Raw genomic sequence first — 144,179 nt, forward strand, 5'->3', positions numbered from 1 at the left:
CTGCCATACTAATTCTAGAGGTTAAATTCAAGCAAATGAACACACACAAGCTGAAATGTTCAGGCAGTCCCCATGAAGATTTTCCATTGCCTTTGTGAGGTGCCCCCTTTCCTGAAACCTGGGGTTCTCCTCCACACAGACCTGGCCGTGATCCTGTTCCTCGTTGTGCGCACCAGTGTATTGCTAAAAATGAAATGCAAGTTAGAAAGGACATTATTAATACGAAGTTTAATATTCATACAAAACACAAAGCTTCTTGTTCTTCCGTACTTCCTCGTGCATCACGTTTTCAACTCACTAACTTGCGATGAAATCTGTTGGCATGCCTCCTCATCTGTTGTGAGGGCTTATGTTCTGTCGCCCTGCTTTTCCCTTCCTTTGGCCAGCCCTCAAAGCAAGCATGTCCCCACGCTCCCTGTGACAGTTGTTTTCCTTCTGTCGCCAAGAGCTCCTCTCCCCCAGGACGTGGGCCCCTTCCTGCTCCTTCACAGCCTGAAATAAAACCGAGCTCTGCTCCTTTTTTTACCACTGCCAAGCAAACAGTTGCTATGACATTCACAAAAGCACCTGTTGCGGCCTGGGTTTTCTCCAAGCAACACGTGTGAGCAGCAGAGTGGGTGTCAGAGCTGAACATGCTGCTGGGAGAAGAGGAAGAGGAGAGGGAGGAAGGGGTTTCAGAGGGGCACTCACTCTGAAGCAGGCTTGGGGCACATACCTCACACCTTCTCTTCAGCATGTGTGAGGCAGCAATGCTCCCATCTCCCCGTCACACCTGAAAGTAGATTGGCAGCAGACACCCAGGTCTTACCCCCAATGGAGCTGGCATGTGGCCGGAGCACACACCTGGAGCCACATCTGGAAGGCGTTCCTGGTTTCAGCAGTTGAACGTGATCACAGCAACCAAGCCAGCCCAGCACATCCGTCTCCGAAACGTTAGGTCATGCTCTTGGGTGATGGTGGAGCAGGAGGCTCAGCAGGTTTTCTCTGCCCGTGGCCCCTGGGGACAGTCAGGCTCAGCTGCCCCTAGTGCGCTGGCAGCCCTGAAGCCCTTTCATGGCCAAATCACGAGGCCCGATTTACCCTGTAGTAAGAGGGTCCTTAACACCTCCCAGATTTTGCAGCACCAGATCAAAACTAACTAGCTTGAAAGACCACTGGGTGGAAGAGGTCCCAAACAGAGGGAGAACACACAGGAGTATCTCATGCTTTGTCATGCAAGAGTAGTTTTCCATTACTGGGTAAAGTGGAATGAACGACTCCTAAAATACATAAAGGTCTGACATTTTTAATGGGCTTCAGAATGTCTAAATGTGGTATTCCACAAAACTGCTAGTCATATACTATTAATATAAAAACAAGGCAATGGATGGAAATACTGTGGAAGAGGGACTCATAACTGTGCCTTTCTATTAGAAGATTGTTCTCATTTCCCTGTGATTTTCTTAAGCTTTAGCAGTTTGGGCTGAAATTTTCTATGCTAGGTGTCTGACCGAGATTTTTAAGTACCAGCCAAAACAGTTTTTTGCTATTCCTGAGGTAGAGAAAGTACATTGCTTTGTCAGTGTTAAAATATGCTTAGATGAGATGAAATTTGTACCCTCATTCATTTTGCTCCTACAAATCTGTAATTGAATTACATTCATAAATGCTGTTTTGAAAGGACATTAAAGTGACAAGGGCAGGCAGGAAGGTTAGGAAGTAGGAAAGTGAAAATTGTCCTACCTTAATTTTGTTCCTTTTGTGTATATGCACCATCGTGCAGTCTTTACATGAGCTACTTTTTCAGCAGAAGGGAAGAATTCAAGTTGAATAGCAGATCAGTGTATTCCCAGAAAAGTAATAGCAAACCTTCCGAGTCCTGTGGCTACCTCCCACAACGTCTGTATGACTGACAGCAAAAAGATGCTGCAGTAGAGCTTGAGGATGGAGGACAAGGAGAGCTCTAGTAGAAGCTCACCCATGGGAGGTGATGCCAACTCCTCTGAGGTCCAAGCAGTCTGCGGTGGGATGTAGCTGGGTATCGGGAAGCAATATGATCCATGAGTACCCCGCACAGGCCAGTCTCTGCAGCATCTGCTGCCTCATTTTGTTCTCCGACGAGTGTTTGGACTGTAAGTAGATGTTCTCCCTACAAACATCTAACCCGGTGAGAAATGCTAGCTGGCCCACCTCCAAAACTTACTGCTTCCACAGCTTTGCTAGCAGAGCTGCTGACGTAAGCACTTACTAACTCATTGAGGTGAGTAGCTTAAATACTAGGTTTTTGGTAACTAGGCATTTCACTAAAAGAACAAGCGAGCATTCATATGCCTAGCTCAGCCAACAGACTGAGAGTCAGCAGCCTTCAACTGGAGGTAGCAATGAGCAGCAAGTGGTGGGTATCTCTTCCACCAGCTGTGGTCTGAGGAGAACATCTGTCCACAGAAATTACATTGACTGTTCCAGTTCACTGAGAGAGTTTTATCTGGTGCAAATTAGGGAGCATTCACATGAACTGTCAGCAAAACTATGGGGATAGTTCACTGCAGAGCAGCACAGCTGGATGTGAGAGAGAACTTCAGCCTAAGGAACAATGAAACATTTTTAAACATGCAATGGTAAGTGGTTAGTACTCTAAAGAGAGAGATCCTGGCTAACGATAGATCCCGAAAAGACATGCACCTTTAGCTGTTTTGGCCTTATTCTCCCTGACATTGTTTCTCATTGGTGAGACTGGGTTCTGTATTCCTGTTTTCAGAACTTCTAAAAGACCCTGCCGCCGCATTTGGGTCAGTATTTGAACAAGTACCACGGGAAGGCCGAAGAGGAAGTTGGCCATTTACTGCAGAATTGTCCTGGTAAAGGGCAGTGTTCCCCAATCTCAACGTCCTGCCTGTCTGTCTGATTTTGCTTAGCGGTGGAGAGCCTCTGCTGTAAGAATCCAGGGGACAGAAAAAATTTCCAGCCTGTCAGTGAGAAAAGATTGGGAATGCACAAGAGTCTTGCCTACTCAGCCCTGCAGCTTCAGGGTATCCTGTGCTATTTCTTCTGTTCTTCTTCATGGTCTGTTTTGCATGGGAAGGAACAGGTGCTCTGCAACTCTGAATGTCAAACCAACACTGCTCTCTGCGTCAAGCTGTGAACTTTTTTTAGCTGGCAGCCAAATAAACTCTCTTGTAAGCACCTGAACTTCACGGCAGATAGACAATATACTCAGGTACGTTCAGCACCAAGACTATTTTCTGGACACGTATTCATCTGAAGACTGACAAAGAAAAAAACTGATCCATTATGTTATAGTAAGTTTGCCTGCAGAAGAAAAGGCCTCAAAACATGGCTGCTGACATTCCCTATGACTTGCAAGAAAGAATAATACATGGATTCCTTTAGAGGGTTTGGGGGCAAGATCCATGAAAAAGGATGACTGCTCTGTATTTCAGCTGTCTCATTTCTGAGTGTCCTGCCACCGAGCAAACACACATCACCAAGTCTGACCTCTCTAGTCCCCTCCAGTGAGATTGTTTCCAAGCCAAATGATATGTCTGAAGATTCTTACTTCATGAGCGAGTTGCCAATCACACTGAGTTATCAAAGGATTCAGGTTTGGAGAGTTAACCAGTGACCAAGGCAACATATGTAATATGTAAAACGAAAGTTAATGTGAAAAATTGTTCTTACAGGAAAGAAGTCAGAGTGAACTCCTAAGGCAAATTTTCTGTTCTTCTACAATAATTTGTACTTGGTTTTCTGCAGCAGACCCTTGAAAGATTATAGCACAGCATAGCTGAAAGGTACTGTATACTTCCATGATGCAAATGGAAAAGCTTGCAACTCATAATCTTACTGCCACCAATGAAAATGTTGATTTTGATGACTGAACTGAAGAAGGAAGGGAGGAGACAAGGAAGCTCCAACTCCCCACCTTCTTCCCAAGAAGAACCCAAGTCCTACTATTCCTCTATGTCTACATAAAAGCTTAACACCCGTGAAACTATCCCAGTTTTCTTGGCTTGTGACCTGTGGTGTCAGGGTTTCCTTTTGGAAAAAATTACCCATCTTCCTGCATTATGGGGCTATTTTTAGGGACAGTGTGTATGAGATATATGAAAAATAAATCCTCAGCCATGAAAATAACAGAGGAAACAAGCTTTATTTTTATTATTTGAAATTTTTGTGCGTGGTAAAGGTACACATTTGGTTCTGGTTTTCCTACATTTCCAAGACAGAGTAATTTTTTTTTTTAATCATCGGCTGAAGCATCAAGAATACCGTGGCACACAGGAAGCTAAAACTACACACACACACACACAAACACTTTGATGCGCATCTTTCATCCTTGACCTTAAGGAGACGAAGTTTGTATTTAGCCTCACAGGGATTTAAAAAAAACCCAAAAACAACAACAACAAAAAAAAACAAGTGAGAAGAATATTTCATTATGAGCGTCAAGAGAGTGCAAGGCTTACACGTACACAAAACATATGAGATTGACTTACAAAGATGGAATGTACAAAAACATTTAAAAAAGATAAAGAAAAAAGAACTGGGAAGCTGCAGCGTATCAACTGGTAGAGATTTCTAACAGGGGCTACTGCTATACACTATGCAGCTTAGGGAACATTCCCATGTCATAAAGCCAGAGCAAAAGTGTCAGGGTTAAGGCCGTGTTGCTCACAAACATCAACTGAAGTGCTGTACATTCATCAGAAATAACACAACCCATTCGGAATCTTCCTACTCCGTAGCACAAATACCTTTCGCGCACTCTCCACCAACAGGCCAAAACAATCAGTGCTCACAATTCTTGAAGAAAATTTTCACATGGTTTCATAACTAGCTGTCACCTACAACCGAAAGTCATTTCTTTATAATAAACACAACATATTGGGCACTTATAGTTCTCATTATGGCAACACCAGATCCTTAGTTATATAAAATATTGACATAAAATCGAAAGCCCTCTAGCTTTTACAGAACAGAAAAGCATTTACTACTAAATAACTCTCCATCTACATTAGACAAATGCTTGCCTAAACCATTTTCCTTTTCTTTTTCAGCTACATTGCTGCTGGTTTAGCCTATGTAAAAATCCCCTACTGTTTATATTGGATTTATCTGAACAGATCCTTTTATTCTATTCAAAAAACAATGAAAATACAGTTGGCTAGTTTGTCCTAAAATGCTCCAAATTACACAAGATCTGATAACCTTTTGAGATTACTTTTGCGTTGAAGATTAGTTAAATGAAGCACATACTTTCAAGCATTCATGCTGTGCTGCTAGTCAATTAGCATTCCAGGGAAGTCAAGAGAACATTTGGTTATACCTGAAATCTGGCAGCAGAACACCTATAAAGACTTTAATAAATGCTAACAACTCAGCAAATCAAGTAGTGCAATTTTGACGTTCGCTTAATTGGATGAGAAAAAAATCTGCCAGTTTTTTAGCACAGAATTTCTGCTTTGGTTGCTCTTTGTAAGGTTTGTAAGCCAGGCATTTTAGCTAAGTTGGCTTCAGAAGCACACCGTAAAAGCAATGTGTTTCTCAGTTTCCTGGTGCCAGGCAGATAAGGTCAGACCTTGGAAGGGAATGCCCTATGCCACTGAATTTGAAATTGTAGTTGGCAGCATTTACTATCAGAAGGAACACCAAATTAGTGACATTTTTTAGGTGCGGTAAGTGCTGCTCTGATGATAATGTCTGAAAACCCAAAAGATCATTCAGTCTTAAGAAAAAATCCACATCACCCCTAATAGCTCTTAGACGGGTTGTAAGGGGGTTGTGTGCAGAATTTCATAGTTCATCAGGATGCACTGGGTTGATATAGGTTTTATAAAATCCTGGTAAACAATACTGAGTCAAAGGGACTGAAAATCTTTTGAAGAAAAGTGTATATATGGAATAGTACAGTCTTAAGTATATGTTTTGATATATAGGTTAGGGTCTGATTTCTGTGCTTCTCAGAGTTCCTGGCAACAGAGGATTTGGCAATCAACGTTGGAACAGGCTGCCCAGGGAATTGGTGGAGTCACCATCACTGGAAGTGTTCAAAAAACATGTAAACGTGGCACTTTGGGACATGGTTTAGTGGGTGTGGTGGTGTTGGGTTGATGGTTGGACTTGATGATCTTACAGGTCTTTTCCAACCTTAATGATTCTGTGAATGTTTCCTGAGTGGAAACCATGCAAGTTTAGTAAAATGTTATTATAAAAATCCAAATTTGGAACTAGATTTGATTAATATTATCCGTAACTGACAGCAACAGCACATTTTGCATTTTCTTTTTATCTTAAAGAACCTGTGCAACCTCTTCTCTTTGTTAATAAATACAGTTAAAATGCTACATACCTTTCCTTCATTGATAAATTCGCCATTTAAGGGCATTCCAATGTCAGAAATTGTTTGTTTGCCAGAAGGTTGCTTATAAGGACACTTAGAATGAAATTACTTGATCATCAGAAAATTTGATCTACAACTTTGTTAAATTTTGATAGGCCAGTTTATTGTGTAATGACTGAGATATCACCTTCAGAATTTTAGGACAAACTCAGTTCAAGCAGAGGATATTTTCTTCTCTTGGTAATAACAAACTCGAGTTCTAACATTTAAAAAATGTTACCACCAGTTTCTTAGCTGCATTATATAGTCCAAACCTTAAGCCTTATACACAAAATATTTATTCCAATGAAATAAGGAAACTTATCTTTACACGAGATTTTGTACATTGGCTCTATGTGCAAAAAATAAACAAGGGAAAGAAGAGGAAATATCTTTAAGAAACAGTAATTAAAAACAGACAAACTCCACATTTAAGAACCTTGGGGTCTGCGTTTTTACAAGTCAAATGCGTCTTTACAAAAAAACCATTAGTTTTTCTCAAATTCATTGAAACAACAACTTTAACCTTTTAGAAATAAGACAAATACTTATAATAAGTAACTTAACAAAGATTTCTTTCCATTTTGCAAACATGCTTAAAATACTCCCTTGTTCCTGACCCAATGTCCTTTTGTTTCAAGGCCCTAAAAATGAGCACAGACAGACAGTACTTCCCAGGCTATTGTAGGCATTGGCAGCAAGCTCACCAGCTCCTCAAATGAGGTTTAAGGGTGAGCACCACTCTATCTATATTAGGCTACGGTAGCAATTCATCCTTTGACCACTGGATTTAGAAATAAGAATAAAGCCAATGCTACTTTAAAAAAGACAAGTTCACATTTAAAAAAAATTACAAACAGAACCAAGTCAGATGATTGTAAGCATTTCCCATTAAATTAATACTTCAATAAAGAACACAGTAGAGAGATGCGGCAGGAAGAAGGAGGGACTTTTTTCAGAGTACTGCCATTGTCAAATGGCATACATACGTTCCAGTTTGCTGAAATAACCTACATTTACTTTATTTTTGTGTCAGTCAGTCATACATACATACATACATACAAACAAATCAGAACAAATCTCACAGTCCTTATTTTGTCCTCTAACAAAATTCCCTTTGATGAAGGACTTCAGGAATTGATTCAAATTCATTCTTACTTGTAATGTATTTTTTCTCATGTAAAAACAAATCACTTTGGTAACCCTTGGCTTTCCTATACAACCTCCTTTGGTTGTATAATGTAGGTCCTCCATAGGGGTACCTCTCTGGCTTTCTATCCTGTGCGATGCTGTGGGTTTTTTTATTGGTTAATACAATGAGTTGCCTTAAGGAAACATGGCAATGAACACATACGGAAGAGTGGCACACATGAGGTTAATTGAGTTGACATTGTAATAACCCTGATCCTAATGAACTAGTTTGGTGTCAAAAGGTCTGTCGTTATACAGAAACTCAGCTCTCACTAATGTATCACTACAGTTAAGTTCTTCCAGAGCTTTAGGAATGTCAGGTCTCTGCAAAGTCCTTCCAGCACATTGAACAAGAGGAAGAGTGAAAAACAAGCACATGAAACAATCCTTCATTAATCCCACTTGAGTAGGGAATTTGCATTGATTCTCATAGTGCTAAACGTTGAGCTGTGTTAGGTCTGACGGTTAGAGCTAGACGGATTTTGTGAGACTTAACCTTATACTAAAAGGGCCTACTTGTTATAGATAGTAAGAGTGAAGAATGTTAAAAGTGTAATACCTACCATGATAATGAGATCTAGAAGATTCCCAGGATCACCTCTGGGTTAAATAATGCATAACAATGATACTACTTCAAATCTGGAAGCTCTGAGCAGGAGCTACCCTTCGCAGTCTTCAAAAAGCTTTGGGAACTTTTCCCAAATTTTTCTCATTTTTGCCTAATTAGTTAATTCCAGTTTCATAAGTTGCAGTTTGCATTTAGTATCACATTGTCTTTATGAATTCAGGCAAAGAAGATTTTGTGTTATTAACCCTTGCAACAAAAAGTTCAGTGAGAAACGTAAGAGGTGCAAGTCCTATGTAAACAAGGTAAGTTTGGAAATTAACACGAGAAGTCCGTAAGAGACTCCTTCTTTATTAAAAATGAACTCAAAGTAGGAGATATCCTGCATTGGATCTCTAGGACCAGTCTTTTCTTAAGGATGGACGATTATCCAGCTCCAGAGCTCATTGCTACTGTAAGTATCGATAGACCTTGAAGCAGTGATTTCCAGAGTCTGCAACTACAACATGGCCATCAGAAGTAAGGGCCAGACCTTGAGGACCATAAAGTGGGTCAGCAGAGGTGTTAATGTAGGATAAAAATGATCCACTTCCATCAAAAACCTTTGAGGGTGAGAAAGCACAGAATAAATGTTATGAATAAAAAAGAAAAATAGCGGACACAAGTCTGCTCTAAATTATACCGTTACACTTCTCATTTCTGAAACGGTTGACATACACTAGAATAAACAAGGGCAGAATCTGTTATTCTCATAATATACAAATTTATATATAAATGTATTCTCTTACTAAAAAGAACTAACTAAAGCTGCCAGGATCTTTGGCAAGAATTAAACATGCAATGAAATAATAATAAAAAGAGCACCTCAGCTGTTCCTTGTTCTAAAAATAGCCAACTACAATAAATCAAACTCAATCAGGAACTCAACCAACACCTTGTTTTCCTAACAAATGTTACTGTTGTGGCTAGCATGACTCTTAGGTTCCCACACAGAGAAAACCAGGAATTTGTTTACACTGTTGACAATGCTTCCTGAGAACAACTCATAAGCAGCTCCCTCATTTTTATATTCAGTGAAAATAATACATACACTTAGTTAGTTATTAGATATTATTTGGCAAATAAGAAGACTTTGTGATTAGCACTTGAAAGATAAAAAGAGTGCAACTCTCATAACTTAAAAGCAGAATATTTTCTCAGCATTTAAAAAAGATGATAAAAATCTGCAGTATTTGCCTCAGGGTCTATACAGATCATTCACTTTTTCATATTTTCCACCATGTCTCCAATCTTCTGTTATGATGATTGTAAATTAATATTATCTCAGCAATGCTTGCAAGTCTCCTAAATCATCAAATAGCTTTTGGGGAACTACTTGGAGACAAAAGCCGTGGTCACAGTAACCATCAGAGTAGCTAGCAGTCACACTGGAAAGTCCACGATCTGACACCACCAGTGCTAAAAATGGACAGACCAGCAATGAGGCATATAAAAGGCTGTGTTAGAAACCACATCACTTCTAATGCTGCTATCCTGTTTCTTGGGAAATCTGAAGACTTCCATGGCCAGAGTTATCAATCTATTCGTTTTCCTAATCAAGCACCTTTGAAATACAGAAATTTCTACCTGTATTCGGCTGTTTCCCCAATCTGCTACGATAATATTTCCATTAGAATCTACAGCTACACCAGTTGGTGCATTAAATTGTCCATTTCCTTCTCCGTTTGATCCAAACTTCAGTATGAATTCTCCTTCCTGGTTAAACACCTATATGGGTTAAAACAAAAACCTAAATATGGCATCATAGCAAATATTAGTCATCTACTACTACCAGTTCACCAGTTCCCAGGAACACACACCCAGTACACACCACCCCCCCACCACACTGGAGATGGGAGAAAAGGTGCCCATCTCTCCCTCCAGCTCCATTACACCATAAAGCATTTCCCTTCTCACTTAAGATCAGATTCATCCCAGACACAGGGGTGGAAGACACCAAGAACCCCTCTGCAGCTTGTGCATGTTGAATTAAGAAGACCTGAGTGCAGATATGGCACTGGGAGTCAGTCCTACAGAAAGACAACTGAGCAGATGCACTCTCCTCTGACTTTCATAATCTAACGCAGATTGAGAATCACAGCATGTTGCTCTCTGTATAGGCGGTTCAGCAACTGAATTCTCTGTGATGGTAACAGGTTTAGACAGCAGAAAGAAGGAACTGATCCATGACTATTCTGTCAGTGACCTGGATGCACCAATGGGACCAAGTGAGATACAGGATGTGTCATTTACATAGTACCATTGCCATCTCTATTTGTTTTGGTTCATCTTGGACCCAGGCCCATCTGTGCCACAAGGTCCAACAGTGTTCCTAGAGACCAGCTGTGGCTTGCACAAGAAAATGCAAAGACCTGACAAGTGCTGAGTACACGCTGAAGTGCTAAGAAGGTGGAAGACATGAGGAAATCATCCTATTCCTGAACACCCACAGTGAACAGAGAAAAAGCATTTGGGAGAGGAAATTAATGAAATACCTGGTTAGTACCTCAGATGATGAAAGAAAGTAGAAAAGAAGTCAACTACTAAGAAAAAAAAACAGGCGAAGATGTATTGCTTTCTCCTTGGGTTAAAATGGGGATTGTGAGTGACCAAATGAGAGAAAAGCCTACATTGAGTAGGATTTTCCACAGAAGATGCCTGAAGGAAGAAACGTGCTTCAAGGTTAATAGGGGAGGGAGAATGATGTTGCTGAGTAAAGATGTTTAATTCAAGATACCGGTGGCAGGAAGAGGCTTTGGGACCCATAAGAGTGAAATTTATTTACAAATTTATTTGTTATTTAAAATGAAATTTACTCTCTGCTCTTTTCCCCACCATCTAACAAAAGCTAACAGCATCACCCAGATTATAAATTACTCTCCAAAGTGTCAACAATTATCTGTACCAATTTAGAGAACACAACAAAAATAAGACTCTTTTCCAGTTAGCAACAAATTGTAACAAATAACATTTTTATCCCATTGAGTCACACCCGAGACAGACAGGAACGTTCTGTTCTCATTAGGAATGGAATAATTATAAATTCGCTAAGATGCCACACTTCCTACATCTCTTTACTTGCTTTTTTCCATTTTAGTTTGCCCTGGTTGTTAACTCTCTCCAGGCATTCTTGTTACTGCGGCAAGCCCTGCTGGTGGAGGGGTAATTTATTGAGTCACAGACCTCCTGCTGCTAAACCACGTAAACAATCTGCTTTAGGGCTGCTGTAGCGGTTTTGGTTTCTTTGTTTCAATCCAAACCACATGAGTTACTACTTCCTCTCTGATTCCAAAAGGATAGAAGAGCAAGGCCGGTATTTAAAAGCTAGATGATCCAGCACTGGTCAGGACATGAGAGTGTCTCCGCTCAGACAATGATTTCCTGTATCAGGTGAATATGTAAGATTTATCATTTCAGTTATGAACACTGAAGAACTGGACTGAGGGTTTATCTTTGTGTTCAATCAGAACAGGCAGCCGTTAGGTGAAATCCCAGGGATTTCACTGATGCGTGGGACTGGCGCACATGGCCTGAGAACACGTGTAGGACAGCGTTCTGCTGCCTGTGTCCTGCTGCTGCTGCGTGTTGAGGGGGGGAAAAAGAGCACGGGAAGTAACTGAAAGGGGATGTCATGGCCTGAAAACAAACATGCGCAGGTGAGTAATTTCTGAAATGGCCTGTAGCTACTTCATATACATTTTCCACCACATGACGTCTCAACATGTATCCTTGTTTTGGTTTATTATTGGGACAAACAAATATACCACCCTATCTTACCATGCCTGCTTAACAAGCCATGAGTCAGGATTTCCCATGGGTGCAGGGACTGGTGTCCAGTTCTGCCCAGCGCAGGAGGTTACTGGATAAAAACTGATGGTCTGTGTTACACATTTGTTAAGAGTATTGGGCTGTAAATGGATCCAGTTATCTTAAAGCTTATAGGTATGGAATTAAAGATTGTCGGGTATCTTTACAATTTTTTTTTATCTGTTACAATTTTATTCAACTAGAAATGTGGGAAGCTTTTACTGGGAAATTCAAAAGCAGGTACCAGACTTACTTAAAATAGGAAAGAGCACAGGCTAAATAACAGGTTTGGCAGAGAGCTAATAAAAATAACTAAGTTGATACTATTTCTCTCAGGTACAACTTATGTCTAAGCAATTGAATTAAAGAGCATTAGAGTGGCGCCAAAGGCAACAGATTGTATCGCCGTTAAGCAATGTACTGCATGCAAAGGTCTCTGAATGTGCAGTCCTTATATCAGACCTCATATATATAGAGTGTGGTCTCTTTGTTTTTAACAATACTTTTTTTTCCCCAAGAAAGCACCATGATAAAATAAAAACCTTTCCAAGTTGCCATTAGTTGACAGTACCTTGACAGAATGGTTATGAAAATCTGTAACGATAATTTCGTTGTTGCTGTTTACAGCTGCAAAATGAGGACCTGCAATGCAGAAGAAGAAGAAAAAAATAATACCACTAAATCAAAAAGTTTGCTTAAATCAAAAAAGTATTCAGTCTGCCAGAATAGTATATTTGGTTTCTGAGCAATAATAGGCAAACTGGGAGTATCAATTTCAAATTAAGTCATTTCATGTCATGTTTTAAAAAGCTCAGCCTGCCTTTTTGTAAACACAGATAATGCCTTCATCAACCAGTTGTCAGCTAGTGTTATCAATAAGCATTGTTCATTCCTTCATCTCTCATACACACATAACTATGTAGATATTTATTTGCTTATTAACAAGACAAAACATGTAGTGCTTAGGCATAGAGTTGTATATACATAGAAAATAGTTCTTAAAAATGTTCATGTAAAGTCTTAATTGAAATCTTCTGTGCTTTGTGTGCTCCTTACAAGCACTTGAGCAAACAAGTTTTAGGATAAATACAAAAGTTACGTAGAAGAACGCTGTCAGGGAAAAAAGTGCATTTTTTGCTTTACTTTGTGTATTGAACTATGTGCGCAAACTTGAATAAAAACCAACTGGTAGCTTGAAAACAGGCAACTACCTGAATCAAAATACTTGGTGCTATTTTGAGTTATTAAACAGAGCAGAACTCAGTTTCCATTTTCGCAGTACATCAGTGTAAACTATAAAAAGGGTGAAAATCTTTACACTGAAAGCATTCAAGTAACAGCAATCCACCTGTTTTATGTAGCCTACCACCAAGAAGAGGTGATAAATTTCTCAAATGCACTGTTACAGAATATTTGCACACCTATTTTCAAGAGGCATTCTTACAAATTTTAAAGTGAAAGAAATTGGACATACCCAGAAAATTTTGGTGACACTTAGCTGTATTAGAGCCAAAGCTCTTATAAATCATATATACGGCATTTGTGCCATAAGACATTGCAAGAGATCTCAAGTAATATAAAAGCAGTTACACCAATGATGCTATTTCTCTCTTGTGCTGTGAACCAGTCAGAACATCAGACCAAGCTATAACTACTTACTCAGAGTGACCCAACATCTGAAAAATGACCTGTATATGTAATTTGGCATCTTCAATTCAAATTTCAAAAGAACAGCTATAACTCAAATTATATCAGGGTGGGTTTTTTTTAAACTTAATTGTATGTTCTAATTGAAAGACACCATGTGCAAGCAGTCAGTTGAATTTAAGTGGCAATTTCCCCAAACTGGCATTTTCTGTTTGCATAACTCTGTCTTCCTGATCTCAATCTTAACACTATCCCATTACACTCATTTTCTAATCAGAAGATACCACTTTGGGCATTGGTCAAAGTGTATCTGATCATTGGAAACCAAAGCACAGTGTTTCAGTTGATTATCATGAACAGCTGGGTGTAGGCATGACAAAGCATTTATAAAATGCTAGTTAAGATCAGTCTTTCTCGGGTCACTGATCTGAAATGCTTCCAGGCACAGAGAGGTAGATAAAACAATCTGGTTACAGTGACATTTGCAGAACAGATGTTGAAGTCTTCCTGACCAATTAAACAAGTGGTGAAGTGACTAGGAGCTGTATGTTTAGTAGAACCTTTCCACCTCAGGAAAAACGAGTAGGATATAGCGTCTTCATCATGCTCAAACATCATGCAAATGTGAGCAGAAGGGGCAAGAAAAGGGGATTTACATATTACCATCAAGTGTACCTGCAAACTGCTTGTCACCATTTCCTCGACTGCCAAACCTGGTGACTATTTTCCCGTTCGGCTGGAAGATGAAGACACAGCATGCTTTATTGTCCACTACAATGATGTGTCCGTTACGATCCACAGAAACACCTTTAGGGCCCATGAGCTTTCCAGACCCAATTTTGGCCTAAAAGGGAAAACACAAAACAGGAAAATACGTTGGTGTGATAGAAGTAAGTTAGTACAGTTCAAAGACTGTATTACAGGCACACAGCAGGACGGAGAGACTTTTTTGTCATCAGAAGTTTCCCAAAGGGAAGTGATTGGTTCTATCAGGTCTTATTGTGTACTTCATAATTATTGCTTGAGCTGAAAATAAAGACTGCTTTCTGTATGTCCTTTCTAGAGTGGAAAATCTGCCACCTCAGCAACTGAGTCCAAATATACAACTCATGAGAAACACAATCATCAGATTTGTGTGTCTTGATAAACTACAGCATCTGTCAGAAACCATCACAAATGGCTGTATAGCCAGCACTAGCGTACCAGAAGGATAGGCAGACAGGCATAAAGGACTCCTGCCTCCTATTGCATATTATTCCTGAGTCTAACAACCACCTGGTTATGGACGGGGAAACATGCCTTTACCACTGCCTGCTACATTAAAGCAGTCACAGCTCACTCTTGGAGCATCAGAGCTGGGTGGGATGTAGGCTATGATGTTCTCTGTTGCCTTTCTTGGGTGAATGAGACACCGTGCAGCTTCTAAGTGCTCCTGGAAAGAATTTGAGCAGAGCTAAACCTCAGGCCAACCTCTATATCTTCCACTAGATCCACATGAGATTGCTTCACTTGCTGCTTAGACACATGAAGTGTCAGCTGAAACCTGCAAAGGAGATAGGATTATGCTGCCAAAGAGCAAATAAAGTAATCTTTGAAACACTAAACAAATCAAAGCTGGCTCCTGTCTTAGGTAAATAAAATTATTTCCATCATTTTAAATAGGCGTTGTGACTACCAAAAACATCTGCCAGCATAATCAGCAACAGCAGGGGAACTGTATACAGTATTTCATATCAATGGAAAAGCCTTCAGTGGAGATGAGGTGGATCTCACACACAGTCATTTCTTCGGAAAAACTAGTGAGCTGTCAAAAGAAATCAGAAAATGTTAGAAGCATTGTTTAGTAGGGTCAAAAAGAAGGGGATCTAAGTGTGGAATCTAAGCAACAGCACCCCATCCAGCCCAGAGCAAGCAGAAATTGAGGCAAAGCCTTCAAAGAACCCATGAGCTACCTGGGCATATACCCAAGAATATTCTAGGATCACCTCACAAGCCATTTCACATTTTTCACTATTCTGCTCTTTTTTCAGGCAGATTTTCTAGAAACTGTTTTAAGCTACATAAAATCCATAGAGTTTTGACCTTTCAGTTAAAAAAAGGCTATAAAAATACCACCTATTTGTTTGGGGGGGTTGTTGTTGGAATGCAGCAACTTGCTTTCTGTTTGTTTTTTGTTTTTTTAAATGATGGTCAGATCTGGAAGCAGTTATCCAGGTCGGTTCCAAAAGTCTGGTCTCCTGCCAGCCTTTTTACTGTGCTGGACAGGCAATCCACCGAACAGGCTGTGTTGAAATTATGGATCCCAGAACTTTCAGATCCTGTAGTAATTTGTGAGAGAGACATCCTACAAACTGAGGTCCATCTCTTTGATGGAGAACATAATTTCCCGTTTCCATAGGAATTTAAATGACATAGATACTAAGCTATTCATCATCTTTATGAAACAAGCCCATTTTTCACTTCGCTGCCTTTGCAGGGTGGGACAGATCACCACCTAGAACAAGCAATGCTTTGGACTTCTCTGCCCCTCTCCCCTCCCTCCTGCAAATGGTGAGGCGTAGCTGAAGCTCTGTTAGTCTGTGACTAACTGTCAAGGAGGACAGACTACAGGGCATGGAGAAGATCCATTACCTAATTCATTTCTCTCAATTCCCTGATGTTTTCAAAGCAAACAACATATTAGTATCTGAAGGAGTTCAACTACCCTTAGTAAGCCCCATGCTCCTATTCCACAGTACGTTCTCATGGGTGGGGTTGCAGGTAAAAATAGGAGCCATCCCAAAATAAAGTCATCTAAGTTCCCTGAGGGTGTCTGGTACAAAGTCACCAGCATTACTACACAACCTCTTTCAGTCTCAAATAAAGAAAACTCCAGGGAGTAAATATTGCAGCTTTAAGACTATGCTTAGCCAACATGCAATGATCATGTGACTGTTTTATGTTCAGGTACATATGCTCTCATAAATTGCTAAATATTTAGGCAAAAATCACCTAATTAAATCATGCTAAAATATCCCCAGGGAAAACTACTAAAAATTACTTTGTGTTCACCAGGGGAAAGATATGAGCAGACTTACAAAATGTATTCAGGTTTGCATAACAACAAAGCAGCAAAAACATAAACCAAATGCAAATCAGTACATTTATTTCCTTTGGGGTGACTAAATCATATTCCCCTTCTTTCCTCTGGGATGTCCGTGTGTTTGTTTGCTTGTGCATTGCACCACCTCCTTACCATCTTTCCAGGATTCCTATGGAAAAATGACTCAGACTCATGAGTACAGTGTCTTCCTGCCCGTATAAATACATATGAAAAAAAAAAATGAATAAATCACGTAGTACATTAATGGGCACTCAGTGCTGGGAAGAGTAATAAAAATCATTATTCTTGGGCCAGGATTTAACATATAATTTGCAGGCAGCAATAAATTATGCCCAGCTAGAGTTTGCAGTGCTTTTTACTAAAAATCTCTGTTTCCAGTTTAGATCAAAATATGCTGATGACACATTACTGGGTCTGGCTGAACATATGCTTTGTATATTTTTATTTCAGAAGGTTTCTCAGAATTATAGGTTTGATTATTTAGAATAGAACATTATGAAACCCAGTCACTCCTGTTAAGTGTATGAATGGAAGTATTTTCAGACTTTTCTGCCATTAGAAATGAATAAAGTATAATGAATCATCTGAACCCTTAATACAAATAATGTGTTTAACTGAGAATTCAGTCAAGGACATTATGTCCCTTATTTTTTAGGTTCTTATGAATTTAGACTGGTTTTCAAATATGTGTTTTTAAAGTCACCCTACCCAGGTGGAAAATATTCTACTGTGGGATATTCCTAGAGTTAAAAAAAAAAAAAATCAGCTAGCCTATATAAAAATATATAAAGACTTTTCCACTGTAGAAGTAGGTGTGTGAGGGCTTTAAGTTTAACTCCACCAATCTTGTCGCTGCCTGAAAGGTTCACGATTGTCAGGAATTAAGTTACAGACTTTCAACATACCATCTTTTCCTGTTTGAGAACTTCCCTAATACAGAGATACATCTTTGTCACACATTGCAATGTTGCGCATAAGTGGATTTATCATTCATGTGACTGTCTTAATTCAACTGTGACCACTTAATCACACTCCACAGAACTATTCCTATCTGAACATGCAACCAGCTTCAAGCAGCTCCCTTCTTAATTCTTCTAATGAGACAAGAAAAAATAAAAGTCTGACAGATAAAATGTTTCCTTTCATCTTTTCCCACTCATCTGAACTTGATCTTAACTTGACTGCAGCCCTGTTTGGCTGATAACAAGCTATCTTAGATACAACCCTTTAAGACTAGAAAGAAAGTAATTCTCCCCTCAGAGGACTGAGAATCGTTCTGTTGGCCCTGTTCTCCAGTTCCTTCACTAGGTTCGAACAGCACCAGTGCAAAAGCTGATACTTCAGCATGCGTTCTCTCCTTAGCCTAGCAATATGTCTTCTCCAACAGTTTTCTTAAGCAATTTCAGAGTAATTTATAGAGGAAGCCAGCACTGTTATCTGCCTTTTATAGATGAGGAAAATCAAGTACTGGGAAGTGAAATGGAAGATCACTAGTCACCTGTGAGACCCGTGGCATAGCCAGAAACAGAAGCCTCAATTCCTATGACCCTATTTGAGGCTTTATCGTTCACAGCATAATACAGCTTTTCATTTCAAGAGACTCATGTTTTGGTGTAACCTTAGATTAGGGTCTGTCCACCTCTGCATGATGCAAGTTTTACAGCCTTGAGAAAACAGAGCTCTGTCTCTGTTGCTACCAGCGACTGAGGAAGGTGACACTTTTCTGCCTGGCAGTGGAGGTTGCTGGGGTGAGTCAGCCCAGTGCTGTAATCACAGAGATGCCTGGGCCTGGCTCCAGCGGAAGTTTGCCTTCTGGCTCTCATGACTATTAAAATGCTGCTAAGGGAGAGTAAGTGTAAGTAAATACAGAAAGAAGGGGACAACAACAAATGTAGTTAGCTTAAGTTCAAAACAGCCCCTTGATAATGCTAAGTTAACAACTAACAGACCACCTGCATCAGAGATCACATACAATGACTTGCAGGCTCAGTCCTTTGAAGGGAAACACCATTATCCCTTTATCTATCTCTCTATGTATCTTAGCAAGTGTTGCCCAATTTAATCTGACAAAGCCCATGTAACAATTACCATTGCCAACACACAAGAAATTACAAGGCTTTGCCCAGATTCCCAACGGCTAGATCTATTATATCTGTGTCCTGTGCTTCAACTATATGATTATGCCTGCCCTCCGTATATAAAATGCTTTTACAAACATTCGTATATTTTCCTCTCATAAATATAGCCTGTTGCATTCAATCTAAAAATAGTATTTTATGTCATTGATGTTTCATCTCTCTTTTAATCAGGTTAGTCCCAAGAACTATAAAGTCTGATACATTAACTTGTATTAACCACACAAACATTGCCAACTTCACATAGCTCTTGCAATCCAACAAAAACATTGACTAAAAACAAAGCTAGGCTCCACGTCAGAGGAACTACCTTAATAATTCATTTTTTTCAATACCTGTCTCCCTGCTGGTAGCATATAGCACATAGGGTCCTGGCTCCTCCAGAGCCATGGCTTTTTACTCCAGAGCTGGCACCGTCAGAAATGCTGGATTTACAGCATGCCTTGAGAAGGAAGGAAAACAAGCCCTCCGTGCTCTGTGTCCAGATCAAGCCAGTTCATATTAAAGATGTTAATAATTATTTAAAACAGACTTAGGTTACTCAGAGTATTTGGATTCTTAACTAAATTACATCTTTCTTTGGTTTTGTTTTGGTGCCTTCATTTCACTCAAGGGCTTCAGCCAAAACCAAGGTTTTCCTGTGTAGCTGTACATTCTCAAAACTACTTGACAAGGAAAAATCACATACTCTCTGCAAAGGCAAGTAATTTATATTTTATAATACTTGCATTGCATATTAGTATTGTTTTATTTCAGCTTCAAGTCTACCCAGGATGTGGATACTTTTAAAAGCATACACGTCTGTTTCCCAGATGGAGGTCACTGAGGACTACGCTAGCACAATTGCCTATTTGCTATAGCATTCGTCACTTTGCAAAGGCTACTCAAAGGAAGGCCATTTCTTGGTACACGCGAGAGCAGCTCAGGACCTGAGCTTTTTGGTCATTAGGCTGCCAGAAAATTAGCCAAACAGGCAATTTCTCTCCAATGCAGGACTCTAGAACTAAGTAACTATAGTAGAAATTTCCATGCAGGTCCTTTATCTCACTGAACGGCATGTACTGCTAACCTCTGCTATAGGTGGCTATTTCTAGCATGGATCGCCAGGCTTGGTAACATGCATTCAGAGAACAGCACCAAATGGAGGCAACCTTTAATTCTCTGTGGAATTGCACCTGAACCCAAGCAAAATAAATATTGCAGGATGGCAACCATCAGTGTAGTGTAGTAGCTGCCTTCTTATTTTGCTCCTAATTAAAGGGATCAGAGTTGCTATGAAAATGAGAGGTGTGCTTTTCTCAGAAATTCTGATTTCTGGAACCTAAGACATTATTACTGCCTATCAATTTTTCCAGTGCACATCACCCCACCTAAACCACTCCTGTCTGTGCTGTAGCAGTGGAGCAACATCCTGGGTTGCCCTTCCTTGTATTTATTACCAACAGGATCATACACAAATTATACACTTGATTTGCCGATATGTATGGAGTAAATAGTGGAAGTCATCATCAGTCTGCTGCCTTATTTTTCTCCTCCATATGTCACTGAAGAGCCTCATGTCATCCTCATAAGTTTTTATGTCTGTCTGTGTGTATATACATATATGCACACACCTTTCTGTATAATCAGAATACTAATGATATGAAAGTTGTTGAGCTAGTCCAGCTGGACTTGATTACATTAGCTATCCTTGACTGTAAGTTACGGAAAGGCATCCAAGCACCTAGTATGCAGAACTGTAAAATGGAACATATCTTCTCTATTTGGTATAACATTAGCATCACAGCTGTGACCTCTTCCTATTAATTATACAACGTGGCTGTGTCATGGGTTTACACATCACAACAATGGCATTTGGACAAAGTTACAAACTAACTATGTAGTTTTTGACAAAAAAACCTCATTACTTTGCATTCCTTTGTAAGACGGAGAAAGCTCAGGAGAGTTCACGTGGTAATTCGTACCTTAAATTTTCCATCTGATGAGAATATGCTAACCCATTTGTTATCATAATCTGCAATAATGATGTCACCACTGGGATGCACAGCCACTCCTGTTGGCCTCTGCAACTGGCCGGGAGACCTTCCTCGTATGCCAAAACGGCTTTTGAACTGACCGTCATTGGAAAATATCTGTAACAGAAAACATTAATTTTAAAATTAAGTCTGTATAATAACAACATCTATTTCTTGGAGCTTAGATTTTAGCAAGTCACTAATGAACACTATAGTCAGGAAGAGAGTTAGGAACATGAAGCACTTTTACACTGCCCATATTTGAAAGTGATATGCCTAATTTAAGAAGAGGCTTCCACTTGGACCCTAATTTCAAAATAAAGAAGTTCTCTGCACTTACATTGCACTGTTTCCTCAGTGATCTCAAAGTACTTTACAAACATCAGTGAATTAAGCTTCACAATGTCCCTCTCAGCTGGAAGGAAGTGGTATTATTCCCGTATTAGAAATGAGGAAACTGAGGCACTGAGTGACTTGGCCACAATCAAATGCTAAGTCTGTAGAAAAGATAGGAATAGAAGCTAAAAGAGGATTTCAAAATTTAATTATTTGACTTAGGGATAAGTACTAGACCATTTCCTGAGAGATGCTTTAGTGATGCAAAATTCAGCCCACTGGTTGTGTCCCCAAGCCAGGTAATTAGACACTGAAATGCATCTGAAGTGGCTGCAAATTATGAAGTGTGAGGGTGCTGATGAAAATTTGACTGTCTCTTTGAAAAGGCCTGGAAACGAGTTCTTACTGCATGTGGCTTGCTGGTTCTCACATACTGAAGAACAAGCCACATGCTGCTGCCTTGTTCATTACTACCACATGGGCAGCCTGAAGAGTGATGACAAATTGTTAATGGTAAAAAAGATACATGGCAAGCAAAGGGAAAAACACAGCTTGATTTTCACACAGGTTACAGAAGCCAAGAAATCATGGGTGTCAGGGGTGCTACCACATGAATGATTTGATTGTGGTATCAGACAGAAAAGTCAATTAAGTAGACTAAAAACCATTTGAAAATGACATCTACATGTTTATTTTTGTATTTATATTTGCTTAAGAAATTATATTTGTGGCACCTTACCCTAGATTTGTATTTGGAAACACGGAGTGATAAATTTACAATGTAAAATGATATTTACAAAAAGGCATTTTCCAGATTATTGCACCACTTGTTTTCTTCATTCATTGCCAAACATCATAAGGAAGGGAAATGAACTGATATACATACTAGATATAGTGTAGATCTGAAAAAGATAGCTGCAAGTCAAGAAGATGGAATGATAATGGATGATAAACAAGTTGAGCTTCCTCTGTATTTTCTGTATCTGCTTGAATTGTACAAAATGTGTCTTTCCTGGAGTACAACGAAGGCAGAGGTGTGGGGGCAGGGAGAAAAAGAAAAATACTGGAAGTGGCATATCCTCATACCTGCACACACTGGTTGTTACTGTCTGCTATTAATATTTTTCCATTTGTAGATGCAGCTACACCTTGAAGATTTGTAAATTCCCCTTTGTTTCTTCCTTTGGTGCCTAAATTTGAACACAAAGCACATAAGAAATCAGGTTAGACAGGACTAATCAGTTAGGACCTAAATGCCAACAGATGTATTTATTACATCCTTGATCTATAGATTTCTATTTTGAAGAGTTTTTATGACTGCTAGAACTTCAAAGAACTATCTCAGTAACAGCTCCACAATTCTAGGTACAAGAAGGGATTGTTCTTACTTTTTGTCATGTATGCCATCTAAACCCCTATCAACGTAATTACCTCTTTGGCCTTCACAAATCAAAGTGTTCACAATTTGCCTCTTGCATGAGGGAACTAGTAAAATGTTTTCTCATAAATGATGAACTTTTTTTAAATTGTTGATTTTTATTCAACTGAGAAGGCAATGAAAGTGGCGGTACTGTGGGAACATAGAGACAGAAGCTAAGATAAGAACCTGGACAGGTGACAAGGTTTTAGTACAATTAGCTAAATCTGCTCAGTGAAGTCACAAAGTTGAGATAAAACATATTGGTGATCACTTTGGATGGGGCCATTTCAAGACAGGGAAGTTTCCTATTCACTCATACACAGTTTTCAGTCATAGGCTTTAAAAATTCCCTTAGAAGGGAAACTCAGATGAAGAACTGGTTTTGAATGATTGGGACTTGTGGGCCGATGAAGACCAACACCTGGAGACTGAATGCTTCTGCAAAGACCTTTGATTGTTCTAATAAAGCAGTATATACACACAGAGGTCCCATTTTTAGCCAGGACAAACACAATAGTGATTTACATAGAACTGTAAGTCTTTTCCCGAGTGGCATAAGGGGATAAGGAGCTGTAAAATATCAGATTTTCACAAAAGTTCATTAAGTTTAGATGCCTCATTACTTTGATGTTTGTTCTGAGATGTTCCGAGGAGAGTCACACAGCAAACTGGTGTCTTTAAAAGGTCAGCCCTAAAGTGGCTGGTCCAAATTACACCTGGAGCACAGGAACAGTATCCAAATTCCTGCTTTGTTTGTAAAGGAGGCTCAGGGGTCTTTAGACAAGACTGCAATTACGATCTTGGACCTCAAGATTATTCATAACGAATGAATGAATTTTGAAACAAAAAGACTCTATAAGCTGTTCTTTCCAAGACTTGGATGCAGCACTATTTTTCCTGGTGAAGTATTTTTACAAGAATTCACTGGCTGCGTATCAGACATCAATTGGTTTCAATATATGGTTTTAACTGCAAAGCTTGTATTTATTTTAGTCAGTCCAAAATATCCTGGAGCTCAGTGATTAAAACTGTTCTGACTCTGATGCCCAATATAAGACATGCATATTAGCTCTAATTTGTATTTAGCTTTCATTAGGGATGTGTGTGCTCTTAACAACCCTTCTTTCTGCTGTGGTGATGGCTGTGGGTTGCTTATTTCTTGTCACTGGCTAACAAGTAGTATTTAATTCCTCTGCACTTGGGGCTGCAAGCATGTCCCTTTGTTTCACGCTTGTTTTCTTGAACTCCATATGCTTACATCCTCTGAACAAGGCAAATACTTCTCAATTTTTGTACTGCAAGGGGAAAGTACATATTCAGGGAAGAATGAGTTACACACCAATTACATTACCCACACTTGAGCCATTTCTGTGTATTCTTTTAATGAGCAGTGCCTGAGGGATGCATGCAGTAATTTTTTTTCCACCATATGCTAATGATAAGTTTCCTTTTTGCCTTTTAGCCAAAGACAATGGATGAAAAGTTAGAAACATTCCTTTTACTACTGAGAGTAAAGGGAAAACATTTGGTAGAAAAGAGGAGGCGTAAGCTAGAGCATCTGGAACCAACTAGCTCAAACATTATGGAATGCATGCTCTTTACCCTTAGAAAAATGTTCTTGAAAGTCAAGGAATTTCATTTTTAGAGATAAGAGAGACCTATATAAAGAGTTACTCAGAGTGTTCTTCAGGGAAACCTTGTAAACATACATCAAAGGAAAAATAGAAGAAATTATCCAGGAATGCCATAGTCACATGTCACAGTAAGTTTAAGAAATACTAATTTAGTAGCACAGCATGCAGATGAAATTCAGCTCCGTGCAACATCCTTGTACATAGCACTTTGCAGCTATTAAACCCATCACATAGGTCCTAATTTGCACACAGGCCTTTATACAATCCCCTCTGCAGTGGCACAAATTTCTCTGAAGAAGAAAGCTGAGGTTAGTGAAACACAGCTTATTTCCTAACTTATGTTCAAGAGGAAAATAGGTAACTTTGAACTTTCTGATTTGAATAATTCATTATGCCAGCAAAGATCTGAATCCAAGCACAGGCAGTGGCAGCAGTTCAGATGATGAGAGGAAAGCTTGTAGGTAAGGTATGTCAGCCTCTGGAAAAGCAGGATCTTGCAACTGACTCGGTAATACCAAAGGATGATAGCCCCTTCCTGTAAGTAGAGATTCCTGCCTTACAAACACACCTGCCTGAGAGAGAGTCTTCAGCAAATCTGTTACTGCAAGATACCACCCCTCCGTACCAAGGCACCCCGTGCTTTGTCTTCTCTCAGCCATGGGCAGCCAGCCATCACTCCGTAGCCTAGGGAGGCATCCACATTTCAAACGCACAGGGCTGGGGCTAGGGAACGGTTGTGGGATCCTCGTTCTAGTGTTTCCCAGGCAGCCTGGTTTGGAGATGAAAGCCTGCATCTTTCATGCCTGTCTTTGCCCAGCCTTACCTCCCTCCTATTCTGAGCTACTGCAGGGCACAAAGGAGGAAAAGACAGACATTTTACTGCAACTTCTGTGGCAAGCTGCTTGGGATTGCGAGAGGACAGTGGAGTTTTCAGAAGAGCAGGCTGAAGAGAGTTATTAGGAAGCAGATCTGTGGCCTGTGGAGTAGCTCCTTCTATACCACCTTTGTATAGAGTTCTCTGAATAAACAATCAGATTTGCCTTAGCCCTGTCTAATTCCTTCTGGTATTACTGAGTGCAGCCTGCACAAACCAATTAATTTAGCTTTGAAGATATGCTCTCAACAAAAAAGTATCCATTTTCAGCTCAAGACAAGCTAGCACACATAAAATGCTTCATAATTTCCATCTTTTATTCTTGCACAATACAGGCCAAATTGACTCTCACCAAAAAGAAGGAAACAAAATCTAAAAGCCCATTAACATTGCAGAAGATGTTAAAAATAACATCATGTACTGCAATAAGAATCTGCTCTGTAAGTGCTGGGCATCTGGACAAACCTGTTGTACAATGTACCTTTTTGATGCTCATAGTAATAGAAGGAGCATTTTTTGCTTTCTGAGTTTTACTAATATGAATAACAACCTCCCTGCTTGCTAACATAGATTTACCAGCTTCCTAAAACACAAAGAAAATCCATGTCACTGCCCCCAGGAGGAAGGGAATGGATTCAGAGAGACAAAAACCCTGCAGAAAGATTACAGATTAATGGGGAGACTTCAGAGGTTGCAACTAGCCATAACATGTTGTGTAAGTACCATTTCCTTCCTGCCTACAACATTTCAAATACTTCTTCTTGGACTGTTCTCTAGGTGGTACTGAAAAAAAGGATAAAAGTAAACAGCATGGAAAGGGCTACATACATACTCCACAGACAGGTATCTAGGAGTTGTTTTTTTGTTCTCTAGCCTTGCTTCTTTTTACTCAGAGTGTGAAAAGATACTTAGTGAAACCTTACACATTATTAGGATGTGATGCCCTCTCCTATAATAGATACAGCTGAAACACAAAAGGCTCTGTAGTAAAACTGCACTGAATCACATTGCTAACAAGCTATGTGCTTATTGTAAAATAATGTCAGTGACTCTCATCCAAGTTCCCATGCAAATCTAGGTTTTAAAATCAATCAGTCTGTTGGATGAAGGCACACAATGTTTGTAACCTTTAAAGAGGAATGAATAATTCAGTAGGAACTCTGGCAGAAACTCCCACACACTGTTGGTAGTGAAGTTTGGGCTGATTTGTGTTAATTTGCTTTACACAGCATCTGTCCCTAAAAGCTTGGCCAAGACCACCTCCAAACCTTGCTTGTGCAGCAGAGGCCCTGCCACCACAGTTAGGTATGCACAAACCCTAAGGGTAGGTGCACCTCAGAAGCAGTTCTCTGCTGGTACAGCAGCAAAACCCCAAATGACATGAGTCAAACCAAGACCAGGTCTCTGTTGTGAGGACATCAGACCCATGCTGGGGATTTTACCAACAATATGATGTCAGAGTTCTTCTGCCCCCGTCCAATACAGGTATGACTGCAAAACTATGCAATTGTAGGGCTGGCCAAATTTCACACTGGCCATCACAAACCCATAAAGAGTTCATGACAAGCCTCAGAGCAATTTGAGCTAATAAACTGGAAAATTAAATTCTATTTCCCCATTACTAGGTTTTCCTATTTCTACAGAAATACTAATTATGTATAGAAAACACCTCGCTATTTCATACTACTTATTAATGGTTTTTTTTCCAGAATTCTGAAATAGAGAATGAAGAACAACTGATTAAAGTGTCTCAGAGGGGCCTCTGCATTTCATGTATCATATTTCTGCACTACATGGAACAACTACACATACACATCCCTTCCTTCTCCCATGTCCTTAACCAGGCTGTAACTGGGCCAGGACAGGACCTTGCTGGAAAGGTAGAGAAGGGACGGGGCAATGAGAGGAAGCAGGTGCTGATTGTTACAAGGGAGAAGATTCCTCTGAACCATCCATACAAGGGGGCTAACTGCAGTTGGAAAAATACACGTTTTTTTCAAGAAGATGTCTACCCATATAACCCACTTGCATTTTTGTAAAAGCTCAAAAAGTGTGTATCTGTAGGCAGCCCTATTCCTTTCAAACAGGACAATCCAATAGAGAGTTTCAGGCAGAAGCCTTCAGAGAAAATTAAAGAAGAAACACCTGATTAAGAACCCCTTTGCTCCTCCTAAGCCTGCTTTTAAACTGCGCTAAAGCTATTATTACACAGGCCTTGTTAATGAGTTTTTATGTGGAGTAAATTCACAATAAGGTTCCTGTTTGCTTTCAGCATTGATAACAGACCAGAAGATGACATCTGCACATGGTGAGGAGGCTGACAGAAGGTACTGTTAAAGGCACTTTTTTCTTTTTTTTTTTTTAATGAGAGTGAATTACATACATTAAATGAACCAAAATGAACCAGCTAACCTTAGATGCTCAGTTACATGACTGAACAGACAATTAAACACAGTCTGAGGAAAAGGAAAACTGAACTTTTTAGCAGAGCCAGCTCTCCATCTGGCTGTATCTGATGCCAATGCCAAGTACAAATAAATGAAGAGAAAAAGCAGTTAAAGTGGGAAATAGCACCACTGCTGCTAAACGGTGTCAAAGAACGCAGTCATGAAAAGTGCCAGAAGAGAAAAAATACCAAGGCATATGGCACAGCATGGCAGAGCTAGAGCACAAGATGGTGTCCTGGACAGAGTAGCTAACTGATGCCACCCATGGCTTTTAACCCTCCTTTGGAGGACATGGGAGAGATTTACCAGGGAAGGTGGAAGTGGCTGACACTGTGAATGTCCCTCACCTCCATTTACCTCTGCTCAACATGGGTCTAAGGCACAAAAGCAGGCTAACAGAAAAGAGCCTTCCCTCTCACTTTAGTGCTTCCTACCACTTGTAGACGTAGCAAAAACCATTGAGCAACAATTATTTTCTGAGTATCATAAGCACACTCTTGTTTTCATTTGTATAAAATAAGTACATCCTACACAGATACTGCATGGACACACTCTTAAGAGATCATGGCTGCTTAAAAAAATTTTAAAAAGGTTGAGGATATAAATTATTGAGAGAGAAGAGGAGGAAGCAAGAAATATTCTGTTCTTGTAAATAATGAATTACATGAATGTATGAATGTGCAGTCAATAGCTTGACCTTAAAATGTCTGAATAGAACCGCATGCCATTTTAAAAGCTATGAATAACACAGAATTGACAAAAGATACAATGCACAATTCCCCATGAACAAAAGCACTTAACTGTACTAATGTTGTATTAATACTGTCTCCTGCTAGGAGCTGATCAATTTACTTGTGCATAAAAGCCAATATATCAGCATATATACAAGAGCATACTCCATATACTTGGATGCCCACAGGTATATTACAGTATGGTTCTCCAACACAGCTGTATGAGCTTCTGGCAGCCCAAATATAAGATTTATCTTGCCCAGTTTAAAATACAAATCCAGATTTGGCCAGGGCTATCAGAAGAATTCAACAATGGGTTCAAAATAGAGATACGTAGTTGTGTTGGAAAACAGCGATAAACTTTATTTTACATTACCTCATCAACAAATGAACCAAACCTTAACTTTTCAAAGTGAGCTGAAACTGGAACTAAACAAACTCTTCAATCTGTGAAGGCAATCCCTGTGAAAATGCCGGAAGTTTTACTTGTCTTCATTAATTTTGCATATTTTGGAAGAGTGTATAAAGCTAGAGCATTACAGCTGCAATGGCTTAAGAGGCCTTTCAGACGATGCATGCATAAGCTCACAGAAGCCCAGAGGGACATCTCTATGTAGGGTCATTCTGTGAAGTGAGTGGCTGAGAACTGAACATGTAATAGGATGAAGTATTACTCTCAGCTCAGATTTTCAATAAAATAGCGATCCATATATCCCAAATGTGGACACTCCTGAGAGGTTTCATCAAGCAAAAGCTCTGAGACATGCATAGCTCTTGTTCTAATTATTTTCTTGCCTTTTTTGAGGGGGTAGAGTGGTGAAGAAGGGGAAAAGGCAGAACTCCAAAATAAAGCACATAGTCATGACCTCATCACAACAGAAAGAAAGGGCACTCTCCTTTTTGGAAAACATTTAAGACTTCTAGACTTTATGGTGTGTTGAAGAGAATAGTTTAAAAAAAATAAAATCAAACACACACCACCATCACCAACAAAACCCAAACCAGAGCCATACCACTATTTGGTAGTTAGGCTGGAAACTGCTCACTAGAAGCAAGGGATACAGAAGCAGAAATTACAAGCTGAAATCACTTTAATGCATACCAAAAGCTTTGTAATAAGAATATGAAGTTTTTAAATAATTTCAGGACATCTTTTTTTTTTTATTTTTTAAAAGTATTTAGATCTATGATTTCCACACCAGGGCAAATTAATGCTTGATATATGTGAACAAGAGGGCTTAGCATTCAGCGAAGGTGTCAGGCACAATGGGTAACAGAGCTCTCCTGTTACTCACAGGCACAGTCTACCTATGCAGGCTTTCCTTTCCCACTCCTACCTGCCTCAGATCCACAGACTCTTTCTGCTTGAATCTGTCCATCCAGCCCCTTCTCTGTCTAGTGTACAACATGTCACAACCGTTCCAGAAGAGATTAGAGAGATGTTTCCTTTGTAGACAGGGTTCAGACATTATTCTTAACTGTTCTGTTTAACTGTGTCTCAAAACAGGGCCCAAAAAAGATCTAGGCTACGTTTATACATACCCTCTCCCACTCTTACCAGTACCAGCAGTGAAAGTGCATTTGGGAGGAGCCACGGGTCCCTTTCCATTCCAGTGGGATCCTGAGGCTGATCATTCTGCCCTGTGCAAGGGCTTCTCATCCCATGGGATTGCTAACAGGGGGTCTGCCAGTGGTGACTACAGCAATAGCTTTTGCAACACCACCACCCTCCTGCTAGAGGAAGGGCTATATCTGGGTACTAATTTAACAAAGGACGCTTACCAGCTTTGGATAATAAAGCATGGTTACTGCCGAGTAGGGCTGGCTTGACTGCAATATGAATTGCTCTACATTGTATTTCTAACCTTTGACTCAGCAGTCACCATAAAATTTAGTCTTAGCAACAGTAAAGCTGCATATCATTGCCTCTGTAAAAAATGCTTTGAGTTGTTATATTTATGGGGTCATCTGTCTTACTAGGAAATGCACTGGCCATCTGGGAAAGGCTGGTCATTTTGTGAGTAGCTTCATCCAAAGCTTACATTGTACTGTCCTATTCAGCAAGTAAAGCACGCTCGCTGAATACATTTTTTGATATAAAACTGGTATGTTATTGCATGTACTCTCTATCAAAGCAAGGAATCTATCAGAAATACTGACAGATGAGAAAATAGATGGACAGGGTCAACCAACTGACAAATGGTGTCCAGATGAATTTTCAATAGAATTACTAAAAAACCCTCCAGGATTAACCACCATCCGTTCTCTCCTACAAAAGGGAAAGCCACCTTGCCAACTGGTTGTCAAACCTGGTAACACACACTGCTGAAATCCTGACTTGTACAAGTTAAGAATTAACTTGATTTTTTCTTTAGTCGTGCAAAGTGAAAAGTATTTTCTAACTATATAAGCAGACATTATATAAATACAATACCCCATGGCACAGACTTTTAAAATGATGAATTATTATTATTATATAGCTTAAAAACAGAGCACATCAAAAGACCTGAAGGAAAACCACAGTAAATGACACCAAGATGTTATATTTTTACAAAACATTAGAAGTCCACAGATTTAGAGATAGCATTACACTATATAAAGAACCAAACATATTTAGATATTGGGGAAAAAAGCAAATAAAGGAAATCATAATTTTCTCCTATGCTGACATAATGAAATAACTATATATGACCACAGGATTTAGCATGTATAGTTCCAGGTTAATTAATTAGACTAATCTTCGGGGCAATAGTTTTAGAGAAGAAGCTTCACTTCTTGCCATGCAACTTTTTAAAGAAGTAATTTAATCTAACCTGAAGCATTGATCATCTTATATTTTCATTTTATGATGCCCAGTAGAGTACAGAAGAGGTGGTAAAATATTTTATCCCAAATCAAATGTATGCATTTCTCAACCCAAATTCCAATTTAATATTTCCTGAAAACAGAATTTCTGAAGCATGTGCTTTTAAAATTTACATACGAACAAAAGGCAAGAGGCCTAAAGATATTATCAGGTTGCTCTACTTACAGCTTTAAGCTTAAAATAATTTAACGTCTAGATTTTTTCATCCAGTTTCCCCGAACTATTTTTAAGTAGGTCAATAGGTAGCAGACAAGTCACCTACCTACTCTGAAGATCAAATCATCTTCAATGGGATTCTCTTTTCTTTTGCCGGTGCTGTACATGCTCGCAGGTCTTTTCACAGCTTTCTGCTTCACATGACCACTGCCAGGAGATTTAACACGCCTCTTAACCCCTTCAGTGGTAGGGGACACATCTGCTGATCTGACCACTTTAAGTTTGAACGGGCTGCCCTTGATATGTTGATCATAAAGTCTCAGTGACAAAGTGAAGTCTCCTTCTTTCTGAACAGTATACAAAAATTCGTAAGTGCCATTTTTATTGTCAAGTATTTCTCCATCCGCTACACTCCCATCAGGTGTGCTCAGTTCAGCAGTGAGGTAAGCATTCCCAGATTTACAGAGCTCCCCATCTTTGTCCTTAGTTGTGATGGTAACGGACATGGGCTGTCCGATCACTGTCTGCCTCAGTCCCTCACCTGTGGCAACTGTTTCAGAGGCAACAGCATTGGTGGTTAAAATAGTACCCAGATTGTGAATGGACTTCTTCAGGCCTTCTGTTTCCACTATGAAGTCCAACTGATCATTTTCACGTGGCTGCAACGGGAAGTCCCGCTCAGCCAGTTCATTCAGCTTGTCGCTCATTTGCTTCTTCACCAGCAGAACTTCGGTTTCTGTGCCGTGGTTGAGGGCTTGGGCCGTAAAGTTGCTGCAACTTTTAATGCTTTCTTGTCCTTCAAGTAAGGCATCCAGCTGCGTCTGGAGGACCTGTGTGCATTACCAAACACCAGGTTAGCATCATGTTACAAGAACTATCCTAGCAATATGTAGCATGCTTTGTATCTGAAGGCCTTTGTAGAAACCCAATTTATAGTGCTTTATTTTAGAGTTTATTTTAAAGTTTCATTTTAGAAGAAGTACCACACTGATTCCCTACATGTGCTTGGAATATCATGTTGCAAGACAAAAAACGTACCCTGTTTTGGGTCTTCAAGGCTTCACAGATCCACTGTCACACTAGACTGAATTATTGCGTCACCTGTCTGTCTTGTCTTTTTTTTTTATTATTTAAAAAAAAACAAACGGACACGTTTGAACCCTGCTTCATTTAACTCTCAGCAGCCACAGTTAATGAAATAGTTACCAGGAATTGAGCTGTGTGCACAGAGATAGAGATATTTTGGAGTCATCAAGCCCATTAATAAGGGAGGCTGCAAGAAACTTCTTGAAACTATTTCTTCAGAGCCAAGGGAAACCTTGGGTTGCTCCTTTATGGAAATGGACAAGAAGGCACTCTCAAGATCTCAAGAATCATCCGTCCTGAGGAAAAGTGTGATTCCTGATCTAAATAAGCGAAGAAAGGAAAAGTATCCCCAGCAGAAAGGGGTAAGTTGATTCCCCAGTTTCAGCAGGCAGGAAAGCAAAATGTAAAGGATGGGTTGTGGATATTGGGAAGAGTTGGGTTGAGTAGCCTGAAATTTTGGTGGGCAGCAAGTAGCTACTCTATATTACGAGAAAGTTTTTATTATAGGCTCAGTTCTGGCCCTCAGCCTAAAATCCTTAGAGTATTGACCTCAAAATTGTTAGGTGTGGGCTGGGAACAAGGCTAACATTTTTTTTTAAACCAGTTTTGCAATGAATTGGAAAAAGGATCCCTGAATTATAACAACCTAGCAGACAAATTCATGACAGTCGGGAAAGCCCAAACATTCCAGCTACCCCACACACTTTCCACTGATGAAATCCCCAAACCAAAGTACCCAGTCACACATGTGCTATGTTTTTCCTACAGAGAAGAACTAGGGCACAGACATTACTGTGGATCAGAGAAGTAATTTTGTTGATGATCACTGTAAAGTAAATATTTTTGAAATATTTCAATTGATTTTAAAGTAAACTTAGAGACTGGGTGTATTTGTTGCTATGAGATACACTTCCCCTGCTGAGACACACCAAGGGCATTTTTCTCCTGAATTTTACAAAGCTATCTGCTTTTCACCCACTGGAGAAAATCCAGGCTGATGAGTTACTGGAAAGTGATAACACCACAAAATCTTTTGCAAGCAAAACAGAATCAACAAATTTCAAGACTACACTGAAATTTCAGGTTGTCTGTTTTTCTAGGCATCTATAAACCTCTCAGGATTCAATACAAGGCATTTCTAATCTGCCTTGTCTTTATTCCAGGACATATGTAGTTAAACAGATAGCATAGCTAACGAAGTCCCAGGATGACAAAACCCCATATGCTTGGGATAACAAACCACAAACTGAGGAGGAAGACAATTTGCAGCTACATTTTAAAACCATTATTTTTTTCAATATAGTTTTCTTTCATTACAAAGATGGAAAATATTCAATCCTACCATAACTAATATTTAAAATGTGTTTAGAGTATTTCACACGAGGCTTCTTTCAGTCCATTGGACAACTGAACCTGAATTGCCAACTTTCTTTTAGTAAAGTGTAGCCCTTTCATTTTTTCATTTTTGTGAAGTACATGATCAGAATGATGGAATATTGGTGTTTGAATTATTTTGCAGGACTACTCTTCAATTAAAAGGAAAATCCAATTCCAATTGCTCTTTTTTATACAAACAGGGGAAATGCCTCTTTTACTGCTTATGTGCAGCTTTGTAAAAATTTGGTTCTCTAATGCCCAAAATAGTTTTTAAACTATTTTAAGTCCCCTTAAACAACGAGATAATTTTACATTATATTCCATCTTGTGTGAACTTTGTACACACCCTGAGTATATTTGCTTGCTAAGAAAATAAGTTTTTGTGACATCTTGGATACATTTAGATGAACCTAGGATCTAAGTCCGAATTTTTGATGCTAAAAGCTCCTCAGCTGCTACCTAGCTCTGGAGCTGACTGAATTCTGTGCCCCAAGGGTTTTGGGCCCCCTGTGTTCCTGAAAGTACACATCTTGTGCACATGTTAGAATTCCTCTGTTTTCACATCCCCAGCAGTTCAGTACCTTCCTAATGATCAAGCTTGTTCCAGATCCAGGAATGCAGCATTCCTCCACTTCAGACATCTGGAGATGCTCAAGCTGCTCAGTAATTGCAGAGAATGCTCAAAGATGCCAATATTATCAGGCCTCTTGAAACTCCAGTTGTTGATGCTACTTTCTTTTAAAGGCTACTTTGAGGGAAGAGGTCTTTCTTTTAAATAAAACAGACAACTAATGCCCAGGAAGACAAGAACTAAATTCTTCCAATTGCCTGATTCAGATTTACTAATCCTCAACAAAAACCGTACCCACCAGGCTACAGGCTGCTCTTTGTAAAAGGGCAGATTTCTGTTTTCTTCCTCTTAGTCTACAATACAGGGGGAATACCACAAGATTCAATCATCGAGATAGGAAGTAGAAGAGTCAATACAGCTCTGGAATCTATTGCTCTCTGCATATCCCTGAGAAAGTGAGATGTCACTCCAATCTTTATGTGTTCCAACCAGTGACATCTAACATGAAATATGTTACCAGGCATTTGAAAGTAAAACAGTGCTTTAAAGCAAAACAGTAAGCCTTGCTCAGTTCTTCAGGAGAAACTGTTTGGCCTGTATCTTCATGGGGGTGTTCATAGGATTGCAGCCCAAGGATTTCGGACTTTCCTTTGGTGTTCCCTTATTGTCACCTGCACATCAGCATGTTGGTTTTAAGTAGATGCCTGCTTAGTGTGTTGGCCATTTTAGATCCTCGCACACCATGCACAAAGGGCTACCTGCCCATACACGGTCTGGATTCCATTTATAAGGCTAGGCACCCAGAAGCGAGGCTCTGCAGCACTTCATTTCAGGAAAACAAAGTTCTCCTCTGGATCTCAGACACAATTTGTCAAACTGGCATCCTGCATCATTTGTAAAAACTGGCTGATTAAATTAATAGCTTTTCATTGAAACAAAACATGCATCTTACTTTGTGTTTAAGGCCATAATTCACTTCCAGTTCCATAAGCAACACGCTCTTTCGCACATTTAAAGTCTTCTGGAGTTCATCAAAAGTGGAATGAATGTCATCTACAATGCTAGCCTTTTGGTTGGTTAACTGGTGTATGATTTCAGATATGAAATGAAGTGCTGAGTCGATCTCTGGAAGCCTGTGGGAAGGATTAAATTACAAAGATTGCTGTTTCAAAAGTCATTAAACATTGGCCCTTGCCCTGATATCTTTTGATGAAACAATCTCATCAGCAGGCTGTCTTTAAACCCGGTCATTTCCCAGAAGTAAGTTCATTCCTTTTATAACCACATTGTGGGTTTGGTCTGATAAAATAAGGGCCAGGGCCAGGTCTGGTCTGATAAAATAAGCCAGGGCCTTCCCTTGTGGAAATCCATTAGACTTTAGGCATTTCTAACAAGGAGGTCTTGGATCCTCTGTCCTTTATGCAAATGTATCTACTTGGGAAGATGTAACTAGATCGACCCCACTTTTTCTTTTTTTGTTTAGCCTTTCTGCCACCATAGCATTTGTACTAGTCTTTTAAGCATCCAGTATTATTTATTTATCATTAAATTCATGACTGGCTAGTACTTTTCTCCTTAGCATTTTATGCCCCTTCTTTGGAGGACACTTGCATATCTAACGGCCTGTGTTTTGTGAAAGACAGATAGGAATCTTTTACTCTTTTTCTAATCCCTCAGTGCATCACACTCAATGGATTTTTTTCCTTATGCTTGCCTCACTATCCCTGTTTTCTAGGTAAAGGTCCATGGCACCAGCACGTTAAAACATCTACCCAAGGTTACACAGGAAGCCAGTGGTAGAGCTGAAAATGGAAAATAATCAGTGGAGTCTCCATACCTTTTGTTGACAGCATCCAACTGGACTTGGAGGGAAGCCTTGTGTTGCTCTACCACATCCTTGAGCGGTACCGTGGGATGCTCTGCGTGTTCTCCCTCTGTACACTCCCGGCACATGGCTGTCTCACAGGACTGGCAGTAAAACTCCATCACCTGGAGAAGTGCACAACACTAAATCCAAACATGGCAGCAGTAACATCACTCAAAGCACATCTTACTGGGTCTTGAACTCATGTTATTATGCAAGCTCTGAGACAAAGTTTCTCCTTTCTTAGATGCCAATAATTTACTGCCTAAAAGATGGCTGTTATTCTTCTATATTTCATATCAAAATGCTGGTTTAAATGCATTTTATTCTATCAGAAAGTGTCAGAACAGCAGCCTGGGAAACAGAATGCTGGATTTCAAGGCTGGCCCTAGCATCATCTTTTTACTGTGTAATAGTAAGTTTTGGTGTCTCTCTCAACTCCTCTGTGAAGCAACTCAAAAAACCAGGGCATTGAAGTCCCCTCGCTAACTCGATCCTTAGTCTCCCCAGAGGGTTTGCCAAAGAAAGTGTAAACTTAGGCTGTTTTTCATAACAGGGCCACCCATGGAACATGAACTCGACGGAGCTCACCAAACAGCATGTTTATTTGCTAGAGAAAAACACCCTAACTGAACGTGCTGCAGGGAAAAATCTCCATATCCCATTACTAATCCCTTAAAACCACCAAAACCTCATATCTGAGATTAAAATAAGAGTGCTGATCTACACTTAAAAGAGGAGGAGATTGTTTCAACCTGTTAGGTACCCAGTAAGATGCTGTCTGGAGATAAAAAAAGATCTTTACATGTAATAAATACCCCAAATTCTGAATATATTCATGAAGGGAAAGAAACAGAAAAGTGCTGTTCCCAAAATCATACGTTAGTCAAAATAATGCATATATATGCAAATTCAGCATGAGACTTTCTTTTACAGCTAGAACGTCCTTGAGCACATAGCATTTTAGGCTTATTACATGTATATAAGGAAACTCGTAGTATATGCTTCAAATCAAGACATTGGCAGCTCTCTTGCATTCAGAACATAGCATCAGAATCTTGATTAACTCAGCTGGTGCTTCTGGCACTCAGACCTCTGGCACAAAGACGGTTGTGCTGGAGATGTTGGTTGACAACAAGATGGTTGTGTAGAACTGGCTGTTTTCAGGTGAGCAGAGGGACCTGTAACAGCACCGTGCAAAGTAGCTGGCTGCTCCAAGACGTATTGAGAATTACGAGGGAGAAGTAAGAACCATGGTTTGCATGTGGCTATTAGCATTAATAGGGATTTTCCTCTGATAAGCTCCTTTCTGTCTTATTCCCATTCTGCCCTCTTATCTCAATTCACAAGATATGGGATTCACATGCTATGAGGGTTTAGTCATTTGTTGGCCATTCATGTAAGCCACTTTAGAGAAAATTTAAAAGCTGTGCTCCAAATAAACTGTGTAAGTTCAAATATATCAGCCAAGAAAAAAAAAAGTAGACCTTCTAAACAATGACAACCCCCACCAACATTACTCCAGTCACTGTGAATAATCACATTGTTCATCCTCTGCTTTCTGTTTGTTTGAATTAAAACAGCAGTCCAGAGAAAAAGGATGATTTTACTCTTTGCCAGCCCTCTTCCTCATCTCACACACATGCTCAATTCCTCTGTCCCAGGGCTAGTGTGTACCTTAGCTTTGTACATTTTGGCTTTTAGAAGAATGTAAGTTTGGATTACCTGAGGGCACTTCCCAGATATCTGGTAAAATTTAGAATGTGGGCTTTTGTTCTCCCTAGTCATAGGTTTTGCATTAGCCATGCAGTAAACCTGAAAGCTTTAAGCAAATTTTAAAAAAATTTTGTAAGACTGTCATGACTTAACATGCTTACATACAAGTGAACCACCCAAATCCCTTGTATGACTTTCCAATCAGTCAGATATGGTATTTCAGACACACTATTGCTTCCTAACTGTATTAAATGTTCCTTGTGAGGCAGAACAAAATTTCACCAGCAGTGAGCTCGGTTCTAATTAGTTCTAATGCTCATTAAGAGTCTAACTCTGACATTCTGAATTTTTATTTAGCCTCAATGACACACTGGACAAAGCACAGAAAAAATTAGATTACACTTTAATGGGATACACGAGTAAGTGACATGGTGGGAAGTACAGGATTGAGGAGAAAAAAACAAGGTTTAAAAGGTATGTTATGAAGTCACTTCATCAGAATATCAAGGATAGGTGCTTTTTTATTTTTCAAAGAGAAGCACACAGGCAGTAAGCAACACCTGCCCAAGTTCAGGAAATGTTTTTCTAAACAAGATCTTATACCTGTCAAGTTGCTATTTTGTGATCTTTTGAGAAAAAGCTAGTCAGAGATAAGGCATGCTCTCTTATTACAAGCGTTTAATTTAATATTGGGTACACTCTCTTGGTATACTCTATATGCAGAAAATACACTGCACCTGTAAAAGCATGGATCCTAGTCTCTAGGCTGGCTTTCACTTCAAATTCAAATAAAACCCAAGCATGGACTTTTTGGGATGAGTGACTGCAAAGAAGCTACACCACTCATTACATATTATGAGTAATGGACCTATAATTTCACAGTCTTCCCTGTCTTGGCTGTTGTACCTGGCCCCTAAATGACTGTAGACCAATGTTTCTGAACCAGGATGCTTATATCCAACAAGAGCTGCAGGTGTTTAGCAGCTGAGAATAAAGCCAATCTTATTTTAATGTGTAGATAGATGATAAGAATCTTCTGTTAGGTTCAAAAGTTCTATAACATATGTGCCCTATTACCCCGATTTAACGAGAACATGTATTTGAGCTCTGTGTTGAGTGAATATGAGGAAGCATTTGTTTATAGATCAAGCACAGGAAACCATCTCTCGTATTAAGATACTACAAGCTAAGTTTCATTTTTCAGAAGAACACACACAACAAAGATACCACAACAGAGGATGAGAGGATGTGCGCAGAAGGAACAGGATACGCACACACGTATGGAACGTATGAGTGGTGAGAATAAGAGACCAACTGGAAGGGGAAGTATCTAATCTACATGGCCTGAGGAAGGCTAAGTTGCAAGCAGTCAGGCAAGCCAATGAGAAAGAATCTGTGTATCAGTTTCTATCTGATCTTAATCGGAGAGGTTTAAATCCAGCATGGCTAGAGAGATTGAAAAAAAACTTGTTTAAACAGAAACTTATTTCCAAGCTGGTAACATTTAAATGAAATATACTTGATGCAAATTTTTCCCTTGATAGTACAGTGGGTCTAACCCTACCCAAAGCAATATGTAAAAATTAATGGAGAGAGGATTCAATGCAGAATGACTGCTGGTTCTGTGAAGACATTCTCCTCCCGCTACCACCTCAATCCTCTCTCAATCCACTGAAGCCCCCAGCAAAGCTGCTAGCAGCTAGGCACTTGCTTCCTGCCACACAGTGCCCTGGTGCTGTGTACCCATGAAGCCAGCAAAGCCCATTTCCTCAGTCAGGCCCAAGATGCCCAGCACCTTGCCCTGAGCACCCTGCCCTTCAGCCAGACCCACCTGGCCAGCTTCAAGCAGCTCTCCCCAAAGCTCATCTCAGCTCCTCCCATCACAAGGACTAATGTGCACTTTAGCTTTTCATTTCCTAGCTCACAAAGCTTTAAAACTGGAGTCACCCTCAGCCTGTCCCCAACCTTCCCAGAGACTTACTGAAGCAAGAAAATATTCCCGTCACACACTATTCAGCATCCTAAAAGGCATGCTATGTTTCAAGGCAAGCCAAGTAAGTTTGGTTTAGAAGACTTACAAACCCACCTTCCCTTAGAAAGGAGTTCTCAGAGAGGTACAAGGTGATGTATTTTTAATAGTAGGCAAACTATTTTTTTCTAAGGGGATCCAAAGAATCATCAGCTGATAATGTAAAATGCAAAACAAGTAACATCTCATTTTGACTTTTTTCTGCATTTCACAATCAAATGGCTCTTATCACAATTGCTATATCAGAAAAGAACTATGATTCATTTTAAGGAGAGCCAATAAAATGCAAATAAAAACTAGGAATGTATGAATCAGTAACCACTACACACACATAGGTATAGTACACATTAAAAAAGTTACACCAGTTATTCATTAATCAGAATGTACAGCAAATCAGTTCTACAAGTCCACCTAATTCCAGCAGGTCAGTAAAGGAGAGGGAACTGGGCTGTTCCTCTGTAAGAGTAATCACTACCTATCAGGTGAATTATTCCTATACAACCTATATACCTAAACTGTTTATCAAATAGAACATTCCCAGAAAGTTGTCTTAAAATACTGGCACATATTTCTTGGCTTGCATAGAAGCACAGCATTCAGTTTACAGCACAGCGTCACTCAGCTTTGCAACGTGGTCTACTTACATGTTTGCATAAGCCTGGCTATGAAACAGGAGCTCATATGCCTACCATGAAGCCACACAGGTCAACACTGAAAATTGTGAAGTAAGCAGAGTTCGAGCTGTTCTTATAATAATCCAGGGATACTTACTCAGTTGGGAGTACTTGCCAATGAATACACTGATATGATTTGAGGGTGTATGTGGGGGGATGCCGGGCAAAAAAAAGTAGGTGGGGGAAAAAAAACAAAGCAGCCTCCAAGAACTGATACGTGAGATGCACCAAACACTGCAGGATAAACAGAAGCTCTCTGTTTCTAGCCTGTGCTGACCCAAAGCATCCTGAGCTAGGACACCCTTTTACTTGGCTCCATGTTAATATGCTCACATATTAACTTTGGTACTGCCTCAGTGTGCAGGTCAGTTGAGCTTATAAGGTCCCTGGCGCATACTGCCTAAACAAGCCCACACGTTCCCACAGCAATAGTTGAGTCTACAAATAAGAGAGCTGTGGAAACCCAACCCAAAGAGGCAAAGGCACAAGGTTCAGCGCTTGCATGACAACAATTTTGGCCAAATGTGCCAAAAGACAGTATCATCCAAGATGATTGGTAAGATGAAGATGTGTAGATGTGGTCCTTAGGGACATGGTTTAGTGGTGGACTTGGCAGTGTTAGGTTAATGGTTGGACTCAATGATCCTACAGGTCTTTTCCAACCTAAATGGTTCTATGATTCTATGAAATAATATCCTGACTACTTTAAGATGCTCCACTAAAAGCATTTGAGTTAATTTTAAGAACCCCTTGTCCTTTGTAGACATAGTATAAAAGCAAAGAACCAGTGTGATTCCAGTTCCCCCACTATCTTTTTACAACAAAATACCCATGACAAACCAGACCAGTCAGTACGTATCAGTACCCTTACATATCAGAGGGGTTCATCTCACTTACATTTCCATCATGATTGGGGCAGGAAAGTGGTTTGCCCGCAGCAACAGCGGTGACAGTCTCCAAGATGGAGGACTCTTCAATGCTGTTGTCTGGCGTTCGTTGCAGGACATCCATCAGGTTGGTGATAAAGAAGTTGTTCTGGAGTGCAGAAACCCCTTTCTCTGGCAGAATGGAGGTCTGACGGCACACGGGGCAAGAAAGGGTTAAGCTATGGGCTGGAATGTAATTCTGTAAGCACCTATGGGGAAGGGAGGTGGAAGGAGAGAAAGAGAGGCAAAATACCATCAACCAGGAAAAACCTCCCTTCAGTTTAAGAACTGGTTTGAAATACTGCTACCCCTACTTATAAAAGGAAACGTACATCACCAGGCTTCAGAAGTAAAAGTGGTTATGGGTTTATTTTGGTTTTGTTTTTTTTTTTTTGCTTTAGATCTTTTTTCCTCTGCCATGTGAAAAAAGGTTCAATAAGCTGATATAATTTTAACAGTTACGTGCCTTTCTTTGAGGTATTTGTGCACAATGGATCCATGCTTCCAGACATGTCCTGCATCCTGCTCACAGGATGGTAAAAATTATAAACTATCAGATGAAGTTTGACAGACATAAAGTTACTGCATCAGGTATTTGAGCCTGTGTCTGACTAACTGGTGGTTGACCCTGGTCTTTCCAATAGAATCTCCTTTATTAGCTTGTATCTGTGGGTTTAGTGCTTCAGAGCTAAAACCTGGTCCCAATGAAACCAATGGATTTTTCCATTTATTACAGTTAGGAATGTTATTTGGCAGTTAGCCAGAATCAACAGAGCTATCTTTACTACATAGAGAAGCATGTCTTAGGTTATCACAGTTTATGTTAAGGGGAATTTGGGGGCAAGATTTTTGTTTGTATGTGTTTGATTGGGGGGGTGGGTTTTGTTTTGTTTAACAGTTTTGATTTGCTTTATTTTTAAGAAAAACTGAATTTCACAGAATATAAATCTGACACAAAAGTTCTGTAATTAACAATATGCAGCAGACCGGTCTAGGTGATAGTGCCACTTTTGGCCTTGAAAATCAAGTTAGCAGCTGCTGGACATGCAACATTCAACTGCAACTGGCAATTCAATATAGTCCCATAAGCTTTGCAGAATGCAGTTCTTTAGGAGTGTAAAATTCCTCATGAGATGCCAACCAAGAAAGTGTGACCTCACTCAGCTACACAGCTCTCATCCACTTCCAAGGGCTTTGCTTGCACCACTCTTCATCCTCCCTTGGCAGCCCTCCTCCTGACCCCCCAGTAAGGGCTCTGTGAAAAGAAAGCTTAGGCTTTGTACATCAGCTGTACGTTGGAAGAGTTCTTCCAACCTCTCTCCATAACCAGATCAGCATAAGAGGATTACAGTGAAAACCAGAAGCTGACCTTAGGATTTACACATGAACTGAAGTCAAGAAACTTAAAACATGGTGGCAAAAATCTTGACTTCACTGACTTCAGTGAGAGTTTCACTGCTGACCTCAGTAAAGTTGGGGTTTCCTATTCTACAAAAGACCGTTTCATCTGACGTGCTCAGAGATCCACAATTTTTCTTGCACCCTGTGCAAAATTAGATATGCACACCACAGTTCTAACTAAGAGGTAGAAATCTCACGAACTAAATGTTCACACAAAATACCATTTATTAAAATTCTCCTGCCATTCAATATAAAATCCAAGGAGTTGCATCCCATCATCAGACAAAGAACTCTAACCAATAATTCTTCAGCTAACTTTTTTGTCTCCACCATTTGATAGATAATATAACATTAAAGTATCACTATGTATATTCAATTCATTCAGCTGAATACAGTAGAAGGCAGGTTGCTGGTTTATCACATCTCTTTTCAGAGTGTTTTTCCACTTCAGTCAACTAAGCTGCAGAATAATGAAGACATTTAATCACAGGTTATTAATAATGTATGCACCATGTCTAACCCTCGGACATTAAAGGATGGGATAATTATTTCACTGCTTAGTAAATCAGCAAAGAAAGGTTTTTATTATTTCTAATTATAGGCTAATCATTATAAATTTGAGGCCATTAATTTGAGGTCCAAATTCTGACTGCCATCACCTTTCACATTGTTATAACTGTATTCATTAGTTTCATTGGATTTACTTTTTATTTACTCTTGCATAAAGGGAATGTATTCCAAATATTCCATTGCTGTCTCTTCTTCCTGCCTGCCACAGATAACAGTGTTTTTCTACATCCCTGCCTCTCCAACCTTCCCAGACTTTATCATGCCTTAACATAACCTTTACAAGTAAAAAGTCCCCATCCGCTAAAGGGTGCATTGTTCTGTGCTTGTTGCATGACACAAATACCTAGTTACCAGCATGAGGAAAGGACTTACCTCTCACAGAAAGTGTGTAGGCAGGGAAGTACTTTGGGGTTCTTGTAACGGTCCAGGCATATGCTGCAAATCAGAAACTGCTTGTCAATCTGACGAACCACAGGACTTGGGATGTTGGAGCCTTCACTGGCCATCCTAGACCACTGACATATGGGTCCTGTTCCCTCCTACCCTGCACACTGCTGGAGCGGGGTAGGGAAAAGAAGAAAACAAGGAAAATCACTTACAAACTCCATGAAAAAACAAAATCAACAACTAATTCACTCATGTTTCATCCTTATGCAGGAATTCATATTTCCATATAAAACCAAAACAGTGAAGAATTAAACTTCTAAAATGGTTTATCAGTGATGAGAGGCTGGGAAACAGCCAAGTCTACAACACCACACATTACACCTTTGTCTGAGCAGGCATTCTGGAAAGGCATGTTGCCTCTGGACTGAAAGACTTACAGGGCTGTCTGGTTTTAAAGAAATCCCGCGACAAAAACATTCCTGTGCCAGTAGGTTCAGCCAGTGCTCACAAACATAGGATTTCTTACATCTACAGTACCGCTGGCAAAATGCTTAAACTGGAACTGCACCAGCCAGTCAAATGGCTGCGTCACAGACAGAGTTTGAAAATGGTTCACCTAACAATTTTGTCCCTTATCAGTGCTGGTGTTGCCAAAGATATGGCAGGTTTGGACTCCAGGAAGCCCCCAAGAAGGAACCTCCAGAACCAGCCAGCCCCTGGGAAGGGAGTGCTCAAATTCTGCATCAGCAAAAGGGGTGAGATAAGTGAAAATACTCACAATAAAAGAAACTGAACAAAAAAGAGGCAATTGATAGCTGCTGAGAATCAGCAAAGGTAGGGTGAAGGATACCTGAAGCACATCCAAATAATAAATGCAAGAAAAATGGCATTCCAGGCAGAAAGAGTAGTAAGAATCATGTTTCTAGGACTGAAGACTCTTCATAACCCTGGCATATAAAGCATCAAATAAAAGGGTGAGAAAAAAGCCTACTGACTGACAGAATTAAAATCGCAGGCTAAAGGAAGGCCAGCAGGCTTGGACATCCTCCTGTCCTGGCACAAGACACAGGGAGAGAAAAACTTAGTTTCTTTTCAGCTGGAGGTACAGGTTATAGCCAACAGAATTAATATGTGGAAAGAGAAGATGGGAGGAAAAGGAAGGAAGCAACCTCAGAGAAAAGTAAACTGCCTGCTAAAAGAGTTCAGGAAAACCTGACAAGCAAAGGCCCTGGCAGGCTTGCCCAGCAAACACTGCTCTCCATCAGTTTCTAGCGGGCTGGAGCACCGGGAGGCGCAGGCTCAATCCCAGGGGAGCAGACTGCAGCATCTCTGTCGCAGCACTTTCTGCCAGTCCTTTTGCACCCACAGCAAAAGAAGGGCTCCTCTTCCGTGTGAGCAGCGAGCCCAGCTGGGCTCCTTCACTGCAAGTACACTCCTGAGGTAGTAACTTCTTCCCTAAACATTTTCTACCCCAGTTTTTAGTCATGCATTTCAGACAATTCAGTATTTGGCTTGAACACAGTTCAGGCTTTCCAAGACACACATAACAAGCCCTCTGCCTCGGTGCTGATCACGCTCATTCAAAGGTCACTCAATTCCACAATGATTTGCATGACCTGTAGTATTTTATCAGCAGTGTTACATCAGATCTTCCTGTACTGAATGCAAGGCACACTAATGTGGCAGAGTTGAACTCATGCTGTTGTTCCTGAGCTGTGTATTCAGCCATACAGGTATGGTTTACTTACTACATTGAGCGAGTGGCTATTTGTAGGACAATGACAGTGATTATGGAACACTGTCATACTGACTTCCCTGACAACAGCTTCCTGGGGAATCACCTCTATGCTAGGAAGTACAGCAGCGTAAAGTTATTCACAATTAAAATACCCAACAGCAGTAACCAACATATAATTGGATGCACAACACTTATGGTGGGCCCTTTTGTTTCCTTTTTTCCCAAGAAAGGGGAATCTGCAAGGTTAAAAATTGCTATAATACTTGTAAAATATAATGTTTGTTCATGACCCAAAACCACATGATTTCAGAATTGATAATTTGTTTTTTTCATTTCTTTCCCATAGTAAGATAAAATGTGAATGTTACATAAACACAAATTAATTTCACCTATTTAAATGCCATAAATCACACATGATAAACCTTAGGAGATCAATTAGGAACCCGTGTTACTTTTTAAAAGCTTGAGTTAAAAATGGCTTTACAAGAAGTGGAACCAATATATCTAGCTTTCACAAATGGGAGTAGAAAGAGCAGACTATCAAATATGCATTAATGTATTCATGCATTTGGCAGTATAACATGTGGAACATCAGTGATCTGTTTCAAAAGAAAATTCATTTCACCACTGATGCAGCTGTGTTTGCCTCCCATTCTCCCTACCCAAAAGTTAGGGGCGGGGACCCAAACAACAGGCAAGATAATCAGAAGCAGGAAGACTTCTTTGATAAGAAGGACACTGATATGGTATGAACAGTGTAATTTTTTTGTTATAGAATAAGCACAGACTATTTAAAAAAAAAAATTGTACTTAAGGTATGAAAGGTCTCCAGTGAATGCTGCCTGTCATTTAACAGAAGAAAGTTCTCCAGCAACCAGATAGTTTCTGTAATTCCATCTTTCCACCACCAAGTACAGCTACACCAGCAAATAGTGTTTATACGAAGAAAACTCCTGCTGCCTGAAAAATTTCCTATTGATTTAATCTGATCTTCATCTTAGTCTTTTACATTCCCCCAATCTCATTTCAAAACCAGGTGATTCTTAGCGTTTCATACACAAAGCTCATTCCAGTCACTTTAATTTTCAAATGTTCATGCTTCAAGATTAGTTAGTGAAAGAAGCCATTAACAATTCAGAAATAAGTGCTTTTAATATTTGATGCTTTGTCTGGAACGCAGCAGGCCATGATTGTCATTTATCCCCTGTGCTCACATAAATCAGGTTTAAAACATACACCTGAAAATAGAATTTCATCGGTATGTTTCAAGCTTTGGCCACTACCTGGTACAATAACTTCTTACACAAGTGGTTCATTTTAAAAAGTTTTTCGAGTATGGAATTTCCAAGATTCTGCAGCCTCCCTGAGCCAACTCCACCTTTGACGCAATTTTGATGAATGTGATAGAGCTACGAGAAGGATGATTTTGCCCATTGACTCAATGAAAGCAACTGTACAATCAAAGACTATTTGAGGAAAATTTGGAGATTTTAGATGATGCTTTTGAATTTTGCCAAAGACAGCATTTATTGTGATTTACTGCAGTACTCACAGCAGTTCCTGAAACAGCAACGTAAGTTTCAGATATATTACCAGTGGGAGTTTTCGCAAGGTAAGACTATTTTTACAAGAAAAGCATTCTTTTTTGTAGTAGCATCTCCTGAGCTCAGAAACTTGTCAGAGCTCTTTTTGGATGTTCATTCTGTCTCACAATTTAATAAAGAGCAGCCGAAGCATGAACTTTGAAAATAAGTTTGAGAATCACCTCCATATATTTACACTTCAGAATTTAAACATGCAAAGCCAAGGGCTGTGAAACATTGCACCAAATGACATAAACCCCCACCCATTTATCTATTGAAGCATACGCTGGAAACCCCGTTCAGGTTTGCTAAATCAAGTGCAGAAAAGGATTCCGAAATGTATACCCTTTGTCACCCCTTTGAGGCTCAAGGGTTGTTACTTTTCCAGACACCCCAAAAGTAACATTGTTCTTTTTCCTTCTGCTTGGAGATACCGCTATCGATTTTCATTCAAAATATACTATACAGCAAAGAAAGGAGAAAACAATGGCTCTCTAGCTAGTGGAAAGCCTTGCCCTGCTATGCATGCATGCCTTCAGGAACGAAAGTCAGGGTGCGGCCCCACCCATATGAAAAGGACTTCCCATAGTGTTAGAAAAGGGGAAAAAAAAAAATGTTAGGGTACAGCAAATAACAGTTCCGGAAGAGTTGTTTCAGATAAATAAAGACAGGTAATAGGAAAGTGCACCCTTTCTACAGGTATCTTCAAATGAGCTCTGGAATTCCTCAAGAGTTACTGAATTCTCTATTAGTCTCCGTGGCCCAGCCGAGAAAAAGACATTGGGAAGACTTGTAACTCTCTGTTCAGTTCCCAGGATTTATTCCTAAAAGAGCAGAATTCTCTGTTGCTGATACACTGCTATCACCAAACTCCACCCAACCAGAGCTGCAACTAGCCTGAAAGTACAGCCTGAGGAGAACAAATTGGTCGTAGCTTGTTCATCCTCTTCTTATCAATGGTATTCACAACCCAGAGGGTCTATTCATGTATTATGAATGAATAGGTTTCCAATGGCAACGTTTCCAAAGGAACGGTTAGGCCTTGAGAGCCCTAAGAAAGGGTGGGGAACCTCAATAATGTTGCTTCAAGCACTGGGGGAGCTGCGGTTTAAAAGTCCTTAAAACAGATATATCGCCTGTCCACAGTCTTTAGGAATAAAGAACAGATTCAAGCCATTTCTAGCAGCAGCCCCAAAATTAGCTGATACAGAACACACTGAGCAAATTAATAATCATAACTGCCACACAGTCCACTTGTGTAAAAGGCTTGATAAGCTCAATTTGCATTCCTTTCTCTCCCACTCTTGCAGTCAGCTTGGTGCCTTGTTTAAAACACAGCAACCCTCTTCATTCTTACAGCATGCAGAAGCATAATGAACGATCAGGGGCCAAAACAGAAAGAGCAACCCAGCAGCAGCCATCAGGAATAACACTGAGCAAACTTGAGGATTTTAGACCTACCCATCTTTGTAGAAAAATAGCTTAGTCAGTGCAGTGCTGAGGATAAAATCCTTGCAGGGACGGAGCTGCAGTTCCGCAGTAATCCAAACGAACAAACCATCATCTGTTAATATTTCAAGCCTCACGCGTAAAACTGCTTAAGAATCCCTATCACAGCATTATGAGATGCACAGCAGATTTTGTGCTCTAAGGAATGACGCTCCATTCCGCGAAGAGGACAGGTGGAAAGAAAAACGGAAGAATAAGAGGAGGCCCAGTGAAGTCGTCATGAATTTTTTTTTTCCCCCGGGTCATTTACAAGTGGGAGACCCCTTCAGGATTCAAACCAATCAATCTTTATTTAGCACATCTTTTTCTCACTCAGCCCGTGTAGAAAGACTGCAGCAAATGGTGCAAGGGATTGTGGGATAGGGATGCAGCAGAGAGCTGCAACGAGATTCGCTGGGTTATTTTTTTTCCTCCCTACTCAGCAATCAGCTGTTTCGAGGCTCCGCGCAGGGCCATTGAATTTGGTCACCAGAATGTTATTACAGGATTAGCAGGCGGAGACAGCTACCACTGTGCATCTGGCATGTCAATGCAGCTAAGAAAGACATATGCAAATATTTCTCGCAAATCGGAAAAAGGATTTAACTCCAACGGGGAGAGTAAATCTTACGTAACATCCATTACCAGGACATTCGCCACAGATGAAACGAAAGCACTTTCATTTATAAAGGAGATAAAGCTTAACACTTAATGATTCCACCCTGACTTTTCCAGCATTCAGAGTGTTTCTTGGAACATAATTCTTCCCTGCTCCAACTTTCAGCAACAACAAAGGACCCCACAAATGCTCTTTGTCTTTCCAGATGTTTAAAGCAGATGCAACGAACCTCTTCAGAAAGCTGTGCTACTGACACACAAACCAGCAGCAGTTTCTTCTACTATAGAGCTGCATATTTGACCTGACTCAGACTCAAGTCAAATATTTAAGGCAGCAATTAGCAAACTCATATTCAAGGAACACAAGAATCAAAGCTAACAGTCTGTTCAACTTTTGTACAAATATTAATGCAAAGGTTTATTCTCTTAGCAAATCTATTTACTTGTTTAAAAAAAGAAATTAAAAATCACAGATCAATTCAGATTTTACTAGCCTATTGCCAAGGAAATAAAAAGAAATTTGGTGTCTGGTATTTTTCAGCTATGCAGAGAAGGTTGTTAAAAAGATGCTTGTGAATATACAGACACTACTGAAGTAAAGCAACATAGAATTAGCTTTGTCTTCCAGTATAACAGCTGGTGGTTTTTGCAGACAAGGTAGTATTTGCATCTCTAAATACAGTGAATCTTTTCTTTTGAAAAAACAAATCATATGCAAGTATTTCAGCTAACTGAGGCTAACAAAGCTTCCCACAAATAAAAGGACACAAAGGTCCATTTGCATCAAGAAGAAAAAAAATGTGGGGTTTAAATACTGTCTGTGCTACTCTGACTTAATTAGGACAGATATAGTTATTTTAGAAGTTTAAAATGTTGTCCTAAGTTTCCAGAACATGGACTGACGAGGTAAATAGTGTTAATAATCATTTAGCATGACTGAAATGTAATCTAAATTCCTGATAAAAATAGAGAGTCTGCGTACATCATTTACTTTTCACTTGGCAATCATTTAGCCAGATTGGTTTTATGCATCAGGCAGATGCAGCCTGGTTTCCTTGGGTTTCGCCCACAGGGCGAAAGCATGTTGTAATCCAGTTTATAACCTGAAATGAAACATCAGGCAGCGTGTGTGTGTGTGTGTGTGTGTGTGTGTGTATGTGTTAGGATTTTGGGTGTTTGTGCCAAAACGCTGCTCCTCCGATTCCCTCAACGTGTGCTGAACTCTGTCAAAGAGCGAGAACAAGGTATGTTTCGTTTTAGCTTCAACATTCAGCAGGTCAGAAGAAGCAGGCATCTGCACAGCAGGATTCCGTTTAAAAAAAGGCCAAAGATTTCAGGTACATTTTTGGATAGGTGTTTTTTCTATGTTTGGTTATGTTTGTTTTCTTTTTAAACTGCCTAGAGAGTCCCCATTGCAAAAAGCAAGCAACATATTTCACTCCCACAACAAGGAGATCCGAGGCCTTTTGTTTCTGCCACTGGAACAAAGGCAGACTTAAAACAGAAATCAAGAGAGAAAGTTCAGGAGTGGCACTCCCAGAACCGAGGTGGAAGACTCTCGGACAGAAGCATGCAGACATCACTTAGCTGCTTGCTTTTCCTCGCTCTTTTCAAGCATCAAATTTACATACACTAAAACAGAATGACAAATATTGATCAAATTACTATCTCCAATTACAATCAGTAGTAAGGACTACATACCCCTCCAATCAAAACCGATCCCATAACGTACCTCATGGCCAAAGGAGACTGCAGGAGTCACAGCTGCAGCCACTCTCACAGGGATCTACAGCTCCAAGTGAGAGATTGCTTCAAAGTGCAGTTATCTTATAATTAACTGTGAGAAGCTGCCTGCTGACAATGAGCTGATATTCTGCAAATAATCCTGCTTCTTCAACAAAACAAAAATGTGGTACTGTGGCAAGGAAAATGAGATAAAAGTCAGAGCATTTCCCTTGAGATTTTTGTTTTTACATGTTGAATGTCGATATGTCCGTTTCGTCTCCCTAGTGAAGAGGAAACGGATTCGTAGCTCAATGAACAGTCTTGCACTTTACCCCCAGAGCAGTTACTACCAGCCTGTTTCAAATAGGTTTATTGTAGGTGTGTGTTTTTTGAGCTGGGAGATGGGAGTGGAGGTGGTTGTTATATGCTTGGTTTTGTGTTGTTGTTTGGTTTTTGTTTTTAAAAGAACAGGCTACTTTCCCTCAGAAATTTGCTGCACTCATCATTGCTGCTGACTTATCAGTGAAGTACATTTTGGAGAAGAAAATATATAGCACGTGCCATCTTCATAGTGTCTTGGAAGAGTGGTCTAGCCCCTGTTATCACCCCCTGTAATTGTCATGGTTTTGGAATAATTTATTCTTTTCCTTGTTCCAAACACAACCTGAATTCAAATAAATAGTAAGTTACCAAAAAATCCCACAGCTAATTTACAGACCATAGGTAGATATTGCTATATCCTTCCCTAATATTAAATAAGTCATCCAAACACTCCAGGTTAAGATTAATGGTCTGCACTGAAGCCTCTACTATAAATTGACTGAAGGGAGAGTAGCATAACTCAGCCTGCTGTACAAGAGAGATTTTAAGGTCAGCAGAAAAAAAATTATTACGTTAGCCCAAACAAAATGGCCAACTAATACAGTCCTGGCAATTAAGACTGACTGGAAAATAAGAGGTGGGAGAGACAGAAATCAATTACCCAAAGCTGACATGCTGGGAATGAGGGCTAGTTTGGGAACACAAATATAGGAGAGGATGGGCTGTTACAGACGTCACCGAGCTCCACATCCTTAATTTGACCCTGGTGCCAAGAAAGCAAGTGGGGTGAAACAACCAAGCTCTGCCATTGTGGGACCATGCCCACACTGGGAATCAAGAGGCCTTAGTCATCCTGACGAGACAGCAGTGGTGGAGGCGCCTTTACCTTTCCCACTGTGGCTGTGCACCCATGCAGCTCCCACAAAGCAAGTGCAACTTCCAGCCCTGACCCCATGTTCTCCAATAACCCAGGCTGTAGCTCACACAGGCTGGGAAGAGCCACAGCTTCCTCTCACTGTGGGCTTGTAGCTAGAGGGCATGTTTGCCCCAAAAGGAGCTCTGCTAGGTCCTGCTTCCTCCCCAGCAGCCGCAGCCTGGAGCCACAATCACTTCCCCATCTTGTAATCCAGTGGAGCAGATGCTTTTTCCCAAAGCTTGTGACCCAACACATGGCTTGTCATAGCCTGGGAGGCAAAGAACTTGAAAGGTTGTCTGAGATGTAATGCTGGGCTGCTGGAGACCTTCCCAGCCCCCTCAGCACCCATGCTGCTATGCCTTTGCCACCTTATTTCTATTTCCTTCTACCTTCTGCTTACACGTAGTTTAGCTTGCCAAGGTTGCGGCTTTTGTAGCACAACTGCAGCCAGGCTGGGGCAGCCTGGCCTCTCTGCTCAGCCAGCCCAAGCTTGGCTGATGTGACTGCACTCCCTGCCTGTCTCCAGCACTGATGATGCAAGTCAGGCAGCACCAAACACAAACTGCTTTTCTCCCCTCTGTGTTATTCTTTCTCTTTCCCCTGTTGGGTATTTGCCATTGAGGTGGCAGGGCCAGGCACTATGGTCACCAGAAACAAGTTCTGTATTCTGGCATTTCTTCTGCACGGCAATGGGCCCACCTTCAGGACCACTGTCAGATGTTGATGTCATGAATTAGGTTTCTTTTAAAAGCTTTCACCTGCTAAAGGCACAGGCATAACAGGAATAGAAGCCACTGCTATAAATGAAAGCCTTGCTTAATAGTTTTAGATGTTTAATGCTTTGATGCTTTTTCCTCCTTCCTTTCTTCAGTCTGTAATCAAAGCTTATAACAGGGTGAACACCTGAAATAGATGGATGGGCCTCTTAAGACATCAACGTACTAATGCTTAATACTCCAGTTTGTAGAGGAGGGAAGGGTTATGGTTGGCATCTAATATCCCCTTTTCTTCTCTCTCCCCGTCCTCACAACTTCTGCCTCCCTCTGCAGTACCCCTTCTCCACCACCCTTTGGTGGTGCAATAGTCCTGCTTTCACCCCCACAGACCACACCTCCCAACTGTCCTGTCCTTGGATGGAGAGAGGACCTTCTGGTGGCTGCCCTGCACACACCGAGGGACAGGACTGGCAGGTTACGGCTCGTGTGATCACACAGTCGTCACTCAGCTGAGATATGATACCCACTTTTAGACTGTCTGTCTGAGGTTTTCAGGACCTCATTTTGGGTTGGGGCCTTGCGCAATAAACTCCAACACACTCGGAGCACACTGGATTTACTGCACATACAAGGACAATTTGAGTGCTTGCAGTGGAAGTCCAGGAATCCCCGATCAAATGGCCAACGTTCTCACAAATGAGATTTCAGAGGGAAGGGGTAGGAAATGAGGGGAAAAGGGCATACCAAGGGAAATGATAGGATTAAACTGTCACATATCAGGTTAAATGATACCCTCAGAGCTGTCATTTAGGGCCCTTTCCATGTTTAATAAAATGTCATATTCTCAGGTGAGCTATTAAAAAAATAATACCCGCAGTGAGGTAGGTCCAAGTAATTATTTCAGGGGCTAGATGTTGTGCAGGCCTAAGTAAAAGGATTTTAAATCTACACTGCCATCCAAAGCAGCAAGTCAGAGCATCAATACTGAAAAACCCCTACCCTGATTATCTACTTAGTGCTGTTAACATCACCCCTACAATTGTATATTTTTGACTCTTTAGGCCTACCGATTTTGTTAACACTGACAGAATGGTTCTGTTCAGCCTTCATAGGTACACAGGCTCAAATAAAACCAAGCTGAACTGACAAATAATTAAAACTGCACATCAAATCACCGCTGCTTACCTAAACATCTGCTCTGAAATGCTACTTGAAATAAAAGTGCTTCATTGAGGCTCCATACTAATCACTGTTAACCCCTCCAGGCACAAGATAACAGGCAGTACAGACCAAAAGCAGAAGGCTGAGCAGGAATCTATTTGGGAAGAGGTCTGTGGCCTTTTTTACATACTGTTAGATATTAAGGTACATTGAAAAATGCTCTAGGCATTTTCTTCAGAGTTGCTGAGCAATGGCAAGAAAAGTTAAAGTAGCAAATCCTCAGTGTTTCTGGTACCACGCTGTGTGGTGAAGGTTGAACTGCTCAGAGACCATCCCCTCCACTCCCTCCTGAGACACTCCTGTGGATCTGCCCTATGCTGCATCTCCACTTGATCTTACAGTCCTGCAACTCTCCCTTTAGGACAGGTGATACACATTAGATACTGGAGCTTAGTCATATATTCTCTGTTGACCGCTGCAAAGTAAAGTTCCTCTGCTTCTGTTTCCATTTACTTCAGTAGGATTTTGTTGAAGTAGCACAAAGTTCAAATCAGCAAGGCAGAAGGCAGCACCCAGCAATCACCACATGCCATGTAACTTCTTCACAAAATTAACTTAGAGACTGCCAGCCCTTTAGAATTTTTTTCTCGCAACCTTCAAAATCCCACTTCCCAGCAGATACAGCATATGGAAAATAAACTGGGAGAAGAAAATAGGTGTTTCACAAGAAGAAACAGCAGATGGAATCTAAGCATTAAAAAAGCAAAGAATGGAGGCAGAAAGCGAAGGAATTCACATCTTAGTGCACAGGACACAGCAGATAGGGTGCCTGTGCAGGTAAGGTTTCTGCCAAAAACACATCTGGGAGAGGGACTAAGGAGGGGGAAGGAAGAGCCCCTCTCCAGCTTGTGAGCAGGCTGAATTCAGGCTCACACCCTCTGCAGCACTTACATTGTTTAAAAGATGAAATACTGGTTGCTGCAGCTCCATATTTACCTTAGCTTTTGTACAGTACCCACCTCATTTTCTTGCCCAGAGCCCAGCAGCGATGTTGCCTTCTCTGTCTGCTAAAGCTTCTTCTGAACTGAAATGTCTTTCAAAAACACAGTGATATGTCTAAACATTTATATTGTCCTTGGGTTCAGAGAAGACCTTGCTCAGGCGTTAAGTGGCAGGCAGAGGTTTACCCAGGCAGGCTCTTTGTGTTGGCAGAAACGCAATGCTGAACTTTCACAGCAAGTACGTAAACATGTAGCTGCATACAGCAGGTCTGGCAGCACCAGCAGTAGTGAGAAACAATGTCAGAACAATCTTGGCAAAAAGAGCTCTGTGGGTTTGAACAATGATTGTAGGCACAGGAGCTGAACCACCCCAACAACAGTAACAAAAGCCATCTACAGCTCCTGTGGGGAGCTCCAAGCATACAGAGCCTGAGCGTGTGAGCTATGACGCTGCGTCCTCCCTCCGTGCTCACAGGGTCACTCCATTTGACTTAGCAGTAGTCAGCTCCAGCACTTCAAAACTTGGAAACACCCAATGGCTGAACTTCACCCAGTAAACACGTCTTTCCAGTCCTCAGCAAGGACGCCCGTTTGCTGATTCCATGCCAGCGCTCCTATTTAAAGAACTGTTGTTATGGGAAAAAGCTGAAACCTTTCTACAGCACAGATGAAGTGCTCCCCGTATCTTGTGCCTTATCTGCAGAAATGCATCAATTCCCAGTATGTGTTTCCAGAGCAGAGTTTCACTACAGCCACAGTAAGATGTGGTTATCTGACTGCAAAGCCCACCATACCCCTGAGCGGGGTGAATCTCCCAACAGTTCTAGTAGCCCTTTCTCAGGGTCTACCAAGCAGCTACTCTGGCTCAGCCCACGTTTTCCTCAGGCCTTTTCCTTGAGGTACAAGGTTTTATACCTGACACAAGCTGCAAGGAGCAGCAGTAGTAAAAGGTGTCCACCTTTATCCTTCATCTCCAAAAATAACTCTCCCAAACTTTCTCTTAGACATCTCTTCCAGGTTCTCACCACGCAGAGCAGGTTCAGCCTAGATGCCCAGAGCTCCTCCAGGGGCACTGCCGGGCTGCTCACAAACAAATGCCCAGCACTGACGTAAGTCAGAATTCTGCAAAAATTACATTCTCAGAAGACCCTCATACATATCTTCCTGCAAGAATATCAGTGTTTTTAACTGACATCACAACTTATGAAGCAACAGCTAATGATAGAGGAGGAAAATAGAGCCACTCATCTGACACAATTTTAAGAGTCTCCCAAGCTGAACTGGGATACACAGTACATTCATTTCTAGATGAAAATACATCCATTTTACTTTACAGGAAAACCAGTACATTTTTAAGTACACAAAAAGCAAATTAGAAGACAGTCTAGAAAACAATAACCATGTGAATGCAGCTGTATTTTTAAATAAAAAAAGCACTTGGAAAAAGCACTGTCATCAGGACAGCTACAAACAATATTGTCTTAAATCAGCCACATTATCATTTGGATTGTGATAACACCTGGAAATCTCTTCCAAGTACCAGAATCCCACTGTGATAGGCACCAGCTACACAGAACACAGATCCTGTCCAAGCATAGGTTGCCCATGTCTTAACGCCTTGCACAATTCAGCTATTGCCATTTAACTATATCTGTGACACTAATTACCTTTCTACACTATGAAGTAAGTTTTATTAGCGAGCCACTACTTTGGATAAAGGCTGTTTTTGTAAAGGGGTGCAAGATAGCTTATATAGCCTGAATCTTTTGCAGTCAGAGAACAGCAACAGATCCTAGCATCCTCTTCCCTTTGCAACCTCTATGAGCAGATACAAGAACTGCCTGACATTTTAGAAGTAGTCCTTGCAATGACTGTGACAAGATGTACCGTGCTGTTATTGATACAGGTTGTACATAGTAAACAACAAAACCCATTACAGGTGTATGTAAAGTAACCAGCTGTAGGCACTGCTGTTAAAAGTAACTGAGAAATCCTAGTAGAAAACCAGTTACAAATAGGCCATACAGACTCTGCACTATCTTAGGTACTGAACAACTTCTCTCACTCAGATGCCACAGTGAGGGGCTGTTAGGATGTATTTCAAATAACTTAAATGCTTTTGGAAGCCTGATGAAACAGCAATCACTAGATTTTTGGTAGGTGGAGCATGCTGTACTCTGAGTTAAATTTTATTCACAATTTATTCCTTATTCACAGTTTATATCTATTGCTTTTTACTCTTCCTTTTTATTGGCCACAGATGAGAAACCTCTTTTAAGGCTACCAGCAATGTGCTGAACACTCCTTCATCCTGTGACAACCATTGCCCCGGGATGCTACAGTTGTTAATATTTTACAGGCATTCCAGGAGAGAAGGACAAATTCACAGTGGATAAATTGATTAAAGATTTTAAAATACAGAGACACCACCTCTACCAGAAGCAGAACTGGAAGCACAAATCATTGAAGATGCAAGAGCATTCTGGAGAGTACCATGATATGTCTGATCTATTCTTACGCCCTTCTGTAGGCATCCACTGTCAGCCACCATCCAAATTATAAGGCTAGGCTAGATTTACTTTTGATTTGACCCAGACAAACCTTCAAAATACTCAGTGTAGACACCACAGGAGCTGTCTAAGTAGCAACTCCCTTTTGCCATAGGTAATGGGCAATAATGGCTCCACAGGGCTGTTGTTATCACTTTGCAGAGCCCTGCCATTTAGGGATGTCAAGTGAAATGAATCCATCAGACAGCTGCCTTAATACACTACTGGTGCATGAAGAACAGCACTCAGGGCCACAGAGTACCTTTAGCACGTACACGCATTTCTAAGTCATACAAACAAGACACAGAACAATGGAGACTGCGTAGTCATCACCCCAAGCAAAGAACCCTTGCATAGTGAATACAATACTAACCTAGCATTTCTCCCCACTTCCTCCTACCTTTTCAAATTTACTTTATCCTTAAGAAAAAACAGACTTCTAGTGATATTTCCTTAAGAGTGACATTTGTCTTGTTTCTCTGCAGAGGCACTCTGTATTATTCTAAAAGCAATGCCATAGAGCTTGGGGAAATCATGCCTTGATCACTATCCTGGTTTTCATCATTTAAAAGTTGAAAAGTTGTCCACCTTCCTCAACAGAGGTCCCTCCAGAGGGTGCGCACCTTCAGAGCAGGCCTTCTGCAAGAGGTAAAACAATGATGGTTGTTAGAGGGTAAAGGCCACCATTCAGGAGCGCAGATAAAAATCCATTCCAAAAGTTAAATATGGGACTAAGCCTTCCTGCTCTTCTACTTACTTGTACTCAAGACTGTGCAATGTGTCAGCTTCTCATAAGACAAACAAATTTTGGACTTCTCAAGCACAGGAAATGGAACTACTCACTTATTTTTTGTAAATTCACCTTATCATATACAAACATTTTTGCATGCACCAGTCTAGTCTGTTCTTCTATTTTTTTGTAGGAGGGAATAGTAAAAAAGCTAGTTAGAATGAGGAAGCTAAGGGAGGAGGGGGTTCTCTGCCTATGCAGAACACGTAGCACAGTTCTTATAAAACAGTCCTCTGTTACATACTGTGTTCTGTTTTCTGTGTAATAAAGGATTGCACTTGTCTCCACTGAGAGATTTTAAGTAAAGGATTACATTTGTGAATGAATGGAAAATTATTCATCTTTAATTAGTAATGAAGTATCTCAGAACATGTTTGTATTTCACAATGAAAAATTTTTTCCAGCTATTTTAGATGCAAGGCAAAAAAATTATCACTGCATATAGGACAAATAGGATGAAATCTTCATGGTGCAACACTTAATTCTATCTCTTTATTATAAAATGTTTTCTGAGCTGAGATGCAGAAAGGTCAGTTGTTCCCAAGACTACACAGAGCAGACTAAGAATCAGGTCATAAGTAAAGAGAAGAGCCTGTTCTTTGCAGAGGGTCCAGCAAGCCTTTCAAGCACATTGGGAAGACCACACACTAACCCGTATCATAGTATTGTCTCAGAGTAACACTCAGGACAAAAAAACTTCAGATGGTATGAAATCAGGTTGTGGCTCTACCTGATTATTGGGCCTGAGGTTTCCCAACCCCAATACAGCGCAATTACTTGAGCTCTAAATATTGAATTAAATCTGCTTGCAAGATAACAGAAAAACACCTGCAGAAGCTTATCTTGTGGGCATTAATCCCTGAAGGTTTACATTAACACTTCCACCAATATAGGAATTACAGGAGACAAAGTGGTAGAAGAGTATTTCACGAATACTGTTTCCTCACTGGAAAAGGAAGAAAAAAAATACTGTGCAAATGCAGACAAACGGTGGCAGTTTTTCCTCTTGAACAGTTTATGTATGCTGTATAAAGCTTGTTCCTCAGTTCTGACTTTTCATTCCTGGGGGTCATTTTAGTTCCTGAGGAATTTGTAAGCAGCCTGATTTACAGTATTTACAACATATACCTGTTGTCAGAAAAAACAGGGTGGCCTTGAAGACACCTGACATCATTGAACCTGGTGGCATCTGCTCCTTTCAAAGTCCTGTTTCTCACAGAGTATGCAAGGTCTCTAAATATGGTACACATACTAAGTCTCTCCAAGGACCGCTGAAGAGATGAATGCATTCAGAGGCACAGAAAAACATCTTTTCAAGAGCATTTCCAAGTTCAGCAAAATCTTTTGGGTGCAATCTTTTTTTGTTGTTGTTCTGTAAGTAGTTGTGTCAAGTGCGTTTGCTCAAGATTCCATCACTGCTTTGGAGGTGTTTTGTTCTGCACAAGGTAGAGGAGCATCTTTGCACATTTATATTTTCATACTATTCAGAGTTACGTAGCTCAGAATAATCCAACCACTGCTCTTTCCTTGCTAAATCAACTCCTGAACACTTCACAAAACACACTGGTAGATACCACACACCTTCAATCTCACAAATAACCAAGTTCTACTAAACTTTGACATAGAAGGAGGCAGGCATAGTATAAATCTTTGCAGAGACTAAAACTTTCACTTTCAGCCATCACTCCACACATGATACTTTTCCAAATTACAAGTTCAATGAAGGGATATCCTCAAATCTAGCATTCAACACCCATAAAAAAAACCAAAAGAAAAAGAGGAGATTGTCACTCTACATTTCTAGAATTGAAAGAAAAAAATACTAAGAACAGAAGCTCATGGTAGCACAAAAAAAATAGCTGTACCTGACAAAAGAACAGAAAGTCACCCAGAAATAAACTGATCATACAGATGTTTAGGCAGACTAATAACACTAAGACAAATAAATCCATACTGGATTAGGAGCAGGCAGATTGCTGAACATTCGTCTCATGCATTTAAAACCTGATCAAAAGTAATTGCATCTACTCCAATCTTTATGTCTCTTTGACAGAGGGTGTCCACCCTGGCATAAGGACTGAAGGTCACCATCCACCTAATTAATTGCTCCTAAAATGCATCCAAAACTGATAATATTCAGAAGGTTTTAAAGTGAGAGAGAATGAATAATACTTTTACACTCAAGCAAAAGTGCTGTCCAGAGTTCTTCCAGGGGGACATTTATGGTATGCATGATTACAGCACATTTTAGAGTCATTTGTCCTCTCCTAGTGGCAGGGCATATTCTTGAAGTTATTATAGCCTAGATTTAATACGTAACAGTAAACCATGGTAGCCATTCCAGCAGCAGTTTCTTTGTAAACTATTGTAGCAGTCCAGCTATACAGGATATATTTTGATGCTTGTGTTAACGGGATCACCGTGTAATGTAAGAAGAGCCAGAATACATGCTGCTAACATTTTTCACACATCTATGATTAGTCTCCTTCTTAATTTAGCTGTGCTTCTTTTAACCCTACTGCAACTAACTAGAACCAAGATGGATGGAGCCAACTAACATCTACCTGCCACACTATCTGTTCAGCACCTCAAGAACTATATTCCAGTTGTTATTTCAGTTCTTCCTTTTGAATAGGATTTGCGTTTGAGCTTTTGCCCTGAAGTCCAGTTGGCAAATGGGAAGGCTGCCTGGTTTCCAGCAGACTTCTCAGCTGACTATATCCTTGGCTGTCCCCACACAGTACATTAGAGTGACATGTTACGTCATTTATTTCACTTTATGCCATTCCAGTTACAAACTGCTATTACTGTGATCAGACTAAATTACTGACTTCCAGCTAAACTCACCTTTTAAAATAAGCAATGCCCAATCCAAATATAGCCAACTACACCAATTATTAGAAGGAATGACATGCAATACCAAGATATGTCTACAGATTCTGTGACAGAAAATGTCTAGAGAATCTATGGTAGAAAAGAAAGACAAATGTCTTTAATGTTACCATTTATACAATAAATATTTAGTTATTTAAACCACAGAAATAAAACCAGGTCTTTATAGAAATAAAACAATTCAGAAAGTTTGACATGAAATGCCATTTTCATCTCTCCAAAGGTCAACCTGAGTTTTGTTCAGTGGGAGGTGGACTTTATTCCCGTTGATCAAAAATAAAAAGGAAGAGAAAGAAATCTTGTACAATTTCTCACAAAACAGGAATTCTTCCAAATTGCATTTGCTAAGTGTTTGCAGCCAAGCAGCTCTTTCCATTACAGGCACATATTAATATAAACCTTACAGCACACCAAGGACTGCCTCCAATCCGTTCATGTCACATAACAAATACAAGAGCAGGCCCAATTCTAACAGAAGAAGCAGGTGTGTCTTAAAAGGTAACCTATCGAAAATGGAGGTATAGAGAGGTGAATTCTATTTATGTGAATGCTAAGCCCTGGTTTTTTCCCTTCAGTATTTTAGAAACCTCCAAACAATCATTATTTCCTTTCCAACATTGATTCCTTTCAATAAATATTGATTTTGTTTCAGAGTCTTGGTTTTTTAACAACTCATGTCATGAATTTCACATGGCTAGCTTCCCCCCACCCCCCCTTTTTTTTTAACCCACAAACATCAGCAATAACATAACCACAACCTGCAGTCTCTGGAAATAGCATATCTAATTTTGGGTGAAGGTGTCAGCCAAGTGTAGGATCTGCAATAGTGGATTTCAATCTGACAGTCACTGGACTTATTCAACGTGGTCCCTGAAAGCTGACTAAAAAAAGCAAGCTCATATATGTTACCCTGCGAACTCTGGATGGTCAAAATTCCAGGAGAAAATTTTCAGGGCTCAAAAAATAAAAAAAAGTGGATAACCACTGTGTTGTAGTTTTCAGCACATTTGTAGATTCTTTGGAATTAATGGCTTTTTATAATACAGAATATTACACTGTCCTTAAAATAACTATTTAAATCTGAATTTCTATAACGCGATTGTATTAAGGAACATTCTTTATAAACTGAGTTTATTGTTTGGATTAATATATATGTTTGCTCCTGTCTATAAACAAATAGTTCAAACTAGCTATACTTGTATCCTCAGGCGCATTTAATTTTGATAATATGCTTGCCAACTGATCAAATCCAGTTCTTTTACATTTGGCTCAAGGATTTATCTTAACCTACCGTACACTGTGCCTTTGTTTTTGTATAAATAGTTCATGTGTCTAGACACAATATTACATGTTTCTGCAAAACTGTGTATGTTTAATACTTTATGCAGATGATTAAATTTCAGCTTCACTATAGTAATGCACAACACTTTGTTCTCTGCATTAGGACACCCGAAAACTTTTCAGTTCATTTAATTCTTCAGTTTTCCTCAAAGGAATCATGAGCATCACTGTGTTTACATAAGCCTTCCAAATCCTAGTTTTGTTATGAATTAATGAAATTCCATTATCAGGCAAAGACAGGCCCAGCATGTTTTCACGATGGCTTCAAACACCAATTATCTGGGATTTTCCAGTAAACAACCTGACCTTCAAGCTAGAACTGGGATTGCCAGAGAAAGAATACTATCATGGGCTGGGGAAATCCCCCAGCAGTATTGTCATCTTTTTCCAGGTAAGGCCTAATTTTCCAAACACTGTGCATGCTGCTGGACATCGCAGAATTCAGACAGCACTCGCATGTGCTGTCAGGCCATGGACACTGCTTGTGTCAAACCTAGCCTCAAAACCAAAATTTCACTGAACTCATATATTCTAGCTAGTACATGGAAAATAACTTCCACGAAAAAGATGAACATTTAAGACCCCCAAAAGGTATTAAACATATATATACTTCTAATTTTTATTCTGTGTCTGGCATGATACATTTGCTGTCTCCCTTTATGAGTTACACAAAGAAACCAAAAGATTTTTCCCAGTTGGCTGAAATAAATGTTTCCATTATTTTAATTTTTCCCTCTTCCCAGAAACCCTATAATCAAATCTAGAATTGCTTATGTTATAAAACCCACTTCATGTTTCCTTCTGCAGCATGTGTTAGTGGTGATCCTTGAAGCAACAAAGAAACTCTGTTTAGCCTTCTCCCTGAGGAAAGCCATGGTGTATTAAAGGTGTATCGAAACCATTTCTCATGAAAAAGATGAATCTCAAGGACTGAAATGAGCCCTCAATGAAGAAAACCCCAAGCTATTCTTTATAGCCAAACTGTGGACACTGCAGGTCCAGATCAGACCAGGAAATCCTTCACAACTCAAGTTTGTCAAATGCTTTGGTGAGAAGTTTGAGGAAACCTTTGGTTTATGGTAAGCAGTTTTGGATGAGGGCCAAAGCACAGAAGCCTTATTTCATTTTGTCAGCAGCCAACAGAACGATTCACCCAAAAAAACTCTCTGGAAACAGGGACTAACCTCCTCTTTCTGCTGGCTTTGTTTTCTAGCAGGACGATGCAGTCCCAAGACCAGCTACAGTAGCTTCCTGGTACCTTCTTTCTATAACCACTCCAGGCTTTAGATATCATGAGTCCATCTTCCAGAAAATTACGGGACTAGCTTTAAAACAAACAAGTTTAGACAGATTTTAACAAAGCAAACCTTTTAATATGTTTTTCAAGCCCTGCAGTTTATATTCCCAAGTTTATTCCAAATATTCACATTGTCTAGAAGCTCTCATTAGTATCACTAGTCAATTTAATTTCAGTTCTCACACAAGCAACAATGGGGAATTTTAAGAAAAAAACTTCTGATTATTAAATTACAATAGTTGGTCACAGAACTGTTATCCAGGTAATAAATCCATTGCCCTCAAAGACAAAAAATCCAAGGCTGGAACAGAAAGCAACTTTTCTTATGCCACATCCTTATCTAAGAAATATTTAGTCATTGTACTTTCACCACAATTTTCTTATTTCTCCCCATATAAATGAACATTTATGTAATTGTTTTGGCCTCATTAATGTTTGAGTTCAGGGCGATTTTTGTCTTATTCTTGGTATAGTAGCTGGTACATTATCATTATAATCCCTTGTTTTTACTTAAACCTATAATCTGCCTGACAGTCTGCCTAGACTACATTTTGAAAATAGTAAAATAAACTAAAAGGGGGGAAATCAACCAACATAAGTAACCTACGGAGAGCTTTGCACGAGGTAATGGCTCCAGTTACTCTTCACAAAACACAACAATAGAATACAGCAACACTAATGCCAACTGCCAACTTCAAAAAAATGAACACCTGTGAGAAGTAAACTCTCTCTCCTAATTAGATCTTGGTATTGCCCTCTCAGATTTATAGTCATTATTTTGCTTTGAATAAACATCACTATTTCTTTCCTAGGCAAACTCCTTGGCTCTGTTTCGATTATTTCTTTTAAATATTAAAGAGCAGGAAACATTTGTTTTCCCTTGTCCCATTCTGTCCTGTTTACACAGCATCACACAATCCCCTTTGAAACGCCAGCTCTTACGGCAAGCCTGACACACAGTTCAATCAAAACATTTGCCGTTGTCTTTTTCTGACTACAAACGAATTTCTGCACAAATGCTGAAAAGGTTTAAAGGTTTCACCAGCCATGTAAAGTTGAGCTAGCACGACTGCCAAAGAAAGGTGGTGTCAAACTGCTCGTCTTCCCTACTACCGCCCAAACTAAAAGAAGAGAATGAAAGACAAAGCAATTCACTCATTCACACAGCAGAGCTCCTGGCAAGAGCTCACTCGCTGTAAAACCACTGCTCTCACGAAATACTTGAAAGCAGAAAAAGCACAAGGACAGTTAGAGACGAGTGTGAAAGGGTAACTTACATTATTTAGAAAGACAGTGGGCAAGGACTGCTGCGGTTTCTTCGTTATTTTACACTGCTGTTGGCAGAGCAGACAACCAAAAAAGTTCACCTAAAGAAATCTCGCCTTTTAATTCTCTCTCCCAGTTCATTTACTCTGGCGCCTCTCAGCCTGAAGAGATCCGACAGTCAAAAGTTTATCCCCTTGTATTTCCAAATGATATGGCCGACTTTCCTTGGACACATACCAATGATGCAGTAAAAATAGACAAAAGGGGGGGGAGGGAAGAAGCAATCTAGCTTGAGCCTGAATCTTCTTAACCCAGTGTTTTCTGTAAAAGCCACTCTTATGTCAGAAGCTCCCATCCCTATACTAACTTGCAGAGCATGGAGTCATCCGTCTGGTTTTCATAAGCTGCAAATTACAGGCAAACCAGGGAATATATACAGTCCAGTTTTAGCAGAACTCCCCAAGCATCAGCCTTACAAGTAACGTGAGGTACAAAGGCTTTGAAAATAAACAGCCAGCCCCATGCCGGGATGGTGTCCCTCCTGCAGATGACTGACTGCTCCCCCAGGCAGTCCCCAGCAGCCGAGTGCACCACACACCACTCAGGAAGGTGGCACCCGGGTCCCCCCGCTATGGAAACAAACCAACCTTGCAGCCCTCCCTCCCAGCACAAAGAGCCTCTCTGGAAGGGGGGGAAAAATCCAGTGCATTCCTTGAAATAGTTCAACAGTTTAGCAAGTCATTTAGAACAACCTGGTTTTTATAAACAGGGAAGTGAATGCTGATCCATTTACATCCTTTAAATGCTTCCAGGTGGGAAGCAAATCTATTGTGTTGCGAGGTTTTGTTTTCGTTTGGTGGGGTTTTTTCGCTAATAAGGCAACTCTCAGAGTCAGCAGACAGTTGCTTGATACAGAACCTCTGGGGTAATCTGATCCATTAATTACAAGAATGAATATTTTTCCAGAAGTATCACAAGCAAAATTTTGAAAAGCACCCCATGGAAGTCCATGATTTGAAGCTCCTAAGTCACTTTCAGTCCCTGTTTTCAGCTATTTAAAGGTCTACTGCCCTGATTAAATTCAGGTACCAGAGGCTTGAGGGGTCACCTATATTTTTTGATACCTCAACACTTTTGAGTCAGTACTGAAGAACATTGTTTTCCCAATAAAAAATTGGGAAACCAATTTTATAGTGGATAAAAAAAGTTTTGCCATTGCTTAAAACTGAAGTTGTTTTTACCTGCACGCTCTTTTAGTTTAAAATATCAAGTTTTATTTAGTCTTTAGTTTTGCCAGAGGACTTTTGCAAGCTTTTCTACTGGGAATAATCATACTCTATTTGAACAGTGAGAATCTCTAAACGAGGCAGCTTTCACTAAACCATGGGTGAATCAGTACAGTGAGTCATTAACAAAATAAAAACGCCTAAAAGTCCTGAGCCTTTTCACTTGCTCAGTTTTTCATCTTTGCACAGTTAGGATTGTGCTGATTGTCTACTCATCTCGTACCTGGATCCAGGATTGACATGACTGGACTGTTAACGTCAAAAGACTTGAATTATAAAAAAAAAAATAAATAAATAAAAATCAAGACTCTCTAATCAGTAGAAGCAAAGGAGAAAATTATGAACGAATTTTCTTTGCGTGTATTTTTGCCTGTGCTGTCACAATTCCTTCCAATAGTTGTATAACCCATTGAATAATTTCAGTCACATCAGGTAGAATGCTAGAGATCTCAGAGGTATTATATTCCTACAGCTTTTGTGAAAACAGGCAGCTCTCCAGGTGAGTGAAATACAATCCAGTGATCCAATGTAAAAGGCTACACATGAGCTCAGTTTTATTATTACACACCAGAGCACCCCACACAAACAAGAGGTACATGAGAACACATTCCATGTGCCCTACTGCTCAGCTGCTACCACAGTTGTGCATCTTTGGCCTGCATTCTAGCATTTTTCCTCTCTTCTCTTCTGTTCTCCCATCAAGGTAGTAAGGAGCAAAACACTTGAAATGCACAGACATCAGCTGAAGCAAATAATATTTTTTGAAACAGCAGTAAACAAGGTTTGTTAACAGCTGAGTTATTCTTCTCCCACTTAGTAAACAAGTGGGGTGAACAGACTATATCTTGTTTTTGTCAGGACTGATATTTTCCATGAAATCAAAGGACTTGATCCTAGTAGAACAGACTTCGGGGTTTGGGGCCAGAAATTGTTTCATGGGGTACAGCAGAGTAGCCCTTGTGTAGTTTTCTGAACATGTAGGTTCTCTTCCCCACTGTACTACCACAATACAGGACAAGTTGAATAACTGTTATCTTTGGAATAAGAACTCTTCTTTTGGTGAGACGTGGTGTTAAAGTGGAGAGTAGGTGGAAATAACCACTTTCAGTTTGTGATGCTCGTGCTGACTGAACGTTTTTTCCCCCCAAGGAGCAAATGCATTAATTCACACTGATCTCTCAGGTACTCTTCGGTATATCTGTTCTCTCAAAAACATCAGGCCATTTACACCAAAGGCTGCTTTCACAAATAACAACTCAGTAAGGGAACTTCAAGAAAATTCAAGATTCAAAAATAGAAGACTGATTTTAAATGACCTTTCATTTTTCAGGCTCTGGGGATCATTCACCGTATTTTTCTCCCTTCTTTTCTGTTCTTCATTTCCTCTTTCAGATCATCCATGTGGGGTACCAGCATCCTACTGTCCATAGATAGCTCCTGTCTCCAGGCAGACTAGCTGTGTGTCCCCTCACTGTTGCCTGGATATTACTACAGCATCGTTTGATGCCCACTTTCTCACACTCTGTCTCCATGAACTTTGAGGCAGTCAAGCACCATGTTCCTATCTAGCACAGGGATGTTAGTTTTCTGGAGAAATGGAGATGAAAGATATTCATCAGTTTGATAGTGAGAGAAAATTTACTGTAGAAAGCTTCATATAGGAAAGACTGCAACAAAGAACAGATCAGATAGGGAGAAAACCTGCTAGGAGCAATTTGCCTTCTCAGAAAAATGGCATCTTCCATTTGTTTTCAAATGCCAGCTACAAAACAACCCTGTTATTTTCCATGTAAGTAGAAAACAACCCTGCTTTTTCACCAAGATGTCAGCAATGTTAGTAGGACAAGAGTAGAGTAAAATGCAGCTTAGATATTGATTATACTGCGTATATGCAGCTTTATACGTAGATTCTTGAAAGTTTTTTTTTAAACCTCATTGTGTGTTCATTAAAGCAAGGAAAAAGTGCCCCTCCTCAGTCAGTAACGGACAAGTTGTGATGCACAGTAGGTGGCACAGTGTGTAGGTCTCTTGGCCTGGATTCTGCTCGCATCTAGTCTAATGTGGTTATATTGGGATTGCTGAATTGCAAAGGTATAGATGAAAGCAACCTGTTTTCCATCCTGTTCTTTTGCGGTTTAAATACTGAGAAAGTGACAGGTGAAAGGTCTGGGTTTGGTGGAGGATGCATCTTGCCATTTAATTTGAATCTATGAAATTGCCTGAATTATAGAAGCTCAGGATGGCAGATTAACAAGCCAGGGATGCACCACAGGTATGTGTTCACCTGTCATTTTAGCAGTAGACTACTTGGTGTAGGATTTTAAATATGTTTATGCAGATTTCTAGTCAGTCATAGTTGTCCTAGATGAATCTTCTAACGCAAAAAAGCTGGCAGGCTTTGTACAAACTGAAAAACCACCAGACTGATACACTGAGACAAATCTACCCTTGGAGGAGTTCAAGGTGAAGCTTCAGTTCACTTACTCTTGATAAAATAATGTAGATTTTGGCACTGACAATGACACATTTTTTTTAAAGACAAATTAGCTGTGATACTATAAATCATTTTACCACCAGCATTTTAACACCAGCACATGGAATATCTTGGGTCTGGGTTCAGATGCTAAGCTTGTATTCAGTTGGTCTGGCCTCACTTACTACGTATTTTATTTTAGAACTTCAGCTTGGTGCCCAGTGACTTGAGTTTGGCAGAAGCCTGTGCCCCTCCAGAAAGGCACATCATTGTCAGCTGATCTTCAAAAGAGATAATATAGTGTGATAATCCTTTGCAGCCTGCTCCTACTGTTAGATGAGGACTGGACTGTTTCCAGTGCTTTTGGTATTTTGCTTTATAATGTATCACTTATTTTCCACAGAAAGAAAATACACAGCTCAGACAAAAACATAATGTATTATAACCTTGATGTCATCATTCAAGAAGCCCCATGGCTGCTGCTGTTTTCACTACAGCCTGCAGTAGCCCCTGGCCATCCCCAGAAAAAAGGGAGAATAAGCATTGCACTAAGCCACTTTTTCCCATCAACTCTCACTAACATCTGTGACTGCACAGATCTGAGCTTGCCGGGGGCACATGATCTCATTCTGAGCACTTTGGTGACACAGACACATGCAACCTTTTCCCTTCTAAGTGAGCTGGAGCAGTAGTCCCTTTTTCCCACCCTGAAGCCCACAGTACAGGAGTTAATGGCTGGATATTTTGTATTCTTGAAGTAATAAACCAGCAAACAGTATGCAATACGTATGTCCCTGTGGTTTTCATCAGGGAAGGTCAAATATTAGAAGGATGTAATTTCAAAAGACAAACATTAGACTGTTTTCAAAGGTTCCCTTTCCCCCTCTGGCTGTACACTCCCACTTCATACCTTGCACTGAGGCACTTGTTGGACTCCTGGTGAACAGATACAGTTCATCACCTGACAGAAAATTGACCCATGACAAAATGCATCAATTTTCTGCAAGGGGAGTGAGGTGAATTTGCTCACAGGGGTCTGCTGAGTGCTGCAGCCGACAGAGACGTGGGACATTATGGAGCAGAGCAGGGGAAGAAAGAAGACTGCGAGCCAAATGCTCAAGCTGCTTATCAAAATATACCGTGAAACAGCAGGTAAGCCCCACGCTCCTCCTGACTGTAATCTTACTTCAAGCTGTAAGTCGCACTTCTGTGGCAACCATGACCCTTAAACACTGGTGTACACTCAGCCTGTGCCGGGCTCACGCTTCTGCTCTGTACTGCCCTGAATCATAGTTTGCTACTCTCAGAAATTAACCACCAGCCCTGGCTCCTATAAAATCGTAATGTCTCAGTATTACCAGTTTTCACAAACTTTCATTCACATAAGTAAGCTTTCTTTCAAAAACAAGTATCCAGGAAACACTGATGTAATACATTTTCACATGGCTGCATTCATGAAAAGTTCTGAACCAAAAGTAATGTGTCCAAATCCCTCTTTTTGTTTGAAAACACCGTTCATCCAAGAATCAGAAATGTTACCATGTGACCAGTAACACAAAGAAATGAGCACATGAAGAATCACAGCAAACAGTTCAAAAGCAGCTCTGGGCCTGAAGCTGGTTCACAAGATGTGTGTTGAATACTGGACACTTTGTTTGCCAAGAGAAATAGAAAGGGCTACATTTTCTAAAAAATATACCATGCTTACATATTTCTTCGCTTAGTCTTTCTCTGACCTTGCCTGGAGCTATCCATTCTCACAGCATACAAAGAGCTAGTATGTGCCCGGTTTACCCTGGACCTGTCCTACTTTCCTGCCTTCACGTACAACGAGAAAGAGGAAAAAGAAGGTATGTTGAGACCTTTGCACTGAAGAACCTGAGACTCTAGGAGAGAAGAAACAGCCCCGTGTTTCTCAGACTGCAAACACTGGGCTGTAGTGAGGAAGACAGCATAGGAGGAGAATATGGCAAAGAGCGAAGGGCTCTGGGGAAGCTTTTAAGGACTGCAAAGCAGGGAGAACAAACACCTTAAATGGTATGGAGCACAGAGGTTTAGGAGGATGGGATCTGGGAGGCCTGGAAAAAAAGGTAGCTCTAGGATGGGAGGAGAGGAACTGTAGCAGAAAGACGAAGAGGCTGTGAACTATGTGGTTGAGGCAGGGGGGCATGGACCACAGGGAGGAGCTAGGTACTCTACACCGGCATGAGCTGGAGACCAGGTCTAAGGATGAGGGGCCTCAGGCTAGGAGACACTAAAAGCCAGAGTGAAAGGCTGAGAGGCTTGAGGCTGTGCAGAGCTTTGGGGCAGGTGGGAATATAAGATATCTCTACTGAGAATACCCTAATTTATGTAGCTGCACACATATACAAGAATGCTGGCCCTGCTCTTTCTGCCCACATGATCACCTCTTCCCACTCCTGTATCCTCTTTTTTGCAGTCAGAGCCACAGTCGCCCTGGCTCACATTTTCCCGTCTGTGTATTGGAGTGTGACAGCATAACATTTTCCATAGCCACTGTAAATCAAGGAAATGTTTTCATGTAGCTCTGGTTCCCACAGTGTACAGGAGTGTCAAGCATAGATTTCAAAGTGATAGAGGGGAGTGGGTATCAGGAGAAAATGATGGGGAAAATGGAGAGGAGGCGGCAGATTTCCACGATGATCTCGTGGAAGCAACATCTGAAAACTGTAATATGCTGGAACTTCAGCCACTGCTGTGCTAGAGTTAATATTAACCTCACCAAATACTTATCAACTTGCTTTTACACATTCAAAAACTAATTGAAAAGAAGGCCAAAGGTACCACTCTAAAGTTAAGCATCCCAGTCAGAAGCAGAAGTTAAACCATACGTACAAGAAGATAATGTAATTCTTACAGTCCCATTTCAGCCCTTAGGTAACCAGTCACCCTATTGCTGTTAGCGGGAGTTTTGCCAGAATAAGACCTGCAGAATTCCATGCCAGGATATTACTATAATAAACATTAACATCTGACAGTTAGGGTACATTAGGGGGTTATACTATACCTTAGGGAGTATCAGGTAAAGCGTCAACTGAAGATGATGTGTAAGGAGAAAGATGTCAGGAAGAAAGTATGATTTGATTTCATGAGGGAAACTGCAGTGTAATCCTTGAATCTTAATGGCTACTATGCTTCTCAGTTTCACATGCTGTGAACCAGCAGTGATAAGAGGGAAAGGCCAATGACAGCCGTGATAATTTTTTTAGATAGCAGCAACCAAGACAGAACACAGCAAGCTACCCACTGAGTTGGGGACACTTTCTGCTATAAGCTTAAATTATTGCTTTCTTAGACCTTTGGCCCAGTTACACAGGCAAAAAGGAAGGAAACTGAAACATTTAAAAGCTCCTTCATGGATGAAGGAGCAGTGGCATCTATAATATTTCCTGCCTACTTGAGCACATACTGGGATACAATTTGCTTTCTAGGCCTGAGAGAGGTAAGCTAGAGGGAGGAATCTGGGTGGGCCATATGGAGGCTGCAGTTAATTTTATACCAGTCCTGTATGTACCCTAAAATAAGGTCGTTTGCAAGACTGTGCCTTTTACACACTATCAAAGCAAAGCAGCAATGCAGAGAGCCTGTTCTGTAAGCCAGTGATTCCAGTAAGAAGAAAGCTTAGGGCTTGCCTATGGAGTCCAAGGGAACATCTTTCCAGCATAGCAAGAGAGCACAGCCAGTACAAGTATCTGTATGCCACTGATGCTTGTTTCTTTCAGCATTGCTGGCCAGCTGGGAGGCTGGGCATATCAGGGAGGAGGGAGAGAAGTCAAAGAAATCAGTAGACTCTGGTAGGTACAGATTTAAGGCAGCACAGACCTGAAGACCACTTAGCCACTGCAATTCACTCTCTGCCACGGGCAAGAAAGGTAGAAAGTGATCCTTTTTCTTTCTGTCTTGACCTGTGTTTTCTATTATATTTTAGGTAGGCCACCCTACAGATCTGGCCCTGTGGCAAATTCCTGGTTGAGAAACTTCCTCTATTCTCCTGGGGTGACTTTTGCACATATAACCCGCCTTGCAATCCTTTTCTTTCCTAAATGCAGTGCTTTCTCTGAGTAACACCACCAAAATAAAATGCACACATTAGAAGGAGACCCTCTGCTCTTGATGTATGAGTGAGATCTGAGTACTACAACCCTGCTGCTTTTTCTTTTTAATAGAAAAGGCTGCAAGCTTAGCATTTTTCATTTTTTAAAACCAACCAGTATGTTCCACTTTAGTGGCAACAACATCCCTTACCTAAAAAAGGATCTAATACCTAGGAAAACAGACCTGAAAAAAAAAAAAATCACAATGAAAGATTTTAAAAGCTTTCATAGCTATGGGTGAAAGTTAAGGATATTAGTCAGAGGGTTCAGATTTAAGAGAGAGGACAACTTAGCCAAGGAGGTTGAGGAGGGGTTGTTTGCAAATCTCAGCCTCTATCCCTACAGAGACCTGACTACTGATGGCGAGTGATTTTACAAGTCTATCCAAACCTGACAGAAGGCTGCCACTGCTTCTTTCAGGCCCTCAGACTTTCTCCTGTCATATAGCAGTTCAGTTTTCTGGTCGGACTCAAACAGCTGATGGGAGAGGGGCACATGCATTATTTCCCTCACAGGCTTTCTCTCATCATAACCTTAATTGATGTGTGCCAATCATATAGGACACATCAGCAGAGCACCTGCTAATAAGCCGAAACCCTGAGATGAAAAGCACCCTTAAAGCCTCCTGCTTTCACTAAGAATTCAAATGCTCAGCGTGTCATGAATTACAGCTCTGGTAACTCAAAGCTCTTATTAATCTAGACAGCTGTTCTTTCCCTAGAGATTGATCAGTTCTGGGAGCTGGTCTGACATTCTCAAGGGCAAAGAATGGGAAATCTAGTAGATCAGATTCAATGTTACAGGCTTTGCAATCTGGTAACTGTAAGTATATTTGGGAAGTACTGGTAAGAGGTCATGGTAAGAGGCCAGGGTTTCAGTCAACCCCAAATTAATACTTTCCATTAACTGCTGAATAACTGGACAATAGCTATATTGCAAATGCGCCTGCAGAGTAAAGAGTCAGCCATAGGAAAATGTTGACAAGGAATCCCACAGTCAACATACAGTGCACCTACAGAGCCAGGAGAAGAAAATGAATTGCAGAAAAAACACAGCCCCGCGAAGCAGATCTTAGTTCTATTTCCAGCTTTCTTGCAGATTTCATTTCCCTCTTTTGTAGATTGAAGGCAATATGCTTATTTGCTTCCCAGGCTATCTGCAATCTTAGTTAATGAGTATTAGTAAGTTATTTTGTTTTCACAAACTGCCTACCATCTCAGAATCAGAAAGTACAATTATAGCATATGCAGTTCAGAGTAGACAGGTTTTTTTATGAAGGATGTTGATTCAGCGCCCTGTTTTAGCAAGCCCTGTGAATACATCTTGAAAATTTTCTCTCTGGGAGGAAGACAAATCAATTTTAATCTTCTGTTTACCCTGATGTAAATCAAATAGGCACAGTCTGCCCCTACAGAGCAAGCCACGTTGTGCTGGGCTCGTGATGCACAAGGGAATTCTTTCTTTATTCAAAAGAGAAACAATGTGGTAAGCATATTGATTATTCCTAACTATGTACTGAGAGAGCACAGCAAAAACTCCTAGGTGTGTATTTATGCCTGATGTGTATCTCATAACTTTCCTTGTTACTTAAATACTGAGATCCTGCTTTCTTAATCTATAGACAAAAACCAATTTCATCTTTACTAATCAAGGCTTAGTATCTATCTGTACTTAGAGAGAGTGATTAAAAACCTCTAGCTTGTATTCACAGCCTGTCACAGAAGCAGCTTATTGTTGTAATTAGCTTTAGTTCATACACTACCACACACGTACTGTATTGCTGTAGAGGAGGCTCAACCTCAGAGCTGAACAACTGTGAGCATCACAACCCATCTAGTTAAAATTTACTAAGTACAATAGCTGCCCATAGTTTGACCAGTTTTATTTGAAAGTTTCTGTCTAGCTGTCTCTTAGCCACTGCTTACCACAAAATACTGCTTGACTGGCCCTCTGCAATTCAAGACTCATTGAATGATGCAGTCCTTAAAAGCATTATAGATGAGTGGGAGAGTTGAGCCAAAGGTCTCCAGACTGCATCAGGGCTGTCTGCAGAAGCTATGCGCAGCCCCAAAACACAAGCAGCATGGCAGGGACAAGGGCACGACCCCCAGGGCATCCCCCTATTGAGTACATCCATAAGGGGCAAGTTAGACAAGCTGAAAAGAACATAGCATCAGGCCTCGCTTCGGATTTGCTTTTATTTTTTTGGCATGACTCAAGGGTAACAAAGACCTGATTGAAATTTAGAGGTAAGGTTATTCCTGTGATTTTAGAAAGAGGCATAATGAACTTGCTTATTTACAGTGACAGCTTCTTCCCCCCTGGTATCTTAAACTCAAAGCCTGAGCTGAATTTTCTGGAGATCCTGGCACTTCTGGTTCAGATGAGAGCTGAAGAAGTAGTACCCTGGAGAAAGGACCATTCTGGCAATATCAAAGTGCTGTCATAGTGACATACGGGACACTTCCAGCCATACCAAAAGAAGGAAGAACTAAAAATATGGCTACAGCTTACTCTGCTTGAGGCTTCCCACCCAGTTTTGAGCTCACAGCATTTTGGATAAACAGCCAAATCATGAGGTATTTCTCTTAGCCAATCTGAACCCTGTGAGATGCACACAGTCATCCCTAGAAATTACTATTCGCGTTGTCCAATAGGATTTTGTAAAATAAGAGAAAGGAAGAAAAAGAAATAATACAGTACAGTGACCTCATTAATAGACTGTTGAGTGCTGACACTTACTTTGCTCTATGGTCATGGCAAAGTCACTTAGTCTGTCATATCTTTATTTTCTTCATTTATAAAATGAGATCTATAGATGAGCTCCTCAGCTACCACATGAAATCTAGACACAGACTTGCCAAAACTTCAGGGGCAGACTAGTTCTGAGATTCTGCATGGTGTCCAGCTCTGACAGGGACATTAAGATTTTCTTTGCTGGTGTAAAGGGTAAAAGAGAAAGTCTGAAAAGTCTATCAATATTTGCAATGCAGGATTAAGTTGAAGAATACTGTCCAAACATGGAATATTTTATTTAAAATTCTGAACATTAGAAAGGGCATATTAAAGACACAAAAAGTCAAGCTTGTTCCATCTCTGCAATCTTTTGCTCTGTGGAGCTGTGAACTTTTCCTAATAGCGGCCAACAAAGAGGACTGAAATCTCTGAACATGACTTTGCTTTTTCTACTGCTAGGCTAGATCTTAGAATATGACAGCACCTATCAGCATTTTTGGGAGCATTCATTTTATAGTATCCCATTTGTAGCCCTTTCACACTTTCCTGAACAACGCTACTTATGACCTTGCAAAAACTCCTGCTGTTTGAACAACTGGATGTGATCAAATACTGGAAATGCAGCTAAAAATGAGAACTAGATGCAGATTAGCTAAAGTCATATAAAAAACAAAAAAAATAACCTGGCAAGTTTAAATGGGTTGTGTCCCTATTAACTTCTTCCCTCTTGCCTCCCAGGAAGGTCTCATTTGATACTGAAATAGTGTAGTCCTTGTAGTCATGACACTGCATACAAAGTAGCTGCTCTTTTACTTCAGACAGAGGAAAATACTTTAATAGCTGCCTCTCTGAATGACAGTGCCTACCTGCCTTGTTAAACATGCCCTTAGTCTTATGAGAAAAGCCACAATGAGACAGAAGGCTACTTACTAGTGTTCCATAGAGTCCATACAGGAGTATCAGAGACTGAAATTCACTGTGCCTCTGATCAGAAGATTTAGCTCCCTGCAGCATTCAGGCAGTTGGTCGCATTATGGCCATCAGGCGGCTGAGTTAAAGGGTGGCCTTGCACAAACATAAACAGCTTGTCAGCACAAGCCAAAGAGGCGGGCCTGCCCTGCCAGCCACAATGCGAGCCAATGATTAGCTTCTTCGCATTCTGGGTGTTCAAGATATTGTGTTTCATTCTTAAGTACGGGAACAAGAGGGACTGACTAGGAAGGGCTAGTGCCTGACTGTTTACTGCTAGGCAGCAAAATGCTTAAGGCAGAAGGAAAAAAACCAGTAAGTCACTTCAGGAAAAGCACATATTTGCTGTGTATTCATACAAACACTTTTAGAAAGCCCTTTGTTCCTTTTAGATCAATCAATCAAACTAACAAAAAAACCAATCAAACAAACTAACAAAAAAACCTGTGAATTAAGTTTAGCCCATATTCACTGTAAAGAAGTTTCACTTGCAAAGTCTCTGATTTTTCTTCTCTCCACCCTTTTTCTTATTCTCACCCTTCCTAACACACTTTGCTGACACTGGTGTTTCTCACTTCTCTGTCACAAATGTCTTACCCTGACCTTCTTGAGCTCACTCCCCAGCCTTCATTGATCCTCCTATGATTGCTTCTCTTCACCTCCATCTTAACCACTTGTTCTTTCGGTCCTGATCTCCCCAAAAGAACACAGTCACAACATAGGCACCTTAAGGTATGGTTCTGTGAGACAACCAAGCTGATGTAGCAACTTAATGCTGTCAGAAGTGGAGGTATTGAGACTCCCCTCTCTTCAGCACCACACCGTACCCCCCTGTCTGCATCCCCCCATAATTTCAAGGAAAGGTAATGTAGCACAGAGGCAAATACTTCTCTGTCAGTTTAGTGATCTTAACAAAGAGGCAGAAGAGGTATTGCATGGAGTGAACAGTCCCTGAAATTTAAGCTCCTTCTAATCTTGCCTCAGCCATTTATGATCCCACCTGTCTCCCCAAGTTCCTCTCTCCTTTGTTGTGTGAATTGAATTGTTCCTAGTTAATTGAACACCGTGCTTACAGCTGCTGATCCCATTTCATCCCAGCTCTGTCCTACTTTCTTATGCCTCTAGTTTGACTGTGAGGCCTGTCTGCCACCAAAATCAGTCTCATCAAGTCTCTTATAATAACTTCCTGCATAAATATCATGCTTTGTACTTCAGCCTCAGCCTCTTTCAGCTCTTTTCTCCTTCGGAAATAATTAAAACCCTCCTTAAAAACCATGCCATCATTTTGGCTTTCACTTTTTTTTTCCTCTGACCTTTCTGATTAATTCTTCTCTCAGCATTTATCTCTTCTTCTCTCACACTCCCAAGGCACCCTGCTTCTTGTTATATTCTATCCAGCTTTTACTATTTGCTTGCGCAGGTTCCCGTACCGCTTTTATGTCAACGATTTATAAGCATGCATTTCTATTTTTCAGCTTTCTGCTTTTCTCCAGTCCCATATTTTACCCTGTGTTTTAGGCGTACTGTATTAAATGCCTTGACAGCTCCTAATTTTAAGATCCTTTTCTGGGGGGCAAATTAAAGCAGTCCAATCACACTACATTCATTACTGTATAGTCTTGGCACAAGTCATTTCCCTCCCCCTCTGCTTTGGTAAAGGAACTGAGCCCCCTGCAGAAGCAGATGCTGAAGTTAGCACCTCGTTCAGATGGGTAGGCATATCACAGCTCTCAGGCTTCTGCTGACAGGCTGCACGCAAGTTCTGGCACATATCGCTGCATCACAATGTGCTGGGGTCACGTTTGCAAGTTTTTCTTCACAGTGAGACATACTACACACATTCTTCAATGATATCTGACATTCTGGTGCAATTGCACAGCTCCATCAGCTGCCACCCAAGTATATAACCTACACTGCCTATACTTTTATCCACATTTCCTGCTTAGTTAACCCTGTGCTATCTGCATTAACAACATTATTTTACCAGAGCTCTCTTCTTCTAGTATTTTTAACATGTAAATCTCTGCCCAGATCCACCGTGCGATCACAGTATATGATTAGTTTAATTATTTTGATTATTGAGTCTGGATCTTATTCCCAATGCACCTACATTGTTCTGCACAGAAAATTCAGCAACTGAGGTCATCTTTTGTTCCATACCCCAGCCACATTGCCTACATCCCCATGAAAGCCACGCTTTCTTGTTCTGAGCTTCAAGGCCTTCTCAGAGTTTCTCCTTTCTTATTGATCTGCTCCCACAGCTCTCTTTATCACAAGGCCTGTCTTTTCAGCCTTCTCTCTTCCTACAAAGCTCTTTTTACCTTGTCCTCTATGCAGAGAATGCCCTGCTTCATCAAATCAAGTTATCTATTCTTCTTTCTTTTCTACAATCCATGTGTCACAAAATAGAGAAATAATGTATCAGAATGAGCGAGGAGCAATAAATAGGTGACAAGTCACTCCAGAAAGAGTGATGTTTCATCTGCATATATAAATTATATGTGCTAGAAATTTTCTGTCAATCAACCATATACCATATGTTATGCACCTTACACTGTTACATATTTTTTACGGAACAGGATAGGCATCAAAAGCCCTCAATGGATATGGATCAGGTGCCCAAATGCTGTACATGAGATTGTGAAAAGATTGCTAGGAAAAGGCTGTTTGTAGATGCACAAGAGAAAGCAAGCTAGCTATTGCATCTCTGATTCCCATGGCAATTTATTTAAGATGCTAATTCTGTGTAGCCACAAATAAAGCAACAAAAGAGAGAGCAAGAATGAGCTGATTTAGTGGACTATGTTGAAAAGGCACACTTTAGACAAAGTCACCCTGGGTATAACTCCTGTGACACCACTCGTAGAATTATGCCAAGGATGAAGCTGCCTCTTTGTCCGTAAACCTTGTATGACGCAGGAAAATTGTTACCAGCACTGCTAACGGTACCAACCCAGGCACCAGTTAAGTGAGATGGCCAAGCTGATTTAACAGCTTACTTTTATCAAAAAGGTCATCTGCCCCCTCTCTTCATCATCATTCCCAGCTGCATAGGCCTGCCCCCCCTTACACATGTTCCAGGAATGGTGTGAAAGCTCACAGACCAAATTTGTCTTGCTGAATATGTTTTTCAGACAGGTTAATGATCTGACTCATCCCCCTGCCGTGTTAAACAGTGCAAGAGCCAGCAGAGGGAAGCAGTAAACACATGTGGTTGGAAGCAGGAGAAGGAAAGAGGTGGAGACAAGAATCACTACCTGCTTTGTCATAAGCAGAAAGCTGGCTGTCATCCCCAGAAGCTACCATCCATCCTGGGGTAAGACCTAAAACTATGAGCCCCAAAACAATGCCACTCTTAAACACAAGGCCCCAAAAGCTCCTATAACTCCTTGTTAGATTTCCAGCAAGCACTCAAATGTTTTATTGAAACGTATTTTCCAAAGGAAGACAAGGCTTTATTTTAACTAAATGCAAGTTTCTGAAAACATAGTAATAATTTGATTTTCTCGGAAAAAAATTGGATAGGAGAAAGATTCTGACTGACAAAAAAAGGAAACATTTACATTTTCTGCATCTGAAAACGGAACTTAACTTTGCCCATTCCCTAGGTTGCAGGCTCTATGGAGTAACATTTTGACTCTGTCCACTTCCATATTACCATCCATGCATCTGGCTTCTACCATTTATTGGTAAAACTTGTTTTTCCCTTTCCCCTTTTGTGGCCCCAGCCTAGCCTCACTCTGCCCTTTCTTCTCAAAACACAATCCCAGCAGGATGCCATTTTGCTTGTCCTCTGCTTCTTTGGGAGCCAACAAAGAACCTCAGGCCCCCTGAGGCTCAGCCTGACCAGTTCATATCTACAACTCTGCTGGGAGGAGACCTCTCCTGCTTCTCCAGCAGTAGCCGCAGATGCTGCAGAATGGTGTGGAGTGAGAAGATTTTTGTCATGTTTTACTGGCCTGGTTTCAATTATAAAGTGGGTCACAAGTTATTCCCAGAAAGCTCACAAGCTCAAGCAATGAAAGACTTTGGATAGTGGCAAAAGAAGTGAAACTCTGTAGATGAATTGTTTCATTTTTCTTTAAAAAAGGAAAACAAATGGCAAGGGGAAGAGATCTTGTGCAGATGCAGCACACTAACATATGAGGCTGCAATCAATGGGAACTTGGGCTTAGTTCCAGTTCAGACCATGTGCATTTTGAACTTTGAGCTCTTGGACCATTTCCTAATTAGAGAGCGAGTGACACACTGTGGAACTATTTAACCCTTTGGTGGTGCTTCATGAGGTTTAGCAAATGCCAAGAAAGACTCTGGGGATGTGTCTAACCCCTGGAGGCCACATCTGACTACAGGAAATATCCCTGTGCTCCAAATGGCTTAGTGAAACAACTGCTGTCAGCACCTCACTCTTCAAAGTCAGGTTTACAACTACTCCTTCCTGCACTGCTGAACGATTGCTGGGATCTCCCCCTAATCTGCCAGCTCCCCATCCAGAATCTGCCTCTCTTCAAGGCTTGTCATGTCTCCTCCAAGCCCATCAGTAATGCCACACCAAGGATCAGATCAGACGGAGATACCTGCCTGGAATTTCAGAGCGTAAATAATGACACATTGCACACAGAGACCTGCTTCTCTACTTCACAGGAATGGAAAAGCAGCAGACTATTATAAAATTGTAACTGTAGCCAAAAATACAAACATTATAGCATTAGAAGCTGTGTGGAAAGAAACAAGGGTTATATAGCTGATGTACATCAACAGCTGTCATATTATTTCTATCCTATCTGACTATCACCGGTGTTCTAGTTAGATCTGGACTAGTGATTTCATCTTTTATACCCCTCTGTAAGGTGATAATGTTACATCTTACCTATTTCACAGAAGTACTGTGTGGATACATTTACAGTACTTTGAACCTCTCACTGAAGATATTTTGGACATACAAACTGTTACTACTTTCATTATTGATATGAGAAAGCCAATAAACAGGATAACTACTTTGGCAGGACAAGTTTTGTTTATAATTTCTTGCCACCTCTAAGGTTACTCATTCCAAACATAACACAAATACACTAATAAAAGGAAAGGCGCCTCCAAAAATACATGCACTGTGGGTAAAGATTAACTTTGGGGTTGTAGAGCACAGTAAACTTACAAGCTCAAATTCCACCTCTGCAAGTTTTCTCCCTACTTTCCTCGAGTCCCACGTCCTGGTAAGAGGTGGTTCACAGGCCCCAATTGCCACAGATCTCGGAGGAGGCCTTTCAAGTACAAACTACTCTTTGCCCATGCCTTTCATTTGCCATTCAGGTGTGCTCTACCTTACTTGCGGACTAAGGGCCTCAGTTTCCCATCTCACCTAGCAGTCTGGTAGTCTGAGAGTTTTTGAACCTCAAGGTTTGTCCAAACTGCACTGTGACAGCAAGGTAGCAAGAAATATCAAAGCTAGCTCCAAAATAGCTGCCTAGTACATGTGCTGCTAAAGTACCAGAGAACTCAGTCAAGAAGTGAAGCAAATTAGCCTGTCTTGGACACCATGCTGCCGTAACTGGGCTTCTATACCCAAGCTGGCTATAAGCTACTTTGAGCTGTGCTAATACTACACTACAGACATTTCTCTATTAAATTCCGTGAATTAATCTAGACACAACATTTAAATTCCACTGTTGTTCAGGGGTGATTCATGCACTTCTAATGGGATTTTTCAAACAGTGCTGAAATACCCCTTAGCTATGATTAGCTTTAGAGTTCACAAAAATATTTCAGAAGGACAAATGTTTTGGCTTTGGAGCAGACCTACGTTCAGAGTGTCAGGTGCTTCCAAAAAGAGCCACTGACACCAGCAGCACACATATCCACCCTAATTTCAAATTACAAGATGATTCGTCACCAAGGAACTCATTTCTAGATATCAGTATAAACATTGCCAGCAGTATCTTTGGAACAGACAAATTGGTATGAAAAACCATGCCATCTCCCTTATTAGGTACGGCCTTTGCAACGTGGGCTTGTTCAAAAGGAAAAATAAATAGCTTCCTCAGTTCCTCACATTTCTCTGTGGGCTGAGATGCCCCTGCTCACACAGAACTTAAGGGAGATATTCAAAAGCACTCTTTTGTGAAGACCTTGCTGTCATACAGCAAATCGATATGATTACTTAGAAGACTGCCTTCAAGATAGCAGTGGCTCCTGCTCCCATTATAAACCCTATTCATCCTGAACTCAGCAGTAAATATCCCACTTGCTTCTTTGGCACAGAACCAAACCTCTGCATCAACATGAGCAAAGGATGCTCAGAGACCAGGAGGTATTTGCCCATCACAGGACAAATGCTCAGATTAGCAATGCAGTGACCCTGATTCAAAGACAGCACTTTAATACGTGCCTTCCTTTTAAGCATATGAGAACTCCTGCTGATTTCACTGTCACATCAATGAGGTCACCCGTGGATTTATCCAGGAACTAAAAGGAATTAACTCCCTTCACACACACTCACCCTGAATAATGGCCAGACTGGTCTGCACCTCACGGTGCAGAAGTGATTTGTCCCTCCCCACTCCCAATGTAGATCAGCAGTTTACCCCTCCTTGAATGAGAGTACCTATACGTTTTTTTGTCATCTGCCTACTTGCTGAATTAGAGTGAGGGGGATACCAAGAAAAATGCTATACCCAGCTTACTTCTACACCCCCTTTCTACCCAGCACGCCTAAAGAAAGTGTGCTAGTTACCTAGCATGCGGAAACACTTAAATAAACACTTGAAACAGAACTGCAGAGGCACAACAAAGGTCAGAATCATTCACTTGAATAAACAAATGCTTTTAAAAGATGGTGATGTGTACTTATAGAAGCCCACAAGCAAACACAACAGTCCAAGTTTTCAGTATCCTCATATAACAGGCTAGTAAAAGGGAATTTTGATGAATTCCAGGTGTTCTCAAGTCAGGTTCCTGGTGATTACCCATTCCCCTATAAAAAAAGGACCATGCTAGTTCTCAAGCAAAGCTTTGTTATAGAGGTATTCTGAACAGTAGGAGAGGGAAAGAAGACCTTAATATCAAAAGATATTACAAACTTTAGCCATGCAGAAAAACCCAATTAAAATATAAAAGCCCCCTGATCCAAGTAGCATATGGCTAAAGCTGTCATGTAATCAGAACCAAACCACTCCCATGTCTGCATTTAATTATGTCATGCCATTTTATAGCAGCCTAAGAAAACTGAACTGGGGGTCAGAATAATCCCAGAGTAATGCTTCAGTCAATCACACATACAAGAACCTGGGTAAAATGGATAACAGACAATATCAGCAGACTGAGCATACAAGGGTTCTTATTAAAAGCAAGAACAACAAACAAGTCTATAGACAAATAGCTCACTGCAGAGTGAAAGTACCAATGCTATCACAAATTTCTGTATGGTCTATAAAATTCAAGCAAACCTACTATACTAATGCATACTGAAAGAATGGAGTTCTGTTCAATATGCTCTTACTGATTTGAAAAGAAACAGAATTCATGGAATGCTAAAACACTTCAGAAATATATATTTTGTTACAAGTTCTGCACATATTTAAAACAAATTCTCCATAAGACAATATTTGTATGAGATTGTATGTTCATATAGCAACGATAAGTTATGGGGAAAAATCTACATAAGAACATACTTGTAATTAATATGGAAGTACAAAGGACATGACTGACAATTAAACATGACGTTTAATTTTTTATTCAATGTGAGTCTAAAATCAACTAAATTATATTTGTTTATTTGCAAACAAAAATGTCTAGATAGATTTCTTGCAAATGTTAACTGGGGGGAAGGAAGTTAAAGTCTTTTGAAATATTACCTAGCCAGCAAAAAAGTTCGGGGATATTGTACATTCTATCTCAAGCAAGTAAGTAAAGAAAAATGTATATGCAAAAGCAATGCAATGCTATCTAAGTTAGTAAAGGTTTTCTGAAGATATGCAGAATGAAATAAAATAAAAATCTCTATACCTTGGATCCAGCATCACTATGATATTTTTTATAATAATATGAAATCAGTTCCATCTCAGTCTGCTTTTTGTTCTATTTTTTTAACTTCCACTTAAGAAAACCCCACTTCTTTCAGCATTCAGTCGTCTTATTGCTCTAAAAGTAATGAGTATGCTGCCTCATTCCTTGACCAAGGACTCCCTGATTTCTGTTAAAACAATCACAGCTGCCTGACGACAGCCCAGTGCTCTACCAGGGCCTTTGTGTTGGCCTTGTCTACGACATGGATTAAATTATAGCTTGCACACTGTGATTCTATTTGCATGAAAGGAACAAAATCTGTTGTGAGGCAATACTGCATAGTGCCCAGTGTCTGAATGAACAACAGGCCTTCAAAATTTCTGGGCATTCACTTGTGCTTTCCTGCGTGCTTGTCAAGATCAGCAGTGTGGCACGTTTAAAGGAGGCTTCCTGCTTTGAAAGGATTGTTGTCTGCTCTTGGTTGCTTTCTGACTCAAGCTTAAGCTGAAAGAGACCTCACAGAAGGAGGCAGTGATAATTGCAATATAATTGCTAAAATTAAGGAATTGCTTGGATTAATGCAGTTATTTTAAAGCTATATTTCTTGGTTGTTTTAAGGACAGGTTAAAGACAGCAAAAAGCACAAGTCAGCCAGAAAGGAAGCCTATCTTGCAGTCAGTCCCACTGGTATCCCTAGATATGACGATGCCTAAAACAAAATACATGTGAACCCTTGATATTCCAGAGGATTCAAGAGCAGTAATATGCACAATTCAGAATAACAGGACACAGGCACTCTGTAAAGGAAATAGTCTGCAGATTCAAAAATCTGTTTAACTTTTGAATGAGGGAAAACGTTAAATTTTCCCAGTAGCATTTCAAAAAATTAAACTGAAGATGTATGGAACAATCTTTTTGCCTTTCACTTCCTCATCCACAGTAATCTCAGCCTCTACAGCAAGTTCCAATACCACTTTTTAGAAGGAGAAGAACCCACAGAGATATTTAATACCATCCTCAACAGAATGAATTACCATTCAGATTTTTTCTAAGAAATCTTGTTACAGCTATACTTAGGAACCTCCTTGCTACATGGAGGTACTGAATGCCATAACGTCTGCACAAAGGAGCATTTGGTTGTCAATTGTGCATTTTTAGTGCATTTTGATAGTATCACCTGTAAGCATAGTAATTTCCTATTTCTCCATTAAGTGACCGTGCTTTCAACAGTTAATGGATTGACAGTCTTTAGTGGCTAGGGTGAATTTTTTCATGCTAAATGTTTGCCTTGTTAAAATAAATTCATCCAAAATCATTGAGTTATTTCTGAGAACAAGACTAAGAAAAATCAGATTGTTTTACCTGCTAAAAATTCTGGTGCTTTTATTGGAGAACCATTAAAATCCTCTGCTTTGAGGTAGGAGCCTGAACACTAAATAATAGGGAGAGGCTTTAGTCCAAAGAATGTCTTTTTTAAATCACATTAATATGTCCACTAACTTCCCTATGTCCTGATGCATACTCATTTGGGAGAAGAATTTTTGATGTGATATAGGCAGCTTGCTTTCTGTCCATTCCTAGTGTTTGTGTAGCATACCACTAATACTCTAGTTTATTTATTTTTGTGCTGAGGATGAATTGATATGAGTATGTTTGTAGCTATTTATGTTTAGTCTTATTATTTGACACTCTTTAACAGAATTACAGAATCACAGAATGGCTCAAGGTGGAAGGTTCCTCTGGAATTCATCTGGTCCAATCCCCTGCTCAAGCAGGGCCACCTACAGCCAGTTGCCCAGGACCATGTCTAGTTGGGTTTTTAATATCTCCAAGGGTGGAGAGTCTACAGCCTCTCTGGGAAAACTCTGCCAGTGCTCAGTTTCTTACAGTGAAAAACTGTTTCCTGATGTTCAGACGGCACCTCCTGTGTTTCAGTTTGTGCCCATTTTCTCTTGCCCTGTCACTGGACACTACTGAAAAGAGCCTGGCTCCATCCTCTTTACACCCTCCCTTCAGGTATTTGCACACGTTGATGAGATCCTCCCCGAGCCTTCCCTTCTCCAGGTTGAACAGTGCCAGCTGTCTCAACTCTTCCTCATAGGAGAGAAGGTCCCATCCCTTCATCATCTTCATGGCCCTTTGCTGGACTCTCCAGTATGCCCATCTCTCTCATACACCGGTGAGCCCAGAACTGGACACAGCACTTCAGGTGTGGCCTCATCAGTGCTGAGTAGAAGGGAAGGATCACCTCCTCCCTCGACCTGCTGGCAATATCTCTCCTAATGCAGGCCAGGGTACCATTAGCCTTCTTTGCTGCAAGAGTACTAATATTTGAAGAAAGCCTGCTTTGGGATGCTAGTTTTTGACACCAATTCAAGATTTGTGTCCTCCTTGTAAAAACAGGTAATGGGTCAAATTCCAACTGTTTTCCATCTACAAACCACTATAACACCATCTACAATTTGTAGGAATAACACACACCGGGATTTGGGCACAAAATTTTTGGTCAAAGAGAATGGAACAAACCTCTAGAAGAGATTAGGTGAGACCAAACAATGCACACATTTCTTTTTGTGAAGAGTCCTTTCTTCTCCATTCATAAGACTGATTGCTCCTCTCCTATGTAGCAAGCCTCAATCAACAATTACAAAGAGAAGACTGATAACATGTAAAGAGATAAAAATAGAAACCCCATTCAGGTAGATATTTTGTTCCAAGAAATAAAAAAAAATCAAATACTCTGTGAAGTCCTCTAGAGATATCAGTACTGCAGTCAAATTTATTTAAAGGGTTGCATCAGAGATGGTCTTAAGTATAAAACTTGCAGCAGAGGAAGATATTAAACAAGACACATCAAACCCAGTTCAACAAAAGAGGACAGATTAAATTCACAAGGCACTGAAGGAAACTCTCTGGTATGAGGACAAGTATTCCCATGGGCAGCTCTCTCAGAAGACAGTACCTTTACATATTGCCCTACAAAAATTACCCAACATGAAACACTGCTCTTTTTATTGCATATTGTACTAACACTATTTCCTCACTGTCAGGGCTGTTCCTTCCCTATTTACAGCTATTTTAGCCAGCTCAAGACCTCATGGTGGTCAAGAAGTGGGCTTTGCAGGTGAGCAGTAGTAGAAGGTCTTGGTCCAGACAGAGCCAGTGGAATCTGTTCATTGAATGAAGCCAAGCGAATGGAAAAAAGAGACTTCCCTGTCACTGTATTTCTCCGAGTTGGCTCTTAGTGGGATCATACTTTGACTATAGCAAATAAAATGGCCAACAATTGTTAGTAGCAACAGTTAAGCCATTCATTGTGCCTTTTGGAAAATGATGGATGGAGTTTCTTGTACCATCCACACCCCAGCTGCACTCTTTATCAATTCCTCCTTCATGAAAGTTGTGCTATTTGAGAATCTGTTCTGAATCAGTAGATAAACAAACCACTATGGACTTCTTTGTACACATACCCATTGACAGACAGTCCTGTAAAGAGACAGCAATCCATTGACCTAGAGCATTGCACTGTCAGTGTGACAGGCAGCCCTACATCTACTTTTAATGTCCATACCTGATTAAACCAATCCGTTGAAGGGCTCTCTTGAGCTCACTTTATAAACACCTTTATTTGGATAGTTCACCAGAAGCACAGAAGATGACATAGTGATGTTGTGCCACTTATTGCTGTGGCAACACTCAAACCTTCCTCAGTGACAAACGCGGGGGAAGTATATTTACAGGAAAAGGCTTTCCAGATGATAGGGTCAGAGTAGTGTGGGGTCTCTGCTGCTGAAGCAATCTTTTTGCAGCTCCGTAAGTCAGGGCTGCATAACATCAGCTCTGATTTCTCCTAGGGCTAGCTGGCTGAGGATCAAGGAGCAAAGAGCTTTCTTCTTTCTGCCCTCCACAGCACTTGCAATCAGGTGAGGTCTAACTGCCCTCACATCTTCAAGAATAAAGAAAAGCAAAACCTTTTGGAAGACATTTTAAGGACAGAACCATTTTTTAAAAGCATTACCCTACACCAATGATGTGGCCTTTTGTTGACCCAGGAGGATAAACTCATACTTCCCAAGAAATAAAAATAACAGTGTTTTGCACGGTGGTGCTCACCTACCTACACTCTCTGATGCTGACCAAGAAATGAACATTTCTGAAAAAAGGAATTAGCTGCAATTATTATTTCAGTGCATAAACAATCAAGGTCAGAACCAAAGCAAAACATCATGAGTCTCCTAATAATTACAATGAAAATAATGACTTTTCTCATCAATAACTATTGATTTCTATAAGATCTCTGTTGTCCATAGCATGGTGTTCATTATAAGCACTGTACAAAGCTATCCATGTTACAAGCTTCACTCTGTTAATTCTCAACATGCTCTTAAAAACAAAAAAAGCTGAGCAAATTCTCCGTTTCTCATTTTAACTTGCACAATCTTAATTTTATAGTGAAAAAGAGTACTTTGGCTATTCCATCCCGTAGGAACACTGACGGTTGGAAGCCCCTTTGGGGTAAAATTTTGCCATGAGAATATGCAGTATGAGTTACATTCACTTGTAGGATGGCTATGTCTTGGCCCAAGGTTAATATGTATATTGCCCTGGGAACTCCAAACATGCTAAAATAATTTGGGTGTTAGTTGATCTAATTCTTTAATCAATTTTCATCTTCTTTTCTTCACTTTTACATAGCAATTACCTAATGCCTCAACATTAACTAATGACTAATTTAAAATCTGTCTGAGGGCTACACATACTGTAACGTAGCTATAACAACCTATGGATTCAGATATGTCAGTAGGGCAACACTCAGAATGTGAAGGGAGTTGATGTCAACCTCCTCTTTCAAAAAACTAGCCCTGCCACCTAGGAGGAACTACTTTTCTGCATTCTGCCAAGACAGAGCCAAAGACACAAATTTCAGTGAACCTATTTCCATCCAAAGAAGAATGGAAGCTGGTTCATCACAATGCACTCAACAGAGGTAGCTCACTTTCAGTCTGTAGACTCTCTTGGTTCTTAAAAAAAGGCCCCTTGTGTGAGTGAATTCCTACTGAATTGAAGGGGAGGGGGGAAACAGAACAGAAAAAGTATTCAACTTTTTTGAATGACTCCCCTAGATATGTAAAGGGGACTCAAAAGTACTGAAGCCTTTAAATTAAGACTATCCATCTTTCTAAAAGACAAACAAGCTGCAGTGATTTGGTTATTTCTGATTTACTGTCTTTAAAATTAGGTCATTACTTTTAGGAATACTTTGAAATACATGAATGATAGGACAGGATTTCAGAATGTTCTTAACAGTAATCCATATCACTCCTGGGGATAAATTATTTTGCCTTTAACCTTCTAGCTTATCCATTTGGCAATCATATTATTGTCTCATAAAAGAAGAGGCACCTGTCTTAATATTCCTGAACTAATGAGTTCTGCAAAATCCTTTCAAAGTACTAGCTAACCAGATTGATAAACTACTGCTTTATCCATCCAGACCAAGCTGGATTTATGATTAATTGCATGCTTGCAAATAATCTTTCTTGTTCCCCATCTAAAATAAAAAAAAAATGTTAAAAAAGGACACTTGATGACAATAGCCCTTCATGTTAGGCAGCTTGCATTCACTTAGATTCTTTCAACTGCTTTATGGAAAGGAAAACAGTGCCACTGTCAGAATATATTTAAATTTTGGCTGACACCAATGCCCACTGTTAGTTTTTAGTATGTCACCACCGTTATACAAGTTGCAGTGTCAATGCAAAAAGATATATTATTGCAAAGTATAGTTGCAACCTGAAATTAAAAAATCCTGGGAAATTCAAGGTTTTGCATCTTTCCAACTGCAACTTGGCCCTCTGGGATCCTTTAGATGTTTTATTCGTGCATATACAACTAGGTTTATGACCTCATAATAAAAATGGCACTTAGAAATCATAGTGGTTTGTGCAATATAAATTTCCAGAAAGAATAATTATGCAATTTTGCTCAGTCATGTCAGTTACATTGCTCAGTTAAGTTATAGCTTGTATTCACATGCTACAGCCTTGCCTCATGAAGGATGATCTGAAGAGTGTATGGACTGAATAAATGAAATACTTTCAAAATGAAATAGTGTATTATAGTATGGCTTTGTAAACTAGAGAGTTGTTCTGACTGATTTCAGATGCCAGATTCAGTCCTAGTTTACGGGTATAAAAACTACTGTGTACCTTACACCATACCATTCAAACAAAAGGTAGCAGAAAAAGTGATGGTAACAGATGTATGACTTCTCCTGACATCTACTTGTAAGGTGGGTAAGGAGCAGAGAGATAGGAAAAATTGATCTTCCAGAAAATACAGATGAAGACTCTCGTCCATATTATGATCCCCGCCCGTTCACCTGCCTAAATCACAGTACATGGTCGGTGATGATTCAATTACCGTCTGATGGTCATGTGTCATGTTGCTGCTATTTCATGTCAATAATTAACACTGAAATTTAGATCCTGTAAATAACCACAGGTAAACACATCTTCATTAAACTTAATAATGAATATTAGTACCTTAGTAATTAAGTTTATAATGAGCCTTATTAACTTAGTAATTGACAATAGTGTCTTAGTGATTTTAAGGGGAATCTTCATTGGTGGCCCACAACTATTTTGTAATTATAGTCGTGTTTTGGTCAGTTGAGTTAATTTCAATTAATATACTTCATTAACTTAATAGCTAAACATTGACAGCCTAAGGGAGATACTCCAAGTGAATCAGTAAGACAGCTTTGAAATAAGGTCACGGTAAGTGTGTGTCATTTTCATATTTGAATCACATGCAATTTCAAGCCCATGTCTAAGCAAACTCTGGTATCCTGACGACCAATTTAGTTATAACATACTACTGACAGCTGTATTCTGAATTCAGATAAAAAGCCAAACAAGAAAGGTGGTAACTGTATGATAAGGGGGTTTTGCTTTATTTTTTAAATAGCTTGTAAGCAATCTGGGGCCAAGGATTACCTTCTGTTTCTATACAGTACCTAGCTCAGTGACCTTCCAGTAAAAGTGTTCCTAGATGCTACAGAAATAGAAAAGAGTAATAATAATATAAATGCAGAATAAAACAATAATAACATTGGTGCAAGTCAGAATTTCATATCAGATGTCATGACTGATGTTTAATGAACTGATCTGACACTACACAGTTTCTTAGGAAACAACCAAGCCCTGTACAATTTGATTTAAAAGAAATTAAAGTTGCTGATGAATATACTCAGTCATTTTCCTCAGATTTTTTTCTTCATGCAAAGCCCACAGAAAAGAGCAGCATCCCTATTTTATTTTTTCTTTAACATTATCAGGGATGATTAGATTGTGACTACGAGTGGTTTGGCGTTTGAAGATCAAAAATCCAAAAGCCTAGGTATCTGTGTTGTGATAAGTTACATTAATTGGTACCTCAGTAACCTTTTTATTCCTCAACTACATGAGCATAACGTTTTTCTTCCAAACAGATTTTTAAGTCTTAGTAAGTCTCAAATCACAGAAATGCTTGGGGCAAAGCAGATAGAAATTTGAAGACAGGAGGAAGGGAGAAAGGAAAGGAAGGAGGATGTTTATGGGAATTTGTCCTTACCTACCTCATTTGCTTCATAATTCTTCTTGTAGGGAATTAGGAGAAAGGAGGAGTGATCACGGAATACCGACTGGAAAGAGAAGACCAACATGGAGACTTAGTCTTTCCTATGACTACAGAAGAGAGAATGTGGTCATGGAACGCAGTGCTCCCAGTTTTAAAGGGTAGGGGGGGGTAGGACACACTTCCTCTAGGAATAGAAGTGACGAACACTAAAACACAGTTATAGAAAGTTGCTTGCTTGTAGTAAGAGAGAACTTGAAATGACACAGAACCCCTGTCTTGAAAGGGAAGGAAAAAAGGAAAGAAATACTGGAAAGGACTATATTCCTTTTCAGCATCTTGATAAGTAACAATGGATTTGGCACCACTAAATCTGGCCACTGACTGTTTTGCAGGGGTTACCTGTGTTGGCAGCTCACTCTGTGCTTTGCATGGAGAATACCAAAAATTCTCTTGAACTGTGGCCAGTAGCAAACTGGACAGACAAGACTGGTCTGGCGCAGTCATTGGTATACACTTTCTTATTCTCCAAGTGAGGTCAACCACAAGGTGAACAGGTTATTTCCCTGATCAACCATGCACACTGCCTGGTTTTTGTACAGGCCAAGGTAAAGGATCAGGCAGTTTCACACCTCCCAAAAATATTTATGCGGCAGGGGGAAAACGAACAAGGCAGGCAATCAGAGTGTCACTGATCTGTTTACCAGGGCGTAAAGGTATCTGAAAAGCTGACACACCAGTGAGCATGGGAATGCTCACACCTCAGTGCCTTCAAAGAAAGTTACAAAGCATCGATGCATGTAATAGCAAATGAGGTTTCAGCTCAGGGCTGCAGCACCAAGAACTGCAGGGGATTGTTTAATATTCAGTGAGCATATGCCTAAAAAGTCAGTGCACACGCTATCAGAATTTCAGCATCCTGCTGCACATCAATGAACTTTGCTTAGGCTTCATCAGGATCCATTTGCATTGTGGATAAGAGATTTGGGAGGAAAACTGGTATACAATGCGAAGTGCAAAAGAAAAGGCAAAAAGTCACTTTTCCGGATATTCATCAGGAAGATGCCTGAGCAGATTTTAAATTTTCCATCCTCTGAAATTTCCCATCCATGTCCCAAATCTTCCCAGAAGAACTTCTGAAATTATTCAGGACACATAGGAATAATTTCTCTACATTTTAGAGACTTAGGCAGGGGCTTTCAATGTTTAATCCAGGCAAGCAATGGATTAACTGCCTTCAGCTGAAAGCCTTCCAGCTGACAACCCTTCCCTGTGCACATGGCATTTGATGTCTGCCATTTTAATATTTTGACATTTTTGTAAGAGGCATTGTCCTGAAAGGTCACCACTTGTCTCAGCAGTTGGCTCGCTGCCACTCAGGCTTGGGAAGCTTAGCTCCACAGCTGTCATCAAAAATGACCATTTTCACAGCTAAGTTTCAGGGAAGCTATGAATTTCTGACTGTATATGAGGGGAAAAAGGAGACAAGAGGAAGGAAAGAGAGGCTCCAAAATCACCTTTCACTTGCTACAGTAAAGACATGAATTTCTACATATACATCTGTAAGATGAGGCTGAAGCATTGCAAAAGCAGCTTATAAACACAGATTGACCAAACATACCTGTGTTATAGCAGCATTATCAAGGGGGTTATACCATTAATATGTTTAGCCCTCTATATGCAGCAAACAACATATATACTCTCTCCCTAGTCACTTCATGGCAGTCACCTGTTAACTATGATAATGACATTTTCACATGGCTCACAAAAAGCTTACAGTACCACAGTGGTCCCTAAGAAATAACAAAACCTGTAAACAAAGCAAGAAACGTGATGTGGCAACACAAACAAACCGGTTACAGCCTGCATTTCTTGTGCAATTATCTTACATTCATACTTGGTACTGATCACAGGCTGTTTTCAATAAGCAGATTTCATTCACAGCACAGTAAGGTTTCACTAGCCATAAACTCAATAGGACAATGGCACTACAGAAGCTTTGAATTAGAAAGGAGAATAAAAACCAAGATGCTGTTTCTTCAGTGCTACAAGACCAAAACCCACTAACAAATACCAATTCTCTTCCTTACAGTATCACTACAACACTGAGAAACCTTCAACTCCGCTGCTTCCCAACCACCTTACTATCCTGCCTTCATGCCACATAACAGATAAAGATCATCTCCATGTACAGACAGAGTGAGATTGGTGAAAAACATGCATTGCTCACCATGTAACATTCATTGTTCTTATCAGGTCAGATGCAGACTTACTGGTGCCCCTTATGATGACTATTTGTTTGTGCTTCTGATAATAAGGTACTGTCGAGTTTCTTAATGAGAAGTCCAGGTCTGCATTTATGGATTTTTAAAGAAAAGATTCCAGGTGAAAAATACCATGGCAGATTTCTCTCATATGCGTTCACGAGCCGTCTGTTACTGCTGAAGTATCTTTCTTGCTGTATATCTAATATTATCTAAGCAGAAAACCATCTCTCTAGAATTACCTTCTGCATTTGCTTGGCCTCTCCCCTCACAGACAAAGTAGCAAGCAGACATCCCAAAAATCAACAAACACAACTGCAAACTATTTGTTCTAGAAAGCTTTCATGCATCCCTTTCCCTCAGTAGCTCTTCCACTGAAAGCCAGAGCAATACTGCAGAGCAGCTTTCCCTGCCAGGATGTTTTCAGCTTTCACCTCTCTGCTTTTTCAAGCAGAATACTGAGGTAGAAACCCTAATTAGCAATCTGAAAGCACCACACAGGCAAGGAATACTTACATTTGCAACTGTATTTGTGCTATTTGTGCGCTGATCCAGCGACTGGTGATTACAAAGAAGAGAAAGAGCTTTTTAGGCTGCCTTTCAAGCCTCGCAGCAGTGACAAGAAGGCTGTTATCTGAAAGCTACTCATTTTCTGTATGCTGTGCTCTACTTGCTTCCCATGTGCATACAACACAGCTGCCAGATTTAATAACCATGTCAGCCTGCTTTCCCCATAAAGCAGCAGAGAGATGACAGGATGAAGATGAAGTAGCCAGCACGTTAATCTGTAGTTATGGCTGCACTAAGCCTTGAATGAATGTCACGGTTTTATTGCCCTTGAAGAAAAAAATAAAACAAATCAACACTATTTGTGAAAAAAATGTGCAAAAGGATTTCAGAAACGTTAATCCATACTTGCCTCAGTGACATTAAAGTACATCAAAGATATTTCTCGTTTTTTTTTCCTCAGTTAACAAATCCTAGGACTTGAGTTAATTCCTTTTTACTACATCCTGATCTTTCAGAATTCATTTTTCCTAGCAGTGCATGCTTGTACCCCAAAAGAACAAAACCATCAACTGACAAATTAGTCGAGCTTCAGTCCTCTCCGGTTCCTCTCTGCAAGGATTTCCATACCTGTCTGTCTTTGCTGACTTCTTTCAGGAAAAAAAAGAAGTTAATAAAAAAGGGGGAAAATTCTCATTTACCATTTAAATTCTCCCACACACCGTGGTTCCTAGAGCACTGGACTTGAGTATCTGATGTGGTCAGTTCACTGCCAAGGTGGAGCATTGCCGTACCTCCAGTTGCAAAACCAGTTCCATGTGCGGAAAGGGTGGCCAGAGTTTACATGACAAGAGAAGGTGCCAGTCATGCAATCAAAACCAACAAACTAAAAATAAACCCAGAAATGTTCAGCTGAATTTGCAACAGTGAGGGGATGCCGCAGAGATCATATGACATCTGTGCGCTTCTTTTTCTCTCTCTCATTTATATTCCCTTCACTTCCCTTGGAGGCACCTGTCTCAGCGGGGAGTGGTTTCTGTGGAAACTATGGACAGCCAGTTTTCCCTCAGAGAAACTGTTACTATGGCAACCTTACATAACGTATATGGCCTAGATTCTTTTTTAAAATAATCTAACACTGAAATTCTCATTATAAAATTAGAGCTGATCTGTCTGGGGGGCAAGAAATACAGTTATTTAAAAATTGTATTAGAAATGTAGGATAAAAAAACCCAGTGGTATTATGAATTAAATGAGAGCGTAGGGGGCACTGTCACTGCATCACTCACAAAGACAAAATAATTTGTAAATTCCAGTAAACAAGGTCTATCCCACATTTGTGGGAAGCGAGGAGGAAGGGAAGCACTTACTTGACATTATGGCTCAATGTAGCAATCAATACTGCATCTTACAGAGTGAAGGTTTTTTCTGTGTGTTTATTCTTCCAGCAACCAGGACCTCACTTAGTGACGTAAGCTCAAACACCGCTTACATCCAGCCCAATCAAAACTGAAATATCAGCTTCAAAGTCACTTATTCTCCATTATGAAATCATGCTACATTAAAACCCGAGGAAATGCCTGGAAGGAGCTGTATGAGTCAGTGAGGCATAGCGTGCAGTGGAGCAGAAGCAGAAAAGGCACGCTGTTTTTACAACTTTCCTCTCAGCTCAGAGGAGACAAACCTGCCCACAGCCATGGTGGGCAGGGCAGATCTGTCAGATGGTATATCGGGGAGACAGGGAGGTTAGGGCCCCGGTAACAGGGGTGGGCTGGGTGAGGGGGCTTGCCTTCTAAGTCAGCAGCTGAAGACCTGCCTGGGTTGGCAATGAGATGAAGTGGTAGTCATGTCACAGATGTTTTGTGTCCCCTCCCTCCCCTATCTGCATTCACGCTTGCATATAACCCTTTTATTGGTAATATAAACCAAAAGCCAAATGGTTAAGCAAGCAAAGCTACCTGTTTAACTCTACACAAAATCAGTGATTCCAGTTTGAAAAAATATTGTTGGGGAAACTTCAGAACCCTGCCTTTGGGGTATCTATCTTTTGACTCAGTGGATCAAGAGCTCTCCTGACCTGTCAATCTAGCAACTTTTATTAGCATGAACTACATTAATATACATGGGGAATGGTTTCTCTTCTCTACTCCTATTCAGAAGATGAACGAGAGAGAGCACCCTGCCCACAGAACATTTCCCCAAAACTTATGCAAGGTCGTCCTACACTCCACTGTGCAAAGGGGCACTCCAGGTGGGACAAAGCAAGCAGGAAGCATTGCTTCAAACCCCACAGCATTTATGTTCCTATCTTGTGTAGTGGAGACACTTTTACAAAGGAGACTCATGCTGCCTGAAGGTGAGGTGATGTTTGGGATGTTGCTTCTCCAAGCAGGTGTTCAAGAACCAAGACCAGGGTTTCACAAAAAACCTGCTGGTGCCACAAGTGATGGGACATTCTCCAATACAAAATCCCTCAAAGAGGTTTCCCTGTACTGGGAAAAGTTTGACTTTTAAATTAAAGAAAACTGCTCCATAAATTGCACTGAATACCCAAACTGACCTATACAGGAGATCTGCTCTGACAAACACACAGAGCAGTATTTTGTCAGAGGCTGTACACACACACTTTTTTGTCTGTGAAACTCAAGTGTTATATGAAGATGTGAAAGCATTAAAACATTACCTCTCTTTTACACAGAAAACCAAAGGACATTTGGTGCATGGTGTTAACTTCAACTGGATTTGAGAAAGTTCAGCACTACCAGGACACACTCTGCACTTTACATGACTGAAACTTTTATGATTTATCAAATATCACATTCCTAGTCAAACATTACACAGGAGTCAGGCCTCCCCGATGTTTGACTTCTGAATCCTGGGGTGCTCTTGTGTTCTATCCACAGGAAACACCAACCACAATGTGTTATAAACAATCTTCTGCCTTCTAAAACTAAAAAAATGGAAATTAGAAAATATTTTCAACAAAACATCTACATCCACTTCTGAATTAATCTTATATACAAAATTACACAATAATTAGACAATGTCTAGTGAAACACATTTACTGGCTGTAGGAAAGACAATATATTAAAAAGAAAAGCACTAAAATGAAAAGATCCCTTAAGCAGATTAGAAAGAGCTAAGCTGTCACTTAAACTTAGGTAGTTCTGACATTTTTGCTATGTAAAACCTTGAACTTCAAAGAGTACATTGCATAAAGACAGCAACAGGGACAAACTAAGAAATGAATATTATAAAAACGTAAAGCAATGAAGTTAATAGCTTATTTTAAAAAAAAGAAGCAAACATCTGACATAAAATGAGAAGGCTCAACTACTTTTCATAGCTGTGCCAACTCTCCCAACATAGAAAAGCATAGCACAGCAAAAGCTGACATGGTTACATGGCTTCTGGACTGAGCTAAGTAACATCTAGCCAGCTCAGCATGGAAACAGCATGAACTTGGATCCCTCTCCATTTATCTATGTAAATATTCTGTGTGTATCCAATTCATGGACACTTGCAGCTTCCTCAAGCATAGGACAGGGTGTTTGGGCACCAGCCTCAGAAGTGGGCATCTCACTGGTACCAGCGTACTTCCAGCAAGTTAACCTACAGCACTTACATTTCTTACCTTAAACTCTGCCTTTAGCTACCTGGGGATCCCAAGTTAGCCAGATTTCTGATCACACCGTAAGGGACCTGGCTGAGATACTGCTGAGAAGGCAGTTAGACTAACAAAAGAAAGACTCAGGCACACAGAGATGCAGCTGTAATCTGGGAACTTGCAGTTAGTTTCCTTCCAGCAGGGAGTTAGCTCACTCCAGGAGTCCAAGCTTCTCTTGACAGCCCAGGATCTGCAATAACAGTCTCTCAGTGAACAGGCTCAGAAAAAAATGTAATTGAGCTGTTACGACCTGGACATTGTTGGGCGCATGTCACTGAACATGATAGCAACCCTACAGCCTATCATACAGCTGAGAAAGGCAGACTTCCAGTGGTTATTTAAAATGGCATCCACCCATTCCAGCAGTATTTATTATATGTTTCCACATCTTTTCCCATGTCATTACATCAAGCCTATGAAAAAATATATTAGCAACACATACAGCTTTGCTCAGAGATAGAGACAAGTGTCAATAGAAACACTTTGTACAATATTACATTACTTATTCCAAAAGAAATCTCTAGTCGACACACCACCTCACTCAACTCCATGCTAGGCTTTTACATAGACAAGCTACTTACATTTCCAGGATATTGACTCCCCATCAGATTTATACTGCTTTCGGTAGTGCAATCTCTTTCTTCCCATGGTCCTATCATAGAGAAAAGGTCCTCCTTTCTATCTACTTGGATTGACATGCTTTGGATAAGGAAAGAAACCTTAGCAGTAAATAAAGGGAGAGACAGATTCACAAAAAAGCATAGGCAGGGGTGTCAGTTCCTAACCACAAGGTGCCTTGCAGTCTGCAGATGCCCCTGCCAAGAGTTCTGTGCTTAAGCAAGCCACAGGAATGACACCCACAAAAGCCACCACATTAGCACAGAGCTGCCTAACTTAGCTACTGCGAAATGCTAAGATCTTAAACTCTCTGCATGAACTTGGTATCCTCATCTGGGCTGCAGGAAAATGCCTGTCTCCAACTGGGATTCATACATACCCACCCTCTTGAGTTAACTTCCCTTTCTTACAAAAGCTGACTGGGGAAGATATGAGAGGCAATTACAGTACTCAAGAGATGACAGATTGAGGCTCAAATCTGCTAGCAGCCAGATGGAAGTTTAACCAACATTCCCTTATTCAATCATATCTTTTTAGGTTATTCTAAGGTAGGAATCCTCCTGAAGCTGCTGTCCTGATGTTACTAAATAACGAAGGAAGTGAGGGAGAGAACAAAGACCACTGTGTAGCCCAGTGGTCAGGCTGTTGTTTTAGGCACTAACCTTCAAAGTCCAATCTCTGCGTCAGTAATTGGCTGTTCATTAGTGTAAATCAGGTTTCTGTGTCCCTGATGGCAGGAGCTATTTTGTTGGGGTTCAACAGCTGCTTTCTGAGCTCTGCCAGACTAACAGCTTCAGAGAGGACAGGCACAGAATGTCTTCTGTGATGGTCCTGACATGTCTAGGTATGAGGGAGATGCTCAGTTGCTCAGCCCTTGCTGCTGTTTAGCATCTCCAGACACCTGGGTTATATGGCAGGTTTCAAAGACCTACATTTCTGCCTGAAGTGTTTAAGGCAGCCATTAAGTACTTAAGGCCATGTCTACAAAGTGGAAGCAGGGCCACCTGAGCTGGCAGGGATCTACATACTGACACATAAACCAGAAATGCTGGGGAGTTCAGTGCAAAAACACACAATCTGGCTCTGTGCTTGGTCACTAAGAAGCCATAGTGCTGGGCACAAGGCTGCACTCCACTGTGACTTTTCCAGATTGAGAGTTCCTGAACTCATCTACCCCAGAGAGTAGGCAGGTCCTACATCTGGCCTCAGTCCCTGCACAGATCTTCCCTGAGTTCAGCCAAGGAAATAGTCATTATGGGGATTAAAACTAATCTGATTTCATCTAGCCTAGAACACACAGGAAACAGATCAAAGGTGGATTTCTGCCTGGGTTTCTCATGGATTTCAATTTCAGTTAACACTCACAACTGCAGGCCTGCCTATTTCTTTCCTCGTTTTAGAAGCAGAAATCATTGCCAAGGGTCTGGCAGCCAGGCCGGAAAATAGTGACAAATAGTGTAAGCTGATCTGGCAGGCTTCATTAAGGGCAGATTAAACACTGACAGTCCCCAAGGGTTTTGTGATATGATTGCATGACATGGCCAATGAACTAGTCATTCCCTAGGGTGAGAAGCAGAGATGATGTTCAACTGCCTGGAGAGTGGAACATAGACTGCTCTGTGAAATTACATGTTATGACAATGTAAGATGCAAAGCACCATCTCTATACAAGGTGCTTCACCTCAAATAAACCTGTGAGTAGCTAAATACAAGTCTGTCTATTCCTAAGAAGGCTGAGTGATTGGGGGTTGGGGGGGGAATCAAAAATCAAGAGACCTGCAAAAGGCCAACATAGGAAATCAACAGTCCATCCCAGTCAGGATGTCTTGCCTTTTTTCCTACGCAAAGTCCATAGCTCTCATCACTTAAGATTGTTTTTTTCAAGAAATATTTGAGAATGGTCCTCCATTTACTTAGTCAAGTATTATCACATCAGAATGTCAAAAACTCTGAGTTGTCTGTGCTCTGAGTTGGCAACCTGGCAAGGTTGTCTTGGACCTAAACCAGCCTCCTAGTTCTGCTATCTACTTGTAACCTGATGATTTTCCTTGCTGATCAGGGTGGTGGATCTGTAAGTTTCTAATCACAAAGACTGCATGATAACATTTCCCTTTTCAATCCAAAATACTCCAAATTCTTCCAGATTTTCTCTTACATGATCAGACCAAATAAATTGATCCTACCTGAAATGCTGCCACTTAATATTGTCATACTTGACTCTTTCTGTACCCGTTCTATCCAAATAAAATGCATATGAAATCAAACGCTTTTAAACTGAAATAAAAAAAAAGCCCCATAACATCAAAGAAAGTTAGCCAGCAATCTTGATCTGATTTGTAGGTGCAGAATGGATAGAGTGGAAAGAAGCTGTACTGGGTCTGTACAGATACAGCACAGGAGGCTGCATTAAAAGAACGACAAACAGAAGAACAAAATTTGTCATTGACCATCTGAAATTATAGAGTTCTAGCAGTGTAGAAGTGAAAGGTGACAGCCTCATCTGTGCCCCACTACTTTATCCAGAAAGGCAGGAAATTCAGATACATAACTATTAACATTATAATTGAAAAGTGGGAAACAATTCTGCAAGCTTCCACAGAACAGAGGGTTTCTAATTCAGGCAGAAAATTATCCAAGTTTCCATATTTCTCTGCTAAGGTCTGGATTGCATCTATAGACATAAGTTTGGAAGAGAAAAAAAGTGCTATTGAATTTGTCTCGTACCCAGAAACCACTGCATCCAAGAGGCACAGCACAGCTTCTTAGCTGTCTCATGGATTTAGAGTCACATGGAAGACCTTTTTTCAGCGCTGCAGGTTCTGCCTTTAACAGCCATTAGTGATTTCAACCACATCTGGACACGTTTTAATGATGTTATACCTAGCAAAAGCTTCTTGAACACAGTGCATGCAGTGCCCTGTTTGCAAGGGTCTACTCTGCCTTTATTATTAAATGAAATTGTTTGCTTTGCTCACAGTTACTACAGGACAGCAGGTAAGAGACAGCAGGTGGAACTGAGGTGTTGGTATACACATGGGAAGATGCATCTCTAAAAGGGAAGTCAAACATAGTTTTATTTGGAAAACAAATGAGCTGCACAATTTGGTCCTTGCCTTGTCCACCTTCCCTACTCTTCCTGCATTTTAGTACCTCGACACCATGACCATAACCAGCATTCATGACTTCTCCATTTAGCCCTTTTAGCCCAGGGAGCTCAAAAAACAACAAGAAATAATTACCTTTAGATCTCCTGCTTCATCAAGTCAGTGTGGAGACACTTTGTCGCTTGCTGTGACACCATTTGTGCCCTAGACGTTCTGAACTGAAATGAATGTCTTCCCACTCCAGGGACATCCAGAGGGAACTTTCCACAAACAGCACTATTTACTTGGAATGTCTTTATGTTTGTTAACTACAAGGAAACAAGTTAAAACACACAAATCAAAATTATCCACCAGGAGAATTATATTCCAATGCAACTAACACATTCAGCTAGTTAGACCTCTTTATGGCTTTACCTCCAATTTAGAATGAATTGAGTAACTTTCTGGGTGTGGGGGCTTCCAAGTGGAATAGAAATTACGAAAGCACTATCAACACTCATTAGCAGTCTTTTCCAGCACTCCAGTCCAAATCAGCTATCTGAATGCATTACTTATAATTTAGGAACCACACACTATGCCTTGACTGAAAAAATGAATTCCCAGAGGCAACCAGAATGCTGCAGAAATCACTGTGAATTAAGATGAAGATTGTTGGAAAAGGGAGGAAAGAGCTGCAATGATGTACATTAGCAGTATCTTTTCTCTCTTTCAGATTTTGCAGAAGTTGTTTTCCATGCACAGAGAGTTCCTTGATTTCTAGAAGTGAGGGGGCTCTGGCTTGGTGGGCAGGCATCAAAGGTGCGAGTCTGCTCCTACCATCATTTTCACAAGGTAATACAGAGACTTATTTAGGCAGATCTCAGACAATCCCAGTGTCTGGAACTAATCTTTTGACTCTAGGAGTTGCAAACTTCCTCCTGCTCCCAGGCTAAGCCTGAAATCAGGGAACAGAAAACAAACCCTTGGTTTTGCAGCATAATGCTCCCATATCCACCCCAGAAACAGGCTTCTGTCTTGACCTGCAAAGCTTTTTTGGAAATATATCTCATTGTACCCTTCAATCTGAAGCCAGAGAATTGAAAAATACCACTACTTGTATTGCCTTCTCCAAATACAGTCCTGCCACAGCAGATGACATCCATAAACGAATCCTTGGTAGAAAAATGTGATAATGTGTGGCTTTCTATTGCACCTTGATTCCTGAAAAAGTCCTGTGCTCACTATTTTCTTTTGGCTACTTCTATGCTGAGCCTGAAGGCTTTTCATTGACTCCATAGGGTGCCTAATTCTGGTGCCTAGGCTTAACCTGTTAGGACAATTTTTACAGGCAGTGCAGAACTGGAATTCCTGAAGTAGATACTACACATCTAAAAGCAGAGAACTTGTATTATAGGATAGCAAGTTATTAGTCTTATTTCTAAGCAGATTCACAGTAGCATCTCAGCGTGTACAGAGGTACTCGCTATATTATTCAAGGATACAAATGTTCCATCACAATCTTTGCACACACTCTGTGCAGCCATGTTCCTGATTTCTCAGCTCAGGTGCAGTATCATATGCATCTAAGTATTTCTGTGCTAGGAATATTAAATCCTAAATGATTCTACTTTGCTGAAAAACATCATGTATCCCTTGTGTAAAATAAGTTTTCCAGGTTCTGCTACAATCAGCAGTGTGCCCAAGCAAACAACTGCTCTAACAGGATTCACTACAGACAAAATGGGATTGAAATCCCATTGTTGACTAGTGAAAAAAGCCGATAAATAGTTCCCTTTCTTTAGCACCAGCATCTTATTTGCTTTGTACTCCTAGAAAATAAGATGTGATGGGAAATGCCCACATTTCTCAGGGAACAGCTTGTCTAAGTCTCTGTTTAGATGGTTAGTGCATGGTGAATTGCCTCCTTTTTAAGTCAAGGAAACTTCAGTACTTTTTTCCACAGAAACACCATTTTCTTGCTATGAACTATTTGCACCTCACTATAAAATACTTTGAGATTAACACAATACTAATCAAAAGTTAGGCCTAATTAAACTTGCTGTTTTAATTACATCAATTGTTGCTTTTAGAAACTTTATCGAAAACAGAGATGGTGAGAAGGACATTTTCATTTCATGCTCTCTCAACCCCCTAAGCCCTTCACTACAGATGTCCATCCTGGCACCAGCTGGCTCGATAGCCATGCTAGAGCCAATTAAACCTGGCCATCATGGCCACATTCAGAATTACTGACTGCCAGAGAAGATCACGGTCATAACCACTGCCTGACAAACAACTGGTTGTTGTGATCTCATCTGCAGATTCTCACCCTTCTTTTGTTGCCATATCCCTTCCTATAAATGCAAACAATGGATGCATAGCTATTGCTCTGTGCTGCTGGGCCGCTTGGAATAGAAATTGTACTACCATCTTTTGACTGTAAGGAGAACTACACCCTTTAGAGAGTAATCCTTCTGTATTAAGTCACTACAGGAAGTAATCCTCTTTAATTCAGCGAATGAAACATACAAATCTATTTAAATATGAAGACACAAGATGAACAGTGTAGTCTATGAGCTGAGTCCTTTACAAAAAGCAATTTGGTCTGAACATATCCACAAGGCAGCCCATAATTTTGGGGACTCACAGTATACCCAAAAGAAAAAAAAAAACCACATCAACAGTTTTAAATGTGTCAGTCACAATGCATCTACATCTATTTCAACATGTCCTAGTAAACTGTTTGGAAGCAGCTCCACTAGTACAGCTCCATGTTTCCTCTGGCACTTCCAGTCTGTATGGCTACAATGGTGGTCAGTTCTTGGGCAGATCAGTACAGATTTGAGTCGGTATTAATTACAGACTCTGATTTTCAATGAATAGCTTATATCTAGATCAGTTCAGAAGTGATGGACAGTACCACTTTCTGAAATGTACAGTGATCTATACAGAATTATTTCAGTTCCTAGAGAGAAGGTGTCATACAGAATTACAGTTAACTGTCCTTATTGAAAGTCTTAGCACCAAGGATTTTTCCACTTCTATGCCTAGACAAAGTTCTTCTGAAACAAGTCAGGAACACATTGGAGAAGCTCATAACAGATCTTCAGAGGTTGGTTATCGTACACTGTGCTCATACACAAAACATATTTTGAAACCATGCTAAAACACAATACTGACATTTTTAGGCAATTGCAGATGAATCTCACATATTCATAAAAGGCAAATTCCAAAGCACTGCAAATAGGCAAATATATTTAAAACCCAAAGTAACATGTAAAAATGTACACTGTCTATTTGACATTAAGAACAGTTTTGGGAGTGGAGTGTTTAATAACATTCTTCTGCATACCAACAAAGGTTCTGCTGGATATCTGACAACAGAAACACTAGTTTAATACCCCATGATCTCATAACAGCATTTTTGCCTATCCCTGAAAAGAAACCACTGGCACTTTGGGTGTGTGTTATGGCGTGTGTGGTTTAGGAGTGCTTTACCACTTTATAAATTCAGGGCAAAATCTTGGTTTCAGTGAAGTCAATGGGTTATTTGCTACAGGCCCAAGTGGAGTTGGGCTTTCATCCACAATATTTAAGAAGTGGGCCTGTGGTCCAAAGAAGAGCAAAGGAGAAAGTAAAATAGGGTTTTTTTCCCATTGCAAACAAAAAAGTTACAATAGACACTAATGGGTAAAATCCAAGTTTTTCATAAGACTCTTTTCCCTATCAATTATGCTGTGCTGCACACAGTTTTTAAGCAGCTCTCAATTAATTTATCTATGTATGTATGCAAAGAAATTGGAAAATAGTACATACAAATACACAGGCTAAAGTCAAGATAGGTGTTATTTTCCATTTTCTTCTCTCATTAGCATAGTTCCACTAACATTCAGTCCCTCTGGTGTAGCCAAAATTACATATGGTAATAAAGAACAGAGTAGAGATACTAATTCAAAGAAATATTTTTGTTCTTACATGTAACATTATTAAGTGGAATATCAAAGTAGTGGTGAAGGGTCTCCACAGTGACATTTCATTTTGACCTCTGATCTACATCCTCTCTGTAATACACCATCGTATACCACAGTGCTACAGTAGCTAACTCCTTCACACTGGAAAACCAGTGCACAGACTTAACTTTTATACCCGCTGAATGAAAAGAACACTTTACTGCTGAATAAGTCAACAAAATCACATTTCATCCAAGAAAACTTGTATGTTCCCTACTCTTCAGCAGTAATGAAAGCAACCCTCCCCCACACCCCAACTCCCTTAAATTACATAGACTCTACTTTATCCTGGGTATGTTTAAATAGAGCAAGAAAAACAATTTTTCTGTCACTAGTAACAATGTTTCTGTAGTTGTACACAGCACCTTAAAGTTGATTGCAATAGTGAATCCTTTCCATCCCTTTTTGTCTGCTGGTTCAGAAAGTAATTTGTCATTGTATCTCTCAAGGCCTGGGAACCCTTCATCTCAAATCCACTGTCTCACCAAAGATCCTTGTTATTGGCATGATGAGCTTCACGTATTGGTAATGTACCTAACTTCTGATCTCTTTCAGATGCGTGTACCCCTTATTAGTGTTGGTTTATAGGGACATGGCTTTGTGAAGAGCTATGTACGAGGTTTGAGCATCATCAATCAGCTGAAAGAACATTTATCTCACAATGAGCTAATGATTTCTTTGTAGTTCCAGTGAAGCAACCAGCCTGTATGCCATCTGGAAAGGAGATGACTCTGTCTAGCTAACATGTGAAATACATCAGCATTTCTACAGTAAGGTGAACTGTCACTTGTCCTGTAAAAGAACTGACCTCTAAGAAAGTAATGAAATACAGGAAAACATGAAGAGAAAGATAGGAAATGCTTGAATCTGAACAGAATTCCAAGAGAAGTTTGGCCAGTTATCACACGCAAGTAACCCCTAAGCAGAGGGTTTTTTCAGTGCCATTTAAATCCAAAGCAGTGAGTTTTGTCCAAGAACTGGATCCCAGCCATAAAGCACCCAAGTATTCTGACTGTTTACTAGCTGAAGATGAGCTAAAATATAGGCAGATACAAATATTTTATTTCCTTTGAGGTGCCTCTGCACCTACTAACTCTGCTGTCTATATCTGGCTTACGTAAATAAACTAGCCTTCCACTTTTATCTTATGGGGGATTTTAGGTTAGCTGGCAATAAATAAAAACATTCTGCTCTGATGGGTGCGGATGATCATTAATACATAGGTATTGGACCCATTTTCAAGGTGCCAATACCCCACCACAAGTAATCACACAGAATAAAGAAAAAGCAAGGAGGACCTCCTTTTTCTAACCTGTTCCGCCTGGCTGGGAAGCTGGCAGTGTAGTGTCACTGTGGAGGAAATGTCAACCCCACTGATTAACATCAGCTGGAGATAGCCCAACATGCAGAGACCTATGGGGAGAATGCCAGGACCTTGGTTATCACTCAGACCTCTTCAATGATTCATGTCATAGTATTCCATCTGGGCCAGGCAGCACTGAGCAAGAACCTGATATGTACACATATATTCCTAAACTGCATCAGAAATGTTTTGAACATCCCCTGGTATTGAATGTTCCTGTTCCTTGCTTGGCAATGACAAGAGACACTTCTCCGTCTGAAAAAATTATCAACCACAAATCCAATGTACAACAAGACTGTAATGCAGGCAGCAATTTCCCATGCTTCCCCTCTTCAGGGGGCATTATTAGCTTGCTTAGTATCACTGTTCTTTCCTAAGATTATCAATACAACACAAACATCCAGACAAATGGAAAAACAAAGGTTTGAAAGGTTATGTATTATGGGATTCATGAGTTGTAGTTATGTATGAACTCCGTATCATGTTTGATTAGAGAAGTCTTTTCTAACAGTTTTGGACTTTCCATTTACAGTGCTCAGAAATATTAGTGGTGACATTCCAAACGTTCAGAACGTGGATTCCTTCCTATTTCACTGGGAACTCTGAATTAGACCCCCTACCAAAAAGACCAATCCAAACAAAATAGAAACCATTTGCATAGAAAACTGATCCACAAAATGGCAGTGTTCACTGCATGGGCAATGCAATATTTCATGATTTTTCATTTTCACAGAAGCAATTTCCATGTGCTCAATTACTGGCTTCAAGTGAGTTCTGAGACTTCTCTGCACGCCACAGCATGAAACTGATGATCTACATTTGATCCTAAATGCCTGGCAGGTCTGTGTTCTGATATGCCTTTGTCTCTCACCCCATTTTTCTTCAAAAACTTAGGCTTCTTTTTGAAATGTGCCTGCTTTATGCATATGTTTTCAAGCTTTTATTCTATACCAAAAATACCTGGAAAAGAAGATGACAGACAGCACTAGAAAAAAGCTACAGAGTTATTTAAAAAAAGCCAGGGTAGGCAGCATATTCTGGAAAATGCCAAAGGGTTTGTGGAATAAATTCCGTTTGGCAAGTTTAGAGATAAAAGAATCCAGCTGCTTTCAAACACCAACAGCACCACTAAAAAGTCTCTAAAATTGCAGAAACATCTTAAATCAACAAAACATATCATCCTCTTACACAAAACAAGAACAACAGCAACAAAAGAACCACAAAACATTCCTATTTAGATAGACTTCAATGATAGCTGAAGTATGCCTGTTCCAGGCAGTTTGTTAAAGAATACACTTATATACAAGAAAGGGCATAGGGTTGAGGGATTTTATGATGCTTCAGGCTATTGCAAAGCTAGGCAAACAGATGAAAGCAGTCATGCTGCTGAGGGACCTCGGAAAAGGAACCAGGCTGAGCCATATGATGGAGTCCTTTGCAAAAGCATTTCTATCCACTTGATCAGTCTTTCAATGACTGTGTCACTGAACAGGAGTTACTGGTTTAGGGCTTGATTCAACGGTTCACTGAAGTCAGTCGTGGCTTTCTACTACCTTTAACAGGTCTTTGGCTCTGATGCTAAAAGAATAAAACCCATCTCTATGTATTCTTTCTTCCAAGTTTAGGTACAACCTGTTCAACTCCTTCACAACACGTAGGGCATGTAAAACACACTTCTAGTAAAACTGGAACTTGGAAATAGTCAAGTCAGGGACTAGCTCCTTCATTGTAATAGAAGAAAATACTCATAGGGGAGTCTGCAGAAATGGCAAGAATACTCCCTTTTTAATTCTTTAATTTAATAAAGAGAATCTGTATTTTCAAGCTGTTGTTCCTTGTCATTGTTCCTTCAACAGAATATCCACTGCCACAGGTTCCTAGCTCTGCTCCTCACAGCCACAGCCCCCTGGCAGAAGTTAATACCCTGCACAATCCAACAATTTGGGTGAATGCAATCTAAACAGACTTGCAAAATGGGTTGGCCCTACTGAAATGTGAACATATTTTATTTCATTTTTAAATGAACCATTTCACAGATCTAGATTTGAAGTCAGTCACACTAGCACAAATGAGGGTAAGGTAGCTTCCAGTAAAGGAAGACAAACGAGCCACTGGAAGCTACTGACAGAATACTATCCTGGGACAACAGCCTGGATGTCCAAAAAGCCAGCAATGAGTCCTTATGAAAGGAGTCTCCTTGTAGGTAACTAACACTCAAAGGTAACAATTTCATTAACTAAGAAGCAAAATGAATAAACACCTACTGAAAGTTCCTTTCATCTCTCCTTATCTTCTGATAATAGTACAGTATCAGTTATGAAGAGCTTTTAAACTCACATTTCAAGCTGGTAATTTCCAGCTAGTCTTTAAAAAACACAAACATTAAATCTAAGCAAAAGCAGTTCAGTAACTTTGCAGTATGAAAAACAAACATAAACTTTTCCATTTCTAAACATACACACACAAAGAATGTAAAAAAGACTTGTGCTGAAATGGCTGGAGATAGAAGGCACAAATTTGGCAGGCAAGATGGCTAAATAAGAAGAAATGCCTTCACATTTTCCAATTAAAATGGGATTTGCTTTGACTGGTCTGCTGCAAATCAGTCTTTTTGTCCTTTATCAAGTGCTTTCCCTCAGCTTGAAAGGAAGCAGCTAAAGAACATCATGCTGTGCTTGTGTACAATTGACTTAGCCAAGCTATGAAACATTCGCAGAAGAACAGGCCTGTCTGTAACATGTAGATTTTTACACTATGCTTACACAGTGCTGCACATCCAGTACAGTAAAAGCACTGTAGCTCCCAAGATCTGTGTATTTATTATATCCTACTTACATATCACCTCCACAGTCTCTGAATTAATTACAAAAGCCATAACATCACCAGAAGTTGTTTTCTATTCAGTAATCAACATAGGCACTAGGTCTTCAATCCACAAAGGCATGCCTACATGTCCCTATGGATCAAGCTGTTTATAATTCGGGTGAGAATCACCTCACTACAGAGGGTCTGTGTAATTTCTTGCACATTACCTCAGCCCTATGATTTCAGATGTCTGAGGAGCTCCAAAGTGGTGTATTAGACCCATATACCTCCTCCTGAACATGACATGTCTTTTTCCATACTATACTTGGTCTTTCGTTTGCCTGCTTTGTTAGATAAAAGCAAGACTTTTTTTCCACTTTGTCATATCCCATTGCTGAAACAACATTACACTGATTCAACATCAAACTGACATGAAGCACCTGGTTGTAACCATACTGAAGTAGCTTTAATGTTTTTCCCCGTAGATTTCTTGAGGTAATAATGAGCTTTACTTTTGATGCTCCAGTCTTTATAGTGCTGGACATTTGTATGCAAATGGACAAATGGCACAGCAGCAGAAAATGAGACTTTGTATTTTTTGATGTTGGTTGGACTGAATCTTCTCAGCATGTCTATATAAGGTTGAATAAAAAGAGGCATTATCTTTGTATCAGATGCATCCCCTACAGGCAGACTATTTTCTACACTTCCAGAAATTTAGCTTCTTTGAGATTTTAAGTGCCAGTGTTGGAGCTGGCTAAATACTATTTGCCAGCTGACACTAATTTTGATCTTCTCTAATTCACAATTATTCACAAATATTTCTCACTGTCAAGGAACACATTTTGTCCCTGTATGCTTTTGCCAAACGGTTTGGTGGTCCACTTTGCAGATGCTAGTTGCTCGTACCAGCTATTGACTATTTGAGTCATGTGTATGCTTTTCATCCACGATTGCCTTTTTTGCTGAGTGGGTGGCTGAAACTTTCACGGAAAATAATTGATAACAAACAACAGAGAATGGATTTCCATGACTAATCTTTTGGGATTCGCAAACATCTCCATGACTGTTCCACCATTGGACAAATATTAAAGACTGGCAAATAGCAGAGCCACCAGAGTCTTCAAGAATGTTGAATTAAAATTATTTGTTATTACCTTTATGAAAGTTCCCTTTTCCACTATCTTGCCAGCCTTAACCACCATTTTCCACAGTGGCAGTGGCTAAAAAGAAGGCAGCAGATCCATGCTAATAGCCTACAGGAAAAATATCAAGAAATAGGCTTTTCTTCCACCTTCAGCTAATATGCAATCTGGAGGCTGCACCCATATTCCTTTCAGATGGGGGGATCATAATCTATGTCTTTAGGTATCTCCAGATGGGCCTACTGCAAGTGTCCAGCTTCCTGCTGCTTGTCTTCCAAGCAAGCTATGAGAGCACATTACCTTCACTACTGTGGAGCTCCTGCTGGATTCCCATCTAGTGAAACTACACACATTTTAAGCTCTTGTTCCTAATCCAAAATGAACCCTTAATTATTAGGACCTGGCTATATAGAAACCATTTAACATTTTTTGCAGCACTCCACTGCCATAACAACAGGCCTTGCAGATACTAAAACTACCCGAAGCTTATCAGGAAAAACTGTCAGGAGCTAAGGGCCGAGCATTTTTAGCTGACATACTTGAGCTATGGAATATAACATCAGGAGGGATTTGCATGAATTTAAATATACAAAGGAAGATGCTTATGACCCACCTCTCCTCATATTGCAGGCTCTTCTGTAGCGATGAGTGCAGAATACACAGTAATCTCACAAAAGGACAATGGAAACTCTAAAACCACACCAGAATAAATATCAAGAGCTAAGCACAACGATGGGTGCTCTCAAAAAGGAGGGCACAGAGAGGACTTGAACGCAGACTGCATCAGATATCTGGCACAGCTTATCTAGCTAAATCTGCTAAGGGTCTCTAGACCTCCAAAGCACTGACGGTGAAGTTGATTTATCAGAACTAGAGAGAAATGACGTCACAGGATGGTCGGGGTACAAATCCTAATTTATGTCAACATAAAATGGAGCTTGCTACTGTTACTCCAGCTCAAGAGCTAGAGCTCTGTGCTCCTAGTCCAACCAGACAGTACGTATAAAAATAAAAAGGCATGTGAGTAGTCCCCTTACAAGGTCTATGACATTCACAGCAGGATGAGTGCCTGGCTACAACAAAGCTTTGGGTAAGGTTACTGATCACGGGCCTCCACGAGAGTGTGCGTTAAGGCTGCTTTTAGTAGTAGGAGTCTCACAGTATGAACATTTGCTACTATCAGGCTCAGGACAGAGCACCTATACAGAGACTTTCTTTCACCCATTTTAAAAGGGTTTACAAGGGTGGCTGATAAGAACTGGCTGTGCTTCACTACTGAAGGCAACTGAGGCACTACAGAAATAACTTTTTTTTCTTTTGTCCAAAATGGCTTCCTTCTTTAAGTGCCCTAATGTTTTTGTTCCAGGGTTAAGCTATCGAAAAGACTGAGTATTAGAGGTAGTGGTGTTCCCCTGAACAATCCTGTCATCACAGCAGGCATTTAGCATTTCTGAAAATGTTACCAGAGCCTGAAGATTAACACTTCGAGCTAAATACCCAGATCTGAAGAACACTTTTGAATACATAGTCCTATGTCTCTAAGACCACAGTCACACAGAGAGTCCATAATTCTCAAAGATGTTTCTCCTTCAGAGCAAGTGTAAACATGAGTAAACAAAACAAGCTATACCATGTGGCTTGTTTGTTCAACAAAAGTAGCAAGAATAATTTGTATGTGGAAAACTTCTCAATAGAAAGGCATATGCTGGCATGACAATACATTAAAGAGCTATTGTGTAGAAATACAACAAGAATAATACACAAGGGGATTATGAGGACAGTACTCCAGGGTCTCATCAGATGTGGTTTATTAGAAACAGGAACAAATAACACTTTCCCTAACTTGGTTGAACTTGCAGCAATGACCCTTAAAGCTAGTAACAAAATTTTCTAAAGACCTGAAACAAATTCAAGTTGCTTTTGTTGTACTCCTCTCTTTGCAACTTCTCAGGAATATTTTAGGCCTAGAAAATTCACCAATTTTGACTGATGGCTTTTATTTTGCCTGCATTCTTTGTCACCCTATATATACATTCTTTCAATCATCTAATAATAACTGCTGTTTTGCTCTCTGATCCTTTTGTTTTCTTTTCTTCATTGGGGCTTCAAAAATAAAAAATTATAAACAAGGCAAGAGGACACTGGGTGATGGATTTCTACTTTCAAGAACAGGGATAAATGTTTTGAGCAGGGATACAAGAATTAACACATACTGAGAAGATAAAGAACTCAGAATAACAGCTGAAGTTCTCCACTGGCACATATGTAAGCTGCTTTGCGTAAATCAGATGCATTACAGAGTCTGGGATAAGATACTCTAAGAAAAAGTTACTTTAAAAAGGTAAAACAAATACACACCACTTACTATATTCATAAAAGACTAGACTGGAGCTTTACCCCTTTTACTTGAAACAATATTAAGTCATATTCCAAGTCTTGTTCTGAACAGATATTTTTAGAATCAATTATGCTAAGAGGTTTGAGCTACCTCAAGATTAATCTTTTGGTCTCAACGAAAACTTAGCTGAAAAAAGCAACTCCTCTTCTACGAGAAATGTCATTCTGCTAGAGGCAGAGGAAACCATTTCCAAAAAAGTCCTTTTTATGACCTTCACTGTGCTGGAGGATAAGATGATCATCTGACTGTATTCTTGTTCCTGCCAGCAAAAATTAGACTGCCCAGATTATGTTTTCCATTTAAAGTGAATGAAGGCTTTCAGGAGCTCAGGCTTCCCTCAGTAGTCAGCCCTGCTAAAATGGGGTGTTTTCTTTTGGTACATAGTTTCCTAGCAGTAGCCAGGATTAGTGAGACAAAGCTGTGTCAGCAGGTGGAAAAGCAGAAGCAACTACATAGAACATTAAACGTGTTGATTACTGCATTTTTATAAATGTTGACATCGTTCTTGCATCTATGAAGTTAAATTCTGGCACATCTGCACTACAGTCCTGCACTTGACTGCCATTGATGTGCACATGGAAGAAGAGTAATGACAACAGCATAGGTTTCACCTCTCAAACATAACTCACACACATGCAGGTCACACTGAGGCTTGTGATGCTTCAACCACAGTGCGACAATAACTACATTCAGCCTGCTTTAAGCCATCTGGGGCATCTCTCCTCTGTGTCAACACTGCCGGCATACCCATACTGAGGAAGCTAGACCTGCTAAAAATTTAAGTCCTTGGGTGGCAGGCTCTCTGGGTCATTCACCGTACCACCCAGCAGTAGTAAGAATATGAGACTTTTTGTAGAAAAGGCTATTAAAAAATTACAGTACTTTAAACTTCAGTGATTTTTCTACCCAGGAAAAGAAAATGCAAGTATTTTATAGCATAATACCAGATCAACCAACTTTCAATAGAATAAGACTTAAAATTAACTGTAAATGTGCGTAGTTTGTATTCTATTTGAAACCTACTTCTTCCTTTTCCCAAAAAGCTTCATTTCCCTTGTTGCCAGGGCTTGTGTTTTGCCTCAGGCTTGTGATAATACTCAATTCTTTATAGTTTTGCTTTTTCTCCTCCAGGGCATTCTTCTGTCAGTTCAGCAAGACCTTTTTCATTATATATTCTCTTTTTTGCTCTTTTTCCTCTCAGGCCCTCCCTCTTCTATGCTCATATTTACTGCATGTTTTACATTTCCTCACTATTACTTTCCTAGTGTTTCTTTAATCCCATCTATCCCATTTCATAAGGAATGCATCCATATTGCTTACTCCTCTCCCTCAAGCATCCTTCCTCATCTCCATGCAGTTGTCAAGTCGTTCCCTCTCTTTTTCACTTTCGGTCTTTTTCCTCTTCAGCCTTATACCACCTTCCTCTGTTCCTATCACTATCAAACCAATAAATTGTTTCCAGAGTCCACAGGCTGTGGATAGCTGGGCAGTACCCATTTCTCTGAAGTTAGCATCCATTCAGGAAAGGGGATATCACTGTCCTTCCCTAGCAAGAACTGATTCACGTTAAAGCCCAAGAATTGCTGTCTCACAGCTGTTTGAGACCGAGGAGATGCCGCTGTGGATGCAACCTGCTCCTAGGAGATTTAAGAAATCAGTGATTACATTTCATCAATACTAATCCTGTACTGATCTTTAGAGCAACTGCAGTTAAAAATTTCCATGCTGATTGATGTAACTTGGGTGACTACAAATTCTATTTCCTTCAAAAGCCTAACCTCAGCCCTGTGAGGAGTCATCGGCTATGGCAGCGTGATAGCAGGCATATCCAGACTAGCTTCTAAACAGGCGAGGGAGCAGCAGGTGTAAAATCCAGTAGGTCTCTCACTTGGCAAAGCAAAGCTGTCAGGTCAGTACTCATAACAGATGAAAGGAAAAAAATGGAAAAATCAGCTTTTGCAGATAGAGCTAACTTAAATATTATTGGAACCCACAATACCCATTAGTCCCAGAGAACTTCAAGAACTAGAAGGTGCCATAAATAAACTGTAACTACTAACCCCAACGACAGGCTTACATATGTTTTCCTCTACCCATGTTTACCCCAACAAATCAGCACGCAAGCACACATTAGATGGGAAATTCTCTCAAGGGCACGGAAGGAGGTTTACAAGCTCTGACTTCCCAGGCCAGGGCAGGTGCAGATGGCAGAGTCATCATTAGGTGGGAGCTGCTGGTCTCAGCTTGGCTGGGCAGGAAAGGAAAAGGAAATGTTATCAAGCAGACACAGCACAGCTCTTCAGGCAACAGTAGCCAGTTGGAGAGGCAGTTTTAAAAAGAGAGTTCAGGAGCTGGCTGTGATCTTAACATTTGGTCCTAATGACCTGGACTGTACTTTCTTCAGCACAGCTGTGCTTAAAGCTGTTTTTCTGGACCAAGGCTGCTGTCCTGGTTTAATTATTGTAATAATTCCACATTCCCCCACCTTCTGTAATTAACTTGGGTTTGTGGTTTTGTAGAGAAGACCGCTATTAAAACAAAATCAAGCTGGTTACTGGTAGCAGTAGTGTTTGTATTACTGCAGCACCTCTAAAACCTAGTCATGGCTCAGGATTCTAGTGTCCTGAAGATGGGCTGAGGAGGATGAAGAAACATAATGGAGTACACGCTATACATCACAAGACGAAAGCACTGCATCTTTCTCCAGCTTAGCAATATGGCTCAGCACTTCACATTTGGTTCTTTGTGGACACATGATTTCCTGTTGCCCACTGAATACTAGCCTGGGGACCAACCCACAACGCTGAAATATTACTCGTCATCTATTCAGATGTGAAGCCACCCTCCTCAGGGCAGGGCCTGCTGCGGGGAGAGAGGGTGACTATTGTAGGTACTCACGTGGTTCAGAGCATACTGAAGAAGCTCACTGTCCCTTATGTACTCATCACTGCAATGCCCCTGCATAGAGACATATCCTAGTTCTTGAGAGACCTTATTGACAAAAGCACCTTGCCCAAGGTGACACAAAAAAAAAATCTGTGGCAAAGCAGGAACTGAATTCAGATTTTCCTGGTGGCCACAGGGCTAAGTCTGATAGTCTCTGAACAACCTTTCCTTATATCACACTAGGTTTGCAGGCCATATTAAAAGCTAAGATGTAAATGCTTACACAGCACATCTAATTTCTTCCTTTTTAAAAAAGACAAGTGTAAGGTAATGGTATGCTACCAAAAAAATGTTGTAATTTCCCTTTTGTTTTAAAATAAGACAGGAAGTTTTAAGCTTTTGGAAAAAAAAACCAATAAAATTTAAAGGCCCTTAACACTACAGGGTTTTCATAGCTTTAGAGAAGGACTGAAAACTATCAGCGTAAAGTCTTAAGGCCTTTCCATTTTCTTAACTGTATTTCATCTAAAATAGTTACACCATTTCCCAAGTAGCTGCTATATAATCATATTTGCATTTGCACTGCTTTTTCTCCACATTTTTTATAAAACAAGCAAAATTTTATTAACCACATTTGAGAAGTTGAAACCCAAAGAGAATAAATGAAACTTCACGCAACAAGTGATCTGAGGCTGCAAGAAGGTGACCCAGCACTACAGAAATATCATGTGGGCCCTCTGGTTCCTGTGCCATGTTTTTTGCTTGTCATGACAGCAGTGGAGACCATGTTTATGGTTTGCTGGAGATCAACAGTCACAGCTAGGCAGCAAGTTAGTCAGTGAACACACCAAGAAGCAGAGTTTCAAGCAGCCAGAAAAATATAGTTTGAAAACCAGAAATGGAAGAGGTGGCTTGAAAGCCACTGAAATACTCCATTCACAACGATGAGCACATAACCCAAATTTTCGATTAAATTAAGACTATCTGTTCTTTTACATTTAGATAGAAGTGGTCTGTGAGCTGAGACTCTGCCCACAGAGGAGTAAGTATTAGGTGAGGGTGGAGGACTAAACGGTAGTGAGTTGGCCCATTTAGGTCTTCATTTAAGGGAGTACTTGGTACAAACCAAAATTTGATTTCAGTCTGGGTGCCTCACAGATTTTGGTTTTTTATGTTTTTGCTTTCCCTATACATAGTTTTTCCATTCCATTCAATCAATTTTTTCCTCCTACTTTTCAATTCTACACTCAAACATTTAACCTCTTTTCTTTGTCCAGTTGCACTGGTCTTTGCTCTCTCACTTTGGCCCCACTCACACTCCTCCCTCCACCATTTTTGTTTGCAGTCTCTAGAAAAGAAACATTATAAACTAAAATTTTAGTGAAGACTTCATTCTATGATTCAAGGAAATAATAGTTCTCAGTGAAACAGTGTGACACCTTAGAGGCAGACACAGTGAGCCCTGATCTGAGTACTAGCCCATTTATTTATCTAACAGTTCACTCCAAAAGATAACCTTGCTGATCATATCAGAAAGTACATCTCTGCAAACTTACTGTGGTTGCATATTTGCTGGGAAGCACTTGAAAAAGTTACTTGTACAATCATGCATCATTGGTTATGTGTTCAAGATAAAGTTTAAACACTGTTTATAACTTTCGGTTTATATCCTGTTATCTTTGTCTGTGTACTAAAAAGATTTAAAATCTCCAGACCGTCCTTTAAAACTAATAACAGATTAGCCACAAAATTGTAAGGCTGTGAGAAAAATATTTAACAGATACATTAACATGAATCCTCCATGCAGTAAAACATAATGAAACTATAAGAATATAAATTACTTTTCAAAATATTTCAGTATATATATCTTGTAGGTTTCTAACCCAATTATTTTTAAAACAACCGCTCCTTAAAAATGAAACTCATGATAATTTAGGTGTAATCTTACTTTTTGTATGTTTTCTGCATATAAAATACTCCTGTGTTTTTGTAAATGAATCTCAGGGATAACGAACAAACACCATGAAAATAAACACGAAGTAGTTATAAAGAGTCCTTGCTGAGCCAAGACATTTCATTGGTGAGCATTGCAAAACAAAGGAAAGTGTTATAATATTTTATATGCCCAACATCCAACTTTAAGCAACTCTCCTTTGAAACTGCAGGCAAGGAGAGCTCACAGACCATGAATTCTCTCATCAATTTGACCCATCTCTGGTGCTGTTTCTCTACTTTCAGACCAAGAGGAGCAGGGGGTTTTACAGACCACATTCAGCTGCAGACAAGAGGTAAATAAGCTCATCTGCTCTATTAACAAGAAAGAAAGAACTTGTTAAGTACCTACCTTCGCATTTTCTTGGTTCCAGCTCCTCCGCAGTCTTCAGCCTTGCAAAACTCCCCCAACTTGTATGACCCCACAACAGACACTTGAGTGATTCATTGTGGCAAACTTCCTTCTGTTCAGCTTCAGTTTATGTGGCCAGACTGGCTGAGGTGAAAAAATAAAAAAGTGGAGGCATTGACAGGAGAAACTAAAACCATCTTAAGAAACAGTGGGTCTAGTTAAGGCACACCGTTCTTTCACCATGTCAGAGAGTTAGTTTACTGACTATTGACTTTGGCTGTATGTCACTAGGGTGCTAATGCCAGACAAGGCAAAAGGCATCTTGTCCTTTGATAGGATTTAAGCGTAATCTTCGGGAGAAAGAGTGAGAACAGTTATTAGCATTTGGGGGTGTGATTGCTAATCCAGCAATGATGCACGACTGATTTATTAACTGTTTCACTTGCAGAAACAAATGGAAGAAGGTTCTGCCAAGAATCTGCCGTTCTTTGATGGAGACCACAATGTCTGAATCCCTTTCTTAAAGCAAAGCCGTGGCAAATGCTGAGCCTGTGTGCTTCACAATGAGGGATTAATTCTGTCTTAATGCATAATCCTATGTGTTCATGGAGGAGAGAGTGCTGCAGAGAATTTAAAAAAGCATGCAGAAATATACCTAGTTTATTATATATATTTATAGACAAAGAGGAAGAAATATTTCTGCATGCATTTTTCCCCTGTTTATCAACACCATCAGTAGCTAAACTAGGTCACATGTCAAAAGTAAGCCATTAGTGCTTCCCCTACTTCTTCCCCTCCACCACCAAATCCTAATTCCATGTGTGGCATTGCCACAAAAGCAGCCAAACTGCATGTTGTATGTTAGTCTTCAACAGGACTATGGGACCTTGAAGAACACTGGAGCCTCTTACACAAGAAAACATTCTCTGCCCCAAAAGGCTTACAATCCAACCATTGACAACATGGAAACAGCCGCATTAACAGTTCAGACAAAAATCATCCATTTGCAGCATTCTGTAAATTCCTACCCCATAGGCACCTATTTGCATGTTGCAATGATACGTCCAGGAAAAGACTTGCTGATCTATACAGTGACCCAACTACAAGGATCAGAGGCAGAAGTTTCCACGCTGAAGGGCCAGGTAGGCAACACTTAGCTTTCACATACCGAGGTCCTTTATCACACATAGCATTAAGCCTTTTAAGTTGAATTCATGTCTCACTTTCAGACTTCTTCCCAAATCTGAATAACCTACTCAGGTATCCCTAAATGATATCTACTCCCTAGTATGGCTTAAGACAACACTGCTTTTGAAATAAGAGCTATTAACATTTGCATTATGTCTTTACACCAGGAGGAATTCTGAGTTGTCAGGTTAATTGTTAATTACTTTGTGTACCAGATACCTCATAAGAACAAGTCAACATGCAGATCTTGGTTCAAACAATCCGCATTCAGCATTATATAACAAGTGAGAATTGTTAGCTGGCAATGAAGAAAAATAAGAGAAACTGGAACAGAAAGAGCAAGGAGGCAAACACAGCTTATAAGAAAGGCCAAAAGTTATCTAGGCCTCAGCCTGATCCATACAGCCAGAGCTCTGCCTGTATGAATCCTGCAACAATTAAATTGCTCATCGCTGAGCCTTCTACCACATTTTTTCCTCTTCAACTCCTGCCTTCAAATTTAACAGAACACGTTATTAACACCAAAATGCAACCCACTGCTTTTCACACAGCAAAAAACCTCCATTCAACAGTTCATTCCATAATTTGAACAGTCAAAGTTGGCCTGAAAGCAGGTAGAGTTAGCAACACCCCATCAGCTGTACAAGGTGTGCAACCATTATAAGAGATCTGCATAGAAACATCACTTACAAGCAACCAAAAAAGGCTAAAGATGCCCCCAAAGCTGGGTCAAACTTTTTTTTCTTTTAAATGAACATCCTAGGAAAAAAAAAATTAAAACTTGAGTAAGAATTTGCAAACTGTGGGCAAGAAGAAATGCATTTGCATTCTGCTGCTTTCTCAGCAAGTCCTCTCACTTGCACTGTGGGCAGTTTCACTGCTGATGTAAGAGTCCTGCCTAACTCTTTGCACCTCATCTTGCTTATTATATAATATTATATTGTACTTCATCTTTACAATGAATCTCAATGACTTTTTCAGACAGATTTGGACCTGTCCTCTGATAATTTATGAATCCTGAAAGCTGATCTGGGCATCAGAACATCTACTCAATTAACAAAGATAAGCTAATATATTAAGTAGTGACCTTAAAAAGCAGTACAGAAATGACAAAATGTCTCAAGATGGCCATGTCTCATTAAAAACCTGGGATAATGGCATAACGTCAAGCAGTTTTCCCTCCACTTTTGGTCAACTTCACAAGCCTGCTTTTGTCTAAGGAGGGGAAAAGCCTGGAAATAAATAGCTACAGGATAGATTAGCAGAGGGAAGTACAAGAGCAGGGCGCATTTCAGGTGAAACAAGATGGCAGCTCAGTGAGGGAGTCTGGCCTACCTCAGTCTCTAATGACAGGAGCCCCGCAGGGTAACAGGTTAAGCCAAGTGGAAAAATTTATCCTAATAGTCTGGTTTCCCACAAAGTATATAGCCTCCAAACCCCATTATAGTCCCACTTTATTTTCTTTAGTACACCATTACCTGTCAAGAATTACAGTGATTTAGTAGGTACATAAAGTAACTACTTTGTAGAAATTCACTAAAGTTTAAATGTAAAGAGTTGCTTAATTTTCTTCTCCAGTACAGATAGTATCTTTTTCCTTACTTAGCTAGTACATTTTCAGCACCAGACTAATTTAAAACACTGAGACCTTATCAACTATCTCTCTCTCTAGTATCCTAAAGATACAGCACTCTTTCTCCACGTTCACAGAAAGTAAACCAGCCTTTTACTCTATTATCATTTATTTGAACGCTCCATACAAATTGTTCCTTCAAAGCTTTTATCGCCTTCAGAGGAGGAAAGCCATAAACATCCCTTAACAGTAGTGCCTGATACTTGAAAGCTCATGCTGACTATTTGCATCTTTAGATATCAGAGTCCCTGGCAGTGCTACCAGGAATCTCAAACACATAGACACAAACCATCAAATTAATCAACACAAGCACTGTAATTGCTCAACACCAAAATATTTAAATGTGAACATTTAAATGGTATATCCCAGGACTCGCATCATATTCATTGCACATGATGATTTTTATCTTCCTGTATCAGTCCAGTCATAGACTTGGACATGTTATTTCTAGCAAAAAAAACCACGTAGAAAAATTGGCCTAGTCTACTGCACCAAGTACTATACCACCCAAGAACTGCAGCTGGGTAATTTGCAGTTTACTCTTAGATCTGAAACCAGCTTACACTGACAGGAAGAGAAATTGAGAAGGTTATCTCCCACTGATCTGTCCGTTTCTTCCTTACAAAAAACACTGCATCTTCAGGGTTGAACAGTCTTCACACATAAGTCTTATCAGCTCTGTAAACATCTGCACAATGCTTCATCAATTACCCTTCCCTGCCTTCTGTCACCAAAGTGTGGGGGGAATTTGTTTGTTTCACTGGAGAGTGACCTTTTTCTGGAATAAAAGTTTGTCTTTTTTTTGTTCCATGCCTAGAAAGAGAATGAAGAAACAGTTGCCTTACCAGAGACTTTCTTCTCCGTTTTTAGTGGACTTTGTTTAATTTCACTAGTTCCCTGAAGACTTTCAGGTTTGTTGTTGCTCAGTGCTTTGAAGCTGTGGCACAATGCAAGACAGGGCAGAGATACTGGAGTCACCTCAGTATGAACTGCTTCCACAACCAGCCTAGGTCAGTACCCAGGAACACCCCAGGATGACTTTTCTTAGCACCTAGGTATGTATCATGTCCTAGGGACAAACCCTACATGTTTTCAAATGGCGACTTTGCATCTGATTGTCATCTCAGTTCTGTCCATGTAAATGAGAAATTATTTCCATTAGCGCTGAAGAACAACTGAACCAGAGGCTGGACTTAGTGAGATTCACACAAATCACTCGTCAGCCCTTTCAGGCAGGGCCCTTTTTTTCTTGATTCTGTACAGCAGCTAGCTCACACCACCCTGACCTGTGACGAGGGTTTCTAGGCACAAGAGAAGAGATAAGGGAGAAAGGGAGAAGTATGTGTAGAGAGCCTCATCTACCAGTCAGGAAGGAAAGATAAATTGCATGAAAAGGATCCACGGCCTAGAGGAGGTTCTCACATTATCATTTACAAAATGTCACAGCTTTGATCTATAATTCATGTTCTTGTAGTCCTCCTCCTCCTCCTTTTACATCCATGAGCAATTGTTATCCTTTATCTTACTTGGAGTTAGAGCTGTGAGTCTGGGGAGACCAGATCTTTGTAAAGCACTTTGCCCTTTTGTGGCAGAATTAAAAAAAGACAGCTTTCCATGGCTGTATTTTCCTGCGGGAGCAGGATTGCTCTCCTGAAGCAGCAGGTATTGCCCACTAATCCTCTATCATTATGGAGCACTTGGAGATCCTGGACTGAAAACAAATGCAGAGTATCACTACACACATTTTAAAACCCAAGAGACCCTCTTCTCTTATTTTAATGTAACTGACAGAGTTTCCCAGGCTCTTCAAGGATAACTCAAAACTCAAAACAGTGCTTTTTGCTTTAAAGTTACCACAGTGTCCCCAAAAGTAAACCAAAACACACCTGCAACTGAAGTGTCATACAAAAATTAACCACTATTTCTTCAGGACTTATGGGGCCAAATCCTGCTTAATCAGGCAACCCAGGCAAACACTAAGAATCAAGGAGTTTGACCCATGGCATTCTATTCTCTGCAACAAACCAGCTAAAGGTCATGCTCACAAAGATGTGCCCATTTTATCTGTGATACGGATGCACAAACAAGCATGGGAGAGTGGGTGGAAGGATGTAGTTAAGAGAAGAAAATTTTGTGAGAATCTAGGAAAAATCCAGGTCAGATAATTGATAGTAAGGAGAGTTGTTGTCTTAAGAGGGGCTAAACAAGTTCTCATTCCAAATAAGTAGTTGTAAGATGTTTAATTTCCCCCACTGATTCATAATGTTGTGACATTGAAAGCAAGAGGAAGGATATGCAATGAAAAGGGGCAATGTTTCCTCTCCTGTCACACAGGAGCTATTCAAGAAAGGAAAAACTGAGCTCAAATCTATGCTTCGCTGCTCATAGCATTTGCTGACTGGCAAATAGATACTGAGTGAGTGAAAAGGTTTAGGGATTTGACATCCATTGGCAAGGAAAAAGCTCATCATCTGCATCCCTTGCAGCTGCTGATACTTGGCCAACACACTCCTACTCTGATGTCAGCGGTCTAAATGAGGGCCATACTCTAACTGATAGTTTAATCCCAGGAAATCTCTGCTGAATTATTAGCCAAGGCTCTGACTTCCACAAAAACTGCACACTGCTCCTCGAGCACAGAGAAGATTCCCTGGCTTCCAATTCAGGCAGGGAAAATTCTGCAACTGTTAAACCCTGGTGCAAAGTTCAAACTTACTGTCAAGACAAATCCATTTACACACGTTCACCACCACCGTGAGCCCTCAGTGAACAGAAAAGAATTGCCCAGTCCCTCAAGTGATTAGAGCTGGGCTATGTCAGTAATAATTATTAAGTGCAGCAAAATGCCATCTTGGCACTGAATAAACATATTCAGAATACATGAACATACTGCAACAGCATTTCATCTTTCCTTCTAGTGGCTGGAAAGCTAAAGTCTGTTCAACTTTCAGAGTCTCTTGTGGATATAATCATTTTATATATAACTGGAAAACTTGTTCATGACTCATCTGCTTTTATTACCAAGTGGATTTTTCAGTCCAATAGCCAGACGTCCATTATGTGGGCTGCTAAATGATTTACATTGATCGTGTACACACTGTATGCAGCTCTTGCAAATTTTATATGCTGGCTGTATGGAGAATGAATGCTTGCTGATTATGCTCCAAATAGCAATGAACCCAATTACCTAAGCCACTAACTCCCAGTAAGGAAGCCAGAAATACAGCTGTTGCTTCACTACCTTAAAGAAACATTTACTGTTTGGATCCTAAACTACTGTAAGTTGAAGTAAATAGGAGATTTACGTTAATGAAGAAAAAGCACATGAGTTCAAGTCACTTTTTTTAATAACTGTTGTTAACTCCTTATGCTCTAGAGCTTGTATTCCAGAGTAAGGCCTCACCCCACACCTGGGAAAGTAGACAGGAATCCAGCTACTTGGGAATCTGAGTGACTTCTGAGATGAAGCCACCAAGATGAGGAGCCTGGAAAAAAAGGTAAATTGCAGGGAGAAACATAAGGGCACTTCTGAATCATCTTGTGGTGAAAAACTGACTTCTATCATACACAGACAAAATGAACTTTAGTATGTGAAATGGGTACTAATGACTGCAGAAGAATCACTCAAAAAAATATTTTGGCTGAAAGCAATGTGTGGAGGTCACCTAGTCCAAACGCCTTTTCCACACAGGGCTAACTTCACATTAGATATTGAGATCCTGGGCCTTGTCCACTCAAGGTTCAATGTGGATTGAGATATCACATCTCTGGCACTGTTTCTAGTGCTCTGCCACTCTTGTGGGGAAGAATTTTCTTCCGTGTCCTACTAGAACTTCCCTTGTTGCAACATATCACTGTTGCACCTTATTCCTTCATTGTGCACCTCTGGGCACTTTTGAGCACACCAGCTTTGTACCCAGTGACAGAGCAGAACCATCACCACAGGCGCTGCACGCAGAGCAGTGACAGCAGTGGACCTGTATGGGTACAAGACCAAAGAGACATCACCACCAGAGGAAACAGCTGCAGTTCTACAGATTGAGAGCAGCTACAAATTTAGCCAAGAGCCTCACTTAATAGCTCATATTGCATTTCAGGGCTCTGACGCACATGTAGTTGTCTGATGTCACCAGACAACCCTGCATCCACAACGTTGCTGAGTCTGTGCTTCAGGGAAGGACTTAAAGCTAGGACTGGAATAACAGGAAAATCAGAGGAGGGTAAAAGAACAAGCTTATACTTTTAAGTTCACAAAGCACCTGCCATGCAAAACACTTCTTCCTTTCATGAGCACCAGAGAAAGCCACACAGTGTATGACAGGATTAAATGAAAAACCGAAAAATTACCGATGTGATTGAAATCAGACCCCTCTGCTCTTGTTCACTGAGGACATTATGAAGACCAATGGTGACCAAGGGACTTCTCCATTCCAATCAATAATGAAATTGCTGTCCATAGTCAGCAAGCTTTTAGCCCCTGTTCCCGACTCTGAGGTATACCTACAAGTACATTCGCCCCTAAAAACCATGAGAGGGGAGGTACCCCCTCACACATATCACACTGCTGCACACCTCAGGAGACTTAGCACAGATGTAATCTCTTAAGTTTAGCAACACAATCGACCCAATTTAAAAAAACATCTCTATTTAAATAAACTTTTGCATGTGAGAATCACCTGTCTTCCAAGACTCTCAAATTATTTTTAAAGATATTAATGGATAAGGCTTAACCATATCGTGGAACCTAAGATGGCTGCCTGCACCTATCCGTAGGGTTTGGGAATGGAAGATAGTGCACACCACCAAAATGCAAATTTCCCAGTTAGCAAAAGGTACAGCTTCAACTGCATAGAATCAGGCAAAGCAGAAAGAAATTAATACGAAACTCCTCTTTACAAATGTGATTTGAGGATTCAATCCATATCCCTTTCTCTCTGGAAAGAAAGATAAGGTGCTTTGGAGGATCATTCTGGAGGCCGGTTTATCAATCCATTCTCTCTCGGGCTCTGCATCTTTCAGACTACTTTGTACAGTGGCTAAAAGGGAGGATATGAACAGATGGCTGTTTGCTCTGATAACTGTGTCTGCTCCTAGTCCGATTAATTGGTTACAACCCAGTTAAAGATTACAGCCTGGTAAAATGATACAGACAGTCCTTCAGTTACTCTTCACAGTCCATGTGAAGAGACTAAAATACATTCCTAAGAATGAAAACGGAGTTTCAATACATGCTAGGGATTGCGCAAAACACATCACTGTAGAATCCAGTATTTGTCCTTCCAGACTACAGTTTTAAAGGGTATAAAATTTACAGGACCATGAAGGTCAAATGGAGGTTTAGAGACACAAGGCATTCATGAGGATCAACAAACCCTAGGATATTTGACAGAATAGTATCAGTGTCATGACTACTTTTTGTTTATCCAGGCCTTTGGCATCAAGCTGCTCATGAGACTTAGGGGCTGCAGTAGTATCTAATTTCATACCTCTTCCGATTATGCTGAGAAGAGATTCCCCTTCAAAAAACTGGGAACATGCCAGAAGACTGGAGCATTGTACTGATACTCACAAAAGAGGAGAATGGGTTGACCTCAGTAATTATAACCCTCAGTGCAAGGCAAGATAATGGCAAAAACCGTGCAATGCGATCAATAAAGAATGAAAGGATGGGAACATGAGTACAGCTGCTCTACCCGATGATATGGAAAATAGACACTGACTCACAAACCTGATCGCATTTTCTAAGACTGTGGGATTGATTGCTAACGATAATCATGGAAGTGTAACAACTTTAGTAGAATACTTGACATAGTGCTGCAGGGTACTCTACTTAAAAAGGTAGCTCTTACCCTACACCAATGAAAGCACAATAAATGGATTAAAAATTGGCTAACTAGCAAATTCACAGAGATAGTGGAGAAGCATGATCAGTTGAGGAAGTTTCTAGCGGGGTTCTGCAGGGTTTCATTCTGGGTACACAGCCCATGAAGGTGGGGGTTTTCCTCCCTCTTCTATGAAAGGGACATGTACACAACACATGTATATGTTTGTATGTGTGATACATACATGTTTGTCATACTGAGACTGACAAAGGGTAAAAGGAAATCAGAAGTAAATTCAGCTCAGTAAGACACAGTACTCAAGCAAATGCAATGCAATAAATGTAAGAATAGCGAGCACAGGCCTTACAGGACAAGACTGTATTCTAGAAAAAAAAGAACTTGAAAAGAATTTGGGTTTACACAAAATTAAGAGATTACAGACACATCTGAGGAAGCAAAATGAACAAGTACAATCCCTGTGTTTGTACTGTGCTGCAGGGGAGGGGAGAAGCAGTAGAAGCGGAGCTTGTTTCTCAGGTCTTAGAAGTGGGGAGGAGGCAGAAAGAGCCACAAAGAAGAGGTGCGAGCTCAAGAAAATGCTTTGCAGGAAAGGCCTATAGAGCTCCAGCTGTTCAGGCTATTAAAAGGAAGACAAAGAGATTACTTGGTTACAGGATATAAATCCTTCAAAAAGAAAAAATGAAAATTATTAGAGAGATGTTTAATACAGCAGAGAAAGATACACACACACAAAACTCAGTGGTTCAAGCCAAGAAAATTAATTTGTGAAATCAGACAAAGTTGTAATCTACAAGGTGATCACCCAGAGGAACAAAGTACCTGGGGGAAGTTTTTTCATCTTTGCTTGGTGTTTCCAAACCAAGACTGGATGTCTTCATGGAGAAAAGAAGCTTAGTCTGACTCTTCAGATCAAGGGGAAAACAAAACTGAAACTCTGCCAAAAGCACCAGTTTTCAGCCTGTGGTGCTTGCCCATAGTTTACTTCAGAAGGTGTATGATCCCTCTCACAGTGCTGAGACCCAAGTCTTTTATCAGTCACCTACCCTCAGCTAAGATTCATCTTCTCCCACTACCAAGTCTCAGGTTTCTTTACACATATTCCATGTATCTTTAAGCAGGTTGATGAGTAGGCATGACCATTTTTCATGCATGTCATGAAAGCAAAAGTAACATTTTCAAGCAGGTATCTAAAAACCCAGGTAGATACACATCACCCACATTCACATGATGAATGGCTGTAACACATCCCTAACACAGACTTTTAGAAGATGCACAGCTTGTGCCAGGCCAATACATGTGTTCCACACTCCCTGCCTTTCAAATAAAGTTTGTAAAAGAGATGACTTCACTTTCTTCTTTTTTTAATCTGAAGAGAAATCCCAAGACCACACTAAAATGAACTTTTTTTTTTAATTAGATCACATCCTCCTCTGTAACTTGGACCTTACCTCTGCCCCAGTGGGCAAGAAAGCCTTCAGAAACACACCCTGCAAATCCCTTGTCTACAGACTGTTTTCTTCCTGTAAAGCAATTTGTGCCTATTGGAAAACATAAGGCCAAAACGTGCCTCACGACGTACTTTCTCAGCACTCTGTAGAAAAGCGCAGCCTCCCCCTGACTTTCACCCTACATGAAACAGCAGCAGGATTCAATTGTCATTCACAGATGCAATCCCCCCACACCCGCCAGAGAGAAGCCCCGCGCTTTAAACGAGGGCTGGGCGTCCCCTCCTGCATCCGAGGCTAGACGTGGCGCTGCTGACACGGCGCAGCACACCACCACCCCTGACCGCACACATCAGCAGCGCGCACGGCCCCGGCCGCGCAGCAGGGAAATGGCGACCGGCCCCCCTCAGGGTCCCTTGCGGCCGTTGGCGGGGGGCGCGCGCCGCGAGGCCTCTGGCGCCACCCAGCGGGCGCCGCCGGTGCCGGCCGCGAGTGTGAGGGGGAACCTGCCGCCGGCCCCGCCTGGGGCTGCAGTGGGACGGGCTGCCCCGGAGAGAAAGGCCGTGCCCGGAGAGAAAAGCCGTGCTGTGGGAAGGATTAAATCCTCCATGAGAGGTGAAGAAAAGAGGAAGCCGGCTTCCCTGTCAGAGGAGCCGCTGCCGCCGCCGCCACCCCCCCAATAAACAGTGCGTTATTTGCAGAGCCATACCTCACAGCTTGAATGAGGCACCACCTCCCCAAAGAGCAGACAAGATCCCATTTGGGGGGATTTATACCACACGAGCAAAGCCCCGTTCGCTGCCCAGGGCCAGCGGGGGTGGAGCTCACCTGCAGCCTTACAGACCACTGCTACCCACACCCTTCGTTAATTAAACCTTGGCCAGGCTCTCCCGTTAACGAGCAGGAGGAGAAAAAGCTCTCAAGTGCTCCCTAAAGAGTGCCATAAATACCCTCCGCTAACTGGAAGCAACGCAAAACGGTTGCCTCTGCCGGCTTTTGGTGACCTTTCTCATTGCCGAGGCTACAGCTGTTGACCACGGGCTCTTCAGGGCATCGGTGCCAGGGCAGCAATGAGCATGGCTGCGTCCAGGGCCTCCCCACGCTGCCACAGCCCAAAACAGCAGCAACAGTGGTGTACGTTACTACAACTAAGTAATGCCCTACTCCGTCGGTATGGAGCTCTTCTGCACAGCCCACAGCTGTGTTGGGCTGGAGGTCCTTCCTCGCTTTCAGGGACCTATGCAGAGAAGAAGCAAATAACGATGTATATGCATGGTGCACATTTTATAGAGTTTTGGGGCTTACAGGGGTTTTCTTCTGCATAAGAAAAACTGCTTGTATTTATGCGGGGTTGTATTTGTGAACAATGCAAGTTTCAAAGTTTGCCCATTGCTAACCATAAAGCAGCCAACTTGAGTTTTCTCGGATTTTTCCCCTTCCGTCAAATCAATCCACAGAGTGAAAATTCACGTAGGGCAAACATTTTTAGTTCTAGCACCCAACCCAACTTCAACAAAAAAGTCAAAGGCAGCCCCTCCTCTGCCCCCAGCTGTGAGATCTAGACCTGCAAATTCTCTACATAATTAAAAAAAATGCAATTTTATTCTAAGAATTGCTGCCAAAGCTTAGTGGTAGGACCACACTGAAGTGGGTGCAACAAAGACATACAATAATATCTTCAGATGTCCTTGGATGCATTGCCTCCTTCAACCACTTAACTGATATAATGAGCTAAATGAAAGCATATGGTTTTTTATATCACAGAGCTGCTGCTTACAATAGGTGAACTAACTCAATTTTTAATGTAATGTCTCAAGACCTTATCTTGACTCTCCGCATTTGCAGGAACTAAGCTATAAAATCTAATGATGGCTAACCTGCAGACTTCAAACTTGGTCTGAATTGACTCCTGTTCTCTGTCTTTTCCACCCAAGAAGCGCACTCCTTCCCCCATCTCTTCCTGGAGTATCCTCAGTCCTCATGCTGCTTCCCCACCTGCAGCACCAGCAAGCCAAACCCTTCCATCTTCCCACCACTGTATACTTCTATCTTCTTATGCTACAGGATCACTTTGGCATAGCTTTTTTTATGTCTTGTTTTGATAGCAATGAACTGATCATTATTCACAGGGAAGACAGCATCTCAGTGTTTCCCAGTTGTTTTGTTTCATACATCCCGTAATTTTTATGACAGGGGTTTTTTTGGTTACCTGCAAAGTGATCTGATAATGTAATTGTATTCTGGGTTTCCTCAGGCCTTCTCAAAGCCTTTTGCTTTTTATAATCCTCTTTCCAAATCCCGAAAGTAGCATTTTTCTTAGCATTGCTGTTTAATACTTGTCTTTTGAACTCTGCAAGCATCTTCCCTCTGAAGAGGGGAATGCAAATACATGTTCCAGAACAACCTGCCCTCCATCTGAAGGGGCACCACCTGGGGTATCCAAGAAGCATTTTTTAAAAAGCTATTTTTCGATTAGCTTATTGTGTCAATGGTCCAAGACAGCTGGCAAAGCAGCTGTTTATCAGGTCTTTCCCTTGCAAATTGCTGTTAATGGGCACGCATACCTTATACCCACACAAAACCTTGCTTGGTGGGCTGTGTGGGTGGACCTGGGCCTGCATTCCTGCAAATACTTGTGGGCACAACCTAGTCACATCCTTACGCTTAAGTGTTGTCTTAAGATACACTTAAGATAAGTGTACATTTCAGATGATTTTTTGTCTCTATTTTACACCCCTTAAAGGGTATGGACCATCTTGTCATCTCTGCTTGTTCAGAGCTTGTCACTGTGGTGTCGCAACCTGCTGGAAGGTCTGCCAGATACTTTTCTAATACCCATAAGCAACAAGAAGTAATAAATTGAGGCATGGAAGCCTCACCTGTAAGGTTTCTCTGGAGGTAGGACGCAAAATATCGTATGTCCTATGTACACAAGAGAAGGGCTCGAAAGGGTATTTTTCAGTTATGATTACTTTGGGGAAAACAAAGGTGGGTTTGGATTTTATACATGTCCGATTTTCAGAATTGCTAAGCATGTATAATCCCCCCAGTAGCCAGAGGGAGCTGAGACTCCTACATATTTGCAAGCCTGTCTGCAAGAGGAGTAGTAGCACTGTATTCCCGCACTGAACTTGTTGTTCTTAGCACTGGTTTAGAGGAGGAGATTGGGACCTTGATTTCACTTAATACATGACTGACAGTGCCATTTTAACAGCAAAATCCTCCATCCACATGCTTTTAAGGAATGAGGAGCCAGAGCCTGTCAGGTGGATTAGCCATATGTCAACTCCCCAGTGCACTACAGCAGAGCCATCATTAATCTGAAAACTTGATGGCAAGCCAAAGGGAACAATTATATAACCTAGAAATCTGAAAGGCGAATAGTACAAAAACAAACAAGAAAGAACAATCATCCTTACTTACACATGTGCACATTTTACTACAACTATTAGGCAATCAAGATTGTCATATAATTGGCTTTTTTAAAATTACAAAAATGATGGAAGGGTTGTAGCAATTAAAAAGTGCAGGCAAGATGCTGAAAGATGATAAATTACATAAAGGTAAAGTGCAAATGAAGCAAAATCTTTACAAGTATTTATTTGCTTCTCACAATTTAGAGAATTTGTGGATTTGCTGTTTGTCTGTTCCTGGCTGCCATTGACAAAGCCAGTGTCAAATTGGTCAGAGGGACAGAGAGCCATCAGAAGGAATTGAGTCACCAGAGCAGAAGATTACTTTTAGAAAATGGTGTCAAGCCCCAGAAAAGACAGAAGCCGTAGGAGTGGGGCTCTTCACCAAGATAGATTGCATGGGCAAGTTCTATGGCACATGCCTGAATTGCCATGAATGTCCGAAGCAAACTTCGCAAAACTGACAACAGAAGAAAAAGGTCCACTAGCATTATTCCTCCCACATGGTTAAAAGAGATGATCATGCAATTAATTCGGCTTGTTTATTAGGAGAGTGCCTGGGCCCCCCAAGGTGGGGCATTATTAGGTTAGGCACGTAAAAGCAGAACAAGTCTCTGCCCCAAAAAGACTTACATTCTCCTTGTACAAGGTAGGAGAGAGGAGGATAAAATACAAGCTGAATGAACTAGCTGTGGAAGTGAGGTTAAGATAATACTCTAAAATACACTGGAAATTATTCTGAGAAAAGTATCTACCTAGGTAGTTTGAAATGCCAGCCTTTCCATACTACCCTAGAGCCATCCTCCAGAGATCTGCCACAGAACTAGAAGTCAGTGTCAAATCCCACAAGAAGGTCACCAGTCTGTAGTAAACTCCTAGGACCTACCTGATACTCAGGGCTGATTTTCCACAGAATGACTCTTGGGAGGCTAATGGTCCCCCTGCTTCAAGGGTCTGGGCAGCAAGTCTCCAAACCTGTCATGCAGTCTAATACCTGATATCTGGACATACTCTCTCGTACCTATTGTCTCCTGAGATATTATTTGCAACACATAGATTGCAACCACCTTATTTGTATTTGCAGCTTCCTTGGGTTTTCTTTACTTCCCCCCACCACCCCCCAAAGGTTGCACAGCCCTCTGGCACTTTACATGCACATTTCTGAATTTACTGTGAACATAATAGCACTGCTCCTCGCTGGCATGGGCAAATTCTTTATGCTAAGTACTGCTAGTATTAATAACATCTGTTATTTTTCTGTTCTTTTGTGTCTTCAAAGCATTGAACAAATTAACTATCTAAGCTGCTAGAAAAGCTTTTCTAGCAGCATTTCAGATTTCACAAAACCGTCCATTTGTTCTGTGCCTAAGCTCTCAAGACACTGCAGTGCAGGTACAATGGTAATCTATAGCAGAGAAATGTCAGACCTGACATAATCTCCACTTCAGCACATGTGTATGTATACACAACCCTGTAAGTTAGATGCGCGAGTCGTCCAGCTGAGGTCACAAACAGTGGACGCTGTAACTGAGAGGGTTTTTTTACATATGATGTGTAAAGACCGATTTCAATGAGAATAACGCTTGGTTTGAATTAAGGGGTGAGAAGAAAACAACCCAAGCAAATGACTAGTGAGAGGGTGTCACATGCAGTTTTGTCTGTATTAGCCTGTTCTGAGCTGGAGACAAAATGGTTGTCAGACTATCTTGCCAACTTCGACATTAACAGGAGGCAGGAAAGCCAAGGGATTGCGTGCCGGCCTCGAACTCAGAAAGCTTGCGCCCCGCAAGCTGCTGGCTGAGTGACACGAGACGTACTTCACTTCCCCATGCCTGCCTCTCCTTTCCCTCCCATTGCTACTTTTGTAGATCGTGAACTCATCCGGAGAGAAGCTGTTTTCTTATTCTGTCTATGCACAGCAGAGCCCTGAACTCACTTGAGCCTCTAGGCACCAGGTTAATATATATAATAGTAGCGTGGTACGAAAAAACAAAGGCATAACAGTTTCATGACGGAACGCATCTCAGATGAGTTAATGTGTGCAAAACACTTTGAAGTTGAAAGGTTTTGCAGCATGTAAAACCTGAGCATTACTTTCATATGGATTTGTTGATCTTGAGGACTTGCAAAGCCACTCAAAACATGCCTCTACTCAGCGAAGTGCAGAGTGCGAATCCCTGCTATGCACTCCGATCTCCAAATGGAATAGCATGTCCAAGAAATTCCTATTTGAGGATGTCATTAATAAAACCCATGTCATTATAAGAAAATATCCTTACTTGTAGCACCTCTATATATTAAAAATGTGCATCCCTGGGGAAAAAATGCAAATAGGCTTTTCACAATCCTGCTGATTTTGGCATTATCTCTTCTCCATTGCTTTGAGTCACTCTCGCTTTCTGGTTCTCCTACGTTAAGTTGCCATGGGAAATACAAAAATTCAAAGAAAAAGTGTTACAGCCTGCCAACAGGTTGACATGAATCTTATCCGTTCTGGCTCCTGGAGCTGAACTGACTTTGCAAGGTTCACTGAAACCCAGCTGATCCCCGGCCAGGAATAAAGAGCATTTTGTGACTCCATATCCAGGCTTGTTGGCCAGGTCCTTTCCGGGTCCGGAGTTGAGACCCAGCCCAAATGCTCCCCAGATAGATTCCAGACCCAAACTGCTACTTAGGATCATGCTCGCTTTAGTTGCTCTCACACCTCACCACCTCTTTTGGATTATTATTTACTGTATTTCAGGAGCAGGGAGCACCCTAGCTCAGGATTAAGGACCTGTCTCATGAAGTGCCGCCCAGGCACACCCGGTGGTGGTCCCGGAGCTCATCTTCTGGCTGAGACAAGATGCAGCAACTGAGCAAAGTATTCCCCCAAGTAAAGCACAGGGGTTACAGGAGAACAAGGGGTTACATGGAGCGGCTTTGCGCCTCATTTTGGCGGTTCTGCATCATTTCAACACTTCTGCGCTGTTTTGCGTACGTACAGTAGTACGTGGAGCTCCACACCAATACGCATGTTTGCGCATGCATCTCTCCAAAAGGAGAAAAGCTATAATTAAATACGCCTGACGGACACCCACCGTCCCCACGGGCCGTGTCTTTCCAAAGACGGTGCCACTAGGTGGGGCTGGGGGACAAAATTCCTCCCAGGCCATGTGCACAGCTGCGGCATCAGCCGCATTGCCTAAGTCACAGGTTTGAACATGCTTCTTGCTTACCGGGCACTAATGTTGTTTCCCTGGCCAGTTGATACAGGGACAAGCTGTGGCGAATTGTCATTAAGAGATTGCAAAACCGTACTCCCCAACCGCGCTGATTCACCCTTAGCGGAGGATGATGTCAGTCTGGGTAGATTGGGCAGCCAGAAATGAGTTTGGGAAACAAAAGGAGGGGCTTCTGCATGCCCCATAGTTTATGGGGTGGAAAAGCCTCCTCTGTAACAGTTTCTTTTGGCTCTCTAGGGAACAAGGGGTCTGGCGGCTCTTGGCCCTTAAGAGAAATACTTCTGCTCATCGACAGCCTCCTGAGAGCCGGGATAAAGGCGGGAAGCCTCTCTGCTTCCCCGTGGTTGCCTCTCCAGCCTTCTCTCTGTGGCTGCCCAAGGAGGACACACCTGGCTTTCAAAGGATCCAGCGACAGCAAACTGGACACAAAACTGCCTGTCTCCCTTGGCAAGGAAGAGAGAGAAATACAGAGAAGAGCAGTGGTAAAATAAAAACTCAGCATCATGGTCTGGACAGAGCAGAAAGTTCAGGGAAACAATCAAAATGCAGGCACACCTGGTAGCAAAATGACAGTCAATGTCATCTTGCATGGGTAGTGGTGACAAGAGGCTGAAAACTGGCGCTGTGGAAACACGCAGCCCTGGGATATCCCACCTGAGAGAAGTGACATGGCCAGGTCTTGTTTACACAGAGCGTTGGCAGTGATCTGTCTCCATCTCTTTGGAGGCAGGCAGAGTTAAGTGTGCTCAGCTCCCCACAGCGGAAGGGATTATCCCACCATAAAGGTGGTTAAACCCATCCCATTTATTTTGTAAACTAGTTTACCTATAAACGCTTCCATATCTAAACAAGCATGGTGGCAGGAAATCTGCTTATAGCTTCTTAAAGATGTTATAAGCAGAGGAGATAAATGAACAAGGAAATGGAAGAGGGAAAAGTTAAAAATAAAAGATATTAGCAAATCAGGTAATGGCAACATCTAAAGATTTTTTAGGATGCAGATTGTCAGGCTAAATTTGAATTATATATCTGTTGACAAATACGGACTGCGGTGAGCTGGGAGTAGACTGCGAATACAATCACAGCTTGTAACATTTAACATTATTTAGGTTATGTGTTGAAATGGGAATAGGGATTAGCTAAATCTGCACTACAGTGGGTTCAATATAAACTTCGGAGAAACTAGCGTGAAAACAGAATCAGATCTTAAACTTTGCAATGCACTTATACAAATTACATGTTCATGTGAGAAAACAAGATCATTACTAAATCATTGGATGGATCTGCAAACACAGTTTCTGTCCAAGCCTAAAAGTATTATCCAAAAATAAGCCTATTTTTGTGTTTACCGCATCAAGTGGATGTATCTACAGAGACACAGTAGATCATCTCTCACTTTCTTTATTCCACGTGTGTGTCATATTGTGGTAACCCCAGTTTTAGATTATTATAAAATGAATGCTTTCTGCATCCCAGTTCTTTAAGTGGCAAATGTCTGCAGGCAAACACCACAAAGATGTTTTAACGGTACATTATGCAAAGCGGGTCATGCAGTAGTAGGTTTCTGTAATGGTAGCCAAGTGGCTAACCTGTCGGAGGACCACTTTTCTCGAGCCAACAATACTAAGATGCTTTTCAGTCAAGGTGTGTAAAGCCTGCAGGAGAGGGTGTGTACACTCACAAAAGTGTGTCTGTGGCCAAGGTGTTCCCAGGAACACGGGGTGAGTCACCAATGTCACATTGCTTAGCTGCCTGTGACAGGTGACATTTGGTACCCGCATTATTACTAAACAGAAGTATGAGCGAGCCTTGCTACATGCAGGCACTGAAGTGTGACTTGACCATTGGATGCCTTACAGAAAGCTTCAAGGAGCACACAGGACTGAAGCTGTAGGATTATAGCCTGAGAAAAACTGGGCCCTCTGTGCCTCGTGAACAATTTTGAGGAGATAAAACTTTCAAGAGTCTAGCCATGTATTACCCCACTGTTATGAACAGAAATAGCTTTTTAATGATTTCTAATCTAATCTGATAATTAACTTTGTCTTCAGAAAGCACATCAGTATCTACTGTAGTTGAAATTTGATGTTGGGAAGCTGGAAAATAAAACTCTTTTTTTTTCTACCCTGTTGGGCTTTAGGCAAACTTAGGTGGCATCCTTAGACAAGGTTATTTCAGCCTTTGACTTCAGCTGTGCGACCTGACTCAGGCAAATGGAAGGCCTGATGTGGCGCTGTCACGTTAAAGCCTCCTTGGCCGTCCTCTAAAATGTGCAGAGGTGCTCCGTTGCCCAGGTCCCGCATTGCACCATTGCCCGCGCCACCAAGGAGGCTTGCCTCCAGACCTGCCGAGACTCGTCAGCCACCCAGCACGCTTGCACATCAGCCTCCGGTCAGGACTTCCAGCTCCCCCGGGGCACACTTTGGGGAGGGAAAACTCAAGTACCCTCGTGCAAGCCCAGCCCATCACATCTGCAGTGCCAGGGGAGCTGGACACGGGTGGCACCAAGCCCGACACACCCCGGCCAGGCAGCCGGCAGCCCAGGTGACTCTGCAAGAGCGTGCAGGTCGCAGGGCTAAGCATGCCGAAGCCTGCCCCGAGTGCAGACATGACCCGAGGGGGTTTGTAAGCTTTGCCTCTGCCTATAAGAAACACATGGTGGCCTTGCGCTTCTGGGGGCCCTCTCTGGCTCCTGCACTCCCCAGGTTTTGGGGGCTTGGAGCAGTCAGCACACAGAGCCTCACTGCCCAAAAGCTCAGTTCGACCTTGGTTCATGGTGCCTATGAAGAAGATCCTCCCTCATCCTCACCAGTGCAAGGGGATGGTGGCAGCACGGCACTGACCCAGAGGAAGAGCCATGTGAGTGTCCTGTCCAGGGAATCCCCAGCTCCCAGACCCCCAAGCCTGAAGTTATATCTCCTGCATATCCATGCTGCAGCGGTGACGATGAGCGCTTTCAGCCACTGCCAGCCTGCCTGCTTTCCAGCACCACGGACCCCATGCCTTTTGACATAAATCTGAGCTGAATATAGCCTCAGGCTTCAACTCACATTAATCCTACTACAAGTTCATACAGCATGGTGCAGCCAAGGAGCTCAGTGCAAGAAATGGAAGAAGGGGGAGAGAGAGAGAGATAAAAAGAGAGCAGGGTGGTGGGTGCGTGGCATCTGTGCTAGGGACATGGCAGGGTGCAACTGGAGGATTTCTGACAGCCAGTTTCAGATCACCTTTCATATAAAAGGCAATCCTGCCTATGAGCTGCAACACCTTACCGTGACTTTGAATAAAAAAGCAAACATAAATCAGTTTTACTGTCGAGGGGTTTTGTCTTGCACCCCTGGTGGGGAATGAAAGAGGAGAGCCAGTGAGTTGCAGCATGCGGGGAGAGACGCAAGGGGAGCTGGTGTCTCTCTCCACCCAGAGACCCTCACTAACACAGCACAGCTGAGTACAGGGCATCTCCCCTGCTACAGTAAACTGAATGAAGGGTACTTTTTTCACTGAAAGGCAGTGGTTTGTACTGGGAGCAGGAGAAAGAGAGGCTCTTTCAGCAGGGGGAGGACTTCTAACACCACCAAATCGCTGTCATGTGGCCACAGTTTTCAGCACCTTCCAGTTAGTTGGGGAATTGGGCAAACCACTCTTCCTCACTAAAGGGCAGGCTGGATTTGCCCACTGGCTGATGTGGGGAGAAGACAGACTAATAAATCCCTGTCCTCTGACAGGTTTACACTGGTCCAAACTGATGCCTGGACTCAGGCAGCATCTCTCAAGAGTCAACACACTGATGGGGATAACTGGGGCACAGTGATCCTATAACCAGTGCCTACACACAGGTCCCTGCATCCCAGCACAGGCGGCTGGATAGGGAGCTGTAAAAGCAGCCTCTGCCCCATGGTAGTCACTTGCCAAAACTGTGAGCCCAGCCAGGTGCAGGCGTAGCTGTGTTGTCGGTGCCAGGCTGCTGCTGGGTCAGTGCTGTTGGATACCAGCAAGGCTCAGCTGGGAGAAGTACTGCTTCCCTGCCTGGGGGAGAGGAAAACCTGGCTAAAAACTGCTGGCACATGAGAAGGGTCACCTGGATGAAATGGCAAAGGGTTGTTTTGACTTTGCTGCTCAGCTTACAGGTGACTCTGAGGAAAGCTGAATGACCCCTTACTTTTTGGGTTTGTCAGAAACAACATTTGTATCTTAGGTTTTCTCTTTGGCCGCCAAACTCCAAAATGAATTTTTCAGCCAGCTCTAACAGCTATTTTAACATCTAGCCAGGAAAGATGTGAGATGAGGTGTCTTTTCTCTGTGTGTATATGCCTGTTGACACTGTTCACCACAGGTTCAGCAGTAAACATGATGGTGCTGTTTTTTCCTCCCTTTCTCCTCTTCTCTGCTTTGTAACCCCCAGGACTGGTTCCTGCACTTACAAAGGAGTTATGTGTCCTCTCAGGAGAGACAAGAGATTGTTTTTAAGTCCAGCATCTGTCATTTATTGTTTACAGCGAAAGCTTCAGCTTTGAACCGAGATCAATGCAGTTGCTCAAAGAGTTGGCGAAAGTGTTCAATTATCACAAATCTTCCTGTCATTTGTTCGTGTTCGTCTGCTGTGTGCTCAGGCTCCAGGCCACAAGTTCCAGCAAAGCCTCCAGAGCCTGACTGCAAAGGGAGACATGAAAGACACACACACCCCCAGTTATGCCAGGCTGCTAAAATTAAAGCGGGTTAGAGCGGTGTGAAACACCCTGCAGCCAGCAGGATAGTGTCTTTTTCCTAGGACCCTTTTGGTGGGTAACGATGAAAGCACAACTGTCAGGGAAGCCTCTTGCAGTCCTGCCTTCGCCATGTGAAAGCCCTATTTGCTTTGCCAAAATAAAGCTGGTGCCTCTCGACGGCAGAAACGCTCATGCCTGGAAGTGGCCCGCCTTGCCTCTCCAGAGGTGTCTGTTGTGGTCACATCCAAAGACCCCAAATCAAGATTGGAGCGGAGCTGTGGTAGATGCTGCGGAGCGATATGCGGGTGCAGGAAGTCCCACACCCTGCCACAAACAATTTCCACCCTGATGTGGAACAGGCCAGGGGAGCCAACAACCGGCTGTGGGGAAGGTCATGGCTAATGGGAATCCGATCAGCCTGGAAAGCATGTTATGGGAACAATTTGATCCTTCAAAACCAGTCATAAAGGAAACCAAACAAACCCTTGTACAAATAGAGCCAGTTAGCTTTGAAAGGTGTTCCAGCCAGCTCTCAGTGCCCCTCAGGGGCTGATGCAGACCATTGCCAACCGGGCCCACTCCGCATGGCGAGGGTGGCACAGACCCCTCCAAGCAGCAGGGAAGGCTGGGGAGAGCGGGGCAAGCAGCACCGCAGGGCTGCCCCATCGCCTGCCACACAGCACATGCCTTGCTTGTTGGTACCTCCTGGAGAGCCCCGGGCAAGCGCCACAGCCCCTTACGCCCTCAGTAAGTCTGCCCCTGTCAAAAATAGGGTGGAGGGGGCCCAGCCCCATACAGCTGCGAGGCAGTTACAATGGGAACGCAAATTAAAGCCACCCGTTTATGTAAACTACCTCTAAGTACTGAATACAAAACCAGATGCGTAGAAACAGAATTGCAATACCAGTTTCAGGCAGGATCCACTGGAGCACAAGATGAATTATATACATATAGGATTTCAAAGGGGATCGTTAGGACAGGCTGAGTTCTGCCTACGTCTTAATGACCTGAATAGATTAGCCTCTCCCTCCTCACCACCTTGTGCTATCTGACTGGGGAATAGAAACTGCAGAGATTTTCGCTTCGCTTCAGGCCTTAAGGCACAGCTTCAGCTTCAGGGAGAGGGCAGGGGGGTGATGATGGGGTGCTGCACCCCAAGGAGCTCCCATTGCCCTGCTAGAGGTGGCTTGTTTGCAGAGACAAACCCCAGGGCCACCCTGAAGCAGAAAACAGGCAAAGGGGAAGGAGAGGGAGCCTAGCTGAGTGCGCTTGGAGAAGCAAGGAAGAACAAGGGGGAGGAGACTGCCTGAAATGAGTGTTTCTCTGGTGTTTCTCAAGCATCACTAGAGGAAAAAAAGAGAAAAACAAGAATAAACAGAGGAAAGAAACCATGAAAGAAGTAATATGATATTAACTGGATGGAGAGTTTAAACCAAAAAAACCCAAGAGATGAATGCAGGGCATAGCAGATGCCCCTGCACCTTGCAGGTCCTTCCAGTATTTCCTTACAACAACTCCTCTCAGTTCTGCGAAGGAAGTGCCTGTTGTCCAGAAAGGCTGAGCAGGGCCTCCCCCAGCCTGCGCAGGGTTTCCCTGCAGGGCACGCACTGCCCACCCCTGCGCGGAGCAGCTGTGCCCTTCTGGAGCACCAGTAAATAACCCCATGCTTGTACACCTTGGGGCAAGTACATTTTTCCTGGGTGAATACATTTTTTTCCAAGTGATTGAGATAGGCTAACCAGAAGTAAGAGACCAGATTACACAGCAGGGCTCATGAATTTCCATGGAAGACCAGGAGTGCTGTGTCACACGTAAGCACCACTGTCACCTCTGTTATGTCCCAAGACCAATTTCCAAAGGTAATTTTTGGTTTAAATAAACAGCCTTGGAGTCACTCTGGATTTATTCTCTGTAGATCACATCCATTGACTGCTCCCGTATCAGGACAGCCAGTGTCCTTATGACTCCAAGCCTATAGCCCCTGAGGGATGCCCGCTGCAGCCACAGCAGACACCCCATGTCCTACATGCAGCGCAGTGGGTCTGGATAGTCACATACAAAAGCACATCCCAAAATTGTGACTCCCTGCAAAGCATCAGGAGACCTTTGGGTAGCGCAGGCCTAGGGCCAACGTTAGCATCGCTTCAACCCCAGGCAGGTGCAGAAGAGGCAACCTGACACAATCCACGTCCTACCTTTTTCTGCTAGGCAAAAAGTGCTGCCATTTGGGTTCCCATGCTATTTATTTTATACCCTTTTATCCTAAAGCTCTGGCTGTGTTCTTTAATGTAATAAACAAATCACAGGTCTTGTTTTACATATCTCTGCACATGAAATCTCTTTCCGGCACTTTGTCTTTATGCTTGTCTAAAAAGTGCCTAGCAAACTGCTGCATTAAACAAAAATGAAGTCAAGCTTGGGGCTCCCATACCCAGAGCCCTGGGGTTTTACAGAGCCTTCTTTGTGCAGCTTCTATTTCTGTCTGATTAAGCTATCTAATTCTCAAAGATTAAGCTATCTAAACTGACTGAGTACTGAAGCATTTAAAATGTAAACGCACTGAGCTTTAATCACAGCCTGCAGATTACCCCCCCCCCCCCATCTGTATATACATGGGGGCTGTTTCCTCACAATTTCTTGATGTTACACCTGCATCTAGTGGCACTTTCACATCCCACAATTAAACAGAGCATGCCAGGGTGAAGGACGAGGTGCCCAGGTGTACGGATGCGAGGCTGAGGGTGCAGCTAGGGCAGCTAACATGATCCTGTCTCCCCTCTCTGTCCTGCTGCCCCCACAGCCTTGCACGCCCTGTGTCAGCACCCACACCGTTGCCTTTCCTGGTGGCTTGGCTTGCCCTTGGTCAGGCAGCACCGCTGCCAGCATGAAGTGAGGGATGGGGAGGAAGGCCTGCAAACAGGGCCAATTTATGCTCCCACAGTAATGTACCTCAGAGAAGGGAGAGCTGCCAAGCTCTCCTCCCTCCCAGTACCTCACTATGATATTTAGAAGTCCCTTGATTTTTTACATTTGAGAAAAATCCTCCCAGAGGACTATTTTCAGTCTGGCGCAGCGAGCCCAGTGAGGAGAAGACACACTAGAGCCGTTCTGCG

At 41.0% G+C, this 144,179-nt stretch overlaps 1 protein-coding gene across 4 annotated transcripts; it reads right to left on the reverse strand.

Annotated features, from left to right (window-relative positions):
* Nucleotides 1-4,146: 4,146 nt before the first annotated feature.
* On the reverse strand, nucleotides 4,147-65,819 carry TRIM2 (tripartite motif containing 2). Of its 4 annotated transcripts, none has more exons than XM_059817407.1 (12): nucleotides 65,804-65,819; nucleotides 43,911-44,092; nucleotides 41,539-41,776; nucleotides 36,196-36,347; nucleotides 35,311-35,491; nucleotides 31,431-32,154; nucleotides 22,283-22,386; nucleotides 20,810-20,977; nucleotides 14,283-14,451; nucleotides 12,532-12,602; nucleotides 9,741-9,881; nucleotides 4,147-8,716 (listed from the first exon to the last, which is right to left on the reverse strand). In XM_059817407.1, the coding sequence occupies exons 2-12, from the start codon at nucleotides 44,042-44,044 to the stop codon at nucleotides 8,564-8,566; spliced, it is 2,235 nt and encodes a 744-aa protein (XP_059673390.1). In that variant the 5' UTR covers nucleotides 44,045-44,092; nucleotides 65,804-65,819; the 3' UTR covers nucleotides 4,147-8,563. The 4 variants fall into 4 exon arrangements, with proteins under 4 accessions (XP_059673390.1, XP_059673391.1, XP_059673392.1 ...); XM_059817408.1 differs by having other exon boundaries at nucleotides 14,271-14,451; XM_059817409.1 differs by lacking the exon at nucleotides 65,804-65,819 and having other exon boundaries at nucleotides 35,368-35,491.
* Between the last annotated feature and the right edge of the window lie 78,360 nt (nucleotides 65,820-144,179).

The sequence above is a fragment of the Gavia stellata genome, chromosome 5 (assembly GCF_030936135.1).
Source record: "Gavia stellata isolate bGavSte3 chromosome 5, bGavSte3.hap2, whole genome shotgun sequence".
Classification (NCBI taxonomy): domain Eukaryota; kingdom Metazoa; phylum Chordata; class Aves; order Gaviiformes; family Gaviidae; genus Gavia; species Gavia stellata.

Bases quoted from the DNA above. Each gene is read 5' to 3' on its own strand.
- TRIM2 (XM_059817408.1), bottom strand. From the start codon at position 44,044: ATGGCCAGTGAAGGCTCCAACATCCCAAGTCCTGTGGTTCGTCAGATT. The intron at 41,777-43,910 runs GTAAGTCCTTTC...CCTTCCCCATAG, and splicing joins CTACACACTTTCTGTGAGAG to GTGCTTACAGAATTACATTC. The intron at 14,452-20,809 runs GTACGAATTACC...TTTCCCTTTTAG, and splicing joins CATCAGATGGAAAATTTAAG to GCCAAAATTGGGTCTGGAAA.